Source organism: Vigna unguiculata, chromosome 9 (genome assembly GCF_004118075.2).
Source record: "Vigna unguiculata cultivar IT97K-499-35 chromosome 9, ASM411807v1, whole genome shotgun sequence".
In the NCBI taxonomy this organism is placed as follows: Eukaryota; Viridiplantae; Streptophyta; class Magnoliopsida; order Fabales; family Fabaceae; genus Vigna; species Vigna unguiculata.
The window spans coordinates 38,803,054-38,947,232 of NC_040287.1; the positions used below are offsets into that span (position 1 = coordinate 38,803,054).

At 31.8% G+C, this 144,179-nt stretch overlaps 11 protein-coding genes and 1 non-coding gene across 21 annotated transcripts; 7 read left to right on the forward strand and 5 right to left on the reverse strand.

Annotated features, from left to right (window-relative positions):
* Positions 1–251: 251 nt before the first annotated feature.
* On the reverse strand, positions 252–1,497 carry LOC114162802 (zinc finger protein 1-like). The gene has a single exon (XM_028046776.1). The coding sequence runs from the start codon at positions 1,354–1,356 to the stop codon at positions 613–615; it is 744 nt and encodes a 247-aa protein (XP_027902577.1). The 5' UTR covers positions 1,357–1,497; the 3' UTR covers positions 252–612.
* Positions 1,498–10,400: 8,903 nt separating this feature from the next.
* On the forward strand, positions 10,401–14,918 carry LOC114163238 (two-component response regulator ARR12). The gene is made up of 6 exons (XM_028047420.1): positions 10,401–10,530; positions 11,117–11,269; positions 11,662–12,060; positions 12,376–12,452; positions 12,538–13,737; positions 14,374–14,918. The coding sequence occupies exons 1-6, from the start codon at positions 10,401–10,403 to the stop codon at positions 14,443–14,445; spliced, it is 2,031 nt and encodes a 676-aa protein (XP_027903221.1). The 3' UTR covers positions 14,446–14,918.
* A 1,874-nt stretch (positions 14,919–16,792) lies between these two features.
* Positions 16,793–35,732, reverse strand: LOC114164217 (CHD3-type chromatin-remodeling factor PICKLE). 6 transcript variants are annotated; one of them, XM_028048801.1, is made up of 32 exons: positions 35,647–35,732; positions 35,471–35,535; positions 33,108–33,277; positions 31,811–31,948; positions 31,568–31,722; positions 31,136–31,297; positions 30,345–30,589; positions 30,150–30,245; positions 29,541–29,677; positions 29,255–29,467; positions 29,057–29,164; positions 27,842–27,892; positions 27,640–27,739; positions 26,785–26,927; positions 26,561–26,664; positions 26,177–26,315; positions 25,904–26,073; positions 24,516–24,582; positions 24,315–24,437; positions 22,850–22,959; positions 22,686–22,767; positions 21,937–22,128; positions 21,647–21,803; positions 21,457–21,559; positions 21,281–21,355; positions 20,626–20,687; positions 20,424–20,500; positions 19,473–19,603; positions 18,885–19,257; positions 18,053–18,158; positions 17,595–17,665; positions 16,793–17,497 (listed from the first exon to the last, which is right to left on the reverse strand). In XM_028048801.1, exons 3-32 carry the CDS (start codon positions 33,252–33,254, stop codon positions 17,090–17,092), a joined length of 4,245 nt encoding a protein of 1,414 aa, XP_027904602.1. In that variant the 5' UTR covers positions 33,255–33,277; positions 35,471–35,535; positions 35,647–35,732; the 3' UTR covers positions 16,793–17,089. The 6 variants fall into 6 exon arrangements, with proteins under 6 accessions (XP_027904602.1, XP_027904601.1, XP_027904600.1 ...); XM_028048800.1 differs by having other exon boundaries at positions 30,342–30,589; positions 35,647–35,731; XM_028048799.1 differs by having other exon boundaries at positions 21,457–21,562; positions 30,342–30,589; positions 35,647–35,731.
* A 6,291-nt stretch (positions 35,733–42,023) lies between these two features.
* On the reverse strand, positions 42,024–43,702 carry LOC114164146 (probable CCR4-associated factor 1 homolog 7). The gene is made up of 3 exons (XM_028048690.1): positions 43,464–43,702; positions 43,264–43,328; positions 42,024–43,146 (listed from the first exon to the last, which is right to left on the reverse strand). The coding sequence occupies exon 3, from the start codon at positions 43,089–43,091 to the stop codon at positions 42,270–42,272; it is 822 nt and encodes a 273-aa protein (XP_027904491.1). The 5' UTR covers positions 43,092–43,146; positions 43,264–43,328; positions 43,464–43,702; the 3' UTR covers positions 42,024–42,269.
* Positions 43,703–60,218: 16,516 nt separating this feature from the next.
* TRNAT-AGU lies at positions 60,219–60,292 on the forward strand. Its single transcript has one exon. It is a non-coding gene; the product is annotated as a tRNA-Thr (tRNA).
* A 975-nt stretch (positions 60,293–61,267) lies between these two features.
* Positions 61,268–69,320, forward strand: LOC114163361 (chaperone protein ClpB4, mitochondrial). The gene is made up of 10 exons (XM_028047630.1): positions 61,268–61,635; positions 62,176–62,394; positions 62,474–62,711; positions 63,159–63,354; positions 64,629–64,683; positions 65,743–65,893; positions 66,630–66,938; positions 67,125–67,390; positions 67,479–68,408; positions 68,711–69,320. Exons 1-10 carry the CDS (start codon positions 61,372–61,374, stop codon positions 69,014–69,016), a joined length of 2,934 nt encoding a protein of 977 aa, XP_027903431.1. The 5' UTR covers positions 61,268–61,371; the 3' UTR covers positions 69,017–69,320.
* Positions 69,321–73,037: 3,717 nt separating this feature from the next.
* On the reverse strand, positions 73,038–76,853 carry LOC114162329 (pentatricopeptide repeat-containing protein At4g39952, mitochondrial). 4 transcript variants are annotated; one of them, XM_028046182.1, is made up of 4 exons: positions 74,126–76,853; positions 73,826–73,927; positions 73,558–73,644; positions 73,043–73,477 (listed from the first exon to the last, which is right to left on the reverse strand). In XM_028046182.1, exon 1 carries the CDS (start codon positions 76,696–76,698, stop codon positions 74,431–74,433), a length of 2,268 nt encoding a protein of 755 aa, XP_027901983.1. In that variant the 5' UTR covers positions 76,699–76,853; the 3' UTR covers positions 73,043–73,477; positions 73,558–73,644; positions 73,826–73,927; positions 74,126–74,430. The 4 variants fall into 4 exon arrangements, with proteins under 4 accessions (XP_027901984.1, XP_027901983.1, XP_027901981.1 ...); XM_028046181.1 differs by having other exon boundaries at positions 73,045–73,477; positions 73,562–73,644; XM_028046180.1 differs by having other exon boundaries at positions 73,043–73,644.
* Positions 76,854–82,333: 5,480 nt separating this feature from the next.
* On the forward strand, positions 82,334–84,788 carry LOC114195869 (U-box domain-containing protein 13-like). 2 transcript variants are annotated; one of them, XM_028086288.1, is made up of 3 exons: positions 82,334–82,703; positions 82,850–83,402; positions 83,497–84,788. In XM_028086288.1, exons 2-3 carry the CDS (start codon positions 82,861–82,863, stop codon positions 84,443–84,445), a joined length of 1,491 nt encoding a protein of 496 aa, XP_027942089.1. In that variant the 5' UTR covers positions 82,334–82,703; positions 82,850–82,860; the 3' UTR covers positions 84,446–84,788. The 2 variants fall into 2 exon arrangements, with proteins under 2 accessions (XP_027942089.1, XP_027942090.1); XM_028086289.1 differs by lacking the exon at positions 82,334–82,703 and having other exon boundaries at positions 82,710–83,402.
* A 4,403-nt stretch (positions 84,789–89,191) lies between these two features.
* LOC114164325 (stromal cell-derived factor 2-like protein) lies at positions 89,192–92,772 on the reverse strand. The gene is made up of 6 exons (XM_028048960.1): positions 92,346–92,772; positions 92,056–92,202; positions 91,581–91,721; positions 90,141–90,190; positions 89,931–90,060; positions 89,192–89,580 (listed from the first exon to the last, which is right to left on the reverse strand). Exons 1-6 carry the CDS (start codon positions 92,460–92,462, stop codon positions 89,497–89,499), a joined length of 669 nt encoding a protein of 222 aa, XP_027904761.1. The 5' UTR covers positions 92,463–92,772; the 3' UTR covers positions 89,192–89,496.
* Positions 92,773–98,431: 5,659 nt separating this feature from the next.
* On the forward strand, positions 98,432–107,039 carry LOC114163050 (nucleolar protein dao-5-like). Its single transcript, XM_028047101.1, has 14 exons — positions 98,432–98,740; positions 100,399–100,602; positions 100,713–100,894; positions 101,568–101,694; positions 101,810–102,007; positions 102,093–102,140; positions 102,234–103,142; positions 103,275–103,382; positions 103,552–103,625; positions 104,175–104,226; positions 105,048–105,134; positions 105,207–105,250; positions 106,051–106,122; positions 106,196–107,039. Exons 1-14 carry the CDS (start codon positions 98,639–98,641, stop codon positions 106,731–106,733), a joined length of 2,745 nt encoding a protein of 914 aa, XP_027902902.1. The 5' UTR covers positions 98,432–98,638; the 3' UTR covers positions 106,734–107,039.
* A 2,374-nt stretch (positions 107,040–109,413) lies between these two features.
* Positions 109,414–120,582, forward strand: LOC114163817. The gene is made up of 17 exons (XM_028048166.1): positions 109,414–109,726; positions 113,685–113,888; positions 113,997–114,178; positions 115,032–115,158; positions 115,273–115,409; positions 115,694–115,815; positions 115,912–116,115; positions 116,148–116,539; positions 116,719–116,820; positions 116,964–117,037; positions 117,561–117,612; positions 118,118–118,204; positions 118,278–118,321; positions 119,123–119,197; positions 119,273–119,440; positions 119,515–119,682; positions 119,757–120,582. The coding sequence occupies exons 1-17, from the start codon at positions 109,628–109,630 to the stop codon at positions 120,283–120,285; spliced, it is 2,766 nt and encodes a 921-aa protein (XP_027903967.1). The 5' UTR covers positions 109,414–109,627; the 3' UTR covers positions 120,286–120,582.
* A 3,234-nt stretch (positions 120,583–123,816) lies between these two features.
* Positions 123,817–135,177, forward strand: LOC114162293 (transcriptional regulator ATRX). Its single transcript, XM_028046125.1, has 14 exons — positions 123,817–124,151; positions 129,093–129,296; positions 129,410–129,591; positions 130,387–130,513; positions 130,636–130,833; positions 130,930–130,977; positions 131,079–131,984; positions 132,093–132,200; positions 132,368–132,441; positions 132,948–132,999; positions 133,159–133,245; positions 133,320–133,363; positions 134,086–134,160; positions 134,232–135,177. The coding sequence occupies exons 1-14, from the start codon at positions 124,050–124,052 to the stop codon at positions 134,677–134,679; spliced, it is 2,655 nt and encodes an 884-aa protein (XP_027901926.1). The 5' UTR covers positions 123,817–124,049; the 3' UTR covers positions 134,680–135,177.
* The last annotated feature ends 9,002 nt before the right edge of the window (positions 135,178–144,179 follow it).

Consider the following 144,179-nt stretch of genomic DNA (forward strand, 5'->3'; position numbering starts at 1 on the left):
ATTCCACTTCTCTAATTTTTCATTATTCAATCTCGGATAAATGAAACATATCTTTATCGATGATATATATGTATATACACTTTTCCTTCGCTTTTAATCCATGTATACGTGTACTTCTCTTCTTGAATTTCTAAACTAGTGCCACAGACGCTTACGTAGAACATTTTATCGATGAGAGAAAAGGCACACGATTCTAAAAATAATAAATGTACCATTTATAACGCATCTTTATTTTCTTCGATCAGTCCAGAAATGTGTTCAGTTTGTCAGAATTCTCATTCGAGATCGATAAATCAACTGCGAAGACGGTGGGAATTGACTTCTTGCTCACATCAATTCAGATATTTGATTGATTTCAATTTGAGAATGACTTTACCACAGCGGTTTTGATTTTCAAGTTGAAACCAACCGTAGCAGATTCTAGCATACATCTGAGAAGAAACTGCCTATTATTCAAATTAAAACACAGAATTAAACCTACTAACCTCTAACAAACATGAAAGAACTTGATCCTCTCATGAACAAATTTACAACACTACCTTATTGGAAGCTGTTAAACAATAAATTTGACGAAACATTAACCTAGTGATTAAGTACTAACTCCCATGATGCTTAGAGCTTTAGGGACAAGTCAAGGTGCTTCTTCTTCTCTTGACCAGTCTTCAAACCAGTGTTTTCACCAGCCAGATGTTCACTTATTTCTTCATTACCTGCTGAATTGTTGAGTTCTAATCTGCCACCGTTGTTGTCTCGTGATGTTTTGCGACAACTTTCCACAGTTAACCTCCCTATCGCAGGTTGTTGAGTAATAAGGGGTCTTGGCCAGCCACGAGGATGTCCAAAAGCATTGAATGAGAAATGAGGAGGAGGAGGAACAAGGAGAGGAGGAGGCCTGTGAATCATGCAGTGAGTCCGAATTCCAAATGGTTTGTTACCACAAACCGCATGGAGAGGCAGAGAAGGCACAGTGTGATAGTGAGGAAGGTGAGGAAGGTGATTGTGGAGGAAGGGAATTCCATAAGCTGTTCCTGGGGCGGCCACCATGGATGATACTGCTCTGTGACTTTTCTTGGCTATGGACCTTTCTCTCTTGTGAGCATTCTGGTGTCCACCGAGTGCCTGTGAACTGTAGAACTTCCTCTGACAGTAGTTGCAAGAGAAGACCCTTGGCTCATGAGGGTTTTCGGACGACAAATCCATGTCCAGACAAGTGATGAGATTCAGCGCTGGAGTGCACCCAGAAGCAGAATCATCACCAGGGAGATTTAGATCCAGCAAAGTATCTTTTTTTCCCTCTTGAATCACTGCAGCAGAAAGGCGATCACAGAAGGGAGCCTGGTGGCTCCGTGTTTCCATTGTAGGTCACTTTATAAAATTCTAGTATGATGATTCTTGACACCTAGCTTTAAATGGACAAAAGGAGTGTACGCTCAAACCTTATTCCTATTTTTCTTTTTTTCTTTTTCTTTTTATCATTTACTGCCACAGGTAAGTAAGTGTATGAGTTTTATAGTTTTTAAATAGGTGAGCATGAGATTAGTGGGTTAATTAGATCTTGATGATGAATGTAGAGAGTTAATCGAAAAGAAAAGATAGAGAAGAGTAGACAGTATTTTTGACTTTTATTGAAAATCCATGAGTGACAGTGTCACCACCCATGTGGCCTGCTGTATAGACTGAGACTCATGCAAATGTGTATTTGCATTGTACTTTTAGAAGGTGGCCCACACATGCAAAAGGCTTTTTGGTTTGGGTTGAAGTACTAAAGGTAAAAAAGATGGAAATGTGCATGAGATGAGGTGGAGGGTTTGGAGCCTCACCCTTTTGAACATGTTGTTTTGTGAAGTCTGAGGTCTGTGTCATATGGTGATGTAAAGACCCAAAGGGTGGCATCATTGTTGGTGTTGGAGAGCAGCATTAAGGTACAACATTTGTAGTTGGCCCTTGGGTGTAGCAAGGATCAGGAGAAGATTATTATGCCATCACGCGCGGCTTCAAAAGTAAAGCTAATAATGTCACATAGGACACACACCCAAACATTGTCAATGAGACCAAACTCATCACCAAACAAACTTCCCTTCGTACTTGAAAGTCCATCAATCGGGCCAACATGTCCCCACTTCTTGTTAAACTGTCCCTTTGCATCTCTCCTTTCCTTCACTTTGGCTTTTTCTGCTTCCTCGCTTGTTCTGGTTTCTGGATAGACACTTAAAAGGCCCACTCTATGTGTGACGTAACGTATCTGTATGAAATTTTTAAACCAAACAAAATCAGTGCGCTCATCACAACCTCTTGCTTCTTTAAGGAGCCATACATGAAGATATGATTGGAGATTCAAACCCGTAATCATCATTAGCCACTGTTAATCCTTTAAATTTACTTTTTATTCACATATACCTTCGTTGTTCAATACCTACTATCATTTTTATTCACATATAGAGTACACCAATATTATAATTACAGTTAAAATCACGGTTACTTCTTAAGATAGGTTACATCAATGCAACATATAAGCATATATGAAACTTAATATTTCGAATCCTCACTTTTTTTTTTAAAGATAAAATCAACAGATCACTGATTCAAAATAAACAAATAGTCTAATCTGGACTTCTTCGTCCTTGTTCCCGTATTCATCCAATAGAATCTAAAAGATAAAGTTAAGAAAATCTGAACTTGATTTACAAAAATGGTGATTTATAAACTAAACCAATAACGAAAGACCTATAATAATAGACAGAAATCTACTCAACTCAGATTTCACAACCAAACAGAAAACTCTATGCGTGTGAACTTCATTAAAAGGTATCAAATCTTTATATTAGAAAAAGAAAAGTAACTCAAAACACAAAACTTACGTGGATCAAGTTAAGTTGTGACTTCTAATAAAAAAAGAGATGAAACAAGTTTCAAAATGTAGAGAATATTAAAAAGTTTTAATAAATAACATTGTTTTGTAAATAAAATTGAAGAGTCAACATTCTAATTCATATATTACAGTAACTTCAAAGCACGGTAATGTAGAATGTGAACAAAAAATATTCGAAGAACTGAATTAGAATCTAAGAGAAAAAATGGAAGAGATTGAACGACAGTGTCAGTTTTTTTCAAAGAAGAAAAAAACATTTAAAAGGAAAAGTGAAAGAAGAAGACGAAGAAGGAATAAGGAAAATAAATGGGCCAAGGCCCAAAGGATTTTTATAAATAGCAATGTTTAAATTTGTTTAGCTTGGATAAAAAAATGTATTCGAGAATGAGATGTTGTGGTTTTCGCCATAGAAGTTTGGATTTTGAAAAATGAGTTTTACGAGAATGAGAAGTGATTTTTGAAAGGTGATTATGAAAGTCATAACCCCACTTGAAAGAATGATGATGAATGAGTTTGGGAATAGTAAGTGATGATTATGATTGGAGAAACCATTTCTATGATTCCATTTTGCTATATCGTTAATAAATGCATAGAACCAAATCTCTTTTACAGATTTCTCTGTCTCTCGTCAAAACCAAACTGTTAAAAGCATCCCAAAAAGAATATCACAATGTTCCAATCCATTTCAAAGTACTCCAAAGAAAAAAACTTTAACGCTACTTTCTTTCTCGCTCGACACAAACACACGTAGATGATGACAAAATGTCACGACAAATCAAAACACGGCGTGGTCTTAATGGTCACCTACTCGAGTTATATAGTAAATCCTATAAGATGGTCGTGTTCACAATTTTCACCAATGATATCGTGTGCTTTTTTTTTTTCTTCTTTTAAAACGTGCTTTTTTCTTACCTAATTTATTCTCTCTTCTCATTCAGGCATGGAAAAGTGATTCCTGAAGAGCCCTGTTTGTTTTGGCAATGGTGTGGATGGATTTTATTAAAGCAAGTTGATAAACAGAAGAGTCAAATTACTTGTGGATAAAGGCAAAAGCCAAAGGTTTTAACTAAACGACAAATCATTATCTCAACTATATCCATCATCATATTTAGTTTTGGTTTAGAATCAAATCATAGTTTGAGGTTCTAATATGTATATAAATGTTTCAAAATATAAATAAATATCTAATTCTGTTTAAAATTATACATTCTATTGCATTGATCAAGTTAAATAATATTAACATTTACTTATATTAAACATATTATAGTTTTCTAATACAACATTGGTGAGGACTCAATAAATAATATATATATATATATATATATATATATATATATATATATATATATATATATATATATATATACACATACATATATAAGTAACATTTCTCTTAATTATTTCATTCACATGCAAACATATTTTTTTAATACTTTATTATTATCTAAAATGGTTTGTATATAAAATATGGCTAAATATTTTTATTTATTATTCTGTTAACATTTATGTATTTACAAATAGAAATTAGTTTTGAAATTATTAAAATAATTACCTCACTATTTTATTTTCTAAATAATTATTTATTCAAATTTAATTATTTTGAAACTAAAATATTTATCTATCTAAAAAGATAAATGGACAAACGTTTTCAATGTGTTTTCACTAATTACGAATTTGTTTGAAAAAATAGGTGCATTAATAAATAAAGGAGGTGTATATAACAATTATCTTATTTAACCATCATTAGTAGTAGGTTTCTAAATATCAAGCATGGGCCTAAACAGATTTCTCCCACCATGAAATTAAACTGATGCCGCCGAACGCTGAAAAGGTTTAATTACAATATATTCTTAGAGTGTAGTTTTAATATATTATTAGTTTATATTTTAAACATAACTTTTTAAAACTATTACAACGGATAATGATTTTATTACCTATGATAATAGATAAAGAAGATTCTTCACTTCAATTACACATTTCACATTTGTGTTTTATCTTTAATTATATTTTAAAATAAAATAAATTGTCCAAATACTAAAAATGGCTACACATTTATAACTTTAACTTATAACAAATCACCTACAACTTCATATAACTATCCACTATTTTTAAATTTTGTATTTAATCATTATTCGTAATATTTTTCAAATATATGAAAGTTCAATGTAAAAGTCTCTAATTGGATGATGATGTAAAAATAATAATTACACTACCTCAGCACTTTAAATAAATTTAAGCATTAATATACAGTTACATATCTAAGGGTTTACTTTTCATTATTTATTTTTTATTGTTTGTGTTTTCAATCACGCTCTTGGATTTGTAGTGGGCTATGTAATTGGGTTTATTTGGTTGGGTCGTCCCCTTTCCACTGTTCATTGGTTATTATCTGTATTTTCAACAGGTTAATTTCTGATTGGATCTAACTTTATTCATTTATTTTGTGTATTGTTTTTGGGCCTTTTGTCTATAATTTTCTTTGACTTTAAATTTGTTTGGGTTAATGAAATTTGTGAGATCAATAATAACTGTTGTCTGTGTTATTTCCACACTCAATGACTCGGTAAAAATAATATAAACAAAAAATAATCAGAAAACTAAAATAGAAAATAAGAATCATACTAGTCATGATATTTTTTATTTAAAAAAGGGAATAACCATGTTACAGCAAGGTATTGACACCTTCTCTGGCAATACTAACAAAGTGTTTACATAAATGGGTTGATTTTTTCTTTTTAATATGAAAAAGCAAAAAAAAAGTAAGATATTATTATAAAAGTAAAGAGTTAATTATTAAGTGCATAGATAACTTAGGTGATTGTTTATTATGAAAAGTTTTACAATTTTTTTCAGAAAAATTATAATTTTTGTCAAAAAAATTATACAATAAAAAAATTATATTGTATGATTTACTAATATAGTAATTTAAAAAAACAATTCTATTCTATTATGGAAAAATAAAAAATTATTCAAAATAATTGTATTTTAAGTTCTTGATAAATTTAAAATTTTTTTATTGACTATCGATAAATTTTTATGGTTTATTGACTACTCAACAAATTTATTTTTTTCAATTGAGTCTCCGCTATTAACTTTTTATGTTAATTTGGTGTGTGGTTATTAAGTAATTGACATAATTATTATTTTGTCATACCATTTTATTATTTCAAACTTTTATAATTTATGATTTTATAACTTTATTATTTTAACTTAAAGTTGTATAATTATAAAATTATGATACAGAAAAAGTTAACGACAAATACCTAAATGAAAAAGTTAAATTTATTAAGTATTTAATATACAACAAAAATTTATGTAGGACTCAATTAAAAATTTTTACAAATTCAGAACATAATTAAATCTAAAATCAAATACATATTTGGGGATGTTGTAGCTATAAGTAAGGTGGGTATTAATTAATGTTGTTATGGTTTGATTATCGAAGATGAGATCATTTTTGGTTTTGGTTACATGAATTGTGGCACACAAGAGACCAGATTGCATAAACATTAATTTAAGGAAGTTAGTATATGGTGTACATTATTCTCTTCGAATTCATCCAACAACACACAAAAACAAAAAATAAAGAATTTGACATTGGCAAGAGGAAGCCATGTGGCTTTTAAAAGCAAAGAATCCCAAGATTTTGTGGGAACAATGAATATCAAAGTTTTATATATTATATAAGTTAGAGGGTATGATGCAGTGTTAAAACCCTTTTCAATATTAGTGGACAGCCAGTTATGCTTTTTTTCTATTCATTAATTAATTCATAACGATCATCAAGATCTTTCAACATCTCATTAGAGAAGCCAACTAGGACAAAACTTACTTTCATTTCAATTTTTCTTTCTTGTCCACTCTTCTACATGTTTTTGCCAGCTTGTTCCGATCTAAGCTTTTCTTGATCAATATTAATGTGTTTTCTAAGATAATTTATCAGATAAATTCAACAACAATGATATTCAAAATTTGAGTATCGAGATTTATGGATAATGTTTATTCAGTTTGATATTTAGACTCACACTTTTATTTTTAATAATCTTTTTTCTTAAATGTGAGTCTTTTAACATTTGAAATGAGTCGGTCATAATAAGAACTAATGACTCTGGTACCATTGATGAATTTTGAATTTTCACTCTATATAGATTTAGACTCAGTTGAATTTTTAACACATGTCTCATTCATTAAGCCACCCTTAAACAAGATTTCGAAATCGAGTATATTATATTACAAATAATATAATATCAACTTGTTTCTGTAGAACCGGTCGGACACTTTTTCAAACACTTCAACCTTTAAATTACTTGTCTTTCATTCTTCAATGAGGCAGTCTCCTATTCATCCAAATTGCTCAAGGTGTACCTGCATAAAACATTCTCATACTTAAGTCAATATTGGTGTGACTATCGACCGTATTAAATGTTGTAATCGTATAACTCAACTACCTTACACGGGTCTTTTATTTATAATACTCACTATGATCTTTTACTTACCACAACCTAATCACAATCTAATCATACCTTAATGTTGTTATTTAGTTGATCCAAAATCTATTTTCACTAAGCCACATTTAGACTGGTTAAACATGCCAATTTAACAAAAAAAATTTGACAGACCAGATATCTTAATACACTCTAACATCACCAATTAGTTGGTCAAATATTTATGATCGTTTCACCGACAAGTTCATACTATACACAACTTAAGTATGATTAAGAGTTTTCAATGGAAAGATGTAACCAAAGCTTCCAAGCAAATTTAATTTGGATCACTAGCTAAGATAATCTCATCTTGGTTTGTGAATGCCCTCCTACTTCTAAGATTCAATGTTACGTGTTGTTGTGTGTGTTTTTTTATCGGTGGAAAGTAATATATGGTTCTGTTTGTAATTGGGATGGGTTAATTATGAATCTATATGTATCTGTATAAAGCATAGATAAGAAAGGTTTTTTGTGCAGACGAAGGGGCAAAGACAAGGATGGAGAAAGTGGAGTGGGCATTAGCAAAAGATGATTAGTAAACTAGTAATAATTAAATACTAACCTTGTTTGCATTAGGCTATGAATATGATGTTTTATCATTATACCTTTCTTCTCTTTATAACTAGTGATTGTCTACGTGTTTTGGTCCGAGTTATGTCCGTGTTGGCTTTTATGGTGTACTCGCACAAAACTTTGGTGTTTTGCACGTGAATATATGTAATATTAAATTATACCTAAAATACGAAATTGCTCCAATTATGAGTGGAACACATTTTTTTAACATCAATTTCTTCAAATTAAGTTTCTGTATAATTTTATTACATTTTATTTGGACATTTTGCTCTTGTACATGTTTATGAGTTTTTTTCTTTTTCTTTATATTTACATTTCAAATTTTCAAAATATATTCACGAGTTCTTATTCTACCACACTTTTTAAGAAAAATCTTGCATAAGTCAGGTTTTATTTCATTTGTAACAAATTTTCAAACTCTCACATTTTTTTTTTTTTCATTTTGTACTCTTTTTGAGAGAATCATTATATTTTCAAGAGTTCTAAATATCTTTATGTTTTAGATGGGTGAGGGTAAATTGTTTTAAAACAAATGATAATTAATTACTAAATTGTAATTCATGGTCTAAGTAAATAAATAACAGTAGTTATAAACGTACAACTAATAAACAAATAAACGTACAATGATAAAAATATATTAAAATAAATCATGAAATAAAATCTATAATAATACTTTTAAATATATAACAGTAATGAAATAATAAATAATAAAATTTACTCATTTAACATATAAATAGTACTCCACAACAATAAAATCTTTAAAAAAATAATGTAAAATGTAAAATAGGACTTATAAACCTCAGCTTTGAATCACGTAAATTGTTCATTACGCTGAACTCACTTATGCAGACTAAGAATTGCATGCCAATTTCAATCAGACTCATTATCATGTCTATTAAATATGATATTTTATACTTCTCAATTAATTCAGCAACTAACCGTACAAAATATTTTTAATTCAATTGAATTGAATTACAAACTCTATATTACATACTGATTTTTAGATTAAATTGAATTTAAAATTCATTTAATATCATAATCATCTAAAATTTATTAATATTTATTGTTTGTTGGATTTATTTGAATGAAAGAATATCTATAATGTATAATCAATGAGTGAGAGAGTCAAAAGTATAATTTGTATAAATTAATCAAGGGACACATCTACTGATGTAGCTAGTTTATGGAAATTCTGTTATCGATCTTCAGTTAAAAAAGTATATTATTAATATGGTATTGGATAAAAAATCCAGTTTTTTGATTAAAATGTATCTGGTATAGAAAATTTCATTAAAAATACTCGGTTAGATTCTTCCAAAATAAATCATATGTTAAGTGGAGATAATTACATATATTCCAAAAATAAAATAGTTTAGTCGATATATATTAGCTATCTTTTTCACGATAAATAATTCATCCTGGCATAATTTTTATTGCTTTTTTATGTTTTTTTTAGAAATAATGAAGAAGAATTGACTGTGAACTCTCATTCGAATTCGAATTCTTATTTTTGTTTAGAGTTATTCTTATTTTTATGATATATTACAAAAATAAGTTGAAAATTACAAGAAATGAGTAATATTAATATAAATTTATAGTGAAAAGCCAAAAGGTCTGGATCAATTAAAGACAGTTTCTATCCTACCACCGTCCACTGTCCAATGAATGAGAAAATATATTCTGATTGGATTCGGTTCTCTTCCCAGCGCGTGCGGAAGACGCGCATGTTTTTCTCACAAATCTTAAGATTTGGCTTCACTACAAGATTGTGATTAAGACCATTGCAATAATTATATTTAAGGAAAATGAGTACTGTTTATAAAGAACTTCTAAGGGAATCATTCTAAAATTTTAGAGATAAATAAAAAACCTATACAATATATATAAAAAAATAATGTAAGAGAAAACATTAAGATTTGAAGTCAAATTCTTTTAGACTCTTTCAATAAATTTTGATGAGTTGGTATATGAGTTTTGAGTAAAAGCCAATTTAGTAAAATATGATAATTTATGACTTATAGATAATAAATTGATAGAGGCCAAGCTTGTTAAATTGAAAAAGTAAAAAGAGCTAATTAAACTAAAAAAGCTTGAGATTAACATAAAAAAGTGGAGCATGTTTAATAACATAAATTAATGATATATTTAGGTCTACACAAGTTTGGATTGTGAATAGGAACACACAATAATAGTCTCACTATCTCTCTCTCAATCACTTTCTTCTTCCACTGTTGCACGCTGACACCCACATAAGCACAAAAAGACACCAACTTTTTCGCTCCTTCCTTGCATTTATTGTTCTTTTCAATTATTCATTCACATTGTCCTCACAAATTACTATTTATTCCCCACCAAAAAAAAGTCTTTTTTTTTTCAATTGTTTTCGCTGTGTCTTCTGTTTCATAGCTTCTTTCTGGGTTTTGGTTTCTGAACCACGACCACAGAAGTGGTATTTGTGAAGTTTGGAAAAGAAAATGACTGTGGAGAAGAGAATGAGTGATTCCGGCGAAGAGTTTCCCGTCGGAATGCGTGTGCTCGCCGTCGATGATGACCCCATCTGCCTCATGGTTTTGGAAAACCTTCTCCGGAAATGTCAATATCATGGTTTGAATCTTCTACTGTTGCTTTTACTTACTCTTATTCATGATTTAGGGTTTTGGTTTGTGCTTTGTTCTTTCTTTTAGATTTTTGTGTTCTGTTTCAGATTCTTTTGTTCATGGTAGCTTAATATGGATATACTTTTACTAATGAAATATTTATAGAGAATACTACAGTGAACTCCAACTTTCTTAATTGTTGCAGACGAAGCTTCTGTTATAGGCTATAGGCTACATATTTTTTTTTATTGCTTGTTATGCCTTGATTTCGATACAGGATCTGATTGTTTCTCTGGATGAGTATTTTGTAGCGTGTTTGGCTTCATATTTGGGACATGATTTTCTAGGTCTTGTGTGTGATTTTAGAAGCTAATAATTGTAGCTTCCCCACCCTAAACTTGATTTTCTGAAGCTAACAGTTATAGGCTTATAGCTTCCGCATCCCGAACGTGATTCTTCCATCTTTAACAAATTTCCAAATATGGACTTGGATGAACATTAATTTTGTAACTGTCTATCCTTTGGATGTGTGTGCAATGTGCCTCTTTACTCGTTCAGAATGATATTTATCTTGGTTATGGATGGGGTTGCAGTAACTACGACAAATCAAGCAATAACAGCGTTGGCGCTTTTGAGAGAACACAAAGACAAGTTTGACCTGGTAATCAGTGATGTGCATATGCCAGACATGGATGGATTTAAGCTGCTTGAGCTAGTGGGACTCGAGATGGACCTTCCTGTCATAAGTGAGTGAGAGGATCTTGTATGCTTATATCTGATCTTGGTACCTAATTATCACCATTTCTTCATTTTGACTATCATTATTTCACCATTTCTGACTTGATTAACAATTATTGATATAGTTATTAATCAAGTTAGAAATTTAATGTGATGTACTTAGATGTCAAATAATGAGTTTTCTAACTTCTTTTCCTTTTGAAAAAGATATTCATCTGTACTATGTTTTGTATAGATAGTCCAGTCCTGCAATAGATTTTTTTAAGTTTCGTAGTTGGTTTTTGATAAATGTGAAAAGGTGATGTGTCAATAATGTTATTTAGGAAGGCTGTTTGAGTTATTTGCGCAGCTTTAATGATTATTTGGTCAACCTTTGGTGTTATAAAATGTTTTATTTCAGTGTTGTCTGCAAATGGTGATACGAAGCTGGTGATGAAAGGGATTTCTCATGGAGCTTGTGATTATCTGCTGAAACCCGTGAGAATGGAGGAGCTCAAGAACATCTGGCAGCATGTAATCAGAAGGAAGAAGTTTGACTCAAAAGAGAAGAACAAAACAAGCAACTTAGACAAACCCACTTCTGATAGTGGCAATGGACATGGATCGTCAGGAGCTGTAAATTCAGATCAAAATGAGAAGCTGACTAAGAAACGGAAGGATCAAGATGAAGATGAAGATGAGGAGCAGGAGAATGATCATGACAATGACGACCCGTCAACCCAGAAGAAACCTCGGGTGGTTTGGTCTGTGGAGCTGCACCGCAAGTTTGTTGCTGCTGTTAATCAGCTAGGCATTGACAGTATGTTCTTCACTCTTTTACAGGATAAAACAGCTGCTATAACTTCTATCAAATTCTTCATGAGCTTGCTTATTCAAATTGTTCTCAATATTTTTGTTATTTTCAAGATGCTTTTTGATATCTGGTTAGATTTTAGCATCATCAATTTAATGGTCAGAACATGTATATGTTCTTAATTATTCTGAAGACTTTCTCAACACTCTTCCTTATTTTAAGTGACACAAGGTCACAATTATTCAAATTTTATGCCATGCAATGTACTTTTCCCTTACTAGTATGAATTTGGGCTTCATGATATTGTTGTTTTGCTGGCAGAGGCTGTACCTAAAAAAATTCTTGATTTGATGAACGTTGAAAAGCTTACAAGGGAGAATGTGGCGAGCCATCTCCAGGCATTTTTCTGGTCCTTTGTGTTTTAATTTACTGTAACATAACTTTTCATTCACTGAATGTTTATTATTTATGAAATGGCTGCAGAAGTATAGGCTTTATCTGAAGAGAATTAGTTGCGTGGCTAACCAACAGGCTAACATGGTAGCGGCCTTAGGGGGTGCAGATCCATCTTATCTGAGAATGAGTTCTGTGAATGGGGTTGGACATTTACAAACATTGAGTGGTTCTGGGCAGCTTCATAACAATGGTTTTAGATCCTTTCCACCTGGTGGGATAATTAATAGGTTGAACACTCCTGCTGGTTTGAATGTGCACGGATTTCCTTCTGGAGTTCTTCAGTTGAGTCAGTCACAAAATTTAAACAACACTAATGATCATCTGAAGTTCCGGTCAGCCATCACTCCTGTTAATCAGAATGGTGTTCAGGGAATGCCATTGTCTGTTCAGAACAATAAGAGTCTCATTTCTGTTCAAAATTTGACCTCTGTTTTTAATGCCAAAACAAATTTTCCCATCTCAAATAAACTCCCAGATCCAAGACCAAAAATAACATCTGTCTCTCGCACTTCAGATGTAGGTATCTCAAACAATGCCTTGATGTTGGAACCATGCCCTCAAGGCACACAAGGGAGTGTAAGGATTGAAACTTTATCTTCTTCAGTGGCCTCTCAACATTCAGAATTTTCTTTGCCTTTGCTGGATCAAGGTAGGTATAATGATAGTTGGACAAGTGCGGTGCAGCCACCTGTGATCCAGACAAACTCTTACCCTCCTAGTGAATGTTTTAAACCGACAAATATACCACCTCCAGATAACATGGCTACTATACCCCTGCAAGGTGGGAATCTGACTGGTTCATCCATCACTTCACTGTCCAGGCAATCCCATGATTCAATGACAGATATGCATTCTGAAGGATTGACTTTAACTAACAGACCTGGGAATATAAGCAGTAATGTGCCATTTCAAGGGTGGGATGACCGTAATCACGATGCTACTCATCATTCAAATAATATGTTTGCATCAATAAACTCACTGACTGCAGTCAATGGTGCTACTGTTCCAACGGGCCATGCAGCAGCAAACTCAGCCACACAGAGAAATTTGGACTTTAACTTTTGTGATCCCTTACAAATGAAGCATGACGGGTTTGTGGAATTAACTGAAGAGATCTCATCCAAACAACATCAGGCGAATATCCTGAACCAGCAGAAGTCTCAACATAGTCATTTCTCTAATAATCTTGGTTCATTGGAAGATTTGGTCAGTTCAATGATGAAACAGGTAATATCATTTATGGTTATACAGAGTTTTTCCAAAAAGGTTTCTGTATTTTTTTTAATCATGTTGATTACACGAAGTGCTCTCATGCTTAACTGCTTTAAAGTTACTATTTAAAAATCTGTCTGTTTCGTAGGTTTCATTTAGATGCAATCACTGCATAATATATGCGAATCTTTTGATTAAGCTGATACCATCCCCACCAATCATAATTTTCACTCCTTTGTCACATACTTTCTGTATGTCATTCTCCTTTGATTATATAATGTTTAAGCACTGTTATACTTGTCCTGCACACTGCAAAGGAGTTGAACAGTTACATTATAAGCATTTGGTGAAATTCTGCTTTTCCCGCATGATAAAATTTATGGGCCATATATTTCGTTAGTGTTCATTGTGGTAAATCTGCCAAATAAGAGCAACTACCTTCATCCTTTTAACTTTCATATTGGCTAAATCCATCTTATTTGTCTATCCTGGATTGGTTAAATAACTTGTCTAGAGAGTATTATATCCGGTTATTTTAGCATTTATGATCTAGTATTCTAGTATTTATTGATTATGCAGCTGTTTTATCTTGTATCTGTCTTCAATATTTCCCTCCCATACTCATTCAGTGCCCATGTTCATGCCATGCAGGAGAAAGACAGGCTGAAGTTATTGGATGAAAACCTCATTTGCGATAATTACCCTGGTGGGTTATCTATGTGATAGAAGATCTTCCAGCACATAGCAACATGTGTCTCCATGTTGATGAGTTTTATAGTTCTCATTGTGTTTAACCACTTTTGTCTTCCTGTAGTTTACTGTAGAGTTTAGCTTCTCCAGGTTACTCTGTACTGAGCAAAGTTCTGTAGGTTCTAAGTGCTTTCTAATTTTATACACATGCATTGTTGTCCCAGTCTGGGTCCAGCATTGCGTTATCAAGTTATTAATCACTTTGTTTGATCTCCGTTGACATGTTGGCCTGCAAATTGGACCTTAATCTTCACTCACAGTCATGCTTGCAGTGAGAAGAGAGACTCGGGCCAGGTGGAACTCAGTAGACAAATGGGTACCCACCTGAACCCTGAGTTTTTCTCACACCTTTCTAGAGTGATCAGGTAATGCAACTTTGTTAAATGTAAGTGATTACGATGATGAATGACAATAAACACGATCCTCCCTTGGAAATGTTGTCTTAACCAAAATTATGCATTTAGTTTTATTTACTGACATTGCAGTATATACAAATCTTGTGACGCATGCACGAGGAAACTTATCTAATATTTGATTCGTTTGAAGTAAGATTATTTCATAAATCGGAATGCATAGTTATAAGCTTTTATCTGTGAAGTTACTGATATAGTAATAGTTTTGTAATTCATGATGTGTGAATATGCTTAGTACAGTTTGGATTATCAATAACTACATATTTTGATATCTAAAATAGACCATTACTGATAAAGGAATCGAATCTCTTTTTCTGGATAAAGCTAAACAGAAATGCTTTTCTGCGTTGCAGTATTCTCGAGACCCATCACAGACCAAGTTTACGAAACTTTTAATTCACCTTTACGTGAAAAGGTTAAAAAAGTGATGAAAAGGATAAAATTACTTACACCCACGATTTCAATTTTATGCCAACCGTCACGTCAATGCATCTGCAATGAGAATAATTCGGTGAGGCATGGACTGTGGAATAGTTTGGTTTTAATCCATTTTTAGTTTTTGTTAGTGCAAAATAGTTAAATATATTTTTTATAAAAACTTGTCAAGTAAAGAAAATATTATATAAAGACCCTTGTTCTATTTTTTTTATTGTCATTATCACAATTTCCATTCACGTATTCATAAGTAAAGCACAATGTCATTTAAAATTGTACAATAATTTGTTATTATGAAACTACTATAAGTACAACTAAACTAGAAAACAACTCGTCAACAATTACATTTATTAATTGCTAATTAATCAAGATACATAACATCATATTTAAATATAATAAGTGGTTTGAATACCATGATTGGAGTGAGCCCAGGGTTACATTTATATAAAATTAACTTTGAATAATTAAAAATAAGAGATTTTTTTTTTTAATGATACCGTAAAATTGTGCTTATACTTCGACTTATAACTAACCTTTGCTGACATAAACCTGTTAAAATTAAATTTCATAACTGACCTTTCTTTTTCCCACAACTGAAATCATAAAGAAATTTGGTTAGCTTTTAGTTCTGCACTTACCCTTGCTTTCTGGGGAAGGCCCTTTATTATACCCCTTATTTGCTTTCGGATAAAACCAATAATCTGAGCAAGGTACACAATCAGCATTTCATTGATGAAGATACAGGACTAAATGACGCAGTGGAATTAATTTTAGCATTAAGGTTTCAGTATAGCCTATGATATGTATGAATGGAAATTAAAAAGTCATCGATAGAAGAAGCAATTTATTAGTAACTAAACAGGATTTGCAGCCAGTAATAGCAATCACCCTTTCCCTTCTGCGAAAGAAAGTGTGTGGGATAAAAAATATGGGCAGACACTTTGGAATCTGCCAGTTTTGCATCCAAATCCATGGACTCAAAAATTGAAGCCACAAAGTTCTGGCTTCTTTGAGAAGTGACATGCAGAAGCTTTTAGCAGAGAATGGCATCAACATCAACCACATTGGTCCAGCTCATGCACACATGGTTCACCCACCCATACAACAGAACACCATCACTCTGGGACCTACTTTTTCTTTACTTGTTTATGCTCTGCAGTCAAGGAAGAGCTGTGGTGAAATCGGGGAAGAAAAAGAATATTCTTCATTTAATATTTAGTTTGATGAAGACTGTGATGGAAAAATTTAAAATTTAACTGCATGCAAAGCCTTGCTCATTTTTGTCAATTTTATTTTCGACTCAGTTATAAAATCTCCAAAAAATGCGTCGTCCTCTTGTATAGCCGGTCTCAATTCAATTAATCCTCTTCCATACTGAAATAGGCGTTCAGAGAAAAATGGCAACTCATAAATATAAGAATTAAACTTGGTTCATGGAAATTTCTCAGTTCTTTGCTCACTCTGAAATAGAATGAAGGGTAACGTGCCGTGTAGTATACAATTGATCATACTCTTCAACTCCTTTAAATATAAATTCGTCTAAACAACAATACGTAGAAAAAGAAGAACAATTTCTAACCGAGTTAGTGGCAAGGGATTTAACCACTACCGCTATATGTTATAGTGACTTTTGTTTATAATTCACTTCATTTCTAATGTACTAAAACAAGGTTGACTAGATTACACGGTACAATACATATCTTTCTACTTTTGCATTTAACCATCATCCATTACAATGCCCCAGCATCCTATTTCTCTGGGTTATCATTCTACTGAGCATCAGTCATAGTTTCATCCATTATAGTATTACTTTTCTCTTTGTCCGGAAGAGTCTGTATTTCATTCGTATCTTTTACCAGGCTTGAGCAGCTTTCTTTTATAGGTTCAGATTCTATTATCATATCTTTACTCTCATTGTTTGCGGAGTCTTGAGGGGTTGGCAGTGATTTGGCGCCCAAAATCTCGCTCTGCGACATAACCTCTGATTTGTTCTCTGAATTTGACATTGGAATATCCGCAGCAGATTGTTCTTCTGTGGGTGTTAGAATTCTGTTGATGTCTTTGCAAATGGTTTCTAGTGGTGAGAAATTCTTCCCTACATGAAGCTCTGCTGGTTCTCTTGCCAAAGAAGTTTGAACTTGCACATCCATGGGGTTTTCCTCGACTATCTTGCACATCTGCCAACACAGGAAATATTATTGATATAATATAGACCACCACTTCTTTAATTGAATGAAAGCGATCTTCGTGAAGCGCAGGTCACGGTACTTTTACCTCATTGTAAAGACGAACTAACTCCAATCGATTAGGATCACTATCACAAGCAGCCGAAATTTCTTCTGTAGCTGCAGAAAATGGCAGCACTACAAATAAGTGTTCTGGTCTTTCTTTCCCCCTTCTCAGTTGGGTATGCAGATAGCTTTTGTATATGGTAGAAAACATCAAAGGGGAAAAACAGGAAAGGGAAAAAACACAATAAAAAAATAACAGAAATACTGACCACATCGGTAAAACACCTGGAGAGATTATTTCATATTCTGAGGGCATTATTCACATTTGTTTAATATTTAATCTGACAACATATTAGATTTCGGAGCCTCGTGTCATATTTTAATTTTCTAGGAGAACTACTCGAGTAATCGATATTTACCCTCCGTTATCTGATGCAGACTAGGTAAGTGATTGTCTAATATAGACAAAATGTATCCAATGAAAAGAACATAGAATTATACCTATAGTTTCTACTTGCGGTAGTTGATCAATCATTTGGGTGTCAGTTTCCACTAATTTAGGAGCCTTGGGTTCACTTTTAAGTTCGTCATTTGATTTTGGATCGCCCTGCAAATAAAGTTCATTACGAAGAACGTAAGACCACAAGCAAGCCGAGAAAACAATTTCAGATACAATCATGGATTCTGTATTGATTTGTAATGCTGTAAGATGTGCCACTGGCAATAATTGAAAACCAAAGCAAACAAAAAGTTCCAACAAGTAAGAAAATGAATGATTTAACAGGAATGGGAAAATGAGAAGATACTTCAGCAGCAAATATTAACATCTAAAATGTTTTAAAATACCAGTAACCTTTTCGCCTTGTAGCTAATCACGGAGACAACTCTCTTATTACGGTCTTCCATTATATGTTACTAATAATTTAAAAAATACAAAAAGGAGAGTATATACACAAGGATCACTAACAGTCATCATTAATAATGTAATGTATGCCCAGCTTTTTCAGCCATAACAACGATCAATAATGCCAAGAAAATAAGTTCCCAGGTATCTAAAGTTGGGTACGTATAGAAAGGGCATTCCTCCCCTCGTGCATTTTCTAATGAGTTATTTCTTTCATTATCTTCCATAGCCCATTAAAAAAATTCTGCCATGTTTGTTATGTTTCATCTCTTATCCTAGGTATATAGCTAAATTCTAGCACTCTCAAACTACTAGTTCATTCGATTGGAAGAACCTATGGAAACTTTAATTAAAAAAACAAAGCATCTATGATCAATTTATGATTATTTAAGGCAATTATTTAAGAGAATTTAACACCATGACACTTACAAAGTACTCTTTCTGGTACTCAGCATTAAGCCCTTTTTCCAAAAGAAGAACCCTCTTTTTTATAAACTCAACCTGTCTTCTCTGCATGTCTCTAAAATGATATAATATGGAGGAGTCTTGATATAATTGTGCTTGATTCCTGGCATCACCAGAACCCTGCGCACCATCGGCTGGTATATCACTTCCACCATTTTCTCTAGATTGATTGTTGGGTACTTCGGCATTTGTCAAATTTGCACCATTTTGTGGCTGAGAACCAACTTGTCCTGGAACTGGTAAGTTTATAAAGGGAAGATTCAACTCCTGACAGATGACCTCCTGAATTTTCAGATCCTTGTCATCAACAATAGCTTGCCACCTTCCATAACCATGCCTTAGGTAGAAAGAATTGTTTAAGGAATACATCAGCAAAAAATAACCCATGCAAATTATAAGTAGAAAACTTTGAAATACCAAAGCCTATAACCACAAATCAAGTCAAACATAGCAAAGCAGATAGAAAAATGAACATGAGTTTTTTTTTTATAATTAAACCCACAAATATTTAATGGCTAATATCACAGAAGATAGGAGTATTAAAATATATACTTTAAAACAGAACGCAACAAAACCAAATCATGCTCCTCCTTCCATATCTTCGCTCCCTTCAAACCTGGATAGCGTAATAAGATGTCATCTGAAAACAATGGAGTTTGAGGATGTTGTGACGCAAACTTCACCTGTCATTCCACATCCCCAGAGTAAAAAGACACATCAGCTAGAGGGCATTTAAGTTCAAAAACACAATTAACCACACCGCAGTCAAAAAATTAAATAAAAAAAATGAATGAACCCTGAAAGAGAGAGATGAGTTTATTGATTCAATGTCTTAGATTATCATTATTATCAGAATCAACAAAAAAGAAAGTGCGACATTATTATAAAAGAAACTATGCTTTTCCCTAAATGAAAGTCTATAACCATTTTTAAATAGGTGAACCACATGGTTCAATCATAAAGTCTACTTAACTTTGTATTGATTAAACTTTATTTTTGTATAAAAAAAACAACCATCTCACTCACAGTGACCCTTTTTATATAGTCACTTGATTAAAATCATAAATATTGAAGCATAAAGTTTCATGCTCATTATATATTTCCAAAAACACTGTACACAATGGTATCGAAGCAAATAGAGAAGTATCTAATAGTTGCACATGCATCCAGATGCTATCCCAAAACTTTAGAGTAATAGTTGAACTCATGAATAGCTTCACATGAGATGACACCAAAAGCATATTTAAAAACAAAAACACCAAAAAGATTTTGGTAAAAATATATTTAGTATGAAACAACTAACCACTCAGACTGCTAATTATGGGTTACCCACTAATCATCCTTTGCTCCTTGCAATCCAATTCAGTGGTTAATTGTCCCTAAACTGAAAATATTTCTTTTACCAAGAGTGCCTTTCTAAAAACTCTTACCGACCTACATATTGCAGAAAGACCTGGGGAATAATAATGAAAGTTCAAATACGAAAGTTCAGTCAAAACTTACCTTGTCCCTTATCAAGAGCAGGACTGCAATCCTTACAAGTACATCTTGGATTCGTAGTCCATCTTTTGGTACACCATCTGCAGGAAAATTATAAGTAAAAAAAGGAAAAATATTGGAAAATGCTAAGATAATAAACAAAGAAAAAGGGGATGGGGTTGATGCAAAAGAAGGAAATATAATGATAGCAATTAAGATCTATCACCTGTGAATGTAGAGGACTCGGTTATATCTTCAGAGATATGAGACAAGAAAAGGGTTCCATAACTGAAAAAAAAAAAATAATATATATATATATATATATATATATATATATATATATTTATATCAATTCATTCACAAAGACAGACTTTAGGTTATCAATAAATTTTAAAAATCCATGCCATATCCATACCATATATAGATAATTACCACATCAAAAATGGAAGGACACAAAAGGAAAAAAAGTGAAAAATCTAACAGACCACTACAAGGCAACGAACATATTATCATGCAGGATTTCACAAAGGGATAATACTATTCTTTTTCATAGGCCAAAAGTTTTGGAAGTAACAAAATGCAACCAAAATAAAAAGGAAAGACAAACCAATGCAACGTCTTCACACACACTACCCAAATGAAGAGACAAGCAATCAATAATATATAGGTGTGTCAGAAGATTGAACTTAGTACTAATTCCCATTCTGAACCTAATTTTGCGTCAAAATAGTTAGGAATGCATTGGCACAGCTACAGAGCTGTGACATCAAATCCACCCCTCTTTTGCCAAGTAAAAAAGAAAGTGACCATAAAATAAAAACTTCTGATTGTCTAAAACATCCCAAATATGGCATTAGTACAAAGAAAATTGATGTTATTACTCTTTAATTTCTTCGTAAGTCTTCTGTTTCATGCGGGAAGTAAACTCCTTCCAATCAAAATCACCAACCCCAAACCTGCAATACACACAGAGGGTGAGATAAACTATAGATATGTTCAAGTCATGAGAAACCCTTCTTCAACTCAACATATAAAGACTACATGTAGAGGAAGTAACCTCATCAAAATTTGAACAAATGCAGCCCTCTGATTTTGATTAAAACCAAGGACTCTGAATGCTTTTCCTTCACCTTCCATCAGAGGAAGAGGCTCTGTGCTATCTGCTGTTAATAAATTAAATATTAACATCACAAACAGATAATCTAGGCCCATCATATCAAAACAAAAACTTAAAAAATGACACATACTGCGAGCTTTTTTCTTATAAGGCCTTCTAGCAGTAGTAGTTCCAGTCCCAGTGGAATTTGAATCCCCATCAGTAAGTTCTGCTTCATAATTATCATCTTCACCATCAGAGCTAACATCTTCCAGACCAGCAAGGTCATCCTCCTCCACAGAAACCATCTGGGAAATCAGGGAACAATAGACACTACCTTAACAAAAGCAAGCTTAAAAAAGGATAAGGACAATGTAATACTCGCATCTCATAAGGAGTGTAATTTACTCAAACAATGGCATAAATAGTAGGATTAGATACCAGCTTCCGATTACGCTTCCCTTTTCCCAAGGCATTAAACTCCTCAACTTTATGCTCTTGATACTTGTCTCTTAACAACTCCTCCCAGTAATGTGTTCTCTCCGAACTGTTTACATTCTCTAATGCTCTTTTTTGGGCGGCAGCCTCCTCTGCTGCAGCTTCAGCCTCATCAACATACTCAAAATTTGCAACCTAAATTGTGGAATCCACTCGGTCAATCAAAAAACACAGAACCCAAAGAGAAAAACTGAATGAAAAGAAAAACGGTAATTAAATTTCATGTAGCAATTCGTTGTAACAAAGGCAAGATTGATGTTGACATAGCAAGAAAATGTAATGGAGGCAGAGTGCTCCATCATCTATCAATAACTGCAAGCACTTCTGTCAAAAAATCTCCTAATATCAAAGAAAGAACCCATACTTTAAGAAACCATTAGAATAGCATCACATCAATGGCCGCAAATTCTGGATCTGGCCATAAAATCCTTTCAAAACAAAAAAATTAATAACGAAAAAACTCGGAGGCAGCAGTGAATCTTCCAATCCAGTTCTACTTGCCAAATCAAATATTCTTTTGATTAATTTATAGGAGTCTCTAATTTCATACATTTTTGTTACCATCAAATCAAATGATAAATAACAGTAGAAACCAAGGGCATCTCTCAATTCACTATAAACCAAAGTTAAAAAAACAAAGTTAATAAGCATTTAGAGAACAAACATGTATGTGAAAGATAATGACAGTTAACCTTAAAAGCTTTCAGAAATCCATCTTCTTCCTCATCATCCAAAGTGGCCTCTTCATCTCCAACTTGATCACGATCCAGCAATCTGTTGTTAAGAAAATATACAAGAAATAAATTTCTCAAGCATATTCCTATTTTCACGTTTGAGGAAAAAAATGCTAGTTTACCTATCAATAGCAGCAGCATCATAATGGATTTGGCGGGATTTGCCAGCTTCGTCATTCTCATCTGCAAATAACTCCTTTGATCCATATCTTATAATGTCATCCAATTCTTCCTACGCAAAATGGATAAGCAAAGCTACCATCAAATCCTTTAATATGTTTTAACTTGATATGGATCAAATTTTTGATTTGTTGTTTCATTCGATGCTTAAACTCCTAATGCACGTTAGTCCATAAAATTTTAGGAAATTTCAATCCCTTGAACAAAATGTCATGTATCATGTATGAACTCAATAAATATTGACAAACAAATACAGATTTGCGAGTTGTACATAATCAGTAATTTTCCAAATGAAAATGGGGGTACAAAAAGAGATCAACATTGGACCATGTACAAAGTTGTATACAGTGTTCTCAATTTTAAATATATGAACTTTGTATACAAAAATAAGCTTTTTTATTGAGGATTTTAGTGCATTCAAACATGTATAATTCCTGATATCCACAGGAACTAACTTCGGGTATGCACAGAGAAATGAGTACTTTGATGATGTTCCTTTATCACTTCTTTTATCATCTTTTTCAGGAATATATGCCTTATCCAGTTCTAGTACTTTTCCTTTCCAACAGGAATACTTATATAGGTCCTAAATCACAACCACACTGCATATTACAGGTTTTTTCCGCCATAGGAACCTCAATCAAGAAAAAAATGTAACCAACAATCCTAAAGAAAGCTTTAACCACTCGCATTATAGCTTTGGGCTTGAAGCATGGATGATTCACAAATCCACCTACCTTGAGCTAAAATTCAACTAAATCAAAAGTAGGGTGTCAAGGATCTAATTCATCTTTAGCACAATGTGAGGTAAGGAGCAGAAGGAGATTTGGATAGTAAAGTACTGTAAAAATCTTACAAGTGCGGCAAGGAATGTGGGAAAAGCAGGTAATTGATTATGAGGGGAGGGAGGTACGGTAGGTTGGTAAACGATTCTGTTTTTATGTGGAATTCTCTTTTCTTTCTGCATGTTCAGTCTTTATCTCTGCTGAGGAGCTTAGAACCCCCCCCCCCCCCCTCCAGTTTTCTACAATTTCAGAGTTCCTATCTCCTACCTTACTTGATTCAGTTAGAATAAAATGATTTTATGTGCATATTCCAGTACAACTGCATAGAAGTATACAAACAAATTAACACTATTGTGACCAGAAGGTAAAATAAACAAGTGACAGTGGCTACGGATAATGACAACAAGTTCGCATGCATGAATAGGAAAAAATTGATATTTCGGTCTTCAATGCTCAATTATTTGTCAATATCCATTTTCCACATGTTGCCTGCACTTCATAGCAATACTAAAACAAGCAAAGAAAAGCAAGAAGCAACTAACCTAACATAAATCATGCTGCCTTAATAACGAGACTGCTAACTGTTAACACTTTTACAACACCTAGGTTGATATTTAGTTACCTGGTTGATATTTTGAGCCTTTAGCCTCCCCACAACTAGGTGTTCTAAAACCATTTTCTTCTTGGTCATCTGCATCATCCTCTCTTCAATAGTTCCTCGTGTTATAAGCCTATAAATTAACACCTACAAAGCCAAAACCATTTTAGCATTTAAAAGCAACAAAAATAATCAACACTATACGCCAATGGAAAAACCTCAAACCTTGTTAGTTTGTCCGAGTCTGTGAGCTCTAGCCATAGCTTGTAAATCAGCATGAGGATTCCAATCACTACATAAGAACGTTTCCAACAATGAAAAATTGGATTTATTACACCAAAATAGAAGATTAATCTTTCAGCATCATACAGATTGTCCGCACACAACAAAAAAAAAGACTATGATGAGGACCCCCTGTTGTTTAACTCAGCCAAGAGGTCGCAGAGCATTCCCCATACTATTGTACATATCCATTATATGGAAGCGGGCAAATGCGTATACTGATTGTGCAGAACATTTTATCCAAGCATTCTGGAGGTGCCCATGAATTGATCTAAAAAATGCCAATTTATGCGCTAGAACTAGTGCAAATTTATTTAAACTAGGGGATGTTGTTTAAGAATGAAAACAAGTGATCATATATACATGATACAGTTTTATAAAGCTTGTCTTCAGAAGCTATTGAATTTGGGCTTTTTTGATGGGGTGTTTTATTACTTTATAATCATCGTAAAGTTTAAACACATCATTTAATTAAAAAGCACATTAAAAGAAATACATAAACACAAATAGGTCTTAAAATAGCCACCAGCTCTATTTAGATCGTTTCTAAAAGAATTACTGGAACAAGCAATGCAAGAATTTTGAACTCCCTTTCAGTATAAATCACACATCCGTATCGAATCATAAAACATCAAATTGCATCTATCCTCGTATCTTTGAACAGGAGAAAGCAGAACATATAAACAAAATTCCTCAGGACAGCTAAGTGTTCACTAAAAATTATGCTTCTTCTGTTTGGACCTCATTTATAGGTAGTCTCCACAAACTTATCTGATGGCATCTTTCCGAAAACACTAAAAAATATTGAATGAGAAATTAAAGGCAACCCAACCAACATTATATGTCAAATATAGAAAAGCAAGACAACATGATCAAGAGGTTGCTGTCTCAGATGGCAACTAACTTTCAATAACCATATATGAATTCGCCATGCTTACAAGCTGACAAACCCAAAGCACTTCAACCTTTTCATACTCAAGTAAGCTATTACCAGTCTAATAGTGTTAAAAAGTAGAGCTTAAGATTAACTCCATCACAATGCACATGTATAACCAATACAGATGTCATTCCCAAAAACAATGAATAAAATAAACACAAAAAAATAGCAAGAAAGTGAAAGATAATGAGCACATGACACACAATGGATCTCGACAATGAATGGCCAGCCACCAATACAGCTATTTTCATTCACTTTTGCCAGTAGAAAACGTAAACATAATGAAAATAGGAGTAGTGGTTGTGAAAAGTGAAGATATAGTTTATGTTTTAACCAAAAAGTACAAAAACCTCCAGACAATAATTTAAAGAATCACAGAAATTTAAAGGCTCACCTATCATATATAATAACCGTGTCAGCAGTTGCAAGGTTTATCCCCAATCCCCCAGCTCTAGTAGAAAGAAGAAAGCAAAATCTTGAAGAATTTTTGGCATTAAATCGATCTATCCGAACTTGTCTTTCAGCTCCACCAACCTTGCCATCAATCCTCTCATACTGCCAATTCTAGTTTTATTTTTTTCAAGGAAAAGAAAAACAAGCTGACATTATGCTGAAAGAAATCAACGTTAGAAAAAATTATGTTGATAAGACAATAACCTCTTAATACCTTGTAAGTACAGTAATCTTCAAGCAAGTCCAGCATGTGCTGAAATTGGGAATATATAAGGACTCTATGTCCTTGCTCTTTAAGTTTGACCATCATCTTGTCCAGCAATTGCAGCTTCCCTGACGATTCCAATAGCTGTCTGTCAAGCAGAATCAAAAGGAAAATCAATAAGAACATTAATTAAATCCAAGTATAGTACAAACTATACCAAAATAATGCCTTCCAACATGATAACATAATTTCACTTTGGTTACAAATTATAACAGGCAAAAGCTACTAATTTCAATAGTAAAGAAACAAGATTTAGCCCAAGATAAGCAGAGAACCCAGTATTTCTGATCAATAACCACAATAAAAGTCTAAAACAATGAGATTAGAGCTTACTTGTATGCTTCTTTTGCATCATCAATATCTGGTTCCACTCCTTCTAACATGTAAGGATGACAACAAAGCTTCCGCAATTCCATAACAACATTGATAAGAGAAATCTGATTCAGAAATAGATATAAAAAACAAACACCAATACCATTAAGATGTATTGTCCTTTACTTATGAAGCTAAGATTAGTGATAAACAAAATAGTCAGTTCATCAAAGCATCAATCTTGCCTGAGCACCACCACGACGAGTTAATATCTGATAATTACGGGTCAAAATTGCCTTATAATATTCTTTCTGTTTGCTGCTCAACTCAATACGTAGAATAAGTTCCTTTTTAGGAGGTAATTCCTTCATGACATCTTTCTTCACTCCTGCAGGGACATTAAAAATTTGAACTCAGAACATGGTAATCCACGTTTCTATAAACAACTTATCACCAACTTAGTTATTTATATGATAAGATATCTGAGAGCTCTCTTGAAATTTCCATTAATGCAAAAATTAAAACCACCACATCAAATTTATCGGATTCTACAGTATCCCTCTGCACTTCAATTTAGAGGCCTAGCATTAGACCAAACAATATTAATATCCTTCAGCAATCAAACATCAATCTCTGACTAAAAGTAAATTCAAGAGATTAATTGACCAATTTCAATATGTATCATTCCAACAACTGCTATTACTTTAACAACAACCAGTTACTTTTCTTCAGGTTGAGAGATAGATAAACGTCCTATATGAATAAAAAGATCAACAACTTCTACAAGTATCCTACCACTTCACTTTCCAGAATGATTGCAGAGACCAAAAGTTATACAACAACAGGATTACTTCAGATTGCAGATTGAGAAAGGAGGATAAACATCAACTCATTTACTTAATATTGACTGATAAGCTTGATGCAATACAAGCTCCTGAATATTAAACAAAATTCTAGGATGTTCTTTAAGAGAAACTTCTTCACACCAAAGATCTGGTAAATTTGACGTATTACAAAGACGTATCACAAAACATTACTGTTTATTGTTTTAAAGAAACATGTTACAACAACATAAAATTAGTACAAGAAGAAATACATACTTCGCAAGAGATGTGGAGCCAACATTTTATGAAGCCTTGAAATCTGCTCCTCTTGATTGATATCCCTAAACTCTTCCTGGAACTCCTCTAAACTTCCAAACTACCAATATTAAAAAATAAAGTCTGTAAGATACTAAATTTTCATCAGCCGAGTCAATAACTTAATTCACGGTTTATCTTATAGAACATTCCTCATACTAACCTTCCCAGCGTCAAGGAAATGCATAAGCATAAAAAGCTCATCCAAGTTGTTCTGAGAGGCATCAGACAAACTAACATTAGTACATTTAGACTTCCAACAGATATGTTACCACACTTCAAATCTATAACGTCCATTAAAAGGTAAAAAGCATACCAGACAAGTAGAGTTCACAACCCAGTAATTAAACAGAAATTAATATATTAAAAAAGATTGCATGACTGTTGCTGTAAACACAGATACAATATATAAACTTAGTAAAGCCTCACAAAAAGCATAGGCAGTATAATCTGACTTTAGGTATTCCTTCAAAAACTGATTGACTTATTTTACAGAGGTTGAGCTCTTATTTGTGGTAAAATATACTTTTCGGTTGACTTATCTACCTGTTGACAAATAAAAGGTGTGATGCAATGTGCCCCAGAAGGTGAGAAAGCTCAATCTACTAGTAAACGAAAAAAAAAAAGAGCAGAGAACATGAGAGGAGACAATGCTATGAGCACAACCTACTAGTAGAATACTTAATAGAGACAAGGGAACCGTCTCTAGGCCAAGCTAGCTTTGTGAGAGGAGACACGGCACTGGGTAGAGAAAGATGCTGAAGTAACTGTAAACGTGAAGATTAGGGCCAACGATATGTTGCTATTTTTAATTTCTGACTAGAGGAAGTGATGAGACGAATTATTTTCACTTTCGAAACTTGCAAAAAGAAACTGACCCTAGTATCAAGATTTTCAAAATGGGCAGGTACAACCTCAACCAATCTGGTCGGAAGTGGACATGTGTAATTGCATCTGTGCAATTGCAACTACAATGATAATAGAACAATATAACAACATTATCTCTTCAAAATAACGTATCACAACCATTGGTCTATACAAAACATATATTGAAGAGGCAATTTCCATGTTAAGGAAACAAAAATATTACGCTGTTTGATTCTACAATCAAGGAATCTCAAGTTGAATATATTAAAAACCTAAATTTTTTTAAGGGAAATATATGTGTAATTTGAAATTCAACAAGCGTCCAACAATTTCAAAACCCACGTACAGTACAAGGAGCTTAGTATTAGCCAAAAACCGAAACACAATTTTCCAAACAAAATCCAGCCATCAGACACAAAAAACAAGAAAAGAAAAAACATGATTCAATAATCAATAATGGAATGTTAGGGCATAATCCCACAATAAACCATGATGAAAAATTACAATGAACCTGAAGAGGAGTTCCGGTCAAGAGAACACGATGCCTGCTAGAATATTGCTTCAGTGAGGAAAATAATTTAGAATCCTTATTTTTCAGACGGTGACCTTCATCGACTATCTGCATTCGCATATATATGTCAGGTTATCAGTATTGCGAAGAAACTAGAAAGATCACAGTAAGTAACAGGCATGTCAAATAGAATCATACCATGCACTCCCATTTTATAGGTTTGAGTGATGTTGTGTCAAAGTTGATCATCTCATACGATGTCAAAAGAACATCAAACTTAATCCTCTCTTGCTTGTTTTCACTAATTAGCTGACCAGATTTCTTTTTCTTGATCTTCTTTTGTTTCTTTGGAAAGTAAAATTCATACTCTCTTATTACACTACGAGCTTGGGCAGATCCAACATACATTAGCTGCACAAACAAACATAATTAAAAGAGTAACTACCTAAATCACATATTATAGAGAATATACCCGTACACATACCACATTCATATGAGGTGCCCATGTTGCGAATTCACGTTCCCAATTTCGCAGAGTTGAAAGTGGAGCAACCACCAGATGTGGGTAGACACCCTCTTCAAAAAGGGATGCCAGGAAAGCAATACTTTGTATGGTTTTTCCTGCAGGTGAAAAACTCGGTTATCATGGTGCAATCATATACTTCTCCAGAAATTCCAAATCAAGGTCAAAGGGGTGAGTACAACCAATTAAAGAAGGGAAAGGATCCAAAAGGGTCGGTTGATCAATGCACTTTGATTGAAAGGTTCAGCTATTATGTACCACTAAAAGCCCTCATTGTTATAAACCCAAAGCATAGAAAGAAATGAGAAAACACTTTTAACAACAATAACAGGAAAAAATCTACCCTCCAAGGGTTACCCCTGCTACAACCAAACCACTCTATTTTATTCTTTATTCCTTCACATGTAAACCTTCCAAACTTGATTTTGCGCTGAGGCATGTGCCTAAACTTATTGAGGATTGTAGCATGCCATTGCTTAAAGAACGGTGTAAAATTCCCTCGCCCAGACATTTAATAACCAAAAATTAAAATGGCAAAAATAGACAGGGAAAAAGAAAGAGACTACATACCAAGCCCCATTTCATCAGCAAGTATAACATGAGTCTGCTTGGACCAAGAGAATCGTAAGAAGTTCAAGCCTTCAAGCTGATATGGGTGCAATGTACCTTCATTAAGGTGAAAAAAAAAAAAAAGAACATGTAATCTAGACCATTGAATTAAGAAAAACATTCCAGAAGGATAAATAACTTAAAATAACATACCACCTGAGAGAAACTCAGGGCTGTGTTCATAATGTTGAAATTCTTTCTGCTGTTTCTTCAATTCAGTATCATCTTTAACACTCTGTTTATGTTTACTAGAAGAAAATTTACTGGATCTAGACCGAAATCTATTGAATCTTTCTATTTCTGGCTGAAATGCAGAAATATCTGACTCAAACTCCCAATAACACTCATCATATGGAAGTTCCTTCCACTTCACAAGGTATTCTCTCTCATCATCATCACCCCTGTACCATTTAAACCACAAGGTCAAGAAAAACATGCAAGCATCAACATTTCTGGAGGCAGAAATACAGTTAAGATTAAGGAAACTATTAAGACACTGGGTTAGCAGTGTCATCATTCTCTCATAAGCTATTATAAAATATGATGATGCCAATTATTTTTTTAGGGGGGTGGGGCAGTAAAATATAAAGAGAAGTGCAAAAGAAAAGGAGGTGGTAGAAAAATACAATTGAACATTTCCTCCAAAAAAGATACCAAAAGAAATCACTTTCAGCTGATACTATATTATTTTCCATTGCTTGACTAGGATAGAATCCCGTATGATTCATCACTAATAAAAGAGGGGAAGAATTAAAGAAACACTGAGAGCAAAACGAAGGTTCAAAATTACTGCTAGAAAATATTAACCTTCAAAATCACACACACATGCACATAATACACACAACCAAAGTCAAGAATGATAATTTGAATCTGCCCTCACATAAGTCAGGCAACACACCTACATCATTAGAATTCCTGTTAAACTTTTTAATTGTCACCAAAAATACCTGCAAGAAAGTATCCGGTCAACTGTAGTCCATTCAGGTCGAATGGCAACAAAGTCATCATCAGAAGTATTGATAGATGCCATTTTCTGATGGAAGTTGTTCACCTTTGTCTTTAGACGAGGATGAGTCTTAAATGCCTTCAAAAACTCTTTCTCCGGCACCCTAAAGAAGAAATAAATAAATATATGCAGCAGGTAAAGAGATAATACACAAAAATAACAAAATGTTAAAAAGAAAACAAAAGGTTAAAAGGTGGCTTCAAAAGCAAAATAACTTGCATAACAATACTGGAAATAAAAAGTTGAAGTCAACACATAAATAGATAGAACAAGAATGAGGAATGAAAGTAACCCATAATAATAAGCATGCAGAAGGTTTACTGGACATATGAAAAATTGTAACACAGTGAAGGATGAGTTCCTACAAATTTACCATGTGCAGTGCAGATATGATAGGCCTTTCCACTTAACAAGGTATTGTTTAACAAAAATTTGTTTTGACCCTAATTTTGTGGCATCATTGTCAGCAGCAGTAGTAGGTCGCATCTCACAATCTAATATCTTGTCAATATCATTAAGTGGGCTAACCTGCAAAACATATATACACACATAGATAAGTATTGCTCTATCAGTAAGAAGAAATCTACTGCAACTGTCACCAAATATAAACACTTACACATTCAGGGCATCTCCAGTTGTCTGGAAGGGGTCCTTTAAGGGGTGGAAGTAAACACCTAGGATGGTAAGCATAAGTGCAAGTTTCACAACTCACAAGATTTTCATTTTCACCGCAGGCTTGACATAAATCCTCTTTCTGTGGAGAAGAAGTGAAAAATAAAAACAGGGGAGGATAATGCATGAAAAACATTTACTTTTGTAAAACAATAAATCCAAATCTGCAATGAAGCAAACTAAATTAAAATGTTAAATACAAAACATTTACAGATAGACGTCAACTGGTATTACTAACATGAATAATAACATACATTCTTAATGTATAATAACATAAACCTTTCACTATTTTATCACTGAATAGCAGAACTTTGTTAGATAATAGAAAAAGAGAAATACAAGAGAAGAGACTGGTAAACTTAATAGATAAACCAAATGAATGAAAAAAACAAGAAAAGAAACAACAAAACGTATCAAGTAAACAATGGTTGCAAATCTCTCCTAATATCCAACAAAAAGAAGTTTAAATTCTTAAATAGCCACAATCAATTGTTTACAAAGAAGCTAAGAAGACAACTCCCTGTTATTTGTCAGAATGGGTTAAATCTATGTTGAGAAAATAAGCTATATTAGTGTAGTCAGCAGCATCTCTAACATTCTGAAGCAAGAACCTAAAAGGAACGAACCATTTGGCAGGTTGTGGAGCTGCCCCTTCAATGAAGCAAATGCCTCCAAGACTCATAATAGAGTTCAGTTTGATAGAGAGAAATTGTAACTGAATTATTATTCTGATAAGTCAGATACAAGAGGAAAGTTATCTTTATATATAGACAGACCTTAGGGGACAAAGTGTACAGATAACAGTACTACAGAAAAGGGAAAGCCTGTACATGTATCTCTAATTCTACACCTCTATTCAAGTGAGTTGTGCCTTTAGCACCTTACTTAATAACTGAAAATAAAATCGAAAGACTGCCATCTAGCTTGCTAAATGTGATTTAGCTGGTAAAATGGTCAGAATAATACAAAAAGTAGTAATAATAACTAATGGTCATTCTTTGGATCTCTTAGTTACACCCCACGTGGGCTTAGAAGAACTGTAATTTGAACATTTTTAAATCATCAAGAACTTCTCAAATTAGACACAATTCTAATACAAGGTAACAGCACAGACAAGTATATGAGTTGCTTTTGTTACAGTTAACTATTGCCTATCAGTCACCACCCAAAGCATTGAGCAGTGCAGTGAACTATATAGAAAAACAGCTCAAATGAAATCATTAAAGCAAAAAGAAACATACCGCATCAGTTCTCACTATTCTCTCCAACTTTTCCTGTGTTGTCCCGGATTTTCTTGGCAAAAAATCAGCATCGTCATCTGACTCGTCAAGATTATAAATTGGCCTGCGATCTGATCTTACGCGTAGCCTCTCCACCAAACTACTCATGTTCCGCCAAAATAATTGAAATCCTGAAGTAAACAAAAAGAAAGAATTATGGGTAGATTCTATCAACAAAACCTTCGGTCAATTTTTCATAATGAACCAAGAATCAGCTAAGGAGGAAAATTCAATTGAGAAATTTCAAATGAAGTTAGTACTATCCAAGACCAATTGGCGATCTGGATTTGAGAATCCTTTTAGATTCTTCATTGATAGAATGGTAAGAATTTGGGAAAGAGGGATTTCTGGACAATGGAAAGGAATGGAAAGATCGAAAAGTTGAAAGAAGAAAGAATATTTTGGTTCAACGTGTAGAATAGCAGAGCATTTAATCCAGACAAATATAGAACCAAAATAGATGGTTTTATATGTCTTATCAGTTCTTACTCCAAAATTGAGACCGATTATTCAAATAGGTGGGGTAAATTAATGAGCCCGAATATTATAAAACTAAACAAAAACTTTTCGTAATTATTATTGTTCTTGCCGACGTCGGTCTGATTGGTTACCGATTTGGTGTCTAGCAAAGCAAAAAGATTCTATCTCTCCTCAGTGTTTTTGTATCCCCCTTATATGTCAGCTCTCAGGACTATAGGCCTAAAAATCCGGTTACGTGGCGAGATGGCTCCGCTTTATGAGGGATAACTTACCGTTATGGGATCTTCACCCGCCACCTCCGCTTTATGGGGGATAACTTACCGTTGTATTACCTCATTTGTTGATTGATATTAATGGGCCTCTAACGCCGTGCTTAATGGGCTTCATGATCGGACGTAGCTCGGGCGCGCCTGGACACTACAATTATTTATGTTCAAAACAAAAAATGACAGTAGGCCAATCAAAGGGGAAAGGAGATGTTTGAATAAACATAATTCCCTTTTTTCAAGGTCTTGTAATTTTAGAGGATAGGAGAACATGAATGTTTTAATATGTTCTATCAACACATTGAAAAGATTAAACTATATATCATTGAGGAAGTAGGTCAACATTTTTTGTTGGCAAATAGGGGTTTCCAAATGCATGTTCAAGAACATATTACTTCTTGGATTGTAATTGAAAAATGGGTTTACAATCAGAACCAAAGGGTCAAAATCCCAGATTCCTCAAGTTGAAGGATAAAAGTATTATCCTTTAACATATTTTCTTGCCCAAAGAATGATTTACCCACATAATGCCAACCAAAGAATGATTTACCCACATAATGCCAACAAAGTTATTGCTTGAAAATATGCATAAGCCAAATAAATGTAAATGTCGGCAAATGCCATAAATGCTGCTTCATGACAGATACATCTGAGATAAATTTAATAGCAATTACCTAAAGCTTGCAGATATAAAATTATTTTAGTCCTTAGACATACAATAAGTGGGTTGGGATTTATTTAAACTAGGGGAAACCTGGATCATTGTTTTCTGTTTCCAGGAGATGTACAAATTATTTTGCACGAGTAGTACTCCAGAAAGCTCCAGAACCCATCCAAAGGAAAGAGAGAGACTCAGGTGGGTTCATGTTTTAATAGTTGAAACATCAACTCCGACACATTGTTTATCAAAGCTTACGATTTAGTACATATTAAGTAAAAAAAAAAAAAACATTCATTGAAAAATTAAATATTAAGTATAGGCACGTTCACAATACCAACAAACAGATTTCTGTAACTATTTATGTTCCTTACTAACACGATTGTGGTTCAATTGCTCTAAAAAAATTGACTGAAGTCACTGAATGAATTTGGAGGAAAACAGTATGAAAAACCATTTGCGATATCTGTTGGAACGAAGAAAGTAAACATATCATTAATTCATCACTTCCATATCTAAATTAGCAACTAGTTCAAGTCACTCCCCGGCGTAGTCAGTCTACATGAGAAGTTTGTTTAAACCAAAAACAACAACGAACATTGCAAATACAACTACAAAACTGTACAAATAAGACAGCATCGTACTAATAATGTGCGCAAAATTCCGCACACAATTCGCCACTGAAACGAACAAAGTAAAGGAGAAAAACGGCACTATATAGTTAATTCGTGGCGAACATGCAAGGTATTCCCTGCGAACACTTCCGATTTACGAAAGCAAAACAGAAACCCTAGATGGGTCAAAACCCGTCCACCATTTCCGGAAATGGCTACTAGCTGGATTCACAAGATAATCGGTGATTTTCGGAACTTACAGTGACCGAAGTGAAGTGTGAAATGAAAATTGACAGCGAGAAATACCGTAGATTGCGATATTTTCCGGCGATCTGGAAAAAGGAGTTTCGGAATTTCGCGGGAACCGAAACCTGGGAGCGGAGAAAAGAAAAGAAGAGAAAAAACAAAAATGAATAAATGGAAATAAATAAAAATAAATAAAAAAAGAGGCGGTGAAGGGAGAACAGGAATGGTAGACTCACCAGGACAGTGACGAGATTTAACAGCCAAGCGGAACCTGTTTATATCGAAAATTTGGAAAAACAACTAAACAAGCTCTGAAATTTTAAGGGTAATTAATATCATAAGGAATATTAAAAAAAGTTGGTAGACGAAAGCACACTTGCAATTTTTCCCCAAATAAAAAAATAAATACGAAATTAAGCAATGATATTTTAAGAGGGCAAAATTACAATCCTTGCACCTAAGTTTTATTTTTTGTCATTTCTGAACCTGTTAGAATTTGATAATGGGATTCTAATAAAAATATGTAAAATACAATTTAACAGAATTTAATCATAATACAATAAAATGCTTTTTACTCTATCATTTTACTACATATTAGTGTTGCTGTAAATTTGTTTAGTTTGCAATAATTAATTTTAAAATATAAAAGTAACAATATAAATGCACAAAAATTAAACGTGTTTAAATATATAGAAAAATTAGCTTTTGAACAAAAAAAAAAAGTTATGATAATCGATATAAGTGAGTATGAGTGAATATGAAAATGTGATTGTACTTCTTCATAAAATATTGAGTATTTATAGGTTTAGTCCTGTAAATTATGTTATAAAATAGATAAATAAAAAATTCACCACATTTATGATAATCAATATGATAATAACATCGTATATCATTTAATTAGATTAACGGTGCATTTTGTTAATATATAGTATAAAAGAATATTTATGATATAACCAAACTATCAATTTGACCATATATTTTGTTAATATACATTAAATGCACCAATAGATATATTTGTTAATATTTTTTAGTCACTTTAGGCTAATAATGTTGAATGGGCCTTGTTAGACAAAGCTCTTTAGTATATTTGTTGATTTGGGTATTATACAAGTTTTCTCAAACTCAAAAGTTGAATTGGTACGTGGAGTGAACTTGTTGCCACTACAACTGACCCTAAGGACAATTTGTAGTTGACTTTATGTTTGTAGGTGGACAAGTTGTTTGGTCCGATTGTAGTTTGTTATTTTTTACTATGTTAAACTCGGGTTGTCTTTAACTAAATAGTATGTGTAAAAACTTTATTTTCTTTTCATAATTCGTAATGATGAACCAATCAATGATTAAGAAATTTCTATTGCTTTTTGTAAATGTTGTATGTACGACTTATGCATGTATGATTTATGCACATATACGACTTATGTGCATGTATGATTTATAATTCATGTGCGAGTTGTCGTGAGATTCTATTACTCATACAAAGTTGCTCATATTGGAAGGAAATTTTTATTCATTTCCATTTTGTCAAGTTTTTGGTTAAGGGTCTTGTCTTGGGCTCGTATCACCTACATGTTTTCACGAGCTTGAAATCAAATTATTTGCAAGTTTATGTGGTATTGCATGTGAAGTTTATTGTTTTGTTTGATTTGATTTTGGATGCCAATGATAGGCCATCTATTGTTGGAGGACTCAAATATTCAACATCTTTGTTAGAAAAATTATATAAGTGTCCTCTAATGCTTTTGGTTTTGTAATGTTTACTCCTGTAAACTAATTTGTTACTGTTATGCATGCCAATATAATATGTAACATTGTTGCAATTTGTTTATTCCTTTTGTTAGAAATTTTTTAAATCAAGTTCATAGTCGAATACAAGTAAAGTTCTTAAGGGTGTTTTCTAAGTAGAATCATTATCAGACATTTCGAGTCAGATTTATCGAGTTTTGTTAAACTTCTTCCAGACTAGGTATACTTTTTGTAATACTCGTATGTTATAACATCGCGCTACTATTGAAGTATTTTTTTCATGTCATTGGTCTCTTCTTGAAAGTCGTCATGTGGAACTTGCTTTTGAGTGCGTTATTTTACGAAGATAGATCAATACATAATTTACCTGTGTCAGATTTAAGCTATTTTCATGATTTTTTTTATCATGCAAAATAAAGGTTACCCTCATATTCTTCATGCTTATAGACTAATGATTTGACAAAACATTCTATTAAGCTATTATCGATGGAAATCATCTAGTTTGACCTTATCCGGTATAATTGTCGATAATATATTTGATCATTATCATGTTTTAAGATTTTTCCTATTTCTCAATTTATAATTATTTTGTTACTACTTTTGAATTATAAATGTAAGTTTTTGGTGGTATAAATTGTTTGTTTAAAGTTATCATAAATTAATTAAATTATTTTTGATTAATTGTGAATACATCAAATATACGTGACGTTGTTGTTTTATATTTTAAATTTACATTTATAAAATTTTTAACTATTTAGTCAAAGCTCTATAATAGTCTTTAACGTATCTATATTTTATTTTCACGAAGTTCATATTTAACCTCTTTTGTTCTCTCTATACATAACATGTTACAAATCCTTAAAAAACCTATAAATCACATATTATTACCATTAAAATCTTAATATATTATCAAACACTATTTAAGTAAAACATATGCAAGTGTAGTACGCAATTTGTTTTTATTTTAACAACAAAAAAATAACCAATTGTTTTAGATATTGTTACTTTCCAATTTAATAATTTTTCAATTTTGTTGAATTAGTTAGCCAATTTAAAATAGTCTTATCTGAATCTGAGCACTCTTATCAAACAATATTCAAAAAGATTGTGAGAACAAATTAAAAAAATATCGAGATTAAGGACATATGAAAACATATCACACGGTTGTTCTGCGGTGACTAATGTTAACCTTCTATGTTATTGTCACTACACTAATGACTTTTACTTCTTAATAAGTATTAAGTATGTTTTGTTTTTATAGTTATTATATTTGATTAGGCGTGATCATTGAAACTTTTAATGATTCAATCCCCATTCATTTTATATCTAAATAATTAGATTAAATTTTCGATTTAAATCTATTTTTTTTAAAAAGTAGATTAAATATTTTTAAAATTCATATCCAAATATTTGGATCAAGTTTAAATTGAAATTTAAATATTTTGGATCAAGTTCAAAATTCAAAATATATATTTTATAAAATAAATTTAAATTGATTTTTTTTTAAACTTGTGTTCATAGGATTGACACCATAAAATTTGATATATTTTTGTCGGGGTCAACGAAACCAAATTTCAACATGAAACGAATTCGACTGACTTTTGGTCAGGACCGACAGAATTTTGGTCGAGTTTGACTTTTGACCAAATTTTGATTGGAATCGACTCGACCAAATTCGAAAGAATTTTGATCGGACTACGTGGCCAAATTTGGGCCAATTTCCTCATTCATACGTATAGTTTTATTATTTTTATTTTATTTCCGATACTTATATTATAATCTCGTTATATGAAGATTGTATCCTTAAAAGCTATACGAATAAACTGAATTACGAGGATAAACTTGTCAAAGACTATTTAGACTAAATGGCCCTTCATTTCTTGAAATAAAAAGACATTATTACTCTAACTCTCGATGCCAAAACAACAAAAACATATCATTAAAACATTAAATAAACTATTAACTTAAACACTTGTTATTATTTTAGTTCCTGCATACATATTTATATGTAGTTTTTAAATATTTTATATAAAAAAAATTAATACGATACGGTGATAACATTTATAAATTTTAGTACTTAAAACAATCTTTTATTTTATTTTTTGTAAATGTTAGTTGATTATCAATTTCGTAATAATTAGTGTACTATGAGTGGAATTAGGATAAGGAAATGAATTGAATTCATCATATTAATAATATATTTGAATCTCTTTTTTTATACATCTTTTATTTAAAATTTGAACGATCCTTTATGAGTAATGATATATGTATACCTTGATTTTATTTATATTTATTACACACTTGATATTTTTTTCTATATTTCTTTTCAAATTACATCATATAACTTATAAGTCTATAATTTATGTTCTTTGTTTAAGTGTATATTAAGTGTTAATGCATTTTGTTTATGTCCATAAGTCATTTGTCATCTTCTATAATTTATTTCATACTTTATATAAGTTTATCTAGAAATAGGTTGAATGTGAATTGGAACACGGTCTTCTTTTATTTAGTTCTAATAATTCGTACATTTCTATTTCAAATGACGGTATATATTACATTTGTAGGGACAGTTTTTTTTTTTCTTTTTTACTTTATTTAGAAATTAACATATAAAATATGTTTTTATCTTTATTGTATTTAAAAAAGAAAAAACGAGTTAACCAGCCAATTCCATAAAAAATTTGAAACTCTTCAACATCCTTCATCTAGATAACAAATAAAGCGTAAGCGGGATTGATGTATTTTACTGGGATGGAGTATGTTACTATTGTTACCCTCTAAATTGAAGCACTTAACAATTATATATTAGCAATTGGTGAAATAGTTATTTTTATGCAAAGGATAATTGATTTATATTATGTTCGGTTATGCATAATAGCATATACTACACATGTATAATATCAAACTTTGTGTATTCGTGGAGTCCCAATCTATTTTGAAGATTGTTGAATTAATTTAAACATCGCCCATAATTAGAAATGTCAATAGATCAAGTAGGGTGTGAAAAGTAGCTTCTTTTTATCCTACCTGTTGGATAAATATTTGTTTCGTATCTGTACCCGTATTTGAGTATCTCTTATGCGGGTACCTGCATATCTTTTTGATATTTACGACTATCCACAGATACCCGGATATTTACAAAAGAAAAATGTAATATTTAACAACATATTTTAACCATAAATTCAATTAAAAATACAATACATAACATTTATAAATTTCAAATAAAGTGCAAATAATCTATTTAAATAGTGTTGAACAATAATTTACAAAGAAATGTATATTTTTTAAAACCAAATGACAAAAAGTAACTAATTCAAAATTATGTTAATGTTTTAATCATGTTTTTTATTTATTTTTATTTAAAGTAGAGTATAACGAGTACGGGTACGATTACTATGATACCCGTACATATGGGTATAAAAAGTACATGTACCCGTTACCCGCAGATATCCATTTATAATATTTATTTTTTACCCGTTGTGAGTTTTATTCGCAAATACCCACATTGTACTATTTTTTTGACATCTTTGACCATAGCCATTCAAGCTATTGAGAATGTGTACGGGACATCCAGGTCCTTCATCCCATCAAATGACCAAAATATGTAGAATTTTCTTGCTTCCAATGAGTATAAATCAAATTTGATTGTAACCAGCACACTAAGAAGCATTAAAAATTCAAAAAATATATAGGTACTTATTTTGTCTAAATCATGGTTTTAGAACATTCCCAACTCACCCTCATTGTTAGACGTTTTCTATTAAGTACTGAGTAACATCTTCCATTACAAGTTAAACACATACACTGCAATCAACACTCGTTGCTTAATGAATGAGGTGCATATGTTTTACTGATGAAACATAAAGATGTGTGGATTTTTGTATGAAACCTATTTAAGAAACCAAAGGTAGATGTTGGATTGAAGAGATGAATGTTTATGTAAGTGCTTAAATTGAAAAGACTGAAAACGAATGAAGTGTACCAATAAGGTCCATTCTCAACCCAAAACAAGAGAAGATCATATTAGTTGCTTTACATAGGATCGCCCAAACATGCTACTACACGTTGAATTGGATGGCATTTTTTTTCTATTTCCGAAGACTTTAATTTTAGAACAATCCAAAATTGAAAACTACGGATAGTAAGAAAGAGTGTCACATAACATTTTTATATCAATATTTTTCACAATTCAAATTTGATGGGTCCACAGGACCTGCAGGGAAACCTATTCAAATCAAAATAGCATCAGTTGTCAGCAGTAAAACGATGGCAATTTAAAAAACACTACGCGAAATAAATACTATCATTTAAAAGAACCATCAAAATTTGAGGTAAACTGCCCCTGTGCCATCTCTTCATTGCTGTGAGACTGCAAATTACGAAAGCAAAGCAATCAATACCTCTCATGAGTGAAAATGTGAAATCATCATATGATCGGTGGCATGTTATCGAAAAGCGTGTTCGTGCATCGCAAAGAATACATCCCCAAGAGAAATAATGAAAAGCACCAAGGCCATCTCATCCATCACATCTTGGTACGACTGTCTTCAAAAATCAATTTATGAATCGCGTGCAATGCTTCGACCCCGTTGCGAATCCGTCGTCGATTACAAGCCAATCGCATCACGCCATAATTGCAAACATATAACACATAGGACATAACTCAATTTGCACAACAATGCCAACAAAACCTTGGACCATTCTGAAAGAAGATCCCTCGTGATGCATTGCACCCAGTCAACCAGAACAATTCCAAACATGACTTCCGTTCGAACAGACAATAATTGGGTAAGCAATATCAGTTTTTCAGAGATCAGAGAATGAGGTAATGAGTAGAGAGCACAATTAGAAAAATACAAATAGCAGCAAAGTAAAGGAATCATCATAAATTATTTATTGAAATTTGAAGCACTAAACTGAAGTGATGATTTACAAAGAACTCAAGCTAACAAAACCAGCTACGGTTTGAGTTACAGTTCAAGCAAGGATGATGAAAATGTTACAAGTAAACAACAACCATTTTTGGCAGAAGTGTACACAAGTAAAAAGACTCACACTTAGACGTACTCTACAACCAATTATATCCATTTCTTCTTTCTTTCTTTTTTCTCTTTCAATTAGTCTGTCCATTCTCAACACCTAAACCATACAAGACACCAGCATATTTCTCCGTTGAGCCACTGAAGAATGTATCCCTCAACTTTCTAAATGTACAAGAAGTGAGTAAACTGTCAGACCCAGCCTGATGGCACACACCAACCCTTTCCACCTCCAACAACTCTGCAAGCTTGTTCAACCCACCATGGAGGCTGTTGCAGAACTTCATCAGATGCTTGATATCATAGACCATCGGAAAATACATCTTGATCAAATCGAAGAACCCAGCCTGCGTATCTGGCAAGCTTCGGCATGTCAACAGCTTAAGGAGGTAACCAAAATCGTAGCCGCTGTGAAAGGTAACCCAATGAACAGCGTCGTTCAGCACGATTCCAGAGGACATGAGAAGCTCCCCAAACCGGTTCACGTCGATTCCCTTCTCGCTGTTCTTCTTGAAATCAATCCCGCACTGGCGCAACAACTCGATCGAATCGCTCGCGAAGATGTCTTCGCTGATGTTGAACTCGCGAAAGTTGAATTGCCAGATGCAGGGACTCTCGCTCCCGCAGGTAGGGAGGTTCCCGTTCTCGTCGGAGAAGGTGAGACCTAATTGGATCAGCTTCAGCATGTCCACGTTGTCCTTCAACGTTTGGTAGTTGTAGTCGTTGATGTTCTTGAAATTCCCCACCGGACGGAGTACCACGCCGGGGAACTCGGTATCCATCGCCACATAGTTATACTCGTCCACGATTTCACGGATCAACGCAAACTCCTCCTCGAGGTTATCGTTCCAAACCTCCCTGATTTGAACCGAATCGCCTTTCGGTATAATCGACATTTCCTATGATCGAATCCGAGGGACAAAATCACAACAGGAATCAAACCCCCCAGATCTGGCAAGAAAAAAAGCGGAAACAGTTCAGATCTAAAAGCCTAACAAATTCAAGACAAACAACTTCAATATTTAAAAAAAACGACGAACAAATCCACAAATCTAAGGGCGGCCATACCTGAAGAGGATTTGAGTGACAATAGAATTTGGAATTGGAGATCCGCGAGCGAGATTCAAGTAGATCTGAAAGAAAGAGAAGAGTATAAGATCCGTTAGAGAAGGAGGAGTGATTGTGAGTGATGGTAAGATGTTAGGAGTTTACTAGGGTTGAAGTAGGAACCCTAGAAATGGAAGTAGTTGAGAAGTGAGGAATCTAACCTTGTTATGGATGAATCGAAGGTGAAGGCGGTGCGATCTGTGCGAAGAAGTGGGAGATTTGAGCTCGGAGGAAGGGGAGGGTGAGGTCAACGAAGGGGATTGGCTGCGAAGAAGGGGAAGAGACAGGAAGTTGGGGGCGAGGGTTGAGACCTGATTTGTACTGGGTAAAGGGCGTGGGGTCGTTTTGATTAGCAACAACAACACGGGAGGTGTCGTTTACAACTGAGCTCTAGCAATGTGAAACGCGACATTATGTTAGCAGTCGTTAACATCTGTCCACAACCAAATCACCGACTTTCATTATTTTATTACTTATTCAATTTTTTCCTCTTATTTTTACATATCTATCAAAAAATTTGCAAAATTGGAGCATTTTATTTCAATTATTCGTCGACAAAGTTAAAATTCATTTATTTTTTATTTTAAATATTTTATTTATATCACAATAATAGATTTATGACCTCTCATGATTACTCTTAGTGAAATACATATTGCTTAGTAAATTCAATCATTTATTAGGATTGTTACTTGATCTATGTTGAAATAAAAACTTAAATCAAAATGAAACTTAATTAACTTCATTTACATTTTTTATTCCATTAAGAAATAACTAAATTTCTTAAATTATTTTAAAATTTTAATGAAAATATTCCTCAAATATAAATTTTAAAATACTTAAACATAATAATATTAAATAAATTTAAATTAGTTTAAATTTACATATATTTTAATTATGTTTCTTATATTCAAGTTAGAAAAACTACAAATATTATATATATATATATATATATATATATATATACACGGTTAATTTACGGTAGAAAAACATTATTATAATTAATTTGAGTGTTGTGGAATAATATTATGCACTATAATAATTACATAAAAAACATAAATTACCTTTTTATTATTAGAGCTTCGTTAAAAGATTGTATGGATATTATTATTATAGATTTGTTCAGACATACTCATTTTAATTTACTTACAAGAATTTCGTGTTTAACTCTAAAAAAAAGCATCGTTTCACGATGGAATTATTCTTCATTTGATTGTGATATATACATGAAATAAGGACAAAAACTAATAAATTTTGAATTCGCCCTAAAGTATTTTAACATTATTAGCCTCAATACATAAACAACCATGTTCTAGTTTCAAACGGGTAAAGTTATTAAGAAAATAAATAGAGAAGATTATTTGACAAAATAGTTTGGCAACAAACTCGTATGTAGTTTCGATATTTTTAATTTTGTGAAAAAAAAAACGTGAAACAACTTAATCAATTATTTAAATTGAAGTTGTTAAAGAGACAGAAATATTTGTTTTTGGTAGTAAAAAATTAATTAAAATATTGTAATTATTTTTATATTAAATTGTCTATTGATATATATATATATATATATATATATATATATATATATATATATATATATATATATATATATATATATATATATATATATATATATATATATATATATATATATATATATATATATATATACTTTTTAGTAATGAATACATATTGTAAGATCTTTTTTCTATTTAAACTTTATCCTAAAGAAGGGATTGGGCCTAACCTTTTCAAGGATCCAAGTTCAACCCACTTTGTATCCTTTAGACCCCTCACAATCACTTACTTCTCATTCTGTTACTTTTTACATAAAACAGTTTTTGCCTCCTTATAGTGCTGCAAGAACTTTGTTAGGATGCCAACTTTTGCTCCTTGAGCCAGTGATCGTCCTTGTTCGGAGCTGCCTGAGCTCATATATCCCTGTAAGTTACATTAAAACCCCATTTTCTTTATGCTTGTCTTTGTTTCTAAATTATGGTCTCACGTAGTCTTTGTCAATGTCTCATTTTCATACTTGTACGTCCTTCTTTTTCAGCTTCTTAAGCTACTGTTACTGTTGTGTTGTAGTGAGCCTTGTTAGAGCTTTCTTACACCGCAGTCCTCTTATTCTAGGTAAGGGAAATTGGGTTTCACATTTTAAAGTTATTTTGCTGGTTCCTGTTTCGTTTGGCTAAGTTTTATTAAGGTAATGGGATCTACACATTGTATTCACATGATTTCTTATTTTATGTGATTAGTGTTGTATGGAATATGAGACAAAATTGAGGAAAACATTAATTTTTGGTGTATTTCCAAGTTAAGGTTCAAATATTCATGAAAGTGTGATATTTGACGTTATTTTTTATATTCTAAAAGCGTCGGGTGGTCGCTGGGCGACTATGTCTTTTTTTTTTATATGTGCAGTTTTAGTAAAATTGACTTCCCGTTAGATTGAGCTCAAATTTGGACATTTTGTTCATAACATGTTATTTTGTGGTTTGACCGGTTGGATCGTCGATTAGATGTCTGTAGTTTGAGAAATGTGTCACGCATTACTGCAGTGATGTTGGTTTTGTGATAATAAATTGTTTTATGAATTTTGGTGGAAGAATTATGGTTGTGTGTTGTGTTTGATTGTATGGAATTGCAGGTACTTAAATGTTGACACTCACTTATTTGGGATGAATACTATTTTGTGATATATGTATGTCATGGTATGCATTTATAAAGTATGAGATTAAATGAAATATTGTTGTGTTGAGTATGAAATGGAAAACATGACTTGTTTGGTTGGTGGTGGATTGGCATTAGACTTTAATGATTGAGATGACATGTGGAAATTGTTGGTAAAAGAGTTTTAAGGGAAACTTTTGGTGATGGTGGTTAGTGTATACCTTATGAAAAATGTTTAGATAAAAGAAAGTATCATGAACTCTAATAATCATTCACGCTCACATAGAGCATAATGATTTATGTGGTGAGAGTGCAGGAGGTCCAAGACATTAGAGAATTAATCGTGTGTGTGGTTGGGTGATAACCCCTTGCGTTTAGACTCTGCAGAGTTTAGAAACCACCATAGGCGCATACTTCCTTTAGAATTCTATATCAAAAGTATAATCCAGATAATTGAGTCAGAGGGTCCTGCATTTGTTTGTTATCACATGAATTGGGTGCTTACTACTTTGTATGTTTATAACCTGATTTAACATTTACTTGCTTAATAACATGTTGAAAAATATTTTTACTATATCTTACCCCTTCTCTTTGTGTTTGTTTTCTTCTTTGACTTTTCCTTTTTGTGATGATCACCAAATCTTTGGTGTGAGCATATGTGGAGACTCTTGTGATCGTGATGTTGGCAGGAAGGTTGCAGTGTAGTTAGGTTTCTTGGATCCTTTATTGCTCATTGTTGAGCCTTTCTTCTTGTGTACTGTTATTTTGTAATTTCTTGCCCTGTGAGCAAATTTTCAAATAATTTGGGATAACTGAAAAATGTTAATTCTAAATATACTTTGTGTTGGTGCCCTATTTTATACTATAAACATGCATAGTTCTATTTATTTGAATTATTCAACTAAATTGGGACATTACACCTATGATTTCAAAAAGTGTGTTCTATAATTTAATTGATAATTATTTCATGGTTAAAAAATAACATAATTAATTATTTAAAATAGTATTAAATACAACAAATATATATATATATATATATATATATATATATATATATATATATATATATATATATATATGATCTATGTAACGACCTGCTTTGTAAAACAAACATATAATTTATAAGAATAAATATATAAGCATATAATATAATATGTATTTAGGGTGAGTAAAACAAAATCAAACTTCTAAACTATAATTAATATTTCACTAATTAACTAGGATGATCAATATCGAGATATAAGGTTAATTTAATAAAAAAATTTAGAAGGGATCACGAAAGAGATAACCAGAGACATTTCAATTCATCAACGACAATTATTTATTTTCTAGATGGACTTCATTAACTTGTTTTTTTTTTTTTCATTTCAATTTTTTTTCCATAATTGTAGATACATTCATGCTCGTTTCAATTTTATTTATTCGTATCTCGTGTGTATTTTCATTTTTCTGTTATATTTGTTCAAATATTTTATTATTTTTTTCAATAATTTATTATTTTGTTTTCTTACCATTTTCTAAACATGATCCTTCAATAACTCATATAAGAAGTTGTGGAGCTTTGTTGTCTTATAGGGGAAGGCTTTGGCCCACCCATTTTTTTATACATGTAAATTAATATATAAATAAAAGTTTGTTTGTTTTTTCGGTTTTAGTATATTTTGATGCACAAAGTTAATATGTGAATTGTGTGTCAATGATGCACAAAGTTAAGCATGAGACAGTGTTATTCTTACTTGAAAATTTGATTATTTTATTCTTAATTGATTTATAAATCATATCAAGAGAAGAATTTGTCATAATCAATAATCAACCAATTATGTTTATGGGAAGTGAGATAAAAGTTTGTTTTAAAAAGTGAAATATATCCCAAGATACAACTTTGCAAATTTTCAATATTACTTTTTTTCATGCACAGTTTTAGTTTCACCAAATGATAAATTATTTTTTGAAACAATTTCTACTTATAAGTTATTTGGAAAACGTTATCTTGTTACACTAATGTATTTAAAATTTAGCCACATTTTAAGTGGTGTTTTTCTAACTCACGTTATTGTCGATTCATTCCTACATTTTTTGAATAAAATTTTCTCTTAATCTTTTGCATAAATGAATTGTTCAGTTTTACGAAGACAAAATTTCAGATTAAATGAACAAATAACTGTTATGATAATTTCAATCGATTTTGTTATTAACCTAACTGGTTAGGTCTTAATCTATTACATTATTAGCCGCCTAATTTATTAGTTCGTCAATTTTTCCAATTCATTTAAAATTTTTACACCATTGATTAATAGTAAATTATGTTGAATTATGAATCCAAAAAATATTATAAGAAGCATCAAACAATCGATATAATTGAATTATCCCAATATTAAAAGCAGTTTCTACTAATATAATAATAATAATATGCAGAAGCGTATCTAATCAGTAATTAAGGACAATATAGATGAATAATGATATCTGATATTCCAAATCAAATCAATGAAAGACTAAAATTAGTTTACATGTGAGATAATACTGTTCTCTTTCTGGTAGGGTTTTCTAAAAGGTATCTTACAAATGTGTTTTTACATTGTCTCATAGAACTGACTAATGGGATATCAATTTTATATCCTTACCAGCAGAGACCAGGTATCTCTCAACAAGTTCCTGAATACTTAAGTCCATCACAGACCTATCATTGAACAATCCAACCCATCACGGATCATTCATCAGAAACCGAATATATACTATCCATAAATTAATAACAATTGTGCAATATAATTGATATTTACAAATAATTTAATTTATTAATTAATGTTAATCCACAATAATAATAGAGAATAATAATTTTATATAATAAAATTATATAAAATACAACAATAATTATACACATGGTTAAATAACACTTAGACATATAAAAAACAACAACTTTATCTTTTTTGACGTAATAACAACATCAAATAAATATTTCTCAATAATTTTCTGAACGTATACTTTTAATTGTTATATTGTTTAACAAATATTAAAAAAATATTCAATGGTAGAAATTCAAGGTAAATAAAATATTGAAATCTATTTTTCCATTGGTGATTGAACTTCAACTTAACAAAAACAAGATATTTACGTGAAGGGAAAATCAAGGATTAAAATTTTCATAAATAACATTGAAGATAAACGTATAATTGAAAGTCCAATTTTTTATCGAAAGAGATCAAATTAAAAATGCAAAAGGATGAAATGGAATTTATCTTTGAATTATATCAAAAGTTTGTCTCACTACATGATTAAAATTTCGAATGTTTCACTGGGGGAACCATAAAATTTAGAGTTTGTGTAACATAATTGAGATTCAATTCCTTTTTCATTATCCTTCACTTTCTATTTATTCCAAACAAAATATTAATGTTTTTTATATTAGTATTTAACTTTCATTCTGTATTTTATGTCCTCTAAAAGTGTAATTGTTTATTATCGAAATAAAATTTCAACTTTAAATGAAAAAAGCAACCCTTAAAGCATGTTAAACAACCAATAATCTGTAAGATTGTGTTAGAATATGTGGTTCTCATTCAATTCCTAATATCACATGTTACTTAATCACTAATTTTTAATCATTACTCTGCTTAAGTTTTAGAGACTCTTCATATGGCCTATTTATTGCTTCAGTTTTGAAGACTCTTCATATGACCTATTTACTGGTGCAGTTTTGAAGACTCTTCATGTGGCCTATTTACTAGTGCAGTTTTTGAAGACTCTTCATATGGCTTATTGAGTGGTTCAGCTTTGAAGCCTATAAATAACATTTCCATGACTTGAAAAAAATATAGAAAAACATTTACAGAGACACACTTTGTAATAGACACCTGAGTGTTTTTTGGTGAGGATTCTTGTTCCCATTTAAGAGCTTTGTACTCTTCTTTTCATAGTGGAACTTTGTTCATTATCGTCCCGTGGTTTTTCCTCTTACATTCAACAGAGGTTTTCCACGTAAATCCTTGTGTGTTATTTCTCTTGCTCTTTTATTTGCTTCTCTTTAATTTCCAATTGTCACGATCCTGCGCTTCCGCATGCTACGATACCATAACAAGTGGTATCAGAGCTCTTAGTTGGAAATTCCAAAATGTCTGCAAAATTTGACATTGAGAAGTTTGATGGCAAGATTAGTTTTTCTATTTGGCGAGTCCAAATGAGGGCTGTTCTAACCCAGAGTGGATTAAAGAAGGCTTTAGATGGAATAGAAAATAAGCCAGCTTCCATGACTGATGAGCAGTGGGAGGAGTTGGATGAAAAGGCGCTATCATCAATCCAACTCTCTTTATCAAAGGAGGTTCTCCGTGAAGTAGCAAATGAAACAACCATTGCTGCATTATGGCTAAAGTTAGAGTCTTTATACATGACCAAGAGCCTTGCAAACAAGCTTCGTCTCAAAGAACGCTTGTATACCATTTGAATGGTTGAAGGTACTCCTATTCAATCTCACCTTAATGAGTTTAATTCTATCCTTTTGGATCTGGAAAATATTGATATTAAAATTGATGATGAAGATAAAGCTGTTTTGTTGGTTGTCTCTCTATCTTCTACCTATAAACACTTCAAAGAAATTATGTTGTATGGAAATAATGATACCTTATCCTTTGAAGATGTTAAATCTAATTTATTGTCCAAAGAAAAATTTGATCTTGAAGTTCATTCTGTGGACAAGGGTGAGGGTTTAAGTGTCAGAGGTAGAACTCAAGAAAGAAGGAGTACAAGTGACAAAAAGTTCAGATCCAAGTCTAGGGGACGCAAATCCAACAAATTTTGTCGCTATTGTAAGAAACCTGGACACGAGATTTCTGATTGTTTTATCTTGAAGAAAAAACAAGAAAAACAAGAAAAAGGAAAAGCCGCACAATCCCCTGAAGCTGCCAATATTGAAGCTGACTCTGACGGTGACATTACTTTGTCTGTTGTCTCTTCTAATAAGAGGAGTAAAACAGAGTGGATCCTTGATTCTGGATGTACTTTTCATATGTGTCCCTATAAGGACTTATTCACTACTTTTGAATTTGTTGATTGTGGTGTTGTCTTGATGGGTAATGATGCCCAATGCAAGATTGCAGGAATAGGTACAATTCAGATCAAGACTAATGATGGTGTCGTCAGGACTTTGTCTGATGTTCGCTATATACCCGAATTAAAGCGAAACTTAATTTCACTTGGCACTCTTGAATATCTCGGGTGCAAGTACTCAGCTGAAGGTGGAGTTCTAAAGGTATCAAAAGGTTCTCTTGTTCTCTTGAAAGCTAACCGAATTGGAAGCTTATATGTCCTGCAAGGGACTGTTGTGACAGGTTCAGTAGTTGTATCATCTTCTATGGCTGAAAATGATGTCACTAAATTATGGCACATGCGCCTAGGCCATATGAGTGAAAAAGGCATGCATCTTCTAAGCAAGCAAGGATATCTTGGTAAGCATGTCATTGGTAAGTTGGAGTTTTGCAAACATTGTGCTTTTGGGAAACAAAAAAAGGTTAGTTTCTCTACAACAACTCACAATACAAAAGGTATTCTTGATTATATTCACTCTGATCTTTGGGGGCCTTCTAAAGTTCCTTCCTATGGAGGACGTCGTTATATGATGACTATCATTGATGACTTTTCCCGTAAGGTTTGGGTTTATTTTTTGCGACATAAAAATGAGACTTTCCCCACATTCAAGAAGTGGAAAACTCTTGTTGAAACCCAGACTGGGAATAAAGTAAAGAAGCTCAAAACAAATAATGGATTAGAGTTTTGTAATGGTGACTTTAATGAGTTTTGCACAAATAATGGTATTGTTATACACAAAACCATTCCAAGGAATCCCCAACAAAATGGTGTTGCAGAACGAATGAACAGGACTCTACTTGAGAGAGCTCGTTGTATGCTCTCAAATGCTGGGATATGGGATCGACATGATCTTTGGACCGAGGCAGTTTCTACTGCATGCTACTTGGTCAATCGTTCTCCACATTCAGCACTTGACTTCAAAGTTCCAGAAGAGATTTGGTCAGGTAATCTTGTTGATTATTCTAATTTAAGAATTTTCGGATGTCCTGCATATGCACATATTAATAATGGCAAATTAGCTCCAAGAGCTATTGAGTGCATATTTCTAGGTTATGCATCTGAATCAAAGGGGTATCGTTTATGGTGCTCTGAGTCAAAGTCTCAAAAGCTAATTCTTAGCAAAGATGTAATTTTCAATGAGGATGCATTATTATCTTCTGGAAAACAGTCTTTTGTGCCTTCTTCTACCAATACAGGTACTATACAGGGTACTAATGAGAAGGTGAAGTTTGAATTCAAATCTGAAGTTCCTGGTATTGATGTCCCATCTTCCTCTACAAATGAATCCAATAATGATCATGATGATGATGATTAATGTGATGATAGAACCACTTCTCCTATTCAACAACAAGGAGATGATTATTCTATTGCTCGGGACAGACCAATAAGACAAATCAGAAAGCCAGCTAGATACACTAATGATTATTTAACTGCCTATGCATTGTCAATTGCACAAGAGGTAAATGATGGTGTTGAGCCTGTCAGCTACACTGAAGCTGTTTCTTGTGTTGAGTCTTCTCAATGGCTAGGGGTTATGAATGAAGAAATTCAAAGTCTTTATAAAAACAATACTTGGACTCTGACAGAACTTCCTAAAGACAAACGACCATTAAAGTGTAAATGAATCTATAAGAAAAAAGATGGCATTCCCGGGGTTGAAAATGCAAGATGCAAAGCACGACTAGTCGTTAAAGGCTTTAATCAAAAGGAAGGTATTGACTTTAATGAGATATTCTCACCTGTTGTTCGTCATACTTCTATTCGTGTTTTGCTTGCTTTTGTTGCTTTGTTTGATTTGGAGTTCGAGCAACTAGATGTAAAGACAGCTTTTTTACATGGAGAGCTGGAAGAAGAAATTTACATGGAACAACCAGAGGGATTTATTGTTCCTGGAAAGGAGCATTTTGTTTGTCGTTTGAAGAAATCCTTATATGGCCTCAAGCAAGCACCTAGGCAATGGTACAAGAGGTTTGATTCTTTCATGATTGGACAAGGTTATTGCAGGAGTCAATTTGATGACTGTATTTATTTTCAAACATTCCAAGATGGATCTTTCATATACTTGTTACTATATGTTGATGATATGTTAATTGCATCACGTGACAAGTTTTCTATCAGGAAATTAAAAACTCAACTAAGCAATGAGTTTGAAATGAAAGAATTAGGTGCAACAAAGAAAATTCTTGGTATGGAGATTCGCAGGGACCGTCAAGCTGGTAAATTGTTTTTATCTCAACAAAGGTATATTGAGAAAGTACTTGATAGGTTTAATATGAATGATTGTAAACCTGTTTCTACTCCACTTGCTGCACATTTCAAGTTATCCTCAGATCTTTGCCCAGATACAAAGGAAGATATGGAGTACATGTCATATGTTCCTTATGCTAATGCTATTGGCAGTCTTATGTATGTCATGATATGCACCAGGCCAGACCTTGCATATGCTGTTAGCATGGTAAGCCGGTATATGCATAATCCCGGCAAGAAACACTGGAATGCTGTAAAATGGATTTTTCGATATCTAAAAGGTACTTCTCATGTTGGCTTGGTATTTGACAAAAAAATGGCTACAACTGATAATGTTGTAGGATATGTTGACTCAGATTATGCTGGTGATCTTGATCGAAGAAGATCTCTCTCAGGTTACATCTTTACCCTCTGTAATAGTGCTATCAGTTGGAAAGCAACACTTCAATCTATTGTTGCATTATCTACAACCGAAGCAGAGTATATTTCAGCCACAGAGAGAGTGAAAGAGGCTATTTGGCTCCGAGGTTTGGTAAATGAACTTGGTCTAACACAGAAAGTTCTTACTGTGTTTTGTGATAGCCAAAGTGCTATTCATTTAACCAAGAATAATCGTTATCACGACAAGACCAAACACATCAATATAAAACATCACTTTATTAGAGATGTTGTTGTTGTTGGAGAAATTATGGTTGAAAAGATTCACACTTCTGAGAATCCAGCAGACATGCTTACCAAGCCGCTTCCAATTACCAAGTTTGAACATTGTTTGGACTTGGTTGGTCTATACAGCACTTGAATGCCCTTTGGGGCTTTATCGGACGATGAACACTTGTAGAATTCGAACCAAGGTGGAGATTGTTAGAATATGTGGTTCTCATTCAATTCCTAATACCACATGTTACTTAAGCACTAATTTTTAATCATTACTCTGCTTAAGTTTTAGAGACTCTTCATATGGCCTATTTACTACTTCAGTTTTGAAGATTCTTCATATGACCTATTTACTGGTGCAGTTTTGAAGACTCTTCATATGGCCTATTTACTAGTGCAGTTTCTGAAGACTCTTCATATGGCTTATTGAGTGGTTCAACTTTGAAGCCTATAAATAACATCTCCATGACTTGAAAAAAATATAGAAAAACATTTACAGAGACACACTTTGTAATAGATACCTGAGTGTTTTTTGGTGAGGATTCTTGTTCTCATTTAAGAGCTTTGTACTCTTCTTTTCATAGTGAAACTTTGTTCATTATCGTCCCGTGGTTTTTCCTCTTACATTCAACAGAGGTTTTCCACGTAAATCCTTGTGTGTTATTTCTCTTGCTCTTTTATTTGCTTCTCTTTAATTTCCAATTGTCACGATCCTGCGCTTCCGCATGCTACGATACCATAACAAATTATTTTATGAAACATATTTACCCATATACAAACTAAACTAATAGTTTATATAAACATCTTTTAAAACGTTGCCGTTGTATCACATTTGCTAATAAGGTTCACATGAATTTAAACCTTTCATTTAAGTTAACACATTTCACATTGTAATAAATGCTCTTTCTGGCTTACAAACAAATATAGATTAACTATTTTTTTTTAACTTAAAAAAAAATCTTAAAACATTTTACAGTATATTTTTTTTTCTCGAACAATAAATGGTATAACTACTCGTGTACTGACTTGGGCAGCCTCTATTGACTCACGTGATTTTTTTTAAACGTTTGCCAAATTTAAATTAAAAAGGTGATTTCAAATCTAAACATGTGAATCCAATGTTAAAGGCGATGAAAATACTTGTAAAAAACCATAATTTACTTCGCCTAAACTCATTTAATTAACATTAATTGTACAAAACCAAAGCAATCTAAAATTAAATTTATAAACTAAAGATTAGTGCAACTATTGGCTGTCCTTGTGTGATTTCCTAAGAGAATATATACAAACAAGATTTTTACTGTATATGAAATTATTAATTTAAACAATTACATTTGGAATATGTTGATAGCAATAATGTTTATTAGAGTGGGTCTGTATGATGGAGGATGGCGAGGGTGAAGTGAAGCGAATGAGCACGAATAATAATTGAATATGAAGTTATTTCTCAACTCCCATCCACGTCACCTTCATCATTCACCCATACCATGAATGGTCAAAAATGGCAGCTCAATATTCCAATGCGTATGCCATTTCCATGCCATGTCACCGCCGTCACACATCCACGTTCTTTCACGAACGCCCTAAACGACTGACAGATTCTACAAGTACGATGTTTTACCATTTTCATCGTCTGTTTGTCAGCATGTTGAAATTTCCATGATTTTTTCACGGGGAATAGCTTTAGGTTGCGTTTGGATCGAAGATCCAGTCTATGTTTGTTTGGTTCGAAGAGTTTGTTTTTGCCATAAATTGATTTAAAGATTATTTTGAATTGATTTTTAGACATAAAATTAATATGTGTTTGGTTTCCAAAATTAATTAAAAAGTAAAAAAGTTATGTTGAATGAAAAATAATTATTTTTGTTTTCTGTGTTTGAAATCATTCTTCAATGTTGAATTATACATAAACGTATTAAGAAGAGTGAAAATGAGTGATTTTATAAAAATAAAGAAAAAAATTTGAAAATATAATTGTTTTAGATTATGGGAAAATATGAGAAATGAAGACAAATAAGAATAACAAGTCTCATCAAAGTTTTTAAGCAATGGTTTGATTTGATATATTAAAATAATTTTAATTGTTAGGTTATAATTTTACTTTTATGTTTAAAAAGTAATTTAAAATAAATAACAAAAAGTGTAAATTATATTAAAATAAAATAATTTTAATTAATGAAATCATAATTAAATAAAATTAGATTAGTTGAAATTAAAGTGAAACAAATTGTGGATTATTGATTTAAATGAAATAAAAGGGTTAAGTACGATTTTAGTTATTGAATTACGCAAAATTAAAATTTGTTTATTTTTTAAAATTTGATATATTATGATTTTAAACTTTAAAAATTATGAATATAGTATTTTTAACTCAATTATATTAAATTTTTTTATATGTCAACCACATTTTTTACTAACATATTATTTAATTATATTATTTGACTTGTTCCGTTTCAATGTTTGATGGGGAATACATTTGACACATTAAACAAATTTAACTTAATTAGGGTTAAAAATATTACATTAATTAATTTTTAAAGTTTGAAGACCAAAATGTATTAAAATTCCAAATATGAACGAATTGAATTGATGAGATTATTTGAAATTTATATATATATATATATATATATATATATATATATATATATATATTTGTGTAGGGTTAATTTAAATAAAAATGGGATCCTCAAACATCTAGTTTTAACTCTCTCATCCACACACTTGTGACTATGAATGACAAAAATAGTCTTGTTCACGGGTATCTACTAATAAATTTCACAATGGATTGCTGGTACTCGTAAGTATTTGTTACCTTCATATAAGGAATATTTTAATATTCGTTTATAAATGGGTCATTTGGGAATATTACACTACTCGTACACGAGAAGGATATCCGTTACCCGCACAAAATTAAAATTATTATTTTATTTTATTTTATTAAGTTAAATTTAATTAAAATTAAATTAAATTTTAATATATATATATATATATATATAGTTTATTTATATTTTATTTTTAAACTTTTTAAATTTTGATATCCACAAGTATTTTTTAAATAAGTATTTGGCAAGTAATGTATTGAATGTTTTGTTGTGGATCGGGTTACAGGTAGACATTTCGTGTTCGACCTAATCCATTGTTATTCCTAATTGTGACCTTCATCATCAACCTCTTGACTGTCGATGCATTCGATATTGTTTTCAAATCTACATATATCTATTGAAAATCGATTATTGTTAAATATATAAGGAGTAGAGTAAGTTTTTCACTCACATGTACACGTGAGAAATAAACAATGTGAAAAAAAAAAGCACTCAAATGCACCAACAAAAATCAATTATATGTGACAAAAGAGTGAGGTAAATTAACTATCCACCATCATATAACTTATTTTCTTCACAAAAAAAATGATTATTACCTCGTCTTCCCAACAATTTGTACAAAAATGATTTCCCTCATGGTTACCTTACCAAATCACACTCCTTGTATTTGATTTCAACAACACCAATTTCATACAATTAACATTATCAATATAAATGCAACAATTTAATCGCATTTGTCACAGGTATTTAATGGTCAATTCAAAATTTCACCTACATCCATGGTTAAGAAGCGAAATAATTTTCATTGTGTGCATCCAATGTACGGTAAGAATATCTGTCATAATTCCTTACATGGTGCAACTCTGTATGCACTACGAAAAGAGTTGCACCATGAAGTGAGGTGAAAAAAGAGTAAAAAAAAAAAACGAATGTAAATGAAGAACAATTGTGTAATCTCACATTTGCTGAGACATCTTTTTGTTTTATTTTCTCACCGCTAACAGATACCTTTATTTACTCACTCTTATTTCCATGTTTGCAAATATACTTAAATAGATTTACATGTACAATAAACTAGTAACCCATAACTTTACTAAATCATAGAGCGAAATCACCTATCTTTGTAATTTGAGTATCATTACTTTATCAAATCATATTTATGAGTAGACAAATAGATAAAATATATAATTGGTCAATTAAAGTTGAGTTTTTGGATAATTGAATTACTCCTTACTAATTAAGAACTTTTATTTGCCCTATGATATTTCGTTAGGCTCAACTTCTATTAGCGTTGTCCAATTTTTTCAAAAAACCCTTTTTGTCCGGTGCAGTATGAAGATGTGCTTGAAAGAAAAAAATCATGCAACGTTAGTAACGTTTTATTTTTCCAATATACTAGTACGCTTGTCTTTTTAGTTTTGGAAAACGTGAAGTTCGGCTTGACAGGGATATGGTTCACTGAATACGTAAACCAAGGATGTCCACAAACGTGAACCAAAAATGTCCATAAACGTAAGCTAAGAATGTCCATAAACTGCTCGACAGAATGTGATTCATTGAATAGCTACGAGGCCAAAACTGTTACTGCGTACTTAGTATTGAAATACGCGATGGTGTTGTTTTCTACAACAACGAATTGAAATTTCTTCACGAAAGTCGTATTTAAATTTTACTCGTCTTTCTTGGAAATAAAATTTACACGTTGAAACCAAAGAACTTGATATGTATTCAAAAATTTTACAAGATAAGGAAGGAGTTTTAACAACAATATCAATTTTACAAAGACACAGCATGGGATAATTTTTTCACTTAAACAAATTCACACTTTTCTTTTTCTTCTAATTTTATTAAATTAGACAATTGAGTTTGAAATTATGTTTTTTTAAACACATCGAGGTTTATTAAAAAGCTATGAAAAGATCACACATTTAAGTTACGTAATATATAATATTTAAAGAATTAAATATTTTAATAGTAAATTATAGGCTTAAATATACATTTGGTCCCTATTTTTGTTGATTTTATTCAATTTGGTCCATATTTTCGTTTTATGTTCAATTAGGTCCTCATTTTTGTCAAATTGTGGTCAATTTGGTCTTTTTCACTAACGGTGTTTAAATAGTTAACGTTTTTGAATAGTACATGCCACGTGTCAGTTCCTGGTTTTTTTGATTTTTTTAATTTTTTTTAATTTTTTTAAATTTTTTTTTAAATTTTTTTAATTTCAAAATAATGGTCCACGTGTCAAGTCACAATTGTGCCACGTGTCAATGCTAGTGCCACGTGTCAGTTTGTGGTAATATTATTATTTTTGTTCAATTTAGTCCTTATATTCGTTATTTTTGTTCAATTTAGTTCCAATTTTTATTAAAATAAATCAATTTTGTCCTTTTCAAATTGACACTAAATTTAATATCTTTTATACAAATTATATTAATATTTTTTCTAAAATTGACCTTTAAATTTATTATTTTTTAAATTTAATTATAAATTGAATAAATTCTTATATTTAATTTCTAAACAGAATATAATTATTTAAAATATTATAAGAATATAATTATTAATTTTTTTTTCTAATATTTATATTCTAAAATATTTTTAAAATTGATATATAAAAATATTTTAAATATTCAAAATATTTTAGAAAAATAAACTAATATTTGTAAAATTAACATTTACATATAAAATATTTTAGATTTTAATATCTAAAATGCAATAAAAATATTAAATATTTTAAATTTAAATGTAAATTTTACAAATGTTAATATATATTTTTAAAATTTTAATAATTATATTTTAATTATATTTAAATAATTATATTCTATTTAATAATTGAAACTAAAAATTATATTCAATTAATAATTAAATATTATAATTTATAACTAAATTTAAAAAATAAGTAATAATAATGTCAATTTTAAAAATTAAATGGTTTTATTTTAACAAAATTTGGGATTAAATTAAACAAAAATAACGAATATAGAGACTGAATTGAACAAAAATAACGAATATAGGGACTAGATTGAACAAAATAATAATACTACAAGACATTGACATCTGACACAATTGTGACTTGACACGTGGACACTTTATTTGAAATTAAAAAAATTTTAAAAAATTTTAAAAAAATTAAAAAAAAAATCAAAAAAACCAGGAACTGACACGTGGCATGTACTGTTCAAAAACATTAATTATTTAAACACCGTTAGTGAAAAGGACCAAATTGACCACAATTTGACAAAAATAAGAACTTAATTGAACATAAAACAAAAATAGGAACCAAAATAAAATCAACAAAAATAGGGAGCAAATGTATATTTAAGCCTAAATTATAATTGATTATTTGATAATTTTAAAAATGAAAACAGGGATGAGAAAAGTACAGAGATTTCAGTAAGCGTTTCTTTAACATATGTTAAAATAACAAGATATCTAGAATTAAAATTAAGTGCTTTCATAGCTCAGTTGGTTAGAGCATCCGTTTAGTAAGCGGGAGGTCTTGAGTTCGATTCTCAATGAAAGCAAACTTGTAAAGTAAATATTTTTTGACTTTATACTGGACGGTCTTGAGTTCAATACCTAGCCAAAACATTTTGTTTTTTCAGTCTTTTTTAACACTTCACTGATTAAAAAACCCGTTTCATTCACTCAATTTGTTAAAAGATAGTTTTCGTATTATTTTAAATTATTAATTTGTTTTTTATGCTTATGTTTTTGAATTTGCTTTAAATATTCTTACAAGTCTATGTTATTAATCATATTTAATATAATCTCAATATTGAAAATATTTTAAGAAGTACTTATGTTTTTCAAAAAAAGTTAAATAACTATATTTATATCATTTTATTATAAGTGACATCTAAGTATAAGTAATACAAAATGTTATTTATTTTCTACTTTTTTTCAAAATAGTAAAAAATTCAGAATAATTTTGAATAGAAAACTGAATTCGTTGTTTATTATTATTATTAGCAATACATTTAAATTTTTAGGTATTTTTTTACTAAAAACATGTAACTTTAGAATAAATTTGTATATGATATATATATATATATATATATATATATATATATATATATATATATATATATATATATATATATAAAAGCTGTTTCAAAAATAAAAATAAAAATCTAAGCTGTATTTTTTTTTTTACTTTCTCATTAAATAAAAGATAAAAGAAACACACTTTCCAACTTGCTAAAATCAAATTGACTGAGAATCATGGAAAGCATTATGTTGAACTTTAGTTAAATATCTTAATTTTAAAGTTTGAAATACTTATCTAAAACCGTCTCTGCAAGGATGTGTGTTTTTTTTTTATTTATTGTGATAATAGAGTCTCCGATGAAAATAAATATATTTAATATGGAATTTTTAATAGAGGAGCTAATAAAATGTAAGAGAATTTAGTCTTGTTTTTAAATTTAGAAACAATAAGAAAAAGAAAATGAAAATAAAGAAAATCAAGGTAAGGAAGTAGAACATTCTACTGTGTTCGTTTCCCAAGTTTTTTTCTCAAATAAGCTCGTCTCTAGTTGCCTGGTAGTGTAAACCGCAGTGTAACGCGACTCAGGCCAAATAATCTTCACTCTCGCCGTCAATGGCTACCAGACGAACTCCAACGCTAGCCAAATCGCTTTTGGCCGCCGTAACTGCTTCTAGAACCTGTCGCTCCCGGTCCGCACGACGACTCTTCTCCGCGATCACTCGTGCTTCAGAGAATTCTCCGAATGTCCTTTCTCGGTCTCAGATTGTCGACGCACTTGCAGCCTACAATGTCACCTCCGCCAAATTCCTCTCCCTCTCTTTCACCCGCAGCTTCCACGCCACTAATCCCTCTCTCCGCTCTGCTGCAAGCTCTCAGGTGTCACAATTCGTTTCACACTCTTTCGTTACTTCAATTATACCATATTTAGGTCGCGAATTTGGTCCTTTTTGTCGAGCATTGGTTAAGTCAGGATTGATGATCGAGGAAGTTGAATTGTAGGGCGAATATGTATTCTGTTCTTAATTATTTAGCAAACTGTATGATTTGATTCTGATCATGATAAACTAAGCTTCTCTGTAAACACTTAAAAGGAGAAGAGAATAGTTAAGTAAAATGAATTGTGTGTCTGTGACGAGTTAAAATTAACTCACGCGCTTTACTTTCATAGAAACTCTTTCGGTTAACTACTGTAGAAGATTAGTTGCATAAGTTTATTTTAGCTCTTGCTGGACGTTGGTCTGATTTTTTCCTTTTTCGGTTTGTTATTATCGCTTTTTATCCTGTTTGGCTGCTGAACATTGTATCAACATAACAATTCTTTAGACTCTGTTGCTGGAGAATACAATTGGAAATTGATGAGCAAGTCTGTGTGTCTCCCTTCCTGGTTTATTGATGTGTTAGTTTGTTATATGTCAGGTGGCGCAGACTGAGTTCACAGATATGGCATGGGAGGGGATTCTCGGTGCTGTTGATGCGGCTCGGGTTAGTAAACAGCAAATTGTGGAGTCTGAGCACTTAATGAAAGCCCTTTTGGAGCAAAAGGATGGCTTGGCACGAAGGGTATTTACTAAGGCAGGATTGGACAACACGTCTGTTCTACAGGCTACTGAGGATTTTATAGCGAAGCAACCTAAGGTGTGTCTGCTGGTGATATAGATAATAGATTTGTGTTGGTATTTTTTGGCAAATTCTGACCTGTCGCTTTATTTGGCAGGTTACTGGCGACACTACTGGACCTGTTATAGGCTCACATCTTAGCTCCCTTTTGGACAATTCACGAAAGTACAAGAAAGAAATGGGGGATGAGTATGTGTCTGTAGAGCATCTTTTGCTTGCATTTCATTCAGATAAGAGGTTCGGGCAGCAGTTGTTTAAGAATCTTCAGCTTAGCGAGAGGACTTTGAAGGATGCAGTACAAGCTGTTCGTGGAAGTCAAAGAGTGACTGATCAAAGTACAAATCTATCTTTTAATGTTTCTATTTTTCCAGAAAGATAGGTGCACGTGATTGGTTCCATCTTGTTACTAATTACAATAAAGTTGAAAACTGTTATAATTTAGAAATGAACATGGAATCAAATTGTAGCAGAAGTATAATAATATTAAGTTTGCTGGGATGACTAAGAAAAAGGGAGGATGTTGATTATTTATGATTCTCATAAGCAAGAGCATAAAAGAACGAATAACTTAAGTAGCGAGTTATAATTTGTTGTCATATTTGATTTGTAAGAAGCCTGTTGTTTCAACTGGTTTATGTGTCATATTTTATAATTTTCTAAGTTAAGCCTTGTTTTTACGTTGTTTTGTTATGTTTGGTTTACTCTGTTATATTCTCTTGTTGCTGTTCTATTTGTCAGATCTATCTTACGTTATTTTCTTATTTGGAAATAACTGTGTGTAGATCCGGAGGGAAAATATGAGGCATTGGATAAGTATGGAAACGATCTGACTGAACTTGCTAGGCGTGGGAAACTTGATCCTGTCATAGGTCGAGATGATGAGATTCGACGCTGTATCCAGATATTATCAAGGAGAACAAAAAACAATCCGGTTATTATTGGGGAACCCGGTGTGGGCAAAACTGCAATTGCTGAAGGGTTTGTCTTACATAATGTTATAGCAAATATTTTGAAATGCGTTATACACAATATAACTGCTTGTTTTACTTTTTTACCTTATACTTTGAGCATATTTTTCCTTTTCGCATTATTTTAGTTTTTCATTATCTTAAGTTAATGTTGAGTTAGGTTATTGACATGCTTCTCCTATTTGCGAGAACAAAATTTATCATGAGCACTTTGAATTCTTGGTTTATATATATATATATATATATATATATATATATATATATATATATATATATATATATATATATATATAGGCCGCTTCTCTTTCATATAAGTAGCTACGTTCCTTGTCATCGTCTATATATATCTTGTTTTTTTGCCTGTATGATTACCACTTCGCTCTAACCTTTCCCAATGGGTTGAAGTGTTCACTGTTTTGTCTGAAGGTTTGCAAAACCCTATAGTCTTTGGTCTCTGAGCCTCTTTATAACACATGCTTGCAGTTTCTTTCTTCATTGGAGTTTAGTCAAGGTTTTGAATCAAGGCTAAAATCCTTAAACATGAAACAAGTACTGATTTTTCTGATATATACATATTTCGTTTAATTGCCATGAGCTCTGTAAATTGTCTGTATATATGCTGATTAAGTTGAACAATTTTTTGAAGATGTGCCTTTTTAACTAACTGCTTCAAGTTCCAATGATATTGAGGACGTGAAACAATTGAAATATGATGGGGAACTGAGATCCAAGTGGGTTAGGAATGATCTATTGGAGGCCATTCTTATTAGGAGCATACGTGATACAAGTTAACTTGTCTTCAATTTGTTATTTTTCATTCATTCTGTATTAGAAACTTCATGATGGCAATTATTCATGGAAAATAGCTGACAGTAGTGAACAGGTATTTTTTAGAATTAAATGTAATTTGGAAAGTATGCTATTATTTGTAGTTTGTGGGTAGAGAATATTCTCTGACTCCGAGGCAGCAAGTGCATTGCTGTATTATGTGTGGTTTTCATCTTCATTTTTGATTTCATTAGTTTACCAATTGGTGTTGATCAATGTAATGTAAATAATTGTCATGTTGTAGTTTCTTATATAAAACTAGTGCAGAATTACTAAAACAAGTTATTTCATCAATGGATCCTTTCAATACTCTTGGATTTTGGTTTCGCATCAAAATATGTGTTATATTTAAAGTGGCAGTAGCTTATATTTTTTTTTTGTACTGGACCAAGTATTCCCTTTGTTATCTTACCTGTAGTTTCTTTATTGTACCTAAACCGTTTTATTATTTTGCAGATTAGCTCAACGTATTGTGCGTGGTGATGTTCCTGAGCCATTGATGAACAGAAAGGTTGAGCTCCTATTGTTTTTTCTTTTGATTATAAGCTTATAAAATGAGTTGAGTTTTTCTTTTTCTTTGTAAATTTTTATGTAGTGTCAAGTCTCGGTGCGGGCTGATTATATTAAAGCTTCTGAAAAAGGTCTAATCAAGCTCTTAATACCTCAGTGTCGTAGTTTCCTGATACCCTGAAAATGATATTTCTTACAACTATAAGGTCCATTTTATTCCTCTAGCCTTTTCGTTTCAAGACTTATCACAAAGCTTAGATACTTCCAAATTTGTAGAAGTCTCCTCCTACCTCAAATACAGAGAAAGAGATAAAGTTCTTTTTGCTATTCTAAAATACAAAGCATGCTTCTTTCCTACTGTTGAAGTTATGAGATTTTTTGGTATTAGGGATGAAATTGAGAATAGAGTCTTTTAATATTATTATTTTAATTTAAGAATTATGACGTGTTAATGTTATTATATGACTACAAACATAGAGTTAACCTTATTTTTACTATCCATAGTCCTAACTAAAAGGAAACAAATTATGAGATATGTAAACAGGAAACTAATCCTAAAGGATAATTGAAATATGCCAAGATATGATCAAAAGATAATTTTAGGATATTTTTATACGTTATAATATTAACACTATGGGCTAAATACTTGAAATGGTGGGCAAAATATCATTTGAGGATGGTGTCACTTTAATCAGTTGTCTTAAAAATATTAATTTTTCCTATTTGAGACTCTGGATGTTTCCTTGACCATTTCTCAAGCTTTATAGTTGTCTCCATGAACAGTCATGACATAGAACTTGTAATTGGAACACCTTATGAATTGTGTCACTTTCTTGTTCATATTTTCTTTTTTAACTTTTCTCTGAAATGTAAAATTGGTATGAGGTGCAGCTTGCTGCTGTAAAGCTCTTCATAATCTGCTATATTTTGTGGTCCAATGGCCTTCATATTACACTTTTGCTTCACATTTCGTAGGGAGTCTTGGCAGGCAATGCAGTGCTGTAATTTTTGTTGTTTAAATTTGTACTAAAATTTGCTTTTATTCTTTTTTGGTTTATAGTTGATCTCCCTTGACATGGGTTCATTGCTTGCTGGGGCCAAGTATCGAGGAGATTTTGAAGAAAGGTTGAAAGCTGTCCTGAAGGAAGTTACAGCATCAAATGGGCAAATAATTTTGTTTATTGATGAAATTCATACTGTTGTAGGTGCAGGTTGGTACCTTATTCTTGTTGCCCAAGCCTTACAAGTTATAATATTGACAAGTTAAAATATTGTGTATTTTTATTTGTTAGAGATGCAATATATACCATTAACATGCCATGACCTAATAACTCAAATCTTTAGGATAGTTGGTTCATTACATGGTGCCATAGCCTCTTTAGCCTAGTGGTTCAGAGTTTGATCTTGGCTGGTCCTCAGTTTTATATAAAATGTTGCTTTTTTTTTCCAAGATACGTGGGTATGTGCATTCTCTGTGCTTTTTTAAGCTGAAAAGGCTCCTGTATGAGAGAGTGTCTTCGACATGTCATATTAAACCAATTTTATGCTTCCACTTAACTTAGGCTTTTGAGACATTAGGTTCGGGACACTATTTATTAGAACCCACCTCCCCTATGCCTAAAAATCAGGAATATTTGTTATCAATTCTTGGTTCTAATCTATTAACGAACAAAATAATTGATTGCTGCAGTGAAAGCAGCTTAATCTGAATATAATTTCTGCAGAATTGGGGGCAGGGAAATTGCTGATAGTAGAGTGATGGAAGAAAGTAAAGGAATATTAATCTATAGTCATACTGTCTCTAGCGGACCGTTTAACTGGTTGGAAGCTTTAATTAAGTTTTTGCATGACTTTGATTATATGCTTTCTTAGCTAGATCGGAGTAACATTCTGATACATATAATAGTAATACGGTATTCTTTTGGTCAATGGTTCCCTAACTAACAGGGGCTACAAGTGGTGCAATGGATGCCGGGAACTTGTTGAAGCCAATGCTTGGAAGAGGTGAACTTAGATGTATAGGAGCAACTACATTGAATGAATATAGAAAATATATAGAAAAGGATCCTGCACTTGAGCGAAGATTTCAGCAAGTGTTTTGCAGTCAACCATCTGTTGAAGATACAATATCCATTCTCCGTGGGTTGCGTGAACGCTATGAATTGCATCATGGAGTCAAAATATCAGATAGTGCACTTGTTTCAGCTGCAGTTCTTGCAGATCGATACATTACAGAGCGCTTTTTACCTGACAAAGGTAAGATGTGACATTAGCTCATATATGATGGGTTGATTCCTTTGTAATAATTTATTTTAGGGTTACTTGCAGAAGTTTGGTCTTACCTAGAACAGCAAAAAGTTAGTTTTGAAAAGAAAAAGCATTCCCTCTCTCTCTTATAAGTCTTTAGATTGTTAATAGCTTGGAATTTTTTTTCTCTTTTAGCCATTGATCTTGTTGATGAAGCTGCTGCGAAACTGAAGATGGAGATAACCTCTAAGCCTACCGAATTGGATGAGATAGACAGGGCAATATTGAAATTGGAGATGGAAAAGCTCTCTTTGAAAAATGACACTGACAAGGCATCTAAAGAAAGATTAAGTAAGCTCGAAAATGATTTGAGTGTACTTAAACAGAAGCAAAAAGAACTAGCAGAGCAATGGGACAATGAAAAAGTTTTTATGACACGAATAAGGTCAATCAAAGAAGAGGTAATGTTTAGTTTGTATATAGTCAGTCACAGTTCCCGCCCTCCCCTGGAAAAGAATTCTGCACCTTACATTTTGTAAACATTTGTAGATTGATAGAGTCAACCTAGAGATGGAAGCTGCTGAACGTGATTATGACTTGAACCGCGCTGCTGAGCTCAAGTATGGAACTTTGATGTCCCTTCAGCGCCAATTAGAAGAAGCTGAAAAGAACCTTACTGAGTTCCGGCAGTCTGGAAAATCTTTGCTTCGAGAAGAGGTCACTGATCTTGATATTACTGAGATTGTTAGCAAATGGACAGGTATACCATTATCAAACCTCCAACAAACAGAAAGAGAAAAATTAGTCTTGCTGGAACAGGTTCTTCACAAGAGAGTGGTTGGTCAAGATATGGCAGTCAAATCTGTGGCTGATGCAATTCGCCGTTCAAGGGCTGGATTGTCTGATCCAAACCGGCCAATTGCAAGCTTCATGTTCATGGGTCCAACTGGTGTTGGCAAAACTGAGCTTGCCAAGGCTTTGGCTGGTTACTTGTTTAACACTGAAAATGCTCTTGTTAGAATTGATATGAGTGAGTACATGGAGAAACATGCTGTTTCACGATTAGTTGGAGCCCCTCCTGGTTATGTTGGTTATGAAGAAGGTGGTCAGCTGACTGAAGTGGTCCGGAGAAGACCCTACTCTGTGGTCCTATTTGATGAAATAGAGAAGGCACATCACGATGTCTTCAACATATTGTTACAGTTGTTGGATGATGGAAGGATTACTGATTCCCAAGGAAGGACTGTTAGCTTCACGAATTGTGTTGTGATTATGACTTCAAACATTGGCTCACATTATATACTTGAAACTCTTCGTAGCACACACGATGATAAAACTGCAGTCTATGATCAGATGAAGAGACAAGTTGTTGAGTTGGCTAGGCAAACATTTCGTCCAGAGTTCATGAATCGCATTGACGAATATATTGTGTTCCAGCCTCTGGATTCTGAACAGATAAGCAAAATAGTGGAGCTCCAGGTAATTGATATGTTTTTATTAACTTAATCCCTTTAAACTTAATTTGATTTTTCCATTTCCTCCGTAAATTGCTGCTCTTTTAATCAAAATTATAATGGTATTGAAGTTTCTTTAGATTGCTCTTTTGGTTTGATTTCCATTCTGAATAAACCATCGATTTGACTTCTCAAGCATTACCTTCTCTTCTAAATATTGAAATCTATCAGCTAGAAGGTAATACTTTAGGAACCAAATTGAAGGTATATAATGCTATTCTGATTGCCGGGGCGGCATGCTAATGTACGTCTTCTTACCTTGTATAGATGGAACGAGTGAAAAACAGGCTTAAGCAAAAGAAAATTGATCTTCATTACACAGAAGAAGCTGTTAAACATCTTGGTGTACTGGGTTTTGATCCAAATTTTGGTGCAAGACCAGTTAAAAGAGTGATACAACAGTTAGTTGAAAATGAAATTGCTATGGGAGTTCTAAGGGGAGATTTCAAAGAAGAGGACTCAATCATTGTGGATGCTGATGTGACTGCATCAGCCAAAGAACGCTCTATGAATAGACTGCTTATTAAGAAGTTGGACAGCCCTGTTGCGGATGCCATGGTTGTCAATCACTAATTTTGACGCTGCAAAGCTTTCACATAGGTAAATGGTAGTTCACACCTCTTTTTTTTTTTTAAACTCCGAAGGACATTGTGTTTTCTTATGTTTTCCTTTTTATGTGTAATTATTGTCATAAGAATATTCTGTTTTAGAAGATTTGTTGATTATGGTTTCACTCTAGATTGAATAGGTCACTAAATATCCCGAATTTTAAAAAAAAAATTCTAATTATATTTAACTGCAATTATACTTTTAGTCTATTGTTGCTTTTAGAGATACTCCTAATATAAAAACAGCTCTCATTTGAAGTTTGGTACAACTAAATTCACTAAATATGTTCAATATAGAAGCCTATAGTTATATTTGATCGTATTGTTATTTTGTCCTTTTCTTCACTCATTGATGATATTAAGAAATAATGGTAAATTAAGATGAAATAACAGATAATTTTAAATAAATTAAAATAACAGTTATTTGTATTAGAAAGAACGAAAAATAATTGTTAAGGAGTTAGTAAATATTTCGTGTATTAAAAGAGAAAAAATGTTAAAAATTATAAAAGAATATGAATTATATGTTGTTTTGCAATTTTTGTTTTTTTTGTATCAAACTTCCTTGATCACGAGTGAAATAGATCATTCATTCTATATATGTAAAGTTGTTTTTTCATCATTAGCTTTGCACATGATCTATATTTTTGACATGCCTTTGTCGTTGTAGGATGTGCAATCAACCGCACTCATTGAGTATATTTATTTAGAGTAAATTACTATTATGTATTTAAGATGGCTTCTTCGATTGTGACAATTACATTACTTGTAGTCTTACAAGGCATGTTGGACCTCGATGATGGTGGTATTTTGAGAACAATGAGAATATGAAAATCTTAAGAATTTGAGAATCGTGAGATATTGAGAACCGTGTGAATTTAAAAATCTTGAGAAATTGAGTTTGAAAAATTGAGAACTTTGAGAGATTGAAAACTTTGAGTAAATGAGAACCGTGAGAAGTTGAGAATTGTGAAAAATTGATAACCTTGAAAGATTGAAAAATGTGAGAAATTGAGAATTATGAAAAATTGAGAACTGTGTGAAATTGAGAATCTTGATAAATTGACAACCGTGAAAAACTAAGAACCATGAGAAATTGAGAACCATAAGAAATTGAAAAACTTAAGAAATTGAGAACAGTGAAAAGTTTGAAAAACTTGAGAAATTAAGAATTGTGTGGAATAGAAAATTGTTTGAAATTAAGTACCATAAGAAATTGAGAACCGTGAGAAATTGAGAACTATGAGAAATTGGGAATCGAGATAAATTGAGACCTAAGAGAAATTGATAAATGTGAGAAATTAAGAATCGTGAGAAATTATGAGTTGTGGGACATTGAGAACTGAGAGAAATTAAGATCCATAAGAAATTGAGAACCGTGAGAAATTGAGAGATACGTGAGAAATTGAGAAATATGAGAAATTGATAATCGTGAGAAGTTGAGAAATGTGATAAATTGAGAATCGTGAGAAATTATGAGTCGTGAGACATTAAGAACCGTGAGAAATTGAGAGATACGTGAGAATTTGAGAATTTGAGAAATTGAGTATCGTGAGAAATTAAGTACGGTAAGAAATTGAAAAATGTGAGAAATTGAGAATCGAGAGAATTTGAGAATCGTGAGAAATTGAGAACTGTGACAAATTGAGAACTGAGATGATTTGAGTATCATGAGAAATTAAGAACCATGAGTAATTGAATACCTTGATAAATTGAGTACTGTGAAAAATTGAAAACCGTTAGAAATTGAGAACCATGAGGAATTGGAAAATTGAAAAATGTGAAAAATTGAGAACCGAGAGAAATTGAAATGAATGACAACTGGAGTACCATGAAAAATCAAGAACCATGAAAAATTGAGAAATCAAGAACCATGAAAAATTGAGAATCGTAAAAAATTGAGTATAGTAAGAAATTGAGAATTGTGAGAAATTGAAAAATGTGAGAAATTAAGAATTGTGAGAAATTGAAAAATGTGAGAAATTGAGAACCGTGAGAAAATCGAAAGAAATTGAGAAGTGTGAGAAATTAAATACCATGAGAAATTGAGAACCGTGAGAAGTTGAGAAATGTGAGAAATTGAGAAATATGAGAAATTGAGAACCATGAGAAATTGAGAGATACGTGAAAATTGAGAAATATGAGAAATTGAGAACTGTGATAAATTGAGAGATACATGAAAAATTGAGAAATATGAGAAATTGAGAATGTGAGAGAAATTGAGAACCGTGAAAAATTGAGAGATCCGTGAAAAATTGAGAGATATGTGAGAAGTTGAGAAATGTGAGAAATTGAGTAGCGTGAGAAATTAAGTATTGTGAGTAATTGAGAAATGTGAAAAATTGAGAACCGTGAGAAATTAAGAATCGTCAGAAATTTTGAACTGTGAGAAGAACGGTGAGAAAATGAGTACCGTGAAAAATTAAGAATCGTGAGAAATTAAGTACCTTGAAAATTGAGATCCGAGATAATTTGAGTACCATGAGAAATTAAGAATCATGAGAAATTGAGAACCGTGCGAAATCGAGATCCCTAAAAATTGAGAAGCATGAGAAGTTGAGAACCGTGAAAAACTGAAATCAATGACAATTTGAGTACCATGAGAACTTGGAAAATGTGAAAAATTGAGAACTAAGAGAAATTGAAATGAATGACAATTTAAGTATCATGAGAAATCAAGTACTGTGAAAAATTGAGAATCGTGAGAAATCAATAACCTTGAGAAATTGAGTACCATGAAAAGTTGAGAGATGTGATAAATTGAAAATCATGAGAAATTAAGAACTGTGAGAAATTAAGTATCATGAAAAATTGAGAACCGTGACAAATTGAGATTCATGATAATTTGAGTACCATGAGAAATTGAGAATCGTGAAAAATTAAATACTATGAGAAATTGATTTCTATGAAAATTTGAGAACCTTAAAAAATGTGAGAATCGAAAGAAGGTGAACAATTTTGAGCCATGAAAAATTTATAACCTTGAGAAATTGAGAATCGTGAGAAATTGAGAATCATGAGAAATTAAAAACCTTGAGAGATTGAGAACCTTAAGAAATTGATAATCATGAGAGGTTAAAAACGGTGAAAAATTGATAACCGTCAGAAGTTGAGAACAGAAAGAAATTGAGTACGTTGAAAAATTGAAATTGTGAACCTTTAAAAATTAAGAACCTTGATTCCATAAATAGATCAGTAATTAGGATTAAGGTGGATTGGCATGCGATTAGGTAGGTCCTAATTACAAGCTCAGAAAAAACTATAAATATGAGTTAAAATTGTGATTTTTGAAACTTCATCTCACATTAATTACAATATTTATTTCTTTTATCGATTAATTTTGTACTGATTTTAACATTATCTCACATTAATTACAATATTTATTTCTTTTATTGATTAATTTTGTACTGACTTTAACATTAGAACATTTTTTCATGTATCTAGGTTGACTGTAATTTTTTTTAAGTGAACTTAACGTACACCTGAAAGAGGTTGAGACGGATATTATATAACCATTTTTATATTATCATTATTAATGTATGCAAAATTTATATACTTGCCGGCAATAATCGGATCATTCACCGAAAGTTATTACAATCAAGATTCTTCAAAATCTACTCACCATTACGGTTATAAAGTAAATTGATAGCCCTTGTGTACGAAAGTGAATTCTCGTGACATGTGATTGCTAGTTTAATAAATGGACTCACTGAATGGGTCTTATTGACTTAAGCGAAAGACCGAAAATAAATTGTAATAGATACTTTATTTTAATGGAATTTGTAAATAAAGATTAATACTTAAATAAAATGTGAACACTTATATAACATTTGTTTAAATAGATAAATTGATTAAAATATTTCTCTAATTTAATTTCTTTAATATGAATTATATACATGAACTTCTTTAATTTGAATTATACACATGAACTGTTATACTTCAACTTACAATTTTTTAACCAACCGGTTCAAAATTAAAATAAAAAGTTATTGATTAATAATATAAATTACAACTAAACTTGTATACATGATATGACTATGAGTATTGCTTTTAGTCTATATAAGTGCAAATTTTGAAAAAACCAGAATATATTTTGATTTAAAATTAAAATAATGAATTTTCAAAAATAAATAAGAAAATACATAGAGTGGGTGGATGGAGTTGGGTGGGTTAACTGTCAATAGCCCAAATCTTTTAAATCTCTGAGTCCTCATTCACTGTTCCTTCACGTTGAAAACACACACTACCCTTCTTTAGTGTAATCTCTCTGCCTTTGCCCCTCCTTCGCCGTATTCTGCTTTAGCAAACATCTTTTCTCTACTGAAACGAAACGAAACCATCGCTCAAACCTTCTTTTTCTATGGAATTGTGGTGTTCTTGTTCTTGATCTCTTGTTCAAATTCTTATGTTGTGTAGTGAGATTTACCTGCATATGGAAAATTGAGGAGACAATAAAAGAATATTGAGACAAGAAAAGAAATTAAGGGGATGCTTGAAATGACTCACTAACTTGAAGATGGAAGATTTATGAAGAACGAAAGGTTCTTGAACACCCTTTTTCTGCTCACGCCTCTATGTCGTCAAAATTAATACCTTCAAGACAATATCATCATAAAATAAAGACGAGAAACAAAGAGAAAAGAGAGACAATAAACATTTGCACACAGTACTATGACTATGAACAACGTACAAACAGAAAACCCAACACATGATCCCTGTTATTTATAATTCTTTTCCGGAAACCTAATAGCGATCGGAAAAAGTAAAAGGATACCCCAATCAGCAATGCTTCTCTCACGTTCCTCTGCCACATGTTTAACTATCTGAGAAAGTAAGTGAAAAAAGGTCATCGGGTTTCAGAAGCACGTTTAATGACCTGAAAAAGAATTTCCCTTGAAATTTTTAGCACAACACGAGGAAGCTCCACAAAAAACTTCGTTTCAAAAAACTATTAATATCTTAACAAATCAATTAAAAAAAAAAGAAACACTTTTGGATAAGAGCATAGGTATTAAATTAATAAAGCATCAAAATTCAAAGGAATCGAACAGTGCACTGCCGAATCAAATACCACCTGTATGGAAACTCGATCTTCTCTCCCTCCCGCCAAACCTCACGTGCCTCAGACATGAACTCTTATGATATACAGAATTAAAGCCTCCATCAATAGGGTTAATTTTGTGTAGTGTCAAATACAATGCGGAAAGTATTGCATGACAATAATATGTCAGCTTCCTTAGCTCAATTGCTCAACGACAAAGCTCATGAATGGCTTATAAAATGAGCAAACTTGAGAAGATTAAGCATGTTGGCCCTTGGTAAACTTCCAATGGTTTTCTTTAACATTTTCTTAATTTTCGAGGGAAGTGAAGTTTCAACTCAGAGCAGACTCCAACCAGCTTTCTTTCCCATTGAACACCTCTCTTTCATTGTCCTTCTCACATTTTCTGCTTCTTCCCACCTCCCAATGGAGCTATACAAATTGGCCAACATAACATAGTAGCCGTCATTTTCTGGTTCAGAGTCAATAGCATGAGTTGCAATACTTATTCCCATCTCTACTTGATTGTAAGTTTTACAATGACCTAACAAAGCTCCCCAGACACCGCTGTCTGGAGAAATAGGCATAGATAGGACCATAGCCTTTGCTTCCTGCAGATTACCTGATCTTCCCAAAAGATCTATCATACAAGTGTAGTGCTTTAAATTGGGACTCAAAGAATAACTCAGCATTCTCGCGAACACGTACTTTCCTTCTTCAGCAAGTCCTGCATGGGCACATGCTGAGAGAAGAGAGAGGAAGGTAATTTCATTGGGCATAACGTTTGATTCCTCCATACTTCGGAATATCTCCAAAGCAGATTCTGCATATCCATTCATTCCATAGCCTGAAATCATTGCATTCCAGCAAATTTCATCCTTCTCCATCATAGAGTCAAATACCATTCTTGACTTTTGCAGCTGACCACATTTAGCATACATATCAACCAGCGCTGTGCCAAGAGGTAAATTGACTCTAAAACCACTTTCTTTTATGTAGCGGTGAACTCTTTCTCCTTTCTCTAGAGATGCAATGTGGGAACATGCAGAAAGCACTACCACAAGTGTGGCTGTATTGGGCTGCAGTCCTTCTCTAACCATTTTATCAAATAAATCTACAGCATCTTCATGCTGCTTGATGTGAACATGAGACGAAATCAAAGTGTTCCACGACACAACATCCCTCTGCGACCTGTTAAATATTCTCGATGCATAGGTCATCCTACCACATTTTCCATAAATCTCTATGAGCGAGTTGGTGACTGCGATGTTAGCATCCAAAAAACCCTTTATCGCGTTGCAATGAATCGACCTTCCCAAATTAACTGCTCCCAACTGAGCACACGAGGCAATAGCTGAAACTACTCCAATTGAATCAGAACGAATACCAACACATTGCATCTCCCTGAAGAGCTCAACACACTTCACGCCCTCCCCCATTCTATCATACCCAAAAACCATAAAGTTCCAGCACTCTTCGCTCCCGCGACACATTGGGAAAATCCTCTCTGCCAAACTCATCATTCCAAACTTGCAGTACATAAATAACAGCAAATCATTAACTTCCTCAGCATCCACGTACTGTCTCCTTATAATCACTCCGTGAAACGCTTTCCCTTGAGACACATCCATGGAATTACCAAACCCCGAAAGCATGCAGCCAATAACAATCCCATCTGGACGTATTTCGTTTTCCTGCATTTCTCTATACAACTTCACACACTCCCCCATCATCCCAAACCTCGCACAAACCCCGATGATGGACGTCCAAGACAAGAGATCTTTGTGAATCACCTCGCAAAATGCTCGATACGCTTCTCGAGGGAACCCACATTTGGAATACATAGCCAAAACGGAAGACTGTAGAAAAGAAGCAACCCCGTCTTTGATAACCACACCATGCAAGCAAGCGCCTTCTCTCGCAGCCCCGAGATTCCCACACGCGAGAAACCCACCCTCCCACGTTCTAACGTTGGGCTTTTGAGTATCCTCACCAACCTCATGCATGTCACGGAGACACTTCAAACCCTTCTCCGGCTCCCCATTCTGCACGTGGCCGATAATAAGCGCAGTCCAAGCAGCCACATCCCGAACAGGAATTTCATCAAACACCTTGCATGCAAGGTCCATTTCACCACAGCGCGAGTAGAACGACACGAAGGAGGCGGAGGAAGAATGGAAGAGGCCAGTTTTGAAGGCGAGGGCGTGGAGCGAGGCGCCGTGGGGGAGGAGCGAGAGGTGCGCAGAGGCGGAGACAACGATGGGGAGAGTGAAGTGGTTGGGAGAGAGGTTGGAGGCGCGTGTCATGTGTGAGAAGAGGGTGAGAGCGTGGGGGAAGAGGGAACGGGAGAAGAGGGATTTGAGGAAGGAGTTGTAGACGAAGGTGTCTTTGGAGGGAAGAGAGTGGAAGAGGGTGGAACAGGAAACGTGGTCGTTTTGGAGAGAGTCGTAGAGAGAGATGAGCTTTGCAGCAATGAAGAGGTTGGTTGAGTGGCCGCACGTCACCGTGAGCGCGTGGAGGCGGCGGAGGGATTCCACGGTTTTGACGTGGTTGGCGAGCACGATGAGTTCCCCTGCATCATACACGTTGAACCTGCGTATCAACATTGCTATTCACCTCCTAAAGGTTTTCGTATGCACCACGCACTCAACCATTATCAACTTCCAAACAATTAACGTGCATGCTTTACCTCTATCGGCTTCATAGAAAAACAACAAACGTCGTTGTATAGTATTATCAGGTGGCCATACTTTTTTTGTTGTCGGACATGTAACAAACTCGATTTACCATTTTACAGACATGTTTTCATTAATTTATACCGCTACTCCAACATATATAACATGTGTTAAATTAATATTACAATATTTGTGATTTCAGAAAATTAAAGTGAAACCAATAATGCAATTAAATTTATGAGAATCAGCTTCAAAGATTAAGTGCTTGTTGTAGGGAGACAATTCAAGATAATTGTGGGACAAACAAACTTGACGATTCGAGTATTTGTCCCATCTCCTCATAAATTAAATATTTGTTTGTAGAATAATACCATAATCTAATAATCTATTAGTGGATGTGATATGCCTCGAGTGTACTATGAGTGATGATTCAGATATATCTTTTAGTTATATTACTGAGAATAAATAGGTTGATTAGTCAAATTTGACAGTACACAAATTATTAATTTCGAATTAAAAGGGAAAATCCTTGAATAAAAATGGCAAGGGATTCCATGAAAAGGATCATCTAAATTCCTAGTTTTATAATTTAGCTAATTATCGGATTTGTTTGCAGGTATTTTGCAATTAAAAGTAGTTTTATAATTTGTTAAGATCAAATAATAGGCAAACTAATATCTTGTATTAACTAAGTAGTTGAGGTAAAAACAATATTTAAGAATTTAGACAAACTCTTATGCCCTCAACAGTAGGGGTGGCAAAACTGACAAGTCTGGTCTGTTTTGGCCCGGCCTGTCTGTGGCCTGCTAAAAAGGATCAGGTTGGACTAATTTGCCACCAATAAACGGGTTGGATATTGTAACCCGTTTTGTTTTAAGACGGGATGACGGGTCGGCGAGCTGACCCGCGGGCTGGCCTGTCTTTTTTATTTTTTTTTTAACTTTTTATAAATTTTTGTTTATAAATCTATTTTATATATATAAATTTTTTATATAATATAATTTTTTTTTATTATTTTTAATTTTAAACATAAAAAAAAAAAAAACAGGTTGGCGGACTGGCCCACGGGCCGGCCTGTTTTGACCCGTTAAACTGGTGGATTAGGTAGGCCGGATTACTGCGAGTTGACGGGCTGAAAATTTCAATCTGGCCTACCTTTTTTGGACGGACTGGCGGGCCTGACCCATTTTAACATCCCTACTCTATGAAGTTTTGTAATTTATATAAATCAAAATCAATCCTTGTATAACCAAGTAGTGAAATTGGATTTAGGTTAGTTGTATAAATCAAGATGAACCCACTAAGAAGACTTTAATAGAGTTTAAATGTGATCGGGTAAAAATGGGTTAGTTCATTATTGGTTTAAATTTGATTCAATTGAAAAAAAAAAAAAACAGTTTTAATCACCATGTGGTGGACCAAGCCAAGATTCAAATCTTTTACTTACATGAAAATGATGGATTGAGTTGATTTATTTTAAACTCGATCCAGAGTGAATCAACATCTAAGATTTGAATTGTTTCACTTTGTCACCTATAATTGGTTGATCTTATAATATTTAAATATTAATAAATAAGGAAGAATAATAGTATATATATATATATATATATATATATATATATTACTAAAAATTATACAAAAATATATTAAGATAAATGTGTTATATAAATATTATTTATCGGAATACTTTTAATAACGTAACAAAATGGCTATCAATTCAAATAGACAAATCAATGGTGGTAATAACTACCATACTATATAGATCATAACAAATATGCGGAAAAAAATTAAAATTCTATATTGATTCATGTTGCATTAATTGAATAATAGATAAACATGTGACCTATTTATAAAATTCATTTACTGTTCTTTAATCGTAGTTGCTGAATAGTACACGCAGAGTATGTTAGCAGGTGAAGTTTTCTGTTTTTATAAGGACTATTTATGGTAGAAAATCTCAAGTTATCATCATATATTAATTTTCTGGTACAATCTTAAATAACAAATTGAAAAATCCTTATTCGTTTATGTCAAAAGCAACAGGACAAGTTAAGAAAATAATTATTTGTAAAACAGAAGAAAACAAATAATATATATACACACACGTGTATATATATAGAACATACGCTAATTATTTTATTTGTTGAAAATAACTTTTGTATACTACCTTTCCATATATGAAGAGTAAAAAGTTACAGTTGGACAAATAAAGTCTAAACGGTCTGTTTTAATTAATTTTCTTTTATTAAACATATTTTTAGTAGCTATTTTTATATTTCACATGTCCCAAAATTTCATATTTTTATTTCGTAAAGTTAAAAAATAATGAATTTAGTTATTTGAATTTAACAATATAATTTTTTACATGTTAAATCGTATTCAAATTAATATTTGAATTATTTATATTATTTATCGTATTTTAACTTAAATAGTGACGGACATACCTATATGTTGTCTTTTCTTAATTTTGTCTTTCTAATTCTTTATTTATATTTTACAAGATTGCTTGATTTTGATTTAAATAATTTTTAATTATTCATCACAGTTTCTGAAATACTGTTTAACACATATAACAGAAAATTGTCGTCGTATAGAAAGATAATTCTAATTTTATATATAAATTTAAAGAACAAAATATATTTAAACAATTTTTTTCAGCAATGCCATTTGTAAAACGAATTAGTATTGTTGAGTGTGTGAAGAGACGAATAAATATGAGAGTGGAAAAGTAAGTAATCACGGATGAGCTATATGTCCCTATGGTAACATAGCTACAATTTTAGTGTTTTTTTTTTATGGTGAAATTGTTTTGTAGTTGGCTGGAGTAGGTGAAACTAATATCACTTAATCATTTTCCAACACCATAATCAACTTAATAACCATGATGAAAAACCTTTATGTTTTTAATCAAATTCAAATATCTGCATCCTACTCAACACATAAAAAGAAATTAACTATTTTAGTAATGTTTCTGTCGATGCAACTACAACATACACGTGACAGTATAAATAATATTATCCACTAGTCTCTGTCACTCATTCTCTTCAGCTTTTGAATTATTGTGGTGAATGCTTCCTCACTCGTGTTAATAATTACTATAGTCTTAGGATTTATCCTCTCTTTTTTTTATCAGTATTTGCCTGATTGGTATACTGTTTATTTGATATTGATGTATATTAATGAGTGAATTCTGATATCATCGTCAACTCATTTAATTGATTTTAATAATATAAAAGAGTATATTAGTTAATAAATACAAATAAATCTACACAACAAATACAAATGTTCAAAAAAAAAATACTAAACATTAGATAAAATATGATAAAAATTAAAAATAATTGAATGGTTTATACTCTTTTATGCTAGTTTAAAGGATTGAATATATATTCTGGTACTCTTAACAAGTCTTATATCGTATGTGACTTAAGGTTAAATACAATTTAAATATTTTTTTTTATTTTATTATCTGAGACGTCTTTTAAGAATAAAATTGTGACAGAACTCCACATTTCAACACAGATAATACTTCAGAAATACGATAATTGACCTTAAATCTTAAACTCTAAACCTTAACAATATTATTAGATGACGACTCGGTGTAATTAATGATCCATATATCTTTAAAGATATAAATAAAAAGGACAGTAAAAAAGAGCAAAAAGAATATTATTTCTTTATATATTTGTGATTACTGATTGAAATTGAAAAAAAGTTGTGTATAATTCATTAAATAATTAAGAAGTTAAACCCTAAAAAATTATATTACCCGATAAATCTAAGAAAAGTAATAAATAGTTTATTTTAAAAATTGTGTTAGTATAATTGTACGTCTCTGTAATACAGAAAAAAAAAATGCCTTCAACGTTCTTAACAGATTCTATTTAATTTTTCTTTTTGTTTAAAGCAATGTAGTTTTTTAACCGATGTTTTATCTTTTGGTATACAGAAACATTTATTGATTTTTCTGGCTTCATAACATTTTTTTTCACTGCAATTTTCAACTGTTAGAAATTTTTGTGGGATTGATTAGTAATCCAATTGAGAATTTTCATGCTCTTTTTAGTAAGTCAATCGCAAAGGAAATACCCGTTATTTATTTTTATGCTTACTCGTTCAAATTTGAAATCGACATATATATATGAAGTGAACCTTTAAGAAAACTGTGATTTATAATTAACTTATAAACAATAACAAATAATGTATTCAAAAGTTATTACAACTCACGTCACTGATATTTTTTTTTTCACGCTAATAACTTGTAATATTAATTTGTAAAGAATATGATTTAATAACATTAATTTAACAACGGATTTTATTATTATCGAAAAATTTTAACCGTGGATAATATCAATTTTTCTTACACAAGATAAATTAAAAAACAAATGACTATATTTAACTTACATCCAAACTCTAATTTATTTAATTATATATATATATATATATATATATATATATATATATATATATATATGGTAACATGTGACTTATGTGCTTCAGTTTTAGATTTAAATGAAGTGTGATAATTATATTTTAGTTCATGCCGAAATTAGTAAAAATGGGTAATAATTAAAAACAACTTTGACTTTGGGACTATACTAGAAACAAGAGTGAGCTTAGGTGTGAATTTTTCCTTTTTCTTTCACAAATCACTCCTTTGTTTCATCCTTATTCAAATCTGAATATTTATGGATCTTTGTTTTATTACCCGTGACTCGACTTTTTCATCAATATAAAGTGTCAACCTATATTTTTATTACAGTCAATCTCAACCATTTAATATTCTAAAAATGTTATACCAAACATTAAAACTTAATTAGGCTAAATATGATAACTGAGATCAATTTACCGACAGATTGGTGGAGTAATAAAAAATGAAATGAATAGAGGAGATTGATTTAATGCAAATGTTTAAATATCATATATTATAGAAATAGAGTGAGGTCCATGCACAGATTTCGAACACAAAAAAGATCTGTACGTATTTTTAATAGTGACACGTGGGTTTGGATTTTGAGACATTTTCCTGTATTTTATACTCAACACTCATACACCTAACCTAACACCGTTTATTCCTTCAATCAAATTCACTTCTAGCTGGCAACCAGTAACACCAAACACTATCCTTAATCAAACACATCCTTTTACCATAGGATATTATATTACCATAAGAATCTGGATTAATTTCGATTACAAATTTTATTTCAGAATTAATATACATTCTTGTTCGGGTCGGTTTTAAGAAGAGATTTTACTAGGAAGATCTGAACTCGACCACATAAGAATTTACATTACTCTCATCCCACCCAAAATCTTAAGACGATAAGTTTATGAGTCTTAATTTTTATACGGTGTTCTACTTCCTTATTTTTAATCAATATAAAATTTAGACTCACACTTAAATTCTTTGATTATTAGAGAATAACTAATTTTAGAAATGAACCGAACATGTCCCATTCCTAATTTCGTAATTTATTTGTGTATGAATTTAACTTAAAAAATAAAAGAGGCACCAAAAAGAGAAACCTTATATGGAGTGATGAGAAAGTTGCTCTCCGATGCAGCAAAGTTGCTTCAATAGTTGCTAAAAATTGAAGATATCTGTAGCAACTTTCCTTAACAACATTTTGTTCCATAGAAAGAGGTAATTGTGAGTAATTATTTGAGAAGAAATAATTTATAGAAAAGACAAAACGCAAAGAAGGTGAAGAGAGAAATATAAGGGGGTATGGGTCTCCGATTTTGTAGTTTCTTTGTCTGAAATGATTCCAGGAATGCGAAAAAGAAATGAGTGGTAACTTGGTTTCATTTGTGAAACAAGGCAACAACGTTGAAAAGCATTCTCTAACCACAGTGTCTAGTTTTGGCGCTCCCTCCAGCATCGTCACAGTTCGCAACTATAAAAACAGTCAAAGGGACACAACAACGTGCACCAGAAGGTACTATACTCTTCTTGCTTACTCACTCACTACCACACTGAAAAATAAGAGAAACAAACGAACAAAAGCCTAAAGTGAATTCTTTCTATATATTAAAAAAAATCAGGGATTCTTCACTCTTCTTTTTCTCTCTCTCTGCAATGTAGGTTGCCGGAGAATGGCAAACTGTCACCGGAATAGCGTCGGATCCATCGCTCTCGATCACCGACACACGGAGAAAAATGTCACCGCTGGCGGTCACTTCCGCGTGCTCCGCCGCTTGATCTTCGATGCCGTCAGCTGCGGCGGCACCTCCCGCTACAGGTATCGCCAGCGTGGCGGCGGCGAAGGAAACGTCGGTGACTTTAGTTCGGTGGCTAGCCATGCAGAGAAGGAGGAGAGGTCGGAGAAGAGGTCGGAGAAGCTGTCGGATCTGCTGAACGCGGCGGAGATGAAAACGGATGCGGAGGCGGAGAGGAAGGAGGAGGCATTGGCGGAGCTGAAGCGAGTGGTGAAGGAGTTGCGCGAAGAAGACCTCACGATGCGGAGAATCGCGGCGGAGAGAGTGAGGTCGCTGGCGAAGGAAGATTCCGAAGCGAGAGCGAATCTCGCAATGCTCGGAGCAATTCCTCCTCTCGTCGGAATGCTCGATTCGGAAGACGCTCATTCGCAAATCGCTTCGCTCTATGCTTTGCTCAATCTCGGAATCGGCAACGATGCGTGCGTAATTTGCGTTTTCATTCAAATTAATTCACCATGGTTTTACCCAGATATTTTATATATGTAAAATTTGATGTTAATTGAATTGTTTCAGAAATAAAGCGGCTATAGTGAAAATCGGCACTGTACACAAGATGCTGAAGCTAATTGAATTGAGTGATTCAAATTCGTCGGTGGCCGAAGCGATTGTTGCGAATTTCCTTGGATTGAGTGCTTTGGATTCGAATAAACCGATAGTTGGTTCCTCCGGTGCAATACCGTTCCTAGTTAACACCCTAAAAAAATTAGAGGCTAGTAAAACCGTATCACAATCCCAATCGCAAGTGAAGCAAGATGCTCTGCGCGCTTTGTACAATCTTTCAATATGTCAGAGCAACGTTTCGGTGATTTTGGAGACTGATTTGGTTTGGATTTTAGTGAGCACGATAGGGGACATGGAAGTGAGCGAGAGGAGTCTGGCGATTCTGAACAATTTAGTGTCGACTCCGGAGGGAAGAAAAGCGATCAGTGGTGTGAGCGATGCGATTCCGATTCTGGTGGATGTGTTGAGTTGGACAGACTCGCCAGAGTGCCAAGAGAAGGCATCGTATGTGTTGATGATTATGGCACACAAAGCTTACGGGGACAGAAGGGCCATGATCGAGGCAGGGATTGTGTCGTCGCTGCTTGAGTTGACGCTTGTCGGAACCACGTTAGCACAGAAGAGAGCCTCAAGAATATTGGAGTGTTTGAGGGTGGACAAAGGGAAACAGGTTTCAGGGAGCTACGCTGCAAACTTGAATTTGGGTGTCTCCGCTCCTATTTGTGGTGGCTCTTCTTCCTCTGAGGGTGGTGGTGGAGGAGGAAGAGGGTCCTTGGCGGAGGAGGAAGATGGAATGATGATGAGTGAGGAAAAGAAAGCGGTGAAACAGTTAGTGCAGCAAAGTCTGCAGAATAACATGATCAAAATCGTGAAGAGGGCCAACTTGCGTCAGGATTTCGTCCCATCTGCCCAAATTGCTTCACTCACTTCGAGTTCCACTTCCAAGAGCCTCCCATTTTGAAATAAACCATTTCACATTGTAGTTTCGAGAAGTTTTTAGTCTTGTAATGGTAGATTACTTATTATAAGTTATAACAGTATCAATTTCTACTTTGTGTAGCTTTTGGTTCTATCGTTTTTTGGGTATATCTGCTAAGGACACATTCTGTTTCTTTGGCGTGAGATATTTGAATTTGAGGTTTAGATGTGCTGGTTTTAGTGTAGTTTGTTGGTGCCTCCCCATCAGTGGCATGACAGAAAAAATGGAAAATCTGAGGGTTGCTTTAAGAATGCAAACTCTATGTACCAGCGTCTCTGCATTCAAATAGTCCCTTTCTGATAGCATAACACACTTTTGTCTTCCACTTGCTCAGGCTATTTGTTTTTGTTGTAATTGTAGTTAATAAATTGGATGATGGGGTGTACGTGTCTGTCATTTTCGTCTATAACATACCTAAAGGGACTGTTCACCGCCATTTTCTATTTCAGAATCTTCACTCCCTTCGTTCGCAAATTAATTCACATGTTGAGTTTCAAGAATCTCTGGATTAGCACAAACATTTGTTAAACATTTGCACTGAGATTTTGCATAAATTTTGTCCGATAAAAAATTGATAAATGACAGAGGATCCGTTTACTGTCACATGACATGGTTCACTGTAAATAAATGCTAGATGGGATTTGTTTGATCTGAAAGATGACCTGCTGCATTTTCTCAGTGCTACCAGTTACCTTTCTTGGTATTTGTTGTGGGGTCCACATTCATATGAAATAATGCTGTGTTATCTTCTACCCAGTGCTTAAATTCTGTTGAAGTTCAGTGAAAACCTTCTATTGTCAATGTAATTTCAATATAAAAAATAATTACATCAACCTTTTGATCACAGAGAGGGCCCATTTTCATTGACTTTCTTCAGATTTTAGCCTGCTCTGAACCCTAGCTTCCAAAAGCGTGCTTCTATTATTTGAGTTGCAGTGTTTTCTAGTTGGATTGCAAGAAAGACTAGAATTTGCATCCCACAAAATGATGTGATGTGACCACGAATTTCCAGTACTAACTAATAGCTAATAAATTCGTACAAGAGTACACTCAAATGTTTATGTTTTATACGACCTAATTGCATCTGTGTTTGGGTTAAATTCAAGTTTTAAAAACTTGGATTTTGGAGATTGCCATACTCTAACACTGATTTCAATTCTGATATTTTAAATCTTGAGTTTAAGTTTAATTAGCCTCTAACAATAAAATCAATCTGTGTCTAACTGAATGTTTTAAATAAACTAATTGGATAAATAATTAATTAAATTCTCAAATATGAAAAACGTTTCCAATTTAGTTTTTCAAAAAAAAAATGATTTAAAATTTTTAATGTATAAAATGTACTATAAAACCATTTTCTTAGTATGTTATAATTTCAAATACAAATTTAATTCTAAATCGGAACCATGTTTTTATCAAACTATACTTTTTTTTTCTATCAGCTTATATCAAACTATAATATTCGTGAGCCAATTCTTATATCTTACATAATTAGAAACTAAATTAGACTTATCTAAATTGGTTAGATATTTTAATAATTTATAGCCTTGTTTCAAACCTAAAATTAGGAGTGAACATTTACTTGTAGTTAATGATAGTCAAAACTATGGAAGTTTCCCAAATTAGAAGATTCCATATATATAATTAGCAATTGAAAATACAAGTTGGAGCAATAATTCAAAATTTGAGTTTTTTTTTTTCGGAAAAAGATATCTCATATTCATGTACATTGACTTTAAATCCCATATAATTTAAAGTACATTCATTTTAGTCAAAACAAAACTTACAACTTTAATTTTCTACATAGCTTTCTAAATATACTTAAACTTCATGAATTGATGAATATACAATTAACGTCAATAATTATGAGAGGTCAAGGATCGTGTGTGTTTAGTACTCCTTCGTTATTACATGTAATGTGGTCAAATTGAAACATTCATGGATTGCATTTATTTTCATAGTTTTCTATTTTTGTTTTTATTTCTATTTGTTGGAGTCCAGAAGTATGAAGACCTTTTAAGTAAAAATATTCAATGTTCTTCTTCTTTTCATTGTTTCTCCTATTTAACTTAATGATATTTTTTTATTACATAGGTTCATTGTATTTATTAATAAATATACTAGTTTAATAATAAGCTCATTAAACATACATTAACATAAGATAAATAAAATATCAATCAAGTGATAATCAATATAAAATTTTAATTCAATAAATCATTGCAAACTTAAGTGTTAAGTTTTTTTTTTTTACATATATGAGACAAATTTGTCTGGATATTACGAAAATAAATAAGTGAAAAAAGATTAATTATGAGATAAGTAGTAAAGAATCATGACGATTTCAAAAAAAAGTTCTAAGAATTTCATATTATTTTTTCATAAATATATAAAAAATTGAAGTCATCATAACTCTTGATGACTTCACCGTTCAACAAGTAATCTCATACTGAAATCGTCATGACTCTTGATGATTTTTTTTCCTAAAAATTTATAAAGAAGTCATATGTAATTTTCATGATTTTATTTTAAAATCATCACGAATCCTAACGATTTATCCCATGACTAGTTTTTTTTTTTTTTTTTGACTTTCCTATTATAGAAATATTTAAACAAATTTATTTAAGATATGTAAAAAAACTAAGCTTCCCGAATATGTTGAATATCTTACTTTTCACTTCATATCCTATTCCTATTCCACCTTTATAAATCTATCTTCTCTCCTCCTCCTTGCCTCTTATTCATGATCACATATTATTACAAATGTTCATTATTTTGTGCGAATGTGGATTGAAAAGCAATAACAAAAGGCATAAAAAAGTGTTACCCTATGGAGTTCCGTTTGTTCTTCGTACACAGTACGTGACCACATGCACATGCATCACTTTATCATATACAATGCACAAGTTATGTAGTGGAAGTTCTGCTTTTTTTTTTCTTCTTCTTTAATTGCTTTTATACTGGAAATGGATAACCATGATTGTACACTTCTATGAGCTGTTTTCACCTTTGTTTGGGGAAAAGTATAGGAGAAAAAAATAATAATGAAACATCGATATTGTGAAAGCAAATGAGAGAACAATTAAAGTTGTAAGGAAATTGTAAGAAAATGAAAGGTGATACAATAATTAATACTTGTGAAACATTGTTTCACATGGTTTCATATTGTTCATAAATGTGTAGTAGTGACGTAGAGCTAGCAAAAAAACAAACAGTGTCTGTAAGATTTGACTCTTCATGGATCCATTCAAAACATCTCCGCATCCTTTTCACCAAACTGTATACATTTTCATATCATAAAATGTATTTCATTTTACAGAGTAACGAAACAAAAACAAGAAAAGAAGTGAATACATATTTGATTGGTGAATCATTCCAAATTGCACCTATCGCATTCACATTTTTTTTTTCATAACAATTCTAAATTTTCACTGTCTCAATTTTACATCTTATTTTTGTTATACATTAATTACACTATTAAAAATTCTCATATTACATTAAATTTATTTTACAAATTTATAAAAAAATTATAAAAATAATTTGTTTTTGTTATTTTTTTTAAGAATTTTAATTGACAAATAATTTTTCTGTAAATAAATATTTTTTATAAAATTATAAAATTTATAAATTTTTTTGTGAAAAGTGTTATATAAAATATTTTGTAACAAAATTGACAGATATAATTTTTCTTAATAATGACATAAGTTTTTCTTTGAAAGTATACATCTGAACTGAAGAAGTATGAATGATATGTTTTTGGTTTTTATATCTATTTTGGACAGACTAGAAATTGAATTCCTTTTCTACGAGACAGCACAATGGCCGAAGCCAAACTTTTCTTTATCTGTCGTAAAGACTGAAGAGAACCATCGGATACTCTTCCTTTGGCATTATACTATTTTCTTTTTCTTCTCCACGAGGAGAGAGAAAAATTCGTATGTACATATATTCGCAGTAAAATCTGTATATAAGGGTAATGTGTATATGTATCTCTCAATTAGGATACTAAATCAATTTTTTTAATAGATATTTACAGGTAATATATATGAGTATTTGATTATATGTTTGTTGATGGCATCGCTAAGAATATCATGGTATTCGATTGGCGGATATTCAATATCCGCTCATAATACATTGGTCTACACTTTTATCACTTTAATGTGGAATTTATACAAATTAAACCTATTAAATTATTTTAAATCTTCATATACCCAGAACTCACCAACAGAATAAATATATCATATCACAAAATAATCGTTTCCCCATTTTCACGAGCTAATTTATCTTCGTACCATCATTCAAAATTGATATAACTTAAAATTTAAAACCATTTATATGTTAAATCTATCATAAACTTCTAAATCTTTTGCACAAGAATAAAATTGAAGAGTTCAGATGGGAAAAATTTACAGAACGGTCAAATTTATTTATATTAAAAAAATGAACTCTAAACAATCCCGAGTTCCATATCACTGTTGCTAAACTGATTTTTCAGCTTATCATTCTTTTAATTGAGTGTTTTTTTTTTTTTTGCCGATTGCACCTATTGTTAGCAAAACAGCTCAAAAGAATCGAGAGGATCCAAAACTGCACATGATCTTACACAGATCAAAATTACAATTGAACCTTTTCCTTTTCTTTTAAGGAAAATGTACATTCATTAATAATTCAAATACCGTATTTCTAGTATTTGGATCTTTCTTAACATTATCAAAAAGGAAAACGCATCCATAAATAAAGGCCCTTATTATCCGTATAATTAATAGTCTAAATCAATTGAAAAATAGATTCATTGCCACACTTTGTCCTTCATAGTCCTAACAGAGAAAATACCAATTAACATACTGCTTAACAAAACGTCGAACACATCAAGTGGTTCTTGAGAGGAAAAAGGGGCATGACTTTCTACATAATAAAGTACCTATGAAAAATATTACTACCGTTATCTCATCCTAAATACTCCCGTATATCTGCTTATGCTATCTGATTTCAGAATCAATGCGAGCCGTGTATATAGAGGTATTGATACCGATCATTCATTTGCTTTCGGTGACAGGAAGGTAGACACCTTCGGCTGCCAACCATACATTGTCAGCACGCTTTTCACGAACACCACAAACCTGATAAGAGTGGGATAAATCACAAAAATGTTAATATAATTCCAAGTATACTTATAAAAATATGATCACATTTACAAAGAACCATCACCATCCATTATCCACTGTACTGTCTAAAGACAAAGCAAACCTGAAAACTATAGCTAAGTGCCAAACTCATCTACAAAATACTTTTACTGATTTTGTTGATGCACTCTAACATGCAAGAAAAATTAAAATATGAAACTCGGTATGCAAATGAAAAGCATGCTGAAAGCAGTAAGCATCTAAATATAATTGGCACATCTGTAGTTCTATATAAAATATTGTTGAAAGGAGAATATAAGATTTTCATATTCCGGGCGATTTCTCACCTCTTGCTGTCCCCCAGCAATGCGGCTGTATTTCTTATCGTGACTATGTAGATAGCCTCCGGTGTCAATATGCTGAAGGCGAATCTTCTGATCCTGCTTCCAAGTCTTCCCGCTTCCCTCTATTAATAGCCTAAGGACAATGAAACCTATATAAAGCACCTTCCAGAACATTGAGATCTAAAACATCCATTGAGGAAAAAAAGGTCTCACCTCCAATAGTCCCCAGTGTCAGATTCATTTTCTCCCCCAAAACAGCTCACCTATTTTCAATTCGAAGTTAAAGTCAGATATTCCATTACAGACAGAGTCCAAAATAGGTTATATTTGAATGCAAAGTACGTAAAACAGGATAATAAAAGAAATGTTTCAAAAAATGTCCTATATAATTATGTTTGGTAGTTCAAGAATTTTAGTGTCAATATTGCTTGCATTAGTCTATAGAAGGAGACACAGCGGTACAATGAGAGGAGATAGCTTATAGTAGTAGTTACTTGCAAGTGTGTAGATTTATAGTACCAGAACTTATCCCTGTAGATAGGGTCAGCTACATAAATGGGTAGATTAATCGGAAAATTTGGGATAATTAATATCAGTTTTTTATTTTACAAAAGGAAATAACAGTTACATCAGGGGGTTACAGTAAGTCATTTCCATTTAACGTTGGTAGCTCAATACAAAAGACAAATTTGGAGAGATATTATACCAGTTGAGACCAAAATCAATATGAATTAAAGCGGAAATGTGAAGAGAATCTTTACACACAATCGTTCTTTAGGTTATGTGAATCATTCGAATGGTACTAAATACAAGTTATCAAATTAGAGAAAATAGAAGAAATGGTAGATTTATTATGGGGCAAAATATACATAAAATCCAACACAATGTCTTTCATAATAAATCGGTCTAACATTAGTTCCTCAAGCGCAGACATATTCAAATAACTATTTAACCAAATTCTAGCCATGTTATTCATGCATGTTTGGAAATAAAGTTGGACAGCTAAAAGAATATTAAAAATGAATGAACCGCCGATGAGACTTCTCGAATGAAAGATGAACAGTAAAATGAAAAGTGATGGGTTCACTGAAAGCTATGGGGAAGATAACATTAAAATTAAAGATGAAACGGAATCCGCTAGGCAGATACAAAGTGCAGACGTGATCATAAAGATCCAGGGACTAGAGCAATTGAGTTTGGGAAAAAACATATCAAAAATTCAAGTTTGATTTATTGAAGAGGGTTATTTCTAATATATTGGAGTTTGATTTACGGATAGTGATGGGGGAGGACAAGGAGGCCATTGACTGTGTACATTAACAGTAAATGTATAAATTGTAATACAGAAAAATCCTTAAATATCCTACAGTGATGATTGAAAGCCTTTTTGCGTAGACGAGGGCCTTATTACCTAGTGAGTTGAAGCAGATATAAAACAATATTTGGAGAAGAAAACTCCAATCTAAGATCTAACTAAAACACTACACACATGTGCAAAAGGAGGTGCCACGTTAGATATTCGTAGCAAGTCTTTGAAATCAAACATACATAAAAAAAAAAAATAGCAATGTAGCTTACATTACAACATTAACATAGTTACAGCAATCATAAATCAAATGCTAGTAGGCAATAACTAGAGAAAGATGCACTCACCTCGAGATTGCCTGATATCGGGGATGCATGCAAATGGCTGTGCAGCCACTTCCTTGTCCTCATGTGCTGCAATCTAATGATGGTACCACTCTTAATGGAATCACCTTGTTTAGCATTAGTTCCTGGCTGAGGTCTAACAATCTACAAGACAATGCATAAATCTAAAGTGAATACAAAAACCAACGGCTACAGAGCAAATTTAAAAAAACAAAAAAATTATAGAACACGGATCTACACTGTCATCTAATCATAAATTATCACACAATAAGAAACTGTTTACCGCTGTAATGGTTGTTTGTTAAAGTCACATTTAGGATAATTCCTAACCCAACTATTAAAAGTCACAACTAAACTCAAATCTCCAAGGAAATGCAACAATCGTGGCACTCAAGTCGTTACAAAAACATAACCTTGTTTTTTATTTATTTAAGAACACAATTCATGTAAGAAAAGATAATATGAATAAGAAAGCTACCCAGTAACTATTGGAATCGTCAACACTGGGGAAACCAGTAACCGATTGTTGTCCACTGCCAGAACCGTAGGGCACGTCATGAGAATGCAACCGAAATTTGGTCTTCTCGTGCATAAGCTTCAGCACCGTACCATATGTAATCTGAACCTGCACAATTAAAGATCAATCAGCGAAAAAGTATTTATTAATCAACATTTATTGTTACTTATCGAAAATTTGCATCGGAAAACAAAAATTGGATATCGCCAACTCTTAGCGACGAAACGGAAAACGAAAATAGAAAGTGAAACCTCGACGCCTTCGGAGGAAGCAGCGGAGGCAGAGGCAGAGGCAGCGGAAGAGGGAACAACGTCAGAGTCAAGAGTAATGAAGAGGAAGAGAGCGAGAGCAAAGAATCCGAGAGCCATGACGAAGAGCAATGCGATGAACCAGTTCTGCTGCCAGATCGGGAAATCAGATTCCGATGTGCTCCGCGACTCCCGGTAAACGATCCGGGTCGACCCGGAAGTTTGTTGCTGAGACGGTGACGAAGAAGAAGCCTTTCTTCGAGAGAGGTTCTGCGACCCTGAGGAAGCCACGGTTCGACCCGATTTACTATCCAGATCGAAAGAGAGAGGAAGAGCGCATTCACGTCCCTGCCAAATTAACCAAATTTGCTTTGCTTTGTAAATGGTCTCTGCAAGGTCCTAACACGGACCGGGAAAGACACGCTAGTTTACTTTGTTCCACGCTGGAGTCTCGGAGACACGTTACTCTACGCTCTCTCGCCCAATATAAATCCAACACGTGGATTTTTAATGACGTGGATTCTTGTTACTGGTTCAAAATCTCTACGCCTATACGTTCAGGTAATATTTGGGCTGTTTCATTTTTTTCTGCTTTTTGCACCTGTTTGTTTTTAAGCTACCTCCTTTTTCTTTTTCTTTCTATTTTTTTTTTCCTTTTAGTTGTTGTTACGGGTGAGTTTTATCACGAGAGAAACATAAATTAGTTTTTAGACAATAGTACGTGTCTCGGATTATATCTTGAATTTTTATTTTTTACCTTTGTACATGTAAAATGTTTAAAACATATTTTAGTACTTCAATAATTACATTGTTCCCCGAATAATAATGAATATGGGCTCTGTATTAAAGATTTATAATGAAAATTGGACATGTTTGGTTTTAATTTAATATAAAATCCCTGTCGGTTTAATTTTTTACAAACAATGAGTTAGTTTTTACGAATTTTTATTAATACAAAGTTGGTTAAACTAAAAAAATAATCAAATTCAAAGTTCTAAAAGTATATTTGTTAAAAAAGAAAACAAAAAAATATTTCACATAACTCGTACTTTTAATTTATTTCGTGTTAAAAAGTATAAAATTTGTTAAAATAAACAAGTAATTAATTTTAAAGTATTTCACGTATATCTTACTCTTAATTTAGATCATGTTACAAAATTATAATACTGGCTGTTTTAAATATTTATATTTAATTAAGGTTTTGTCCAACTATGATACTCATGTGACCTAAGTGGACATCATTGTTTACATGTTTCTTCCGCAGAAAATTAAGATCGTATAATTCAATTTTAAGAGCTTGTAAATTTAAACATTTTCAAATAAGTTTTTATTAAAAAAATCATGACATGAGAGTTTAAAATATTTATAATTTTTTGATTAAATTTATTTATATCAAGCAGAGTGGTGTGATATTTGATATTTTGACATATATAAACTTTAACATTAAAAAATATAAAACTTAAATATGTTTTTAATTTTTGAAATGACATGTATACTTAAAATTTGATCATGTTTCAAAAAATAATATATTATCTCCAAATTTTATAAATAATTGATGTTAAGAAAAATTCACACATTTATATTAAAATATTTATATTTATTTATTATTAAAATCTGAAATTAAATTATATCAAAATTTGAAATATAAATAAATATTAATTTTAAATTTAAGTTTAAATATTAAAATCACGTTTAACAAAAAAATAAAAATAAACAAAGATAAACAAAGATGACAATGTGAGACTTGTGTTGACATGCAAGTTCACGAGAGAAGTGAGACTTTTTAGATTTTTAAATTATTTTTACATATCCCACGTTACTCTTAATTCAGCGATTGACCGATATGTATAAATTTAAATTAATAAAATTATATTATGTTAATATAAAAAATTAGTAGGTGTGTATAAATATAAGAAGTATTAATCATGCTTTAATTAATAATACTCATAATCTCAATAAAAAAGTCTTAATAGCTGTCAATACAAAAATAAAGATCAAAAATTAATAAGTTCTTATTAAATTAAATTTTATGGTACGTTAAATATTAAAAAAAAATCAATGAATTGAATATTCTTTCGTTTTTTCCTTCTCTTATATTGTCTTTTTATTTTGCTATGATGTTTTCCTTATCAACGACACCTATTATCAGTCTAACTAAAATTCAAATAATTATAAATATTCATCTGTTTACACATACTAATATATAAATTGTCTATTACTAATTAGATCACAACTAAAAATAAAGAAAAAAAATATAAAAAGATAATAGCACTAACAAATTAGTGTAATTTCATCCTTTGGTTAAACCAGTCGATAAACAAATAAAAATAAATAAATAAAATTCTTAATAAATATGATCCTTATATATTTTTCTCTTTATATCCTCTCTTATATTGACTCCCTGATTATATTATTTTTATGACATTTTCCCTTCTAAAATTTGCATGAAATTAGATATTTTACCTTGTTGATAAGGATGACGTTAATAAGATGATATGATGTAGTGGAGGCCGTTACAGAAAAAGATAAATGAGGAAAATACGACGACAATTACTAATAGTGATGTGGCAACTTATATAAATGATGACGAAAAAAATAAAAAATAACGACATTTACATGTAGCGAGACAAAAACGATACAGGACAAGTTCGTGTGAAAGACATGAGTGGGAGAAGCACTTTGTAGTGAACTTTCCTTCTTTTTTCCATAAATAGTACAATTACAAAGTTCCATCTTCGTCCCATAACTCTTTTTTTAAAAATCATAATATATTCCTTAAAATTAAGATTATTGAAATTACAAAGGTCATTTTTATAGAAAAGATCAATTTTAAATATGAGTATTGACGATAGAATTATAAATCAGAATGATATATATATATATATATATAAAAGAAAACCAAAACAAAATATAATTTATGAATTTCATTCATTAAGGTGTTGTAAATAAAAAAAGAACAATCACAAGATACATATTCACGAAAAAAAAAAAGAGCGGAGCGCACTAACAGGATTCATATTCACGAGAAAACGGCCTAATTCAAATTAAATTTGATACTCGAAACTTAACTCTTTTATTTTTTTCATTTAATATACATAATTTTTATTTATCTTCTCGGTCTCAGGTCTTAAACTCTTCTTCAGAGTCTGCTCTCGGTGGTAAAAGCTACACTGAAAGATTAGTACAACACCATGTTTATTTGTATTTTGTATCACAGATCCGATTAATTAAACGTGCTTGAAAAATGTACGAATAAGATGAAATTTGACAAGTCAATTAAAATTAGTCAAAAGTTTTCTTACAACTAATTAATACTTTATTAATTAACATGTTTTTCTTTTTTATTGTAATAGCATGTTTATTTGTTTTTCCTTAAAAATAAAAGCTGCAAGGTATTTATTATTTTTTCAAAAATATTTATGTTACTTCTAATTTTCAGTACTTTAGTTTTTTATGTAATATACGGTTAATGTTATTTATTATATTATTGTGATAATATCTGTTTAAGTATGGTTCAACTTTTAATCTTACAGAAGTGTGTCATGGTGGTTTTAATAAATGGTTTTATTTGTTACAACGGATGTACATGGATAAGGATGACAAGAGGGCGGGCGGAATGAATTTTGCCATCACATGTTATTTTAGTAAAAAAAATTTATTTCATTCCATATCCAAACTAAATGGATATTAAACTTTTATCTCATCCACATCCTTATCAGAAAATCAGTATAATTTCATATTTGTATCCGTTTTCTTACTCTTCAATATTAATTTTAATTAATTTTTATAAAATAATAAAAAATTATGGTAAATAAAACATAATATTATCAAATATTCAATATTAGGAGATAATTATTTTTTCGATATCAAATACTTTGAAATAAATTATAATTATTCACATTTTATATTATAATACCAGATGAAATTTCATGAGAACCAAAACATTTATTAAATTCGCAACTATTAATGAAACCTAGTTGATAAAATAAAAAAATATAATTTTTAAAAAATATGAAAGGAAAAAAATATTCAAATTAAAATATATTTAAAATGTTTGTTTACTTTAATTTTGTAAATTCTAATGATTCTTTTTTATACATTACTAATAAAAGTTATAGTACATCACTTAATCCAAGTGACACAAAGAACAAATAATAAATAAAATAGTAAAATTTTAACATAAATGTTGTATCTTTTGAACTCTAATATATATTGGATGGTGATAAAAAATATTCATGACAATTATATTACTTTTTATATTGTAGTAAATAAAAGTTATTTATATAATTATAATGAAAAATTATAGTATGATTGATAATGACTTGAAAAATAAAAAATAATTATATAAAATATATGAAATAGTATTCTACATAATGAAAATAAACAACAAATAAAAGTATTAAAAAATTAACAAATGTGTGTTTTATAAACAATTTCAGAGACTATTGAAAAAAACAGTACAAAGAAAAATACCTTAAAAAATTAATAAAACTTTTCAAATATCTCCATGTATACTCAATGATTGATAAATAACAAAAATTGTTTTAGTGAAACAAACGAGTTTTTCAAATGAAACAAAAATTAATAACAATGAGTAATTTTTTTTATATTACCTAGTAAGTGAAAGGTTTATGCTATTAAACACTTAAATTGAGAGTATTAAACATTTCCATGTGAAAAGAAAATATACAATAAATAAAAATATTAAAAAATAATAGAAATATTCAAATGTGAGACATGTTTTTTTTTTAATTGACATACATCATGTTAACATAATTATATAAAGATGATGATAAGATAACAAATATATTGGAAATAGGAATGAGTATCATGATAAACAAAATAATTAGAAGAAATAAAAAATATTAAATATATATACACACATATACATCCTCATACTTATTCTCATACCCAATTGAAAAAGTGAAGGATTCTACATACTCATATTCATGCCCAACAATCAATGTGGGAATTCCCCATCAAAATGGAAACAGTACCAACAATAGGCACGTGGACAATTTTATTTGCCATCTCCATACATGATATTAATGATTCAATTTTGATAGGAATATAGAAGAGTTTTTAGAGTTTATATTTAAAAACAATTTATTTTTAGTATTAACTTTAATTAAGATTTTTTTTATAATAATTTAGATCTAAAATGATTTTTAGTATTGATTGAATCTCAACTAATTAACTAAAAAATCATTGTACTAAAATAAATATTAAGTATGTATAAAAAATATAATTAAAATAAACATAAAAAATATTAAATTATTATATCAAAACTTAAAAAATAATATTTCAGTCGTATTTTTATTAGAGAATATTTTTTATATTAAATTTGATAAAAAAAAGTTTATTAGATGCAAGCTGAAACAACTTAAAATTCAAAATTTTCTCCTGGATCAAGATATACTCATTAAAAACGCTAAAATTAAATTAATAAAAAAATAATTCACATTATATTTTTCTTTGTTAAATGAAAAATATTTTAAACGTGAATTCTAAAAAAACACACACACACACACACATATATATATATATATATATATATATATATATATATATAAATTTACCATTACAAGAACATTTTTACTATGATTATATGTTAACTAATTAATATAAATACAGTAAAAAGGTAATTATTTTTTTACAAGTATTTATTAAATAAAAAATAGTTCACATTATATTTTTCTTTGTTTTTTTTTATTGGAGCATATACTATTCACTATTAATATAAAAATTTAAATGATCAACTATGAAAAATATTTTAACCGTGAATTCTAAATATATATATATATATATATATATATATATATATATATATATATATATAAATTTACCACAGAATAGTGTATGACTAAATAATATTACAAGAACATTTTTACTATGGTTATATGTTAACTAATTAATATAAATACAGTAAAAAGGTAATTATTTTATTTTTTACGAGTATTTCTTAAGTACTCATTATACATATATACCAAGATACAAATAAATAAATATTATATGTATATATAAATTCAGTTTTTCCTCTCTCCTCAGAACAAACAAACTTTATTTTCTCTTTTTTAGATTTTATTTTTGTCACTTCTGTGCTCTATTCCGTTTTTCATTATCAGGAAAAGGGGGGAAAACAAAAGAAGTTAAAGAAGAACCCTAACATTGTCGTTCCAGCTTCTGTTCTCAAATCAGATTTTGGATTGGTGTGAACTTTTAGGGCATTAATGGAGTGAAGCAGAAGAAAGTGGTGAGTCCCTGTAAGACCAGAAAAAACAGAGAGGACACAACCAATGGCGTCTGCAGATAAACAATTGAAAGAACAACTTCTTGAAGCCGGTAACAAGCTCGCAGATCCTCCGTCTTCTGTAGAGGAGCTTCTCTCACTCTTAGAGGCAAGTCCTTTTCCTTTCAAATGCTATTTTAACTATTTTTTTTCATGATTATTGATATTTAATTTTGGGTGTTTATTTTTTTAATACAAGTTGTTTCTTGCATGTCGTTCCTGTCTTTCGTCTGGAGAAGGCAAACTTGTTGCTGATATTGTGTGGCTTTGATGTTTTTGTTACATTTTGTTGGAAATAACGAGTACATGGAATGTTTGATTTCAGTTATTATTCTACAACGTCATTTGGCTGTGATGGCGTAGGTGTCAGGGTATGTGTTATGTTATAATAAACATCCTAATATAATATAATATAATATAATATAATCATATCATATGTATGCTATTTTCCCTTACCGAGTTACGATATTTTAACTGGTAACGGTAAGCTATGATTATAATAAAAGTCAGTGTTATTGAGTGTTTAGGTAGGGATGTATGAGATAGACCATGGAAGTGAAGAAAACTGAACAAGGCCCTAAAATATGCGATGTTCAGTTTTTATCAATCTTTGATTACTGGTTCGCAGGTTAGTTTAGTAATTGATGGTTTGGAGTGGTGCCAACCGCCAACAGTGATGCCAGGTTTGAGGATGTCGAACTTGGTTGTTGTAGTGTTGGCAGGGGAGTTGCAACTGTGGAGGGGATTCTTATGTGAAATTGAAGAAAGGGTTATCAAAATCTAAAAAAAACAACAACTAATTATACCTTCAGATTTTTCCACTCCCTTCTAAAAAATTATGTTCTGCAATAAAATTTTGGAACTATTTGATCATAGAAAATATATCTACTTCAAGTTACATGGAAACCATTTGATATGATCCGGTATATTTCTGGGTTATATATTTTTTATTGATCTGGACAATTTAATGGCATATTTATAATATCCGTCTGAGTTGATGGTTAAAACTAAACTATAGCTGTGGCATATTTTCATATATAGGTTTTGCAGTGTTGGGTTTCGTGAATACAATTTTTTAAAACAAGATAGTTCACAGAGGAAGTAATTTATATTGCAAAATATGGTCCAATATTGCTATGGTACAACAGGGCTTGTTTACAAGTGTAAAATTATCAATAATCCTCTGTCAAAAGTTTTTGTTGGTGGTGAATATACCATATTTTGAATTTAGAGACTCTTATATACAGATGTGCTTGTGTTCCCTTGCTGACATTGTCTTTATGTTTTCTTATTTTTTATGCTATTTACTAAACACTTTATATCGTAGCTGATCTTACATAATTCTCAAGTAGTCAGGTGTTGGATTGAGATTTTTGTTGCATGTTCTCACATACTTTGGTTGCCCTCTCAGCTTTGTTGGTGTTGCACTGGGTTTCTATTTCTTTGAGTTATTTATCATGTATTGTAAATTACAGCAGTGTGAAAGACCGACATTGTTTAACGTGCAACCTATATACTCTTTACCTTCACAAGTGATGAAGAATTGTTCTGATATAAATAATGTCTCTGAATCCAGGCAATTCAGGGAAAGGTTTATTTCGTAGTTTTATTTTTTAAAACCCTTTAAATACAGCATGAGTTTGAACTTTGAAGTCATGTGTAGCTGAAAACTTCCTTTCTAGTAAAAGATATGCGAATATGAAAAATAGTCTTAACCAAATGACTAGTCAAATTATTAAACTTATTTTATTTTCCTTTGCTCTACAGCAAGTAGAAAGCTGCCTGTCAAGGGTTGAACAGTCACCAACAGATTCTATGCAAAATGCACTCTCTCCATCATTGAAAGCAATGGTTGGTGACCAACTTTTAAGGCACTCAGATAATGATGTCAAGGTTGCAGTTGCCTCTTGCATCAGTGAAATAACAAGAATCAGTGCACCTGATGCTCCTTATGATGATGATCAAATGAAGGTGTGTGGAATTTTCATACGACAATTTATGAATGCACTTGATGATTATCATACTCTTTATGAAAGGTATCAGTAAATCGATTGAATCTTATCTATGACTTTCTCTTGCAGGAGGTCTTTCACTTGATAGTATCTTCATTTGAAAATTTGCATGACAAGTTAAGTCGATCATATGCCAAGAGAATCTCAATTCTGGAAACTGTTGCAAAAGTCAGATCCTGTGTGGTAATGCTGGACCTTGAATGTGATGCCCTGATATCGGATATGTTTCAACATTTCTTGAAAGGTGTAAGGTAGGAGTATAGTATCGGATTCCCCCAAGTTCCCCGTTGTCACAACTTCAAAATTTAAATATCTTGTCCCCTATTTTTTTTCTTAACTTAAAACATGATTTGATTTTTGTGATCTTTTACTGCACAATCTGTGAACTATTGTGCCTTTTATTTTGTTTTCCTGCTTGGTACCTTATGAACATTTACTAACTTGTGTGATGACTGATTACTTCCTTCAGTTTATTTTTACAGTTGGGTGCAAAAATACTTTAAATCCAAATATTAGAACAAAGCTGTCTTTATCTTATACCCTCTTGTATATATAATGAATGAATCGGTATCTTAACTTGAATCAAGGATTTTTATTTAAATTTGGCTACAATATACTTTTTCAGTGAAGACCAACAAAATATGATGATATAGTACATCAACCTTAATATCAGTTATATTAAGGAAAATTGAAGGTATAATAAGAAAACATATTAGTAAAACTATGGGCATTATATTAATATATAGTGCCTCATCTGTGTCCTGATTCTTAAACAATTGTTCAAGTAGTGTATTGTATTGAATCGTAATGCTTCTACTTGTGAAACATAATTGTTACATATATACAAATGCATTTTTACAGTGAGTTAGACAAACATAAGCATCGGGGCATGGTTTTTGACCAGGTTTATTTTGTAAATTTCAGGGAACATCATCCCGAAAATGTTGTTTTGTCCATGGAAACAATTATGACAGTTGTTATTGAGGAAAGTGAAGATATATCCTTAGCCCTGCTGTCCCCACTACTGGACAGCGTTAAGAAAGACAATGAGGTTGTGACAGTTACTATTTCATCCTTTTTAGTAGATTGTGATTTTAAACCTGAATGATGTTTTTTGTCGTTCAAATTTTATTGTTGTCATGATGTTGATAATCATTGAAATTTAGGAAGTTTTTCCAATTGCCCAAAAATTGGGGGAGAGGGTTCTTGAAAATTGTGCAACGAAGCTTAAGCCCTACTTGGTTCAAGCAGTGAGATCCTTGGGTGTATCGGTTGGGGATTATAGTGCTGTACTTGCTTCAATATGCCAGGATACATCTGATGATTTGGAAAAAAATGATACATGTGTGACTAGTGAGCATGCGGTAAGTTTTCTGTCGGTCTTTTGTCGATTAATCTTTGAAACATTTCATGATGAAGTTTTTCTATGGTCATTTTGACCTTTTTCAGGAGGATAAGAGCGATTCAGAAAAACAATCATTGGAGAAGTCAACACATGTATCTCCTTTATGCTCCTGTTTTTTTATGTGTTGTTTTAGACATTTATTTTCCAGAATTGACACTGGAATATGGTGATTTTCGTTTGAGCAGGTGGTTAAAAAGGATTCGAGGGAAGTTACATCCTCTCAACGAGGAAATCCTGATGTGAATAAATCTCCAAACTCAGGCATGAGCTATGGTATTGCATGTGTTGGAGAAGATACTGCTTTAGCTTATTCCAATCCCATTAAGAAGAAAGAGGATGCTGATTGTTCCAACCACTCTGAAGGTTTGAATAAATCGGGTCATGAGGTGGGTAGTGATTTGGACACCAAAAAGGTTGTCAATAGTAAACAAAAGGCAGGAAAAGCTACCAAGAGACCACGAAAGAAATCAAGCTCTTCTACTAAATTGGCAAAACCTTCCAAGGATCAAGTTGCTGCTAATGAGAAGGAAACTGAGAAAATGCTTGACGATGAAAGCAACAGTAAGATAGTTCCCAGTTCCCCTCACAAAGAACATTTTGTTGAAGCAGCAGGACCTTCAGAGAGTAATAAAGAAATTGATACTAAGATTTCATCACCAGTGGCAGTAAATGATGAATCTGAAGTGGTTGCTTCTCCTCCAAGTGAGAGCCTCAATGACGAAAATCATTCAAAGAAACTTGGACAATCAACAAAGGAAGACGACCCTGTAAAAGAAGGCACTGCATATGATGTTTCTAAGGTGTCAGGAGGAGCTAGTGATTCAGAAGCCAAACCTGTGACGCGGTCAGTGAAAAAGGCACTAGGTCAAAAGTCTTATTTGAGAAAAACTAGTGTGGTAGATTCTGTAAAAAAAGAAAGCGGTGCAAAAAATAATGCAGATGCTAAAACATACTCAGCCAAGAAATTAGAAGAAAACAAAAAGGGTAGTGGTGGATCCTCCTCAAGGCAGGCAGAAGACAGGAAAAAAGGAGGGCGCGGTAAAGCTAAGACTGAGACAGATGTAGCAAAGTCATCTGCTATGAATGTGGACAAAGTATAATTTTTATGTTTTATACTGTGCTTATTTCTTTTGCTGCTATTTATCAAGATTATTGCTACACGATTTTATTCTACTTTGTTCTTTCTTCAAAGTAAAACATTAAAGGAATCATTGTTAATTATTTAGGAAATAGTTTCTTCTCCGAGGTCTGGTACAAAATCTGCCAAAGGTGCATGTTCAGAGGAGACTCCCAGGGCAAATGTGAAAAGGAAACTTACTTCAGGAAAAGAAAATGTATGTATCCCGATTTGTGTGAACTTGTAAATTATGTAATTGATATGTTAAGGATGTATTCGTTGGGGAACTTTTTTCTTTGGAAAAGTCTTTTATCTGGCATGCCTAGCATGTCCCAGAATTTCATTGTCTTCTTGCAAGATTTCCAATTAACTGGCTGTTGTACCAGGAGTATGATACGAAGGAACATGGTGAAAACCTTGTTGGTTTACGGGTCAAAGTTTGGTGGCCTAAGGATCGTGAGTAAGTACTTGGCATGTCTTCAAATTTTCATATGCTGTCACTGTAAATCTTTTTAAGAAGCAGCAGGGAAGTGCTTCGTACTGTTTTACATTTCCTTTTAAATTTTAATATGTACTTCTGCAGCTTATGATTGTCTGAGCTGTGTGACGTACATATTTATAGTTCTTAATCTGGACTAATGTTGCTTTGTGTTATGCATATTACATATTTACAATCACAATTACTACATGTATCGTTGTGTAAAGCTTTTTGTTGAAGTTATCATTGTCTTGATTTCCCTTCTTGTCCCACACACTTTTTTTCTTAATTTATTTTGACAGTTTATGTATTGGACTTTGACTTTCTAATTGCACGAATTATTTATAATAATCTGTATCTTTTTTAAAATTTAGTGTGACTGAGTTTTGATATGAAATACATTGTCAGAGTATATATTTTGAATTAAAATAGTGTAATCATGCACATTCTATTTATGATCCGTTTGCTTGTTCAAATTGATGTAATGGAAACTTTTAATATATATTTTTACTGACATTTAATCTATTGCAGGTTTTACAAGGGTATTATTGAATCTTTTGATTCTGCAAAAAAGAAGCACAAGGTGATTTGACTGTTTGTTAAGTCTCCTCTCTACCCTTACCATCACTTACAAAAAGCTTTATATTCTTTTTGTTTTTCTGTGTTGCACTGCCATTTAAGTATATTTAACGTTTGCTCTATACTCTAGATGGCTTAATATCTTAGTTGGATGGGGATTACATTTATTGGTATTATTTCAAATTGTGAAAAAAAATGTAACATTCTACTTCTGCTATGACCATTTGTTTGAGCCACTTTTAAAGAGAAAAAGTAAAATGCATTTTTGATATTGAAAAAAAAAAATTCGAGTTAAGAGGGTTAGTTAATGTGGTCGGTAGTTAAACTTGTTAGTTTATAATATTTTACCAAAACTACCCTTCTGATTATTTGGGACTCATCAGATTTATATAATTTACGCTGTCATCTTCTCCAATTAACACAACAGAGAATATATTTATCTCATTAATTTATAGTATTTATATGTTTACTACAAACAATGTAGAGCAATTTATAGTATTTATATGTTTACTACAAACAATGTAGAGTAATTTAGAGTATTTTGGTTAAAGAATTAATGCAATAAACAATTGGAAGACTCTTTAAAAAATGAAACTTTCTTAAAATCTTATCTGTATGGACACAATGAAAAAGAAGTATCTGGAAATGTTTTTGGTTTTTTTCTGGAAAATAAAAGTAAAACACAATGGAAAGGGAAGTCATTTTAGTATTTTTCTTAATAGCTGGAATGAGTAGCTTGTGATCATAAATCTTTATTGTATACTTTTATCAAAACTTGTCCAAATACAGGCTATTTTATCATCTGGCAACTATTCTGTATTTTAGGTCTCGTATGATGATGGTGATGAAGAAATACTAAATCTTGGGAAGGAGAGATGGAAGGTCATTGAAAAGGACTCAGATGCAGATGAGGTTGGTCTATGCGTAGTCCTTTTGCACCAACTTTTCTGCTTATAAATTAATAACTACTATTTCTGTGGACAGGAAGATCGAAGTGATAGTGCAAGTCTTGATGCTTCCATTGATATGTACGTGCTACATATTGTTAATATACATTTTTGTAGATATATTGTATGGATGTATTATCTTATATTTTTCAGGCATGTTTTTATGGAGCGCATTGTGTGTATTGTGTTGACCTTTTTTCTGAAATTATGTCTCTGTAATGTTGGCTTAGTTGATGCTGTTGTTTGTGCTTGCTACTGATTTGCTGTATACTTTTTTTGAAAGAAAGCTACCATGATACATTTTGTGTATATATATATATATATATGTGTGTGTGTGTGTGTGTTTGTGAATGATGATTTGTCCTATGGCTTAGTACTGAACCATCTCCCTCTTCCCGTGCTTTCTGGTCAGTCATGGTGTGTTTTGTATTTGATCTACCAATCATGTCTATGGTCTTTAATTATTCAAGCCATTGAACATTGAGAGCATGTACGTGTTGTGGATTTTCATATAGATTTAATATATTGTGTTCAATGCTAAAGGAAATATTTAAAAAATAAAAAACTATTGTTATCTTTTAATTTAAAGGAAACAACTGTCTGTTAAGAAAGAGATTGAAAAGTCCCATATTGTTGGAGTTGGCTGTCGTATCTCTTGAAGCAATTGGGCTATCTCCTGTCCCTTGGTTTGATTTGTATCAATTAAGAATGTTGTGATAGTAGATCTTTTGTTGTTCTTCCTTTGTTTTGAACGATTCAAATGCATGTGTCTTATTTAGTGCTCTTCTTTTTGCGAATTCTCTTTGATGTTGTGGCAGACATGGCTTTCTTTTTCTTTATTTGGTCTTCTTTACTTTGCATTGTTCTCTGGTCCTATTCAGGCAACCAAAGAAGAAAGGGAAAACAAATGACGGTGAAACCACCAAGCAGGGAAAGATGGATGTTTCTTCCAGGTCATTTAATTATCAATTTATCTATTTTAGTGCCACCTCTTATTGGATATCTAAATTTTGGATGATTTTGCAGTGGAATAAAGACGAATAGTAGATCAAAAAGTGTATCCCTGAAGTCTAGCCAAAGGTTCAAAGATGACACCAAATTGAAAGATTCCAAGACAAATAGCAAATCTGAGAATGGAGTTAATAAAAAATCTAAGGATGACATTCCTAAGAGTTCTAGCAGTAAATCCATTGTTGCTACTAAAAAACTGAGTAAGAAATCGAAAAATACTGATACTTCCGAGACTGGGGAATCAAATGATGATGACAGTAGTGTGCCAAAGCCGTCTTCCAAGTCTAAGCTAGAAATTCTAAAAAGTGGAAAATCCAAGAAATCAACCCCAAAGACTGCTATTTCCAAAGAAAAACCTCTCAAAAGTGGTGGAAAGGATGATGTTAATGGCTCTGGCAAGGTAAAATCTGGTTTATTGAAGAAAAAAAATTTTGAGAATGGTAAATCAGATGTTTCAGAAGGAAAGATAGAAGATGCCAAGGGCAAGACTTCAATTTCGTCTAAGGTACAAGGAAGTGAGGTCAAGAGTGGAAAGAAGCGGAGGAGAAGCTAGATGTGGGTATTTTGCATGCTGTTTATTCCTTAACTGGGTGCTTTTATCAGTTTCCTCATATCATTTAACTCTTCTTTCTATGGCTGGAGTTATCAAATGAGTTTCAGCATGTATGAGGTAGCTGTTCATCATTTTGTGGTAATTATTCTAATGTTAGCACTGTTATCTTTAGTAATTAGTTAGACTAGTTTAGTAGTACGAGTTACTATCTTTAACACAAAAATATTTGGCTAGCAACTTTCTTTCAAAGAATGATGACTACTTACACAATCAAATCAAACAGTATTTGCAGTGCTTATTACTGAACTATGGTTATTGTTTACTTAACAGCATAATTGATGTGGTGGAAGCTATTAAAGTTGGTCAGTTGGGGAAACTAACCTTTTTTTTGGTAACTGGTAGAGAAAATGTGGGAAGAGATGAAAGAAATGAATGGGGGAAAGAAGTATTAACTTATCACGGGAGGGTGAAAATTGACAGAGAAGAAATGAAATATTTTAGATGTATCTCTTCTCTTACACTCATAAGTAAGAATTGCATGCTCTTTTTAATTACACTCACATTTAGCTGATACTAATTTTATTCAAATCAAACACTCTTCTTTTTGTTTCTTCTATACATCCCATTTTTATTTATTTGTATCCTTTCTATTTCTTTCAATTTTATGTAATCACATAGCACTTTAAGTGGAACAAATTCTTTGTATTGGATTACTTTATCTCAATTTGCATCTTTGAGAGACTTTAACATTAGTCAGAACATGGATACATGTGGTATATAACTTTCTTTGATAACAAGTCTTTCAATGATTGTAGAGAAATAGTGAGAAGAGTGACAAGAAATGTGAGAAATATAGGATAAGATGTGTTTCGTGGAAGGGAAGTGATGGAGAAAATATAAATTATATATATAGTCAATAAAATATTTGTGTTGAACATTAAAGAGACGTCAAATAAAGTTTTTGAAAGATTTGGACAATAAAACATGAATATTAATAAGAAAATAATAAATATGTACTAAATTATTTTTGAATATAATATATTCTAGTGATCTAATTTTATATTATTAAATTATATTAAAATTTATTGATTACAATTTATTATATATGAAGATAGTTTTTAATGGATTTAAAAAAGTTATAACATAAATGCTGCTTTCATTTGAATTTGTTTATATTATATAAATTTTAATTTTAAAAGTGGGTGACTAATATTATAATTACTAAACTTATAGAATGATTTATCAAAAATTATATGCAAATATAAATTATATAAATTTTGTTTGATAAATTTAATAATGAAATAATATATGTAAAAGTATTCATATATAATTATATATAAATTTTACATTACATTTTTAAAAGCTATCAACTTTTTTAAAAGCGGTTAATTATACTTAAAAAAAATATTTTTTACTTATAATTCATAACAAACAAAGATAATTATTTATGAAACTATTTTTAAAATTTTAATTTATTTATAGTATACAAGTTTATGAATAACATAAAGCATGATTTTATGACATTTATTATTGTAAAAAATGATTTATAAACAATCTGGGCAACATGTACAGTTAAACCTTTCCACAATCTATTCCAAATCTTTTAATAACTTTGTTCCTTCTAATAAAGTTTTGCTGGTCAATAAACATCTCACATAATTAATGAGTTTAAATTTTTTTTCATACAAAATTCTTCTCTTTCTAACTATCTAATTGATCTATTTTCTATCTAAATTTCTGTATTTATTGATAATTGTTATTTTTAAATATAAATATTTTTTAAATTAAATATTTTATTATTATAATTACAAATCACAAGTAAAAATAATAATAAAAAGCACGAGCTAATATTGTATGAAAAAAAAACATTATAAGAATGTTATTTTATTGAGGTAGAAAATTGAATTTTAAATCAACTCAATATAACTAGCAGAGAGCATTCTAATTGGCAATTCAAATTCCAAAATTTTTAAACAAAACATTTTTATAATTAAATCAAAATAAGGGGATTTCTTTATATACAAAATTTATTATTATTTTTAAATTAAACCATGCAAAAATAAATAAAAAATAACTATAATAAAATTATAAATTTATTTCATAATTAGATAATATTTTTATTTTGATAATTATTATAATAGTAATTTTTCTGTGTTATATAGAAAAAAGTGGACATAGACACCTATAAATTTAAATGCAAGCTTTTAATTATAAGATAATAAAAAAAATATTATGAGCAGAACTATTTATGTATTTATTTTAAATATAATCTAATAGTAAAATAAAAAAAATTAACTATTAAGATATTTAACATGGTAAAAAATAATTATATTTTTATAGATGACATTGTAATATATATATTTTAAATTAAAAAATCACAGTATACAATTAAATAAGTATTATAAAAAATGAATTTTAATTAAAAAATTCAACCTAAATAAAGTTTAAAACATATCTCATACCTCCTTCACTTTTAGTCACTCATGTAATTTTTGATTATCTATTTTAAAAATATGAAAGATTGGGCGAATTTAACTAAGCAATGATTAAGTTATTAAATCCATAAATTTGAATAACAAAATATTTAATATGTGATTTATCTGTTACTAGTGAAAAGATTAAGCAAATGTCTTTTATTAGTTATATATGTAGCCAAGTAATGTAAAAGAATAAACTAGGATGTACCAAAGATTTTTCACTCAAAGAAATATACCTGAACAAGGGAAAAGAAGGAAGAAGAAAGCTGACAAGAACCCTAATTTTCTGGTTGTATTGGAAAACAAGCTACTAGTCTCTATAAGGATTCCATGGGAGCGTGCATTCAGAGCGTCAATGGAGTCAAGCAGCAGAGAGTGTGGAGAGTGTAAGGTCAGAAAACAGAGACTGCAACACTAATGTCTATTGATAAAGAATTGGAAGAACAACTCCTTGAAGTCGGTAACAAGCTCGCAGTTCCTCCGTCCTCAGTGGAGGAGGTCCTCCAACTCCTAGACGTATATTATTTCGAACTCCTCTATTAGCTTTATCATTACTACTCATGTTTGGTGCATGTTGTTTCAGTCAGGAGTATGTGTTGTTATATTAGACATGCATATATATATATATATATATATATATATATATATATATATCAAGAAGCTACTGGTTCTAATTGGTAGGTGGTGATACTGTTAACATGCTGAAGTTGACTTGGTCAATCTTCTTGATTGTATTGTTTGGTTAGGGATATGTGAAATAGACTATGGAAGAGAAAAATAATGGATGATTTGTTCAGATGGGTTATTTACATTTTTAATCAATTGTTGATTATTTGTTTGGTGGGGAGTGAGTTAAGCGAGGGTTTATAGTGGTGGTTTAAGTGCCAACAGGGGGTGTGTTAGGTTTGAGGGGATATTAGACTTAGTGCCGGTTGTTGTGGCAGAGGTTTTGGACTGAATTCAAAACAGATTTAACAAGACTCACCCTCCGTGTTTATGTTTATTTAATATTGAATATTTTGGCTATTACTGGTTTGGTGACTAGAATCAGGAGGCTTCTGATACTGGGCACGAAAGCTATTAATGATGGCTTTCGGGATTTGATGTGGAGCTAGGGCTTTCAATTTGGGCCATTGGTTCAAATGTCAAATTTTAGAACATTAGAAGATTCATGAAGATGATGTTGCTAACAACAACAAAGCCTTATCCCTTGAGGGAGATAATATACTTGGATCTTATGTAGCTCTTTAGTTCAACTCAAGAGAAAGTTTCAGAGATTATTTTTTCACAAGATTTATATGACTAGTCCCTCAATGTCCTTCTTGGTCTCTCTCTTTCACACTTTACTAGACTAGAAACCATACTATCTACTCTCTATACTGGGGTTTTCTTTGTTCACATCCAAACAACCTTAAACTGTCTCTTGTCATGTTTTTCAGTTCTTGCTATAGTAGTAAGGTTTTTTCTTGGAATTACCTTGCAATCCTTACAAATCCTTTTCTCAATATGGGACCTTCAACTTCCACTTTTAAAAAAGTGATCTTCCCGTTTCTTGACACAAGTGTTCATAACTGAGAAATAACAGACCACTTAAAAGTTAAATTTTGAAAAGTATTATCATTTATATGATTTGAACCATTTATTGTTAACTATACGATATCAATCAACATGATTTAGTGGATCATTGGTGGACAAAATATTCCATGGCTCACCCAAGACAAACCATTATAAAGAAGAATCCTAAGTTATAGGAGAGCTAGAGATTCTCTATACTCTAATAGAAAACCTTTGTAATTTTAGATGTTGATCACCATGATTCTCACCATTGTGCTGGAGTTTTAGTTTTGAGTGTTGATTGAGCAATTAGACTACCAAAAAATCTAGATTTACTCTTGAAACTCTCAATCTAGGCATCTATCTTACTGATCTCATCAATGTCTCCCACCAATTCACTTCATTATCACCTTTAAATTCAGTATTATAGTGCAACATGGGGTTTACATAATAGTTGTCTCATCTTTGATCAATGATTTATGAAAGGAGAGTTTAGCTAAGTTAGATATAAATGAATAAATTAATTTCCAAACAAAGTCTATAATTCTAAACAATAAATTTGAAAATCAAATAAATGAAAGGTTATTAATTATTATTACCTTCTACTAGCTCCATCGAAGAGACTTTGTATCTTCTCACTTTAGCAATGCCCATTTCCTCATAAATAAATCCCTTTTGCTGGTTTCTAATCTGAATCCACCAAGCACAACATCTTAATTAAGGGAAGTGTACGCCTCATGCAATAATATCTTACCAAAGTCTTGTATCCAATATGTAATTTTCCACAAGCCCTCCATCTCTAGTCTTTACAAATTGACTGGATTGCCTCTCCTTGGACATGAACGTCCTTATAAGTGCTCCTTTTATTTTCATTCAAGCCTCCCAGAGTCAAATAAGTGGCAAAAGGAGTATTGCTGATCTGGTCAAGTCTGTTCCTTTATTAAGTTTGTGCGATATGGAAAGAAGATCAATTCTTGAATAGATGTAGGTGTTGATTTTTTTTACCACTCACTTTTGTCTTTTGATGGGCTGGTATTTTCTTCTCAAAATCTTTTAACATTAAATCAATGCAATGAATTGCACAAGATGTCCAGTATAACTTTTGTCTCTTTTTGCAATAACAAGTCTCCTACTTCCTTGTGACATCTTTAGGAACTGCTATACATGAGTCCAACATCCTTTTCAGTTCTTGCTAGATGATGCTTCAATCTATATACTCTACCTGTTAATACTTTCTCGCAATATTTACACTTCCCATTTCTTGCTTTCCCATCACTTGAAACACAATGACTGCATTCTGTTCTAGTGGCGTGACCTGAACCAATCTTCAAATTCTAAACCTAACAGAGAACTCTCCAGCAAGATCACAGAAGAAGCAAGGACATAGCAGAACAGAGCGAGTGTAGTGACTGTAAAGGCAGCACTGGCTATGATGGCACGAGTGTTGCGGTGAAGCTGGCATCAGCAGCATCCGAGTGAGTCTTACAATGGCTGTCAGCAGCAACAGTAGTGGTGGTTATTTAACAGAAGCAGCAGCGCCAGGGGGTGTGTGGCTGTCATGAGTAGTTTCCTTCATTTCTGATATGGAAAAGATGGGAACCCTAGTGGAACAAGAGGGTCATATGGGTCGTGACAGGCCCTGCCTTTTAGCCAACAAGTGGGCCGTTGAACCCTATCTGCAAAAAACAGAATGAATAGATGCAACAGATAATCTTGTGATTCGATGAGCAACCGTGCAATGTCGAAGTAATTCGTGCCTCCTCCAATTAACCATCTGCGTCAACTCGCAACATCCCTTGTACTCGCTGGATTGCATGAGTAGGTGAGTTTACTTGCGATTTTAACAACATTGCTCTAGAAGAACGTCTTTACGATAAATTAATAAAGAAATATAAAAAATATTATGAAAGAGAATTTTCTCTTCAATGGTTCGTGTTTTCTTCTATATTAGTTATGCTCTACAATAAAATTTTGAAACTTCTTGATCATAGAGAATGTATCTACTTCACACATGATGGAAAACATTTGATACAATCAAGTGTATTCATTAGATTAAATAATTATTTTCCTTTTTGAGGAATTTAATAGTGTATTAATATCATTTTTTCAATGATAATTATAACTAAATTGTTTTTGTGGCATATTTTTCATATATTGGTTCTACACTGCTTGATTTTGTGAATTCAATGTTTTAAAACAAGTTACTTAATAAAGGAATAATATTATATTGCAAAACATGGATTAATATTACTATGATACAACAGGTGGGGTTCACATGTATCAAATTATCAATATTCCACTTCACTTGTTTTTTGTTGATGACTAATGTACCATTTTTGGAAATTAGAAACTTTATATTTACATAACTGGCCGTGTTCCTCTAACTGAAATTGTCTTTATGTATGTTTTTTTTATACTAATCGCTAGGTAATGTTTACTGTTGCTGATCTCACATAAATCACAGATAGTCAGGTGTTGGATTTGAGTATTGTGTTGCACGTTCTTTACATACTTGGGTTGACCTCTCTGCATTTGTAGTGCTGTATTGTGTCACTTTTTGGTTGCTTCTTTTGTCTTTCTCATGCTATAATTATAGCTGTGTGCGTAACTAAGTTCTGTGAAAGACCAGCATTGTTCAACTTCTGCCACCTCGGCACTGTAGCTTTGCAGGTGATGGACAATTGCTCTGATTTAAATAGTCTTTTATTCCCGGAAACTGTAAAACGTATTTGATTTCACACAGTCTTATTCTCTAAATTTTGAGTACAACACCAGTTTGAACTTTGAAGTGAGGTGAAGCTAAAAATCCTTCTCTGATAAAAGATATGCAATGCCCAAACAAACACCCAACTAAATGTTTGGTCAAAATATTAATTATATTTTTGTGATTTTGCATATTATTTTTTCCTTTGCACGGCAGCAAGTGGAGAGCCTCCTATTAAGGGTTGGACAAGCACCTTCATCGTCCATGGAAAATGCACTCTCTCCATCATTGAAAGCATTAATTGCAAACAAACTTTTGCAACACTCAGATGATAATGTCAAAGTTGCAGTTGGTTCTTGTATCAGCGAAATAACAAGAATCACTGCACCTGAAGCTCCTTATGATGATGATCAGATGAAGGTTTGTACAATTGTTTTCTATTTCAGAATATCAATAGACTTGACTATTATGCCCTTTATGAAAGACATCAGTAAATCAATTGAATGTTATCAATGCAATTTCTTGCAGGATGTCTTTCAATTAATAGTATCGGCATTTGAAAATCTACATGATAAGCTAAGCCAATCATATGCAAAGAGGATATCAATTCTTGAAACGGTTGCAAGAGTCAGATCATGTGTGGTTATGCTGGACCTTGAATGTGATGCCCTGATTTTAGAGATGTTTTGGCATTTCTTGAAAACAATAAGGTAACTGTTTTGGGCAAGTTTGTCATAATCATGGCTTCAAAAAGTTGTTGTCTATAATACTACTTCAATTCTAATCTTTTACTTCATAGTCTGGGTATGATATATCTTAATGTGTTTTTCTTTTCCTGCTTAATACGTTGTAAATTTGTATGGACTTTTGTGATTATTGATTACTTCTGTATAATTTTATGCTCTGATGCACAAATACTTTAAACTTATTATGTATCCATATCATACCTGTAATGGATTGATACAGTATGTTTGTTCCCCCCTTATAGAACTTGATTGCCTCTATATTCAACTATCTTGCGTCCATGTTTTCTGTGAACCAACAAAAATATGATGATGATAGCATATCAACCTAAATATCAGCTATATTAACTTAAAGAGTAAATTATTCTTATACCCCTTGAGATTTCACCAAATTTCTCTCAATAGCCCACAATTTTCTACCCGTATGCATATCCCCTTTGTTGCACTACATTGTAACTTGTTTTGAAAAGATTGTGCCGTGTGTAACCCCATAGGGTCGATTGCTGTAAATGTTAGTGATATGGGGAGTACTTGTGCATTCACAAGAAGCCAAATAGGGTTATAGTGTAATTTACTAGGAAAAATATAAAAATCAAATTAATAAAAAAAAATATAACTATATTTTAATTAAGATATTGCCATATCAATTTGCTGGTTTTAAAAAATTTTGTTTTTATGTATTGTACTGAACCCAATGCTCGGACTTATAAGTCATACCTATTCAACATAGTTGTTACATGTATACAATGCATTTTTTTAACAGTTCAAAGCACTTAATGTGGGGGCATTGTTCTAACTGGGCCCATGTTTTAAATTTCAGGGAACATCATCCAGCAAATGTTTTTTCGTCCATGGAAACAATTATGACTCTTGTTCTAGAGGAAAGTGAAGATATATCCTTGGACTTGCTCTCTCCACTCCTGACCAGCATTAAGAAAGACCATGAGGTTGAGTTTAATGATTTAATTTCATTCGTTTTAGTAATGTGATTTTAAAGTTGAACGTTATTTTTGTTGTCCATATTTATCACTGTTTTGAAATTGATTATCATTGTGATCTAGGAAGCTTGTCCAATTGCCCAAAAATTGGGGGAGAAGGTCCTTGAAAGTTGTTCAACCAAGCTTAAACCCTACTTGGTTCAAGCAGTGAAATCCTTGGGTATATCTGTGGATGATTATAGTATGGTGCTTGCTTCAATATGCCAAGATACATCTGTTGACTTGGAGAAAAATGATACATGTGTTACTAGTGAGCTTTTGGTAAGTTTTCTGTTGGTCTTTTTTTCATTAATGTTTGAAAATGACATTCATACAATTTTCTTTTTGTCATTATGACTTCAGAAAGACAGGAGTGAGTCAGCAGAACAATTACTGGAGGAGCCAACACATGTATGCCCCCACTTTAGTTATCCTGTTTTTTATGTGTCCTGTGGTTCTAGATTGTTATCTTCCAGATTTTAACACAGGAACATGTTGATTGTGGTTTTCAGGAAGTTAACAAAGATTCAAGGGAAGTTACACCCTCTCAACAAGAAAATCCTGATGGGAATATATCTCCGAAGTCTGTCATGAGCAATGGTGTTACTTGTGTTGGAGATGATAATGGTTTTGTTGATTCCAAGTCCAATAAAAAGCAAGAGGATGTTGATTGTTCTGATCATTCTGAAGGTTTGACTGTAATTAGTCGTTAGGTGCGCAAAGATTTGGACACTGAAAAAGTTGACAATAGTAAACAAAAGTCGGAACATTCTACCAAGAGACGACAAAAGAAACCAACCACTTCAACCAAATCAGCAAAACGTTCCAAGGGTGAAGTCGCTACTAATGCGAAAGAGACTGAGAATGAAAGCCACAGCAGGAAAGTTCCCTGTTCCCCTTCTGAGGACCATTCTGTTGAAGCAGCCGGAGCTTTGACAAAGAAATTGACACTGACATTTTATTACCAAAGGCATGCTACAACGAATCTGAAGTATTAGCTTCTCCTCCTAGTGAGAGCTTCCATGAGGAAAATCTTTCAAAGAAACTTGGACGAACAAAAATGAAAGACGGTTCTGTAAGAGAAGGAGCTGCAGAGAATGTTTCAAAGGTGTCCGGAGGAGCTAGTGATTCAGAAGCCAAACCTGCCAGGAAGTCAGTGAAAAAGGCCCATGGTCAGATCTCTGATGCGAAAAAAACTAGTGTGGTAGATTCATTAAAAAAAAGAAGTGATTCAGCAATTGATGCAGATACGGAAAAGCACTCTGCCAAGAAATTAGATAATAACAAAAAGGGCATAGGCGGATCCTCTTCAAGGCAGATGGGGGACAAGAAAAAGGGATGCTGGCGGAAAGCTAACTCTGAAACAGGTGTTGCAAAATCATCTGCTATGGATGTTGACAAGGTATCTTTTGTTCTTGTATATGGTGCTTGCTTCCTTGCTAATGTATATTAACATTATTGCTACGTGATATTTTTTTGCTTTGTTCTTTTAAAAGTAAAGCATTAAACGAATCTTTGTTCACTGTTTAGGAAATGCTTTCTTCTCCAAAGTCTGGAACAAAATCAACTAAGGATGAAAATCCAGAGACTCCCAAGACAACTGTAATGAAGCTTACATCAGGAAAAGAAAATGTATGTTTCCTGTTCACCCAAAATTTTGAATTACAATATATTTGTTTGGGAACTTTTCCCTTGAGAAAGTCTTTTTTTTTTTTTGTTAGTTCTAGATTTTTTGTTGTCTTGTATTGATTACAGCTACCTTTCTGCTGTGTCAGGAGTCTGATACTGAGAAATATGGTGAAAACGTTGTTGGTTTACGGGTCAAAGTTTGGTGGCCTAAGGATCGTGAGTAAGTACTTGGAATCTGTTCAGATTTTACATTCCTTCACTGATTTTTTTTTTTAACGAGGTGAAATAAATGCTTTGCGCTGTTTGGTATTTATTTTTAAATTGTAATCTTTAGTTTTTAAATAATGGTATTATGAATTGTGGAATGTGCTTTTAGACCTTAAACTGGACTAATGTTGCAGTGTTAGTGATATTTGAATTATGTGTGTTATACTCATTTCTACATGTATCCTTGTGTAGACCTTTCTATGAAGTGACCATGATGTTACAGTTTGAGTTCAAGATTTCCCTTATTGGCTTATATGTTTTTTCATTTGTTTTTGATAGTCTATTTGTTAAACTACTTAATACCTTGTGTAGAATGTTGTGTTAGAATTCTTTGATATGAAATAGCTGAAGATATTATGTGTTTGAATTAAACTAGTGTATGTCATCATGCTCCTTCTATTTATGATCAGTTTGTCGGTTCATTATTATGCAATAGAAATATTTACTTTCTATTTTCAATATGTAATATGTTACAGGTTTTACAAAGGTGTTATTCATTCTTTTGATTCTGCCAAAAAGAAGCACAAGGTGAATTGCCAGATTTTTAAGTCATCTATTTACCTTCCCTTTATTAAGAAAAACTGCATTTGTTTTGTTCGTCTGTGTTGCTCTACTGGTACTTCTGCTATGTTACATTTGTTTAATCCTTTAATAAGGAAATAAAGGGAATGAATTTTTTACATTATAAAAAAAATCAAACAATTAACATTCTACCTTTGTCCTATAGAAGACCATTTAACTAATTCATCAAAATTATGGAAGTTGGTTTATGTTGTTGGTAGCATTGAATATGTTCATTTATATATTTTTCAAAGTTATCCTTAAAATTAAGATTCATTATCCCATTGTACCCATCATTTCTCACAAGAGAGATAATACGTTTATCTTATTAATTTATATAATTTATTTATTGAACACAAAAGTTGTAAAGTAATTGGTAGTAAAAAAGCTATTTCATAGAACTTCTTTCAAAATTATCCAAATGTACCCTGGTTGGCTTCTTGATGACAATGACACCTGTTCTCTATTTTAGGTCTTCTATGATGATGGAGATGAAGAAACATTGAATCTTGTGAAGGAAAAATGGAAGGTCATTGATGCTGACTCAGATGCAGATGAGGTTGGTGTATGGCTTGTTAGTTTTGTGCCAAACTTTCTCTATCTAAATTAATGGCAATCATTTCTATGGACAGGAGGAACAACGTGAGCCTGCAAGTCTTGATGCTTCCACTGATATGTATGGGCTGCATATTCTTAATGCTGTATTTTCGTATATTTTTCATGCATTTTTTGGAGTATGCATGTATTGTGATGTTGCCCTTTTGCAAAAACTGTGTATCTACGAGTTCTGGACTTAGTTTCTGCTGTTGTTTGTTCTTGTTGCTGATTTGTTGTATCTAACAGCTATCTTGATATATTTGACCTGAAAACCTGAACCTATTCCTGGCAAATGTATACTTTTGTGAATAATGATTTGCCTGTTAATTTGGAGCTTTAGATATGATTTATCCTATGGTATAGTTCTGAAGTAGTCCCTACCCCTTTTCTTGGCTGTTGAGGATAGCTGTTGCTGTTGTATATTTGATGTTCCAATAATTTCTTTGGCTTTTAATTGTTGAAGCTGTTAGAAATCCAGAGCGTGTGGGGATTGTACATTTTCAGTCAGATTTAATAAATTGTATCAAGTGCCAACAAAAATATTTTAAAAACATAACTGTTTAATATTCTTTAGATTAGCAGTAACATTTTTGACACCGGTACGCTCACCTGTTGAATGATCTATAGAAACAAAAAGTGCCAAATTGTCTGACATAGTATCCCTCGCGAATCAATTAGGCCATGTGCTGCATTGGTTTGACTTTTATCAATTTAGAGTGTGTTTGTAGATTGTTTACTGTTCCCTCTTTTTTTTGAAGGGTTCAAATGGACATGCTTATTTGTTGCTGTAATTTGTTATTCTCGTTGTGGCATGCATGGTGCTCTTTCCAGCTGTCTCTGATTGGTCTTATTCACATTGCATTGCTCGGATCCTGTTCAGGCCACCAAAGAAGAAAGGGGAAACAAGTGTTGGTGAGTCAAACAAGCAAGGAAAGACAGATCCTTCTTCTAGAAGGTTAGTGATTATCAATTAATCTATTTGAGTGCCATCTATTATTTAATATCTAAATTTTTTTACATCAATTTGCAGCGATGGAGTAATTGCATCCAGTAGATCATTGGATGTATCCATGAAGTCCAGTCACAAGTCCAAAGATGGGAAGAAATCGAAAGGTTCCAACACTACTAGGAAATTAGAGGATGTAGTTAGTGTTGGTGAGTCAAACAAGCAAGGAAAGATGGATCCTTCTTCCAGAAGGTTAGTGACTATCAAGTAATCTATTTCAGTGCCTGCTCTTATTTAATATCTAAATTTTTTACTTCAATTTGCAGCGATGGAGCAGTAACATCCACTAGATCAAAGGGTGTATCCATGAAGTCTAATCTCAAGTCCAAAGATGGCAACAAATCGAAAAATTCCAAGACTAATAGGAAATCAGAGGATGAAGTTGGTGTTGGTGAGTCTAACAGGCAAGGAAAGACAGATCCTTCTTCCAAAAGGTTAGTGACTGTCAATTAATCTATTTCAGTGCCAGCTCTTATTTAATATCTAAATTTTGTACATCAATTTGCAGTGATGGAGCAATAGCATCCCACAACTCAAAGGGTGTATCCATGAAGTCTACCCACAAGTCGAAAGATGGCAACAAATCAGAAGATTCCAAGACTATTAGCAAGTCAGAGGATGAAGTTTGTAGAAAATCTAAGGACAGCACTGCTAAAAATGGTAGCCGGAAATCTGTTGTTGCTGATAAAAAATTGAGTAATAAATTAGAAAACACTGATACTTCCAAGACAATTGAATCAAAGGATGATGAAATTAACATGCCAAAATCCTGTGTCAAGTCTAAGCATGAAGCTTTCAAAGGTGAAAAATCCAAACTAGAAATCCTGAAGACTACCTTATTGAAAGGAAAACGTCACAAAAGTGGTGGAAAAATAGATGTTGGCAATGGAAAGTCTGGTTTGTTGAAGAGAAAATATCCTGAGAATGATTCAGATGTTTCAGCAGGAGAGGTTAAAGATGTCAAGGGAAAGACTTCACATTCATCAAAGCTACAAGGAAGTGAACTCAAGAGTGGAAAGAAACGTCAGAGAAACTAGAAGTGGGTATTTATCCTGGCTATCAGTTCTACTCTTCCTGTGGCTGGAGTGATCAAATGAATTTAAGCCGTGTATCAGGTAGCTGTTTTATTTTGTTGCTAGTGTTGTTATATTTAGTTATTGGTTAGGCTAGTTTACTTGAAGTATGGATTAGCGTCTGTAGTCACTTTTTGGTTGTTTCTAGACCAGATCAATGTTATATGAAGGACAACGCTAGAAAATAGTTTGCTAGCATTCATTTAAAAAATTTTGTTGACACTACCTTGTTTGATAATATATGATACACATTCATTAACATTGCTCTTGGTTTACTTTAGTCATCACATGTATTGGTAAAAATAATTATTTGTTATTATTAAAATTCATCATCACAATAATGGTAGAAGCAACTTACACTTTCAGGTAATTTTGACGATGTCAACAATAAAAAAAAAAGTTCATATTTTAGTGTCCTTTAAATATATTATCTTTTGATGGGATGATATTGTATTTTGGTTTATTACTAGAATAATGTACATTATTGACTATATTCTTGGATTAATTTTTTTTTAATGATTTATATTAGATGCTCCCATAAAAGATTGAACTATAACCCCTTATACCTAAATTTTTTCGCTACAAACAACACCCGGTAGGAGTCCTAGGACTCCTGCTAGGACTCGGATAGTATTTGAAATAATATTTCATTGTTCTGTAAACTTGTATTTAGTGATAAATTATATTATCAAATCTTGTCAAAATTGTCGTGTTTGTCTTTTCTTTTATTAAATATTATAATTATGTGATTTTAGTTTTTTGTTTATTGAAATTACCAGAAGTTGTTGGACATTTACTATAGTCATTCAATATTTTCAATGTAAGTGTGATAAATTTTGTTTCAATGCAGAATTTTGCATATATTTACCAACAGAATGTCTTGAGTAATTTTATTTCCTTTATAAGCCTTTTATATAAATCTTTTACACGAAAAAACTTGGAGATTTATTTCACTATATTACAAATTTTATTAACCAATATAATGTTGAGTTAAACTTTTATTCATATGGTAATTGTGGATGATTTTTTACTTTTTCTGATTTGTTCTCTTGAACTGGTTGATCTTATTTACCATGGATCATGTTATAATTAGGATGCCAATTAATTGGCAGATAAAATAATCTATCAATTACTTGTCATAAGTTGATTTTTATTTTATGCTTACTCATTTTTCCTTTTGGATTTGTCACTCTTCTCACTTCTCATGTGATGTATCTTCTATTTCTTTTCCTTTATTTTCAGGAAGTTTTAAGTCCGAATGAATAAAATATCTATTTATAAATTTAACCAATAAAAATTACTTTAAATTTAAAATAGTTCTGGATATATAAATTAAAATTATATTTAATGGTTGTCATTGAGAGAGGTCTTATTATCTATATATTTATACAAAATAACAAAATTACATTTTAAGAATATTTTAAAACACTAAAGCCAGATGATTTTGTTAAAAAATAACTTTAAAATATCTCAATGACACTTTTATTCTTTCCGACTTAAAATTAAATATTATTTTCATACATTTTTAATAAAATAACAATAAATAATTTACAATATTTTTGAAGACTTCACTAATCTGCATACTTTTAATAAGATGACATTCATCCAGCAATTTTTTAGTTAGATATTATTTTATTTTAAAATAAAATAATGAATAAAAACTATCAAAACAACAAATTTAAGTTAATATCAGTCATATTATTTACAATTTTTTATGAGTTAAAGAATGCATGTAAAAGTACATACACAATGACATGAAAAGTTTCTATAGATTATTTCAAAAACACCATGATGAGTTTTTTAAATAAGTGAATATTATCAATTATTCTTGGTCTTGAATGAATAATTTTATCCTTAATTAATTATTTTTAATCTTAAATAACAATTTATAAATCCTATTTTGTTTATAAAACTTTTAATAGTGTTCAACATATCATAATAGATTACTTACAAGCACAATAATGTGCAATATGATTAATATAATCTTATTTTGTTTATAATGTTCTAAATATTATTCAACCTAGGACTGGATTAGATTGACCTTTATTATGCTCAAGTGGTTTGTTAATTGACACAATAATAATCTCTAACTACACAAGTAAAAAAAAAGAAAAGGAAACGATCTATATAGTATTCATTTTCTTTTAATATACTTTCTATTTTTTATTTTGTATATGTTAGCATATTATTTATTTTTCAACTTAATAAAACACAATTAAATGTACCTAAATATTTTTAATTAAGTGGAATAGATCATATCTTTGACCTCCTTTTAACAAATAAAGTTAATAGATGAAGTAGAATAAATAAGATTAGTAAATTGAATTGTCTTTTTTTTAATAACACAATACAGTTGTGAGGATGAATTAAGTCTTGTGAAATGCTCCTTAGATCTCTTACATTGCATTTGTTGATTAACACATCTATTTCCACTTTTCATGAAGTCTGTGTTGGTTTGTATTTGAAAAAGAAAAATTAAAAAAATAATCAAAATACATCTTAGAGTATATGAAAACGCAATTTACCAAATATAATTAATACATATTTTTTCTTCTTCCAAATATAACGTGAAATGGTTCATTGTGGACATGAATTTAAAAAATTCTGCATGAGATAAATATTTGACTAAGTAATTGTGTTACATAATTAACTAGTCAAATGTGATTTACTATTTATTTATTTTTAGTTAACTAGATGCCATCTATTTGAATTTTTTATTCTATTATTTAATATTGACATATAAGCAAACTATATATTTTGGAAATAATTTATTGGCAACTATCTTTTAGGTAAAACAAAATAAGAGACAAATATAAAATAATCTAATGTTATTAATCTTAGGTTGAATACCAACATGTTTATTACAATTAATATTTTAATTTACAGTTTGCATAGTAGTATCTATGTCTATGAAAATAAAATTAATGTTAATTATTAATATATTATGAATATTTTAAATAATTTTATGCTAAAAGTTCAAAACATTAATATGAGCTTTTTTGCCTCCACAGTAGTCCAACTGCTTATTCTCCTTACTTTAACCAATATCAATCATTTTAGTCTAACACATGTTTTAATATTCAAAAAGTATATTTTATTATTTATTTTTCTTAAAGAAGTTTATAACAATCTTAAAAATATGTTTTATTCTCTAAAAATGTTTTTTTTGTCTCGAAAATGATTTTATTGGTATTTGTTTTAATAAATATTCTTGTAATTTATTATTTAAACGTAAATTTTATTTTTAAAATGTATAAAATAATTTATTCAAATATTTACTCGCTGCAACAATATTTCATAAAGACCCATTAGTATCTTCACTCCCTTTCAGTACAAAAATAAATAAAAAAAGTTATTATTATTAATTTGTGTACTGTCTGGATAGAAATATTATTCTATATGGGAATAGGAAAGTAGTAAATGCTAGCTTTTTGGTAGTGAAAATATAATTCATGAGAAATCTTCCTCTCCATTTTTTTAAAACGAACTTTACTCTCTCTCTTTAGTTTTTCTTTTATCTGTCACACACTCTCTCTTTTCTGTTTCTCATTTTTGGCAAGGAAAAGGGGGAAAGGAAACAAAAATAATTGAAAAAACCCTAATTTCCTTGTTCCATCCACATCTACTCTCAAATCGGGTTGGATTGGAACCGTTTCATGGACCAAATGAAGTGAAGCAGCCGGAGTCTGTAGAAGATCAAGAGGAAGAGACGGAAAACGACACAACCAATGGCGACTACAGATAAAGAATTGGAAGAGCAACTTCTCGAGGCCGGTAACAAACTTGCAGATCCTCCGTCATCCGTGGAGGAGCTTCTCTCACTTCTAGACGTAATAACATATCTTCGCTTTCAAAGTTATTTTAACACTTGCTTGTGATATTCGAATTTGTTTTGTTTTTTATTGTTTGATGCATGTAGTTAACATTTTTCTTCCCTGCAATCTGGCCGCGGAGAATGTTTGACTTTGACGTTTGTGTGAGATTTTGATAAGAAGGACGAGTGCATGGAATGTTTGATTCGAAATTGTTATCTTCATACCTAGATTGTCTTGGCGGTGAAGGGATAAATGTTATGGCCTATGATTTAATAGATATACCAATATAAGATAATATTATATGGTGTATATTATATATTATCTCCTCTTCTGCGCATCTTAAAAAGTAATGGAGTTGTTCTAATTGGTAAGTGATGATGGGTAATAGAATTAATATGCTGGAATTAATTACAATCAATCTTCTTTATTGTTTGGTTATGGATGTATGAAATAAATGGTGGTGAAGAAATTGAATTAGGTCTTGGATTTGTCTGGTTCAGTTTTTGTCAATTGATGGAATTATTGATTGTTGATTATTGGGTGTGGTGAGATTGGGAAGGAGGGTTTGAGTGGGGCCAACAGTGACGTTAGGTCTGTGGGAGCACTGGTTTGGTGCTAGTGGTTGTGGCATAGGGGTTGCACTCGCTTCACCATGGCAATGGTTGTCCTCCTCTGGATATTATTGGAGCATCCTGCAATTTTCTTCATGTAAACCAGATCCAGGAAGTCTCACCCTCCACCTTTTTGTTAATTTGATGTTGAGTATCTTGAAATTTTTGGCTTGTTGCTTTAATTTGGGATGTTTGTGACAAGGGCATGAAAGGTATCCATGTGGGTTTGGAGATTTCATGTGGTACTGGCTTGGGCTACTGGTGACCAGTGATTCTGAGTGAAATTTAATAATGACAGATGATTTGCAAGGAGAATGTGTTTCAACAACACCCGCCAAGATCACAGTTTCAAATATATTATTTTTGACAATATCCAGTGACTAATTTTTCCAGTTTCCTTCCGTGCCTCCCTTTCCTGATCTTCACCAGACTAAAACCCATAAATCTACTATTCTCACTGGTATCTCTCAGAGCTGTCTTTATACACGTCTACTCCACCTTAGTCTGTTTTTCTCACCTTTTCCTTAATTGGTGCCATACTAATCACTCTCATGTAATCATTTTGTGTTTTGTCTTTTCTTGTGTGACTTCATATCCATCATAACATTCTCATTTATGCCACTCTGACTTTTTTCTCTTGCTGTTTTTATAAAGTCCAACATTCATGACCATAGAGCATTGTCGGGACATACAGTAGTACGAAAAAAGTTGTACTTGAGTTCTTAGGTGCTCTATTTAGTCACAAATAACCTGTCTGTATACTAACATCCTAGGTGTCACGTTCCAGTTTTAATCACGCCATCCTCTTTCTTTGTATAAGCCTTTTTCTTTGTATTTTGGTACATTTTCATCAACCTCTGTAGAAGATAAATAAATTGCATCTATTGTAGACCTTCCTAGTAAATAACTGAACCATATTTTCATAGTGTTACTCGTATGTTTTATACCTCTATAATTAGCACAATTATGAATATATCCTTTAGTCTTGAATATAGGGCCAAAGCGCTCTTCCTCCACTCATCTGGCATCTTCATATATATCAAAATCTTGTTGAAAGCTTAGTGAGCAAAATGATACCTTGTTTTCCCACATTCAAAACTTCAACATGTGATCAAACAACTATGCCATTATCTATTCCTTTTATGGATCTCTGTTTTTCTGATTCAAATTTTTTAGTTTCTGTTCATTTTCTTATATTTCTAGTTCTTCTGTGGTGAGAGTCAATCCTTGTTTCTATTGAAAACGTTATAAAATTAATTCCCTCGTTGTGGTTTGACCAAACTTTACCTGATACATCTTACATTCTTACTTAATCCAAATATCTTGTATAACTCTTCAAAAAGCTTTTAGGTGGTTCTTCATACACTGTTTTATCTCATTCCTTGCATTTTATACTTTTTCTAATTTTCAGTACTGTTGCACCTATGTAAGATTTTAAAGCATTTGTTCTTTACCATGACTTTGACATTTTCATTCCAGCACCAAAATTCTGTATCTCTTGAACCTAAATCTCTCGTTCCACCCAAATTTATTTTTGCAACCTTCCTTATTTTCTTAGACATTTCATCCCACTTGACGATAGCATTACCAAGTGATTCCTAATTTCCTTCCTCCGGTGGCTTTTTTTTAAATGTTGAAATAACCATTTCCCTTAAGTTGGCACCTATTGATACTTTTTTGACTGTGTAGTAAGGCTCCCACTTGGAATCACCTAATCTTTATGTTGTGAAGGATCAACATTGTTTATCCTCCTCACCTAGGCACTTTTTACCTTTGCAGGTGAGTAGAGAATTGTTCTGATTTAAAAAATGTCTCTGAACTCAGGCAACATGTAGAAAGGTTGATGTTATAGTTTTAATCATGGTAATAAGAATTGAGTGATACATTATTCATATTGTATGATACCATTCTCTACACCATGGTATGATTGCTGTAACACTTGATTTTTGCTCCTGGATCTATCTTGTATCATTCAAATCTCGTTTGAATTGTGCCTTGAATCGTGGGAGAGAAACCGCATTCAGGTTGCACTCAAACAGGTCTCTGAAATGGGTTAGTTCGCATGACCCCTGTTTGAAAAAACCCTAATTTTGCTTTAATCTTTTGCGAGAATCAGCATGGGAAGAGATGTAAAATGGTTGTTCCTTTCCATCCAGCCATGGCCACTGTCTTTTCCTCATGTCTACTTGGTGGTCTCTTTAATGTTCCTTTCTACTCAAAAACTCGATTTTCTGCTGGTCCTTTACCTTTCATTACATGTGCTACTTCTGAGTGAGTTTTCTGCTGTACACCTGCTTTATAGAAATAGATAAAAAAAAGGGAGCCTGATATTACTTAGGGCTATTGTGAAACTCTTCCTACTAATAGACTACAAGTAAAATGTAGATTTTGTTCTCATGCTTCTTGCGGTGGCATAGCAAGGATGAAGCATTATCTTATTGGAACAAACAAAGATGTTATTCCTTGTCCTAGTGTTTGAGATGAAGTGAAGGAAACAATTGTGAAGCTGCTGAAATGTAAAGAAAACATTAGTAAGACTAGCTGTCACATGTGTTGTTACTTTTACATTAAACTGTATTAAGCAACAAAAAAAATGCTACTAAAGTTGACATGCTACTAAAGTTGAGGCTAAGCAAGTGATGAAGTAGATTTTGAAGATCAATCACATACTTCCTAAAATGTGTGATTCCACTTGTAAAAGTTGAGGTTTGTAGATGTTGGTTCAAAACCAGCCATGCCATCCATTTATGGAGCAATGGAATGGATTGAGCTGACGAGCAAATTGCTGAATTCTATAAGCAAGAAACAAGGTATAAAAAAGTGTGGAAAATTGTTGACATTACATGGAATTTAAAACTACATAGGCTTCTCCATGCAGCAGCCTATTATCTCAATCCTAGGTAAGCTAGTTACATATGTCCTACTAAGTACCACTTTCTTCCTTGTTCTCATTAACTTATTTTTATAATGGTAGATATCATTATGACAACACTTTCAATCCACATAGTGAGGTGTTGGTTGGTTTATGTGAAACATTTCAAAGAATGGCTTTGGCTGCAAAAACAGGAATTGCAATTAATCAACAACTTGAAAAGTTCAAGGGAGTAAAGGGGCTTTTTGGAATGGACATTGCAATAGATACTAGAAACAATGAACAACCTGATAATTGAATTACTCATTACCATTTGTATATGACTTATACATTTTTAATTACATTATAATTGCAAAAGATGGCCATGAAAATTTTGAGCCTCACATGTGGTGCAACAGGGTGTGAAAGGAATTTGAGCATTTTTTACCTACTGCATAATAATAGAACAAATAGATAGGAACAATAGCGATTAAATGGTGTGGTGTATGTGAAGGATGGTCTTCAACTTGAGATGAGACAAAAAGAATAGTGAAGGGAAGGGGGAAGCCTATGATCCCATATGTTTGCCGGATGATGAAGGGATCACTGGAAAATAAAATTCCTTGCTTGCCTTTTCATTCCTCGTGGATGAATGTAGATGAGTATTTTGATGTTGAAGAGGGAGCTCCAAGCAAAAATAGGAAGTGAGGTAGTTATTTATACTTAGTTTTAGAAATTGGAACTTCAACGCTCAAACTATAACTTTTTTGTTTTTCATTTGCTCATATATATAGGTCCTAAAAACTTAAACGCCAAGACCAATAAAAATGGAAAATCCATAGTAGGAGATGAGGAAGAAGAACTTTTCACAGAAGATGAAGATGACTTGAGTTATGTAGATCTTGGAGAGGAAGAGGATTAAATATGAATGATTTGGATAGAATCTTTTTTTTGAGGCTGCTTAGTACATGTAGCAATACAACAACCATAGTCTGAGGTAGCTATGCAGTAGCAACAACAAATTTTTTGAATGACTATAATGCAAAAGTTGTTAGTAGCATATAATCATTGTTATAGGAATTTTATGCTGCAACAACAGTGTTTTTTTGGAGGTTATGTTGCTGAAATTGTGCAGTGTAAATATACATACAACTACTATTTTTTTAGTGGTTGTTATTAATTGTATATTTACTTGGTTATATGTCTTATATTTAAGTGTGACTCATTTTTTAATGTTTATGAATCTTATGAATCATGGTATAAAATGATTCAGAATTCAAAATATAACCTCTCCATACATAATTTTGTATCTCAATTCATATGCCCATGATTTATTATCTAATAAAAATTAAAGTATACACGATTTTGAACTCTGAAGTGAGGTGAAGGTGAACAATTGTTTGATTATGTCTAAAACATAGTCCTGACTAAATGGTTGGTCAAAGTACTAAATACATTTTTGTGATTTTACATCTTTTCTCCCTTGCCATGCAGCAAGTAGAGAGCTTCCTATCAAAGGTTGAACAGTCACCTTCAAACTCTATGCAAATTGCACTCTCTCCATCATTGAAAGCATTGATTGCAGACAAACTTCTGAGGCACTCAGATGATGATGTCAAAGTCGCAGTTGCCTCTTGCATCAGTGAAATAACAAGAATCACTGCACCTGATGCTCCTTATGATGATGATCAAATGAAGGTGTGCATAATTTGTTCTGCTACAGTATACAAATGGACTTGTGAACTTACTTTTTACAAATATATCTGTAAAACTTTGATCAATCTGAATTTCACCAATGACATTTCTTACAGGAGGTCTTTCAATTAATAGTATCTTCATTTGAAAATCTACATGATACGTTAAGTCGATCATATGCAAAGAGGACCTCAATTCTTGAAACTGTTGCAAAAGTCAGATCATGTGTTGTAATGCTGGATCTTGAATGTGATGCCCTGATTTTGGAGATGTTTCAGCATTTCTTTAAAGCAATAAGGTACCCTTTATGGTCAAGTTTGGCTTCATCATGGCTTCTGTTGAAATAATTATTAAATTTATGTTAGAGTAATTATTAAGTCTAAAATAGGGAGTTGTGTGTTGGGAACTACTTCCAGCTGTATTTATAAATCTAGTGCACTCTATGAGTTGTACCTAGGTATTTAGGGTAGTCTTTTGATCTTTCATCTTCCATTGTATCAGTTTTTATCATTATAAATAGAAGGTTATGAGAGGGATCTATTAAGACCCTCCAATTGTGTATTATCCTTTTATTTTCACAGCTTCAAATACTTTGTCATCTGTAATTCATGGTTTAATTATTCTGATTTTTTACTATTTAGTCTGTTTTAACTATATTAATGTGTTTATTTTTTACTGCTTATTATCTTGTAAACACATATTAGTGTGATTACTGGTTACTTCCTTTGATATAATTTTAGAAAAATACTTTAAATTTGACTTGGTATACATATTTTACCTCTGGTGGATACTGACAGTCTGATACACATATATTATGACTCTCCCAATTAGAACTTGACTGGTTTTTATCTTCGGTCTCCTTGTGTTCATGTTTTCTTTGGATAATTAAAAAGATTGTTTAAATTTTGCTGCAATTATGCTTTTTCAATAACTTTTTAATGAGATTAAAGACCAACTTAAATATGACAAATAAGCCATGTAGCTGTACGACCTAGTTGTTTATGTATTACTAGTGCATATTTTTGGATTTTTGGAAACTCTTAATGTGGGGATGTACACCATAGTTCTAATCATGTCTATTTGAAAATTTCAGGGAATATCATCCAGAAAATGTTTTTTCATCCATGGAAACAATTATGACCCTTGTTGTAGAGGAAAGTGAAGATATATCCTTAGACCTGCTGTCTACACTTCTGACCAGAGTTAAAAAAGATGACGAGGTTGTAGTTTGGTAGTTTCATTTTCACTTTCATACCTTTTAGTTGATTGCAATTTTGATGTTGAACATTGCTTTTGTTCGAATTTTATTATTGGTTTGACATTGATAATCATTGTGATATAGGAAGCTTTTCCAATTGCCAAAAAATTGGGTGAGAGGGTCCTTGAAAGTTGTGCTACCAAGCTTAAACCCTATTTGGTTCAAGCAGTGAAATCTTTGGGTGTACCTATGGGTGATTATAGTTTGGTACTTTCTTCAATTTGCCAAGACACATCTGATGCCTTGGAGAAAAATGATACATGTGTTACAAGTGAGCACACGGTAAGTTTTCTGTTGGTCATTTGTCTATTAATATTTGAAACATTTCATGATAAGAGAATCCTGAAATTTTACTTTTGTCATATTGATTTGTTTCAGGAAGATAAGGGCGAGTTGGCAAAACGACCACGTGAGGAGTCAGCACATGTATGGCCCCACTTAAATGCTTGTTTTTTACATATCTTGTGGCTCTGAAGTTTTGTCATCCGAAATTGATCTCTGGAACATGTTGATTGTGCTTTTATCAGGTAGTTGAAAAGGATCCAAGGGAAGTTAGTCCCTCTCATCAAGAAAATCCTGATGTGAATATATCTCCAAAGTCAGTCATGAGCAATGGTGTTGCATGCGTTGAAGAAGGTACTGCTTTAACTAATTCCAAGTCCGTTAAAAAGCAAGAGGAAGCTGAATGCTCTAATCACTCTGAAGGCTTGAATATATCTGGTCATGAGGTGTGTAATGATGTAGACTCTGAAAAAGTTGACAATAGTAAAAGTAAGCCAGAACAATCTACCAAGCGACGGCGGAAGAAATCAAGCTCTGCAACTAAATCTGCAAAGCTTTCCAAGAGTCAAGTTGCTGCTAGTGATAAGGAAACTGAGAAAAAGCTCGACAATGAAAACAACAGCAAGAAAGTACCCAGTTCCCCTCATGAGGACCATTTTGTTGAAGCAGCAGGACCTTCAGAGAATGACAAAGAAGTTGATGCTAAGACTTTATCACCAAAGGCAGACAACAATGAATCTGAAGTTGCTTCTCCACCAAGTGAGAGCCTCCATGATGAAAATCGATCGAAGAAACTTGGACGAACAAAAAGGAAAGATGGCCCTGTTAAAGACGTGGCTGGAGAGGATGTTTCTAAGGTTTCTGGAGGAGGAGCTAGTGATTCAGAAGCCAAACCTACGAGGCGGTCAATGAAAAAGGCACTTGGTCAGAACTCTGTGAAAAAGGCTAGTGTTGTAGATTCAGTTAAAAAAGGAAGTGGTGCGGCAAATGATGCAGATGCTAAGAAGCATTCAGCGAAGAAATTAGATGAAAACAAAAAGGGTAGTGGTGGGTCCTCTTCAAAGCAGATTGGGGACAAGAAAAAGGGAGGGAGGACGAAAGCTAACCCTGAAACAGATCTAGCAAAATCAACTGCTATGGATGTGGACAAGGTATTTTTCACGCTTTATACGTGTTTGCTTCTGTATATTATCATTATTGCTGCATGTTTTATTCTGCTTTGTTTTTGTCAAGTAAACAAATCAATTTTAATTATGTAGGAAGTGGTTTCTTCTCCAAGGCCTGGTACAAAATCAACTAAAGATGAAAGTTCAGAGGAGACTCCCAAGGCAAATGTGAAAAGGAAACGTGGTTCAGGAAAAGAAAATGTATGTCCTTTTCTCTGAATTTTTAAATTATGATACTGGAACTTCCTTGATATATTTGTAAGGGAACCTTTGTTCTGGGAAAATCCTTTATGCAGCTTGGTCTTGCTAATTTAAAAAGTTTCATTGTATTCTTGCTTTGATTGGTAATTATCTTTTTCCTGTACCAGGAGTCTGATGTGAAGGATTATGGTGAAAACCTTGTTGGTTTACGAGTCAAAGTTTGGTGGCCTGAGGATCGTGAGTAAGTACTTAGCATGACTTCCATTTTGACTTGCTGTCACTGGAAATTTCAGTTAATAAGTTGCCAGGAAGTGCTTGTTATTTGGCATTTACTTTGAAATTGTAATCTCTAGTTCTTTTATGGTTGTCTAAGCTGGCCAATATTTGTTTTTACATATCTTAATCTGGACTAATGTTGCTTTGTGTTCATGATGTTTGCATTACAGTCGCGTTTATTACATGCATGATTTTGTAAACTATTCTGTTGAAGTTATTGTGGTCTTGATGGTTTGTGTTCTAGATTTTCTTTACTAGCTTAAATGTGTTTGCGTGTGATTTACTTGATCTGTGTGAAACTGTTTTGTAATAATTAAACTAGGGTTTACATTTGATGTGAAATAGTGAGGGAATGTGTTTTTATAAAACTAGGGTATATCATGCACATTATGTTTATGATCAGATTGCCGTGCTTTTTTATATAATAGAAATATTTGCTACAAATTTTCACAGATATCTCACTTGTTACAGGTTTTACAAAGGTGTTATTCATTCTTTTTATTCTGGGAAAAAGAAGCACAAGGTGATTTGACAGTTTATTAAGTCATCTCTCTATCCTCCCCCGTTCCATTATTGATATTAAACTTTGTATTCTTTTTGTTCTTTTGTGTTGCTGTGCCCATGACAGAATTCGGAACTTGTCCCTCATATTTTATCTTCTGACATATGTTCTCTATTTTAGGTCTTGTACGATGATGGTGATGAAGAAACATTAAATCTCTTGAAGGAAAAGTGGAAGTTAATTGAAGCTGGCTCAGATGCAGATGAGGTTGGTCTACGACATTTCTTTATACACCAAATTTTCTCTGCACGTAAATTAATAGCAATTATTTCTCTTGACAGGAGGGACAAAGTGATCGTGAAAGTCTTGATGCTTCCACTGATATGTATGTTCTATGGTTAATGTCATTTTTTGTAGATACATCTTTTATTTGTATTATCCTATATTTTTTACACATGTTTTTATTGGGTGTGCATATATTGCGATGTTGCCCTTTTGCAGAAATTCTGTGCATCTGTGTGTTCTTGGTTTAGTTTTCAAAGAATGCTACCATGGTATATGTAACATGAAAAAATCAGCGTGCTCTTTTTGCAAATATGTATTTTTGTGAATGATGATTTGCCGAGCTTTAGATATGATTTGACCCCCATGGCATAATTCGGAACTTATTCCCCTACTCCTTGTCGGTTCAGGGTAGGCATTTTTTTGTGTTGTATATTTGATGTTCCCATTTTGTCCTGTTGAGTGCTAAAACAGATATTTTAAAAAATAAAAGTGTTTGTATCCTTTTATTTCACTAAGTTTTTTGACAGATATATGCCCATCTGCTCACTAATATGTATAGATGGAAAAGTGGTCAATTGACATGGGCATTTGTATACCTCGTGAAGCAATTAGGCTATGTGCTGCTCTGGTTTGATTTTTATTAATTAAGAATATGTCAGTAGATTGTTTAATGTTTCCCCTCTTTTTGAAGGATTCAAATGAACTTGTGCTGTTTATCGCTGTATTTTTTTTTTCTTCGATGCTGTCGCACAGTGTGGTTTCCATCTGTTTCTTTATTTGGTCTTGTTCACATTGCATTGTTCTATGATTCTATCTATTCAGGCCACCGAAGAAGAAAGGGAAAACCAGTGCTGGTGAATCAACCAAGCAAGGAAAGGTGGATGCTTCTTCCAAAAGGTTTGTGAATATCAAATAATCTATTCCATTTCCACCTTTTTTACTACTAAATTTTTTACTTCAATTTGTAGCGGTGGAGCAGCAGCATCCAGTAGATCAAAGGGTGCATCCATGAAGTCTAGCCAAAAGTCCAAAGATGGGAACAAATCCAAAGATTCCAAGACTATAAGCAAATCTGAGGACCGAGTCAGTAGAAAATCTAAGGACAGCACTCCTAAAAGTGGAAACAGTAAAACTGTTGCTGCAGCTGCTAAGAAAATGAGTAATAAATCCAAAAACTCTGATACTTCCAAGGCTGGCGAATCAAAGGATGATGACACTAGCAAGCCAAAATCTGCTGCCAAGTCTAAGCAAGAAACTCCAAAAAGTGGGAAATCCAAGCAAGAAACCTTGAAGTCTGCCATTTCGAAAGGAAAACCTCTTAAAGGTGGTGGAAAGAGTGATGTTAATGGTACTGGCAAGGTGAAATCTTCTTTACTGAAGAGAAAACATGCGGAGGATGAAAACTCAGATGCTTAATCAAAGTTGAAAATGCCAAGGGCATGACTTAAAGATCGTCAAAGGCAGTGAGTTAATGAGGGGAAAGAAGCACCAAAGAACATAGAAGTGGGTATTTATTCTCGCTGTTTATTCCTTAACTGTATCAGGTTAGCTGTTCATCATTTTGTGGTAATCAATCTCGTTGTTGGTAAGTATTATTTTCTCATGTTAATTAGCTAGGCTAGTTTAGTTGTAGTATGGGCTAGTATCCTTAATCACTTTTACATTTGTTTCTAGACTAGAGGGGATGTTATTTTTATGGCAACACTTGAAAATATTTGGCTAGCAACCTTCATTTCAAGAATGCTTTGGCACACTACCTGATCTCACGGTTGACCACTTACCACATAATTAACGTTTTTTGCATTGGTCGGTGCTGAGCTGTGGTTGTGTTGTTTTTTTGTTGAGACAACACGTACAACATAATTGATGTGGTGGAAGCTAATGTTTGTACTGTTTATTTGGTTTCAATTTGTATCTCTGAGCGTTCCACATTTTAGTTTGTGAATACTGCATTACATCACTTTTCCCCCTTTCGGTATTTTAAACTCCACAAACATTCTGTGTTATATGAATATGGCTACCAAACTAAACTGTTTTTTGTTTACTGTACATTTTCATAGTGAAGTAAGCAAGCTTTTGTGCATTCATTGGACCATAACTCTTCTGTTATGTAATGAAAATGTGAAAACAGAAAACAAAAGTAGGAAAGGAAATCATAAGCAAACCTTAAGATGAAATTCCTGTGTGGTTGTGCCTTGAAGCGTTTTTAAATCATAAGCATTCATTTTATTAGTCTATATGGTCCTGATACGAAGTATGCAATTGCATGCATGATAATCTAGTTTTCGTTGGGCCACAACCGTATTCCATTGCCACATGTTTTTTGTTCTTTTTTTTTTTTAATTTTCATGTATAATAAGAAATTACTAGCCCGGAAACAAAACAAATGTCTGCACCGATGCTGTGGTATGAATCACATGAATTATGAGTTTTAAATATTAACAATGATTTAGATCTTTGAAAAGAAAAACATATTTAATAAAAGGCTCGACCTGTCTTCTTTTGTGAATTATTGATCTCGAATCTACACCACTCCAGACTATGTTTCAATATCCCCTTTCCTGTTACAGACAATAGATAGTGGTGGTTTTGTCTTTGCATACTTTGTTGGTTGTTAGAACTCCAAATCTTTAGCTACTTTTCATTGTAGATTTTAAAAATAGTGTAACAGGTTAAAGATTTGAACTACATGTACTTTTATTTTCTCTAGTCTTCTCTAGTCTTTTTATTGGTCAAATGTTGCTGCAAAGTGAATTTACAAGAGGCCAAAACCCAATTGAATATATGGATCATGCAAAAGTGACTTTGCTTTTGTCCTCTTGCTAAAGGCACATATATTGATTACGGTTATCACCAATCAAAATCTTTCTCCTTTTGAATTCATTTGCAAACATCACTTTATCTTTTTTAGCTGCATATTCTCTCTCTGAATAAGGGGAGACTAATTCATGCATCAGAGACGGCAGTTTTTTCAGAATATATAAATGTGTCTATGAAACTGATTACTTTCGACAAAAAATAATAATCTTAAATTTAGATATTTAATGTGTTTAAATTTAGATTATTAGTAATCAGTTTCAAAATCTAAATTTCAATTAAAAAATTTAATTACTTTAAAGGGTGTGCTGATATCACAAACACTATTAGTAATAACATTTTTTTTTTATTTAAGTGAGTTTTCAATCTGGGAAGAGTGAGAAGAAATAATCATAACCACACTAATAAAGAGTTAACTGGTTATAATTTTTTTTGTCGTACATCTTAAAATAAACTCAACATTTAATTTTTAATTAATATTCATAACAACCTACTTTTTTATAATTATAAATTATAATGCACAATAGATTAAGCTGATAGTTTTCTATTCTATTGTTTAGAAGTATTTTACAATAGACTGAAAAACTTATAAAAATTTTTAAACTATATTTTCTTTTATTCTGTGATATTGGACAGAACAAAGATGACTTAACTTTATTACACTGTTTTTGTTCACTTTTGCACTTTTGCACCATTGAAACAACTCTGTGTTTTCAACCTAACTTAAAAGGTGGGTCGACTGAAATAAGGGGAAGAGAAGATAAATATAAGTTTGTTTTTTAATCCAAAACTTATTCATATACTATCTACTTCTAATAAAATTTTAAGCAAAAACACCACTAGAGTTAATTAAATTATAAGTACATTATTTTTGCAACATACATGTTAGTGTTTTTTATTATTGGAATTAAAAGCGGGAGACAGGACAATCATCATAAAATAGGAATGCAAGCTTGATTTATGAGGTTACAATACAAGATATTGATTATATGTCTTTAATTATTAAATAAATCAGGGTCCATAAAAATCTACTTTGACTCAGAATTTGTGGTAAAATTTATTGTATTAGTAATGATAATTATTGGGAATTAATAGCTTATATTTCCTCTTTGGTAGCACTATAAGAGAGAGGAATAGAAAGTAAAGAGAATAAAATAATAATTAAAGATGACAAATAAATCCGTCCCTGTGGGTATTGCCCGAACCCGTCCCCATTTTGACGGGGAATCCCCGCATTGACTGGGTATGGGTATGGGTATGGAGAATCCCCGACTTTTTCAGTTGGGTATGAGGATGTACATATATCCGCTATAATACCTGTTCCCGCCATATTTTCATTCTCGATTAAATTATTAAAATATTTACAATTAATCAAGTAACCCCTATATATATATATATATATATATATATATTTTTTTTTTTTCTATTTTTTATTTCTTTTAATTATTTCAGTTGTCATGAAACTCATTTTCATCTCCAATATATTTTTTATCTTATCATAACCTTTATGTAATTATGTTAAAATAATGTATGTTAATAAAAAAAAAATTATGCCTCACATTTGAATATTTATATTATTTTTTAATATTTTTATTTATTATAAATTTTCCTTTCACATGAGAATGTTTATACTCTCAATTTAAGGTAATATAAAAAAATTCTTTACTTATTATTATTATTATTATTATTAATTTTTGTTTAATTTGAAGAACTCTTTTGTTTCATTAAAATAATTTTCGTTATTTTTCAACCATTAAGTATATATGTTGATATTTGAAAAGTTTTCTTAGTTCTCTAAGATATTTTTCGTCTTATCATACCTTAGTTATACATTTGATTTCCTTTGTGTGATTTTTTTCGATAGTATCTCAAATTATTTTTAAAACACACATTTGTTAGTTTTTAATATTTTTATTTATTGTTTTTATTTTCATCATGTAGAATACTATTTCGATATATTCTATCTAATTATTTTTTATTTTATAACTCATTATTAATCATAATATAATTTTTTCACTTTAAATTCTGTTTGAAGTGGTTAAAATTTTATATATATATATATATATATATATATATATATATATATATATATATAATGATATTTAGGAATAGTATATGATCTCACTACAAGAAAAACATGAAATGGTGACTGATTTAGTCAGTAACTCATATCAGTCACTATTTTTCGTCATTGGTGGTAGTAGTTGATTTATTGTCTGAATCAATGACTAAATTAGTGACTGATTCAATGATCGAATCGGTACTTGATTTAGTGACCAATTTAATTACTAATTTATTTGTAATTTAATGACAAATTTTTTGGTCACTAATGATATTTCTATTTATTTTTAACCACTTCAAACATAAATTAATAATTAGTTCTCTAAGGTTTTTTTCATTTTATCATACCTTAATTATACATTTGATTTCCTTTGTGCGATTTCTTTCGATAGTCTCTCAAATTATTTCTAAAACACACATTTGTTAGTTTTTTAATATTTTTATTTATTGTTTATTTTCATCATGTAGAATAATATTTCGATATATTCTATCTAATTATTTGTTATTTTATAACTCACTATTAATCATACTGTAATTTTTTTCACTTTAATTGTATAAATAACTTTTATTTATTACAATATAAAAATTTAATGTAATTTCTATGAATATTTTTTTGTCACTATCCAACATATATTGAAGTTCAAAAGATACAAAATCTATGTCAAAATTTTATTATTATGTTTATTATTTGTTCTTTGTGTCATTTTGATCAAGTGATGTATTATAACTTTTATTAGTGTATAAAAAAGAGATTCATTATAATTTAAAAAATTGAAGTAAACAAACATTTAAAATATATTTTAATTTGAATATTTGTTTTCCTTTTATTATTTGTTCTTTGTGTCATTTTGATCAAGTGATATATTATAACTTTTATTAGTGTATAAAAAAGAGATTCATTAGAATTTAAAAAATTGAAGTAAACAAACATTTAAAATATATTTTAATTTGAATATTTGTTTTCCTTTTATATTTTTTTGAAATATTTTTTAATTTTATCAACTAAGTTCGTCAATGTTGTAGTTTGCAAATTTAATAAATGTTTTAGTTCACGTGAAATTTTATTTGGTATTCTAATATAAAATGTAAACAATTATAATTTATTTTAAGATATTTGGCATCGAAGAAAATCCTCCTAATATTGAATATTTCATAATATTATGTTTTCTTTACTGTAATTTTTTTTCTTTTATAAGAATTAATATTGAAGTAGTTAGAACACGGGTACGGGTATGGGTACGAGATAATACCCGTTACCCAATGGGGATGAGGATGAGAAAAAAGTTTGATACCCGTTGAATTTGGGTATGGGGATGGGGATGAATTTTTTATGCAGAGATGAGTATGGGAAAGCGAAATCCGTCCTCGCCCCGTCCCGTTGTCATCCCTAATAATAATACTATAAATTTGACTGAACTATTTTTTCCAATCTAATGAAAAATCTTGACTTAAAATAGGATTAAGAGAATCATTACATATAGCATTATTATGTTAGATGATGTATATAATCTGTCTACTCTTCATTCTCATTAATGAAATATTTTTCCACAGAAGATTTTTATGACTCAATAATTCACAAATCATTATAGTATGACATCATTTATTAAGGTGTCCCTTAATTAAAAAAAAAGGATATGAATTCTGGTGAACGTGGGTATTTAAGAGTAATGCCTGATTAAATTATCACTTATCTATTTATGCCATTTTTTTTCAATTAAGGAACAAATCATAACATTTTTTTTCTTCTCAATAACTGAAAAAAATTATTTAACATTTTTAGTTAACATCATCTTAATTGTTATATATATATTAGAGTAGTTAAAGTCTGTAATTCTATATGAATATTTTTTTAGTTTTTTTATTCAATACTTCTCATACCATTACTGTTTGAATATTTTTAGACACTTTGATCATCATAATTAATACATAGTTAAAATCAAATAAATTAAATAAGAAATATTATATGCATTGATAGTATAAAGGTTTTTTTTTTCTTTATTTTCATTTGATCATAAATTGTTATTTGGGATAGTTTAATGACTTCTATAATAATTTTTTTAAAACTCACAGTAAAATTAATTTTCAATTAGTTGATAATACGGAACAATTTACATTAACAATACATATCTATTAAGCTATAACTTAAATTTATAAAATCTTTTAAATCATATTCAAAATATTATAATTATATTATTATACATCAACAATAAACAAACTTATATTTTATTCAGTAAAAGTTATGACCGGTGGTACGATAAAACTTTTAAATTTTAATTTTTATATATCGTGAATCCATTAAAAGTTATTTAAATATTAGTAGTTATTATAAAAATTAATAATCTCAACATATACACAATTTATAATAACATAATAAATTCAAATTAAGTAATTAGGTATCAAATTAAGAAATTTATTATCTTAAAAGTGATTGAGCCTTGTAAAATTAGTTATAAGTTGAGATTTGTACTTACTTTATATTTTGTAAACATATTTTTTTTTTCGGTTGATGTAAAATTTTCAACATACACTTCTTTCACACTAAAGCATATACATTGAATGTATGATTAGACATAATGGTGACATGATATATGTTCAACAAACAATAATTCTTCCATACAAAATAACATAATAAATCCAACAGATGACAAATATCTTTAGAATAGAGATTTTGAATGACTTTAATATCATCTTAGCATACTTTAAAATCTAATTTAATCCTAATGAAATAATTTATAAATGTTTGAGGTCATTTATATACTATAAATATCTTATTTTTAATATTGCAGAATCAATGTGTTCATATTAAGATTTTATGAATAATGGTCAAAATAATGAGATTAATTTAGAATATAAAAGTTTGGACAGAGAGAAAAGGGTAATAAATATGAGAGGAAATGCACATGGGGTTCCCTTTCATTCCTCCTTGTGTACGGATGTTAATGGATGGCAATTATGTTTGCACTCTTTTGCCATCAATTAATAGTGTCCCACACATCTCATCTTTTCTTTCTCTAAATTTACTTCTTCTTCCATATTTGAAGACTGCACCTGCTCATATTCATTGCACTCATGCAACTCTTGTTTTCAACTTGTCAGTTATGTTTCAAGTAACCATATTGTACAAGAGCTTTGGTAACATCACATAAATCAATTTCTATTCCATACTTGTTTCCTTTTAAGATTCTAAACAGTTTTTCTGATTTTGATCAAATCTACTTTAAAAATGTGTTTTGTTGTGTGTTGTACTCATATATTTAGTATATCCCACCAAACAAATCTATTGTTAGCTTTGTGCAAAGCAGCATATGTTGCTTTATGTCTCAACTTTTCTAAATTTTGGCTTACAGCATATATTTATATTGAATTTGAGGAAGGATATTAATGTCATAATCAAGAAAGATATGATAAAGTGAACGATAAGTTTGGGATTGATTGTCACAAGTTATATAAAATCAAATTTAGATTTTTATAACACAACTTGGTTACGTGCTAAATTTTCTATCACAATTTATGTATGTTTTCATCATACTATAGCTTAAAAAGTATATCCTTTTATACACACGACACCTTTACTTATGTGTGTGTGTATGTTCTGTCGTCAATGAAAATTTTGCTGTCATAAGGAACAATGTTCGTTGGTGTAGGGGCCTTGTTCACAACGTGTTGGTATGAGGTAGAGGGGTGTTCTCTAATTAGGTTTAGGGATGACTATGTTGTTCTATTGGAGTTTAACCTTATTGGTATTAGTGTTGATACACATTGAAACCAGTACAATTGACCTAGGTAGAAGTAGTCCTAAATTTTGTACATTTTACCTTTGTCAAAAACATGGAAACTCAATTGCACATGTATGGGTCTTCTTTGGCTCTTTGATCCTTAGCGACCAATGATAATTAGTTTAGAATTCTTTAGTTTCCTTTTAACTTGATTCAATATTTTGTCTAGTTATTATACTTTAAGTTGTAGTCTAAATTTAGTGTTACAGTTTTTTAGTTGCAAAATCGGATCCACCAAGCAGGGTTTCACGTTGATGCTCGTACAATTGATAGAAAAATTGAAAAGAAGGTAACTTGTTGAATTGTATTGAACTTTGAAAGTCTAAATTATGTTGATTTCAACAACAAATTGTATTGAGTTTTATAGTTCAATACATGTGTCATGTTTACATGGTCATGATTCTAAGAATTCGTGATTTGGGTTCTTAGAAATCAAGATTGGGAAAAATAATATTGGTAGAGTGTTTTTGTAACAAACAAAACTCTTAACAAAGACAACTCTTTTACAATTAAAACTCCTAATATAATGAAAGAACTTAATATCTTAATATCTTAAACTCAAATAAAAATAATATTATTCAAGTTTGTAGTATGTACTTGATTAAATATTTTTTTTTACTTTTTTAAATAATTTTTTATTTCTGACGAGAAGCTCTAATAACTCAATAAGACCTTCTTCTAATAGAGTCCAGAAATACTAAAAGAGAGGACGTAAATTCAAACATTAATTTCTCGATCCTTATTGTGTAATTAGAAGACATGTTGCCTGAATACGGAAACGGGTATGGATACAACACGGATACGAACACAAAAATACAATTAAATTGAAAAAAAGATAGGACACGGAATACGATATGTATATACATGTATATTTGAAACTGCTAAATAACATATTTTCAACTAACACAAAAATGAATTTAATCTATTTATCTATCTAATATCCAAAATGTCAAAAGTAATGATAATATAAAATTTGTTTCTTGTTTTAATAATTAAAATTATGTAAAAATAAAAGAAATATCTTTTAAATTGGACACAATATTCTAAAAGTATTGAATGAATGTTAGTGTCCGATAGATATTAAACATCGAACATATCATTTATGAGATGTGTCAGAGTATATGTATTAGAATTTGTATGATTGAAGTTAATTTAGTATGTATATTTGTGGGTGGTTGTTTGAAAAGGGGAGGGTAGCTGCGAGATTCATAAATTAGTAATGAATTGGGAGATTGATAAAGATTAGAATAAAGAAAATGATGGAATGAATGCATATTCAGGATTTGGATTAAAAAACATAAAGATAACGACTAAAGAAAAACGGTACAAAGTACCAAGGAACGGTCCCTGCTCCCTGCCTCTCCCTGCTACACTCTACGGCTAACATCATCATTATTATCATTTCTATTCTTTTTTTATTCATTCAATTAATAATATTAATAAATATATAAAATGGATGGCGCCTCAATTTTACTCCAAAGGCCAACCATTCCGTTTTGGGTCATCGTATCCTAGATTCGTAGTACATACACCTTTCATGTCTCTGTCTCTAATTAAATTAATTACTTTTTTATTTATTTCTAATTATCTCTCTTATAATAATAATAATAATAATAATAATAATAATATCACATTGCTTTCAACCTACCACCAAACATCTTCCTTAATTAAAAAGCGTCAACTTGTTCCACTCTTTATTATATAATTTGACTGCCATTTCAGTCAATGGATTATTTACTAAAATACTGAAAGGTGTTTGTAAGATCATGCTATTTTATTTTGTACCCTACTACTTCTTTTAATTCTTTATATAACTAGTACAAATATTAATGTAGTTTATTTCCTCAAAACATTAATTACTTTAAAACTCTCGTAAAAACTAAAACTAGTGTTTTAGTCGTCACAAATATTTATGTTATGATGCAAAATTATTTTATATTTGGTGATGAGGAGAGAAGGATAAAATACAACTCTTTATTTATTACGGTTCAGAAGATGGCCGTAAATAATGAAATTATTAAGGTAAGAAGATAAGATTGTGATGTAAAGTGAGAGTGCGAACAGCAGAGAGAATAGGAATAGGGTGAGTGAGGTGATGTTTGGGAAATGTTACAGTACGTGTGGTCGCAGTGAATCCTAATGGTTTTTTGTCTCCCCCAAATGTCGCAGGCCCAAAGTCCAATCAGCCCAATTTCCAATACCATCATTACCACCATAACAGCTTTGGTACCCACTCTGATCACACGGCAGGGAACGCCCCTT

Coding starts and splice junctions, on each gene's coding strand:
- LOC114163361 (XM_028047630.1), top strand. CDS start 61,372: ATGGCTACCAGACGAACTCCAACGCTAGCCAAATCGCTTTTGGCCGCC. Junction 63,355..64,628: donor AAAACTGCAATTGCTGAAGG/GTTTGTCTTACA, acceptor ATTATTTTGCAG/ATTAGCTCAACGTATTGTGC. Junction 67,391..67,478: donor TAAGGTCAATCAAAGAAGAG/GTAATGTTTAGT, acceptor AAACATTTGTAG/ATTGATAGAGTCAACCTAGA.
- LOC114164146 (XM_028048690.1), bottom strand. CDS start 43,091: ATGTCGATTATACCGAAAGGCGATTCGGTTCAAATCAGGGAGGTTTGG.
- LOC114164217 (XM_028048796.1), bottom strand. CDS start 33,254: ATGAGTAGTTTGGTGGAGAGGCTACGCGTAAGATCAGATCGCAGGCCA. Junction 29,468..29,540: donor GGGCACCTCATATGAATGTG/GTATGTGTACGG, acceptor TTGTTTGTGCAG/CTAATGTATGTTGGATCTGC. Junction 20,501..20,625: donor CGAGTCCTCTACATTCACAG/GTGATAGATCTT, acceptor ATTTTCCTGCAG/ATGGTGTACCAAAAGATGGA.
- LOC114162293 (XM_028046125.1), top strand. CDS start 124,050: ATGGCGACTACAGATAAAGAATTGGAAGAGCAACTTCTCGAGGCCGGT. Junction 130,834..130,929: donor GTGTTACAAGTGAGCACACG/GTAAGTTTTCTG, acceptor GATTTGTTTCAG/GAAGATAAGGGCGAGTTGGC. Junction 133,364..134,085: donor CTTGATGCTTCCACTGATAT/GTATGTTCTATG, acceptor CTATCTATTCAG/GCCACCGAAGAAGAAAGGGA.
- LOC114162329 (XM_028046183.1), bottom strand. CDS start 76,698: ATGTTGATACGCAGGTTCAACGTGTATGATGCAGGGGAACTCATCGTG.
- LOC114195869 (XM_028086288.1), top strand. CDS start 82,861: ATGGCAAACTGTCACCGGAATAGCGTCGGATCCATCGCTCTCGATCAC. Junction 83,403..83,496: donor CTCGGAATCGGCAACGATGC/GTGCGTAATTTG, acceptor GAATTGTTTCAG/AAATAAAGCGGCTATAGTGA.
- LOC114162802 (XM_028046776.1), bottom strand. CDS start 1,356: ATGGAAACACGGAGCCACCAGGCTCCCTTCTGTGATCGCCTTTCTGCT.
- LOC114163817 (XM_028048166.1), top strand. CDS start 109,628: ATGTCTATTGATAAAGAATTGGAAGAACAACTCCTTGAAGTCGGTAAC. Junction 113,889..113,996: donor ATGATGATGATCAGATGAAG/GTTTGTACAATT, acceptor AATTTCTTGCAG/GATGTCTTTCAATTAATAGT. Junction 115,159..115,272: donor GCATTAAGAAAGACCATGAG/GTTGAGTTTAAT, acceptor ATTGTGATCTAG/GAAGCTTGTCCAATTGCCCA.
- LOC114163238 (XM_028047420.1), top strand. CDS start 10,401: ATGACTGTGGAGAAGAGAATGAGTGATTCCGGCGAAGAGTTTCCCGTC. Junction 10,531..11,116: donor CCGGAAATGTCAATATCATG/GTTTGAATCTTC, acceptor ATGGGGTTGCAG/TAACTACGACAAATCAAGCA. Junction 12,453..12,537: donor ATGTGGCGAGCCATCTCCAG/GCATTTTTCTGG, acceptor AAATGGCTGCAG/AAGTATAGGCTTTATCTGAA.
- LOC114164325 (XM_028048960.1), bottom strand. CDS start 92,462: ATGGCTCTCGGATTCTTTGCTCTCGCTCTCTTCCTCTTCATTACTCTT. Junction 92,203..92,345: donor CTTCCTCCGAAGGCGTCGAG/GTTTCACTTTCT, acceptor TTAATTGTGCAG/GTTCAGATTACATATGGTAC. Junction 90,191..91,580: donor CGATATCAGGCAATCTCGAG/GTGAGTGCATCT, acceptor AATTGAAAATAG/GTGAGCTGTTTTGGGGGAGA.
- LOC114163050 (XM_028047101.1), top strand. CDS start 98,639: ATGGCGTCTGCAGATAAACAATTGAAAGAACAACTTCTTGAAGCCGGT. Junction 98,741..100,398: donor AGCTTCTCTCACTCTTAGAG/GCAAGTCCTTTT, acceptor TTTGCTCTACAG/CAAGTAGAAAGCTGCCTGTC. Junction 103,626..104,174: donor TGGTGGCCTAAGGATCGTGA/GTAAGTACTTGG, acceptor AATCTATTGCAG/GTTTTACAAGGGTATTATTG.